Raw genomic sequence first — 144179 nt, 5'->3', positions numbered from 1 at the left:
TCTGAGAGTTAAAAGTTGTGAAAGGATTTTCCAATCAAATGCACTCAAGAAACAAGTGGGGGAAGCCCCACAAACTTACAGTAGGTGTTTTCAACACCATACTCTCACCACTAGACAGGAATACCAGACAGAAACTCAACAAAGAAGCCAAGGGTCTAATAGAAGTAATGACCCAAATGGGATAAACAAACATCTATAGAACATTCCATGCACATGAAAAAGAATATAGATTCTTCTCACCATCACATGGAACCTTCTCAAAAATCAAGCACAAACTTGGCAAAATATCAAACCTCAGTAGCTACAAAAAATTGGTATAACTCCATGCAACTTATCAGACCACCATGCATTAAATTTGGAATTAAACAACAACACAAATTGCAGAAACCCTACAAACTCAAAGAAGAAATAAAAAAAGTGATTAAAGACTTCCTAGTTTCAATGGCAATGAATACACAACATACTCAAACCTATCAGACACTTTGAAATCAGTGCTACCGGGGAAGTTCATAGCACTAAGTGCCCACATGAATAAACTGGAGAATAATTATACTAGAGAATTAGCAGCACAGCTGAAAGCTCTGAACACAACTAAGCAAACTCCCCCAGGAAATAATCAAACTGAGGCCTGAAATCAATAATGTAGGCACTAGGAAAACAATACAAATGATCAATACAACGAAGAGTTGGTTCTTTGAGAAAATTAAAAAGATAGACCAACCTTTGTCCAAACTTTCCAAATAGCAGATTGTGAACATGCAAATTAGCAAAATCATAAATGAAAAGTGGGACATAACAACAGATTCTGAGGAACTTCGGGGAACCATCAAGTCATATTTTGAAAACCTGTACTTCACAAAATTAAAAAATTTAAAGGAAATGGATGACTTCCTGAATAGCTATCATTTGCCAAAATCAAATCAAGAATAGAGTAGAAATTTAAATAGACCTATAACCACTACAGAAAGAGAAGTAGTGATCAAAAGTGTCTCAACCAAAGAAAGCCCAGATCCAGATGGCCTCAGTGCACAATTCTACCAGAAATTCAAAGAATAGCTTATACCAATTATTCTCAAAGTACTCCATGCAATATAATCAGAAGGGTCTTAGACAAAATCTTTCTACAAGGCTTCAATAACCTTGATCCCCAAGCCACACAAAGATACAACTAAGAAAGAAAACTTCAGACCAATATCCCTAATGAACAAAAATACTCAATAAAATACTGGATAATCGGATCCAAGAACACAACAAAACATTCATGCACCACAATCAATTTGGTTTCATCCCAGGGATGCAGAGATTGTTCAACATATGAATATCCATCAATGTAATCCACCATATAAACAGGCTTAAAAACAAAAATCACATGATCATCTCACTAGATGCTGAAAAAGCCTTTGACAAATCCAACACCCCTTCATGATAAAGGTCTTGGAGAGATCTGGGAAAACTGGAACATACATAACCATAATAAAAATATAAATATACATTATTAAAAAAAGATATCAGCCAATCAACACAAGCAAGGTCCCAGAAGAATTTTTCATGATATATGACAAATGCTACTGCAATACTGGCATGGAAAAGAAATGTGCCAAAATAGCTAATGATTTCTTGGAAAGGTCTGATAGGACTCTCTTCTAGTGACTACAGGTCAAACTTGTTCATGTACCCTAAGTAGCCACAGAAGTTAAATCAGCAATATATGTGGACTTTAAGAGTCATTTCATTGGAACGGACCAGCAGGTTGAAAAAGAGACACACAATTACTGACAAAATTGTATACAACAAAGGTATATTTCCAAAAAGAAAAAACAAACAAATACATGATCTAACCATATCCCAGAATGGCCTCAAACTTCCCCAAAGAAGCACTTTAAGACCTATTATACAGCCTTCATAAAAAAATCTATTTTGCTAAAAAAATCAACTTTCAGTTAATACTCAATGCATAGAGTATACATTCTAAATAAGAGTCACAGTTAAGAACAAGTTAGAAAGCTGGGGAATGAAAATGACCATGTGTTCCAGATAATGAGTTACAAATTTAGATTGTGTCTCAAAAGAGCAAGAAAAAAGGAAGTATTTGTGAATATATTTTAAATGTATTATCTTTGGACATGATGTGACAAAACTATAAAGAGGGTGAGAAGAAGAAGAAGAAGAAGAGAGGGAGAGGGAGGGAGAGGGAGAGAAAGAGATAGACAGAGAGAGAAAGAGAGAGAGAGAGAGAGAGAGAGAGAGAAAGAGCTGTGTTCTCCATATAATTTAGCATCCACATAACAAAATATTAATGCCCTCTGGGCAAGTCTCAAAAAGGACTGTGGAGGGATGGGGTATACAAAGTCAGTGGACTTTTTCAGGGAGAAAAACTAACTCTGAGGCTGATGAAAGAAGGAAAACACACAATAATGAAGTCTATAATTTCAATGTCATCCTCTAATTTCACTTTGTTGCTCTGTATGTCACATAATTACCTGAATGTGTAGTGGGGAGAGGCTTGTGTTCTGATCTGCAGTCAACTCCTCTAGCCCACTGAATCTGGTTCATGTTTCTAACTTTACTTTATTGTATCTCAGTAAGTACTGGTAAGATGTTTCTAGTCTATTAAAGTGGCCTTTGGCTTCTGTATGTTTGTCACAACCTCCAATTTGTAAGGAAAATGTTCAAATAGAATGATATCTCCTTAAATGTGGGATGGGTACTATGCTTCCTGGAGAATCATAGAAGTAGCTCTTTTGGAAGAAGGCAAAAATGATCCATAAGAAATTTCAAAAAATGCAATATCCCTACATTTTTCAAATATTAATATTTCCCTAAGAATGCAACATGCTGAGATCCAAACTAAAAATGACAAGACAACAATCATGTGGCTCAACTTTACTGGATCTTTATCAAGCAGCTTTGATGACTATGACTATTGCTGTTCCCATCAGATATGGCTGAATCAGTATTGTGCAACTCAGTATAGGACAAATTCTTCACATAGTCTTTTCTAGAATAATTATCTCGCAGCTTTATTTATATAGAATACAAATTATTTTTTCTTTGGAGGTACAAATAATGGGGCAGAGTTAATTGATATACATAAATTTCAATCTCAGATGCAGATTTTTGTATTATATCCATGAATAAAATGTGCTACATTCACAAAGTATGACATCAGACATTGAAGAAACAACAATTCTGTGTTAGAAGAATAATTTTTCCAGTTTTGAAAATTAGTTATAATTGATTTGCTTGTCTGGTGTCTACTTTGGTATTTACTTTGTATATTCTAAGAATAGGTAGAATTTATGATGGTTGTTCTTCATTTATGTCTAGATAATTTTGTTGCAAAAGTCCTACTGCAAGGCACAATAGTAATGAATAAGCAAGCAGTTTTTTCCTTAATGAGATTTTATGTAATTCATTTGAAACACTTAAGTAACTCACTTCTTTTTAAATACAGACTATTGGGTTATATCTTTCCTGCCCAGTATGTCTCCAGTGACAGATTTAAATGTAGCAGTGTAGCAATGAGAAAATATAGATATTTATATGAAGGACCCAAAGAAAAGCAGGTACCAAGGATCTGTGCTATCTGAATCGAAAAATCCACACCCAGAAATGTGTCTGTAATGCCTACAACCAAATAGATTCAAAGGCTTTATGCATGTTGACTGATATTTGAATCATGGTGATCAGTCTTTCCAGCTACATGAGTTCCAAAAATTAAGAACTTATTCATACTGTTCACCTCATAAAATAACCCAATTTAAATCACAGTCTCAGGTATCAGGACTATTGTTATCTTAAAAGAAACATCTAGAAGAAAAAACAATTGAGCCACTTATAACCTCTATCAAGATAAAGTTTCCTAGGAAGGAGAAAGAAAATATTTTGGATTACAGTGTGACATGAAATAAATATTGCTATGCAGACATGAAAGATTTGCACAAAAAGTGATTTCAGATTCCTCCAAGCCATTGCCAAGCTATATCCGCATAGATGATCATCAGTTTTAATGAACAGCGTTTTCCACTGATTTTCCCTGGGACAGTCCTGTTGGATCTATTTCAGGATGTTTTCCCACTCATTTCCCTTGGCATCCTCCCTTGCAAGGTCCTTGCATCATTCCAGTTCAGTGTCTTGTGTATCATTTGTAGTAGAGGGCTCTAGGCAGGTGAATTCAAGAGGAGTCATCCCTGGGGTCTTGTTGTATGTCCTCTTAGATGAAATCATAGTGCCTGTGGTTCAAGATCCCAAATGTCATTTGAAGCTTGTTATTATCTTGAATGCAGGGTCTCATATGTGAAGTCTCAAGGAGAAATGTATTCAAAAATTCTCCATGGAATGTAGATGAGGCTTATCAAAAGAATTATCATTAGAATGATGACTTCAGGCACCCACAATATTACAACCCCTTGGGTTCACAAACAAATGAACTCTATATGTAGCTGCTGAAATCAAAGGGATCTATGTGCCGCATACTTAGACTGTGATTGATAGATCTTTTTATGATGTTCTCTTGGATTTTTCTTTTCTGGTTCCTGCAAAATCTTGTTCCCTTTTACTCCTTTAATTCTTCTCAATGCTATTCAAAAGAACAAAAGCATTTATATCATGATGGAAATGTGGTGATTGCTATATTTGTTCCACTTTTTAATTGTGTTCATGACCACAGAATTAATTTTACAGGTGACAGAAATACTTATACCAGGTAAGTGGTTGCAAATGTTATTCCTTTTCATTACTCAAATTTCATTGTCCTCAAGTAAGTTTGGATTGACATAAATTTAATTTTATTTCCCACCCTGGCATCCCCTCTCATGTACTCACAAAGCTCTTTCTCACGTATGTCTTCCTGTTCCATTTTCTCTCCTCTCAAAGAATAACAATGTTTTTAATCCATGTTATTTTACACATTTGATATTCTCAATCTCTTTGCATTCATTTGCAGTTCGTTCAGCTGCCTAGAGTTGGGATATTTACATGTTTTTCCCTGCAGATTGAATATCTTGCAATTTGAATTTTTGTTTTGAGCCATTTTCAACATGCAGTTATTCTCCATTCAGAAGAAATGATGCCAGTGATCACAGTGACTACAGAGTCCCTATGTGATGATCGCAGAGTGAGAGGGAATGCCTGTACTATCTGCTGATGATTAATTAGCAAGTCAGAATGTGAGACTCAGAGTTGGGAGATCTTCTAGTTAAAATGCTTCAAAATTATTTACAACATTTTGCTATGATTTTCATTAACAACATTTTAGATTCTTTCAATTTTATATCATTTGTTCCATTTCATTTATGTTTTTCTAATTATTAAAACTGGTTATGGATATTTTCTGGAGCTCACCTAGATGTTGATTGTGAACTCTCACAGTATTGTCCTAGGTTTGTGCCTTTTATAGTAGAGGACAGTGGCAGTTAAGTTAGTAAAATGTCTCATACTCAACTGTCAAGAAATACCTACACAGACTTTATTATGAAGGAAGTAAGATCTCTTTTATTAGATGCAAAATTACTGTAGCTGCAAGATCCAAGAGACCTGAGATTGAGAAAAATAGTTTATACTGAATTTTAACATAAGTCTGGAAAATGGAAATACAGAAGAAAGGCACATTGACAATTACAAGTGAGGATAAATTTAGGTCCTTGTGATTTGTTTGTCTTTGTGCTGAAACGTTAGTGAGGTGATAAGTACACAACACAGGGATTGTAGAGTAGGAGATCTGATCAGAGATGAAAAGTTGATAGATTAATTATGTTTTGACACTTAGTCTGTAATAGACACAGAAAATATGGTGACAGAATTTCAATTACTATAAGGTGCCTATGTGTCCATATGTGAAAAATGGGTTTATTTTGTCTTTTGCCCTCTTATACATGTTCTTTCTGAAAATCATAAAAAAGGACATGAAATGTGTGGCCAGTAATATATTCATTATGATAATTTTTTTCTTAATCTTATGTTTGTGAACCACAATTTTAAAGATAAGTAAACATATATATGTATATGTACTTATATATATACACACATATATTTTATTACACATTTATTAATATATTTTTATTGCAATACAGTATGTATGAAAAATATACCCTTTCAGATTAATGCTAGTTTATACATATTAGCAAAATTGCTAAATTTCTGATCAGGTATATTTTAAAGACATTTTGTGAATGAATGTTATTATCCCTTGTGAGAGGTTACAGTCAATTTCTCGAATTATGTGCTACTATTATTTTTCATATTTAGTTGAAGGTATATTTGACAGGACAAGTCCAAGTGCCATTTTAATAATGCAAGAGTTTCCAGATATATAATTCACTCATTGAATAGAGGGTGTCCTCCTCTTTACATTGTCTAACTGATATTTAAACGAGTATTTAATTTTTATAGTAAATGAACCAGACAATAAAATTAATGATTTTGAACTGTATTATTGGGTATGATACTGTCTGTTTATCATTGCTAAGAATTTGGCTCTGATCTTAAAGTTGCTTTTTGAAAATTCTTTTTGAAATTCTATAAAAACGATTCACCTGAAATTAAACAGGTTGTAAGGTTATTAGATAATATGTTTACTAAGGAAAAAAGCTCATAAAAATAACCAATTACAGATAGATTGTATAAAATGTATTTATCCACAAAATAAAATATAAGTAAATTGTTTGTTCCACACTATTAATAATTAACTTGTTACATTCACAAGTTACTTGGGATCTATATAATAGATCCTCTTTTTAAATTTTATATAACTACTAAATAATGTTGCCTAAAGTTGCCTCTGTCTGAGGAATGAGTGGGGCATGGAGTGAGGAGATACTGGGGAGAGTGGGAGGACTGGAGGAAGAGGGAACTCCGATAGGTATGGAAAATGAGATTGTTTTTAAAAGTTCTATAAAATTGTCTTTAATGCATTTATAGATGATTTATGTGAAAGTACTATGCAGTAGAAGCTGGTGATTATGTTTGCTCAATTATTATTACTCTCATATTTCAATGGGAAAGCTGCTCCCACATAATAGGAAATGGGTTTGAGGAATAGTAGAACAAAATATTTTGACAGATTTTTGCTAATGATGAAAGCCTAAAGCTAAAATTTGAAACATATGACATTGAGTTTTCAGTCCTTATTGACACCAAAACTGATGTATCTGTAATGTCTCAAAACACTTAAAATTCCAACCAGCGTATACAAAAAGTCTCTATTCAAAATTTGGATGCTAGAATCTTATCTCAGGTGAAAAAGAATTTAGAATGGAATAAATATATAGGGCTTGAAGGACAAATAAAGATATGAAAGCCTTATTAAATATGTAATCATAGTCCAAAGGCGATGCTTGTTAAACAGAAGGGGATATGAGGATGACTAAGGATAAACTACATAATGCTCAACTAAATTTAAAACTTTTAAACACTAATGAAACAGGGACAACTGTCGTTGAAATTTTTTTTCTATTTTGGAAAACCTCATTTTTTATTTTATTTTTTTACTTAAATTTTAAATAGCTTGCTTCACATGTCAATCCCAGTTCCTTTTTCCTCCCCTCTGTCCACACCCCCCACCCACCCCCTCTAGTATGCCACCCTACTCCCACTTCCTTCCACATAGGGGATATCCAGAGTCTGTCATTTCACTCAGGGCAGGGTCCAAGCCCTCCCCTTAGAGTCCAGACTGAGAGTCCATCCCTCTTTGTGTTAAGGACACATGAAGTCCATTTGAATTTCAGGGATAAAGATTGATCTATTGGCCAGGGCCCCATAGGTTGTCCAGGCCTCCTCACTGACTCTCACACTCAGAGGTTCTGGATCAGTCCCATGCTGGCCTCCCAGCTGTCAGTCTGGTGTCCAAGAGCTCCCCCTTGATCAGATCAGCTGTCTCTGCTGGGTTTGTAAGCCCATTCTTTGTCCATTTGCTCATTGCTGCTCTCTCTGTCACTGGGTTCCATGGGTTCAGTTCAGTGTCTAGTGGTGTGTGTTTGCCTCTGATTCCATCATTCACAGCATGAAGGCTCTAGGATTGCATATAAGGTAAATATCAAGTTCATTAACCAGAATGGACATTTAAGGTAGCCTCTACACTATGGTTATCTTGCCAGTTGATGTCATCCTTGTACATCGCTAGAGGTCTCATTGGTCGCAGATCTTCCTTCAATCTTATAATGATTCCCTCTCATATGGTATTTTTGATTATGGAAAAAACCGGTTAATTATGCCAGCCTGTGTAAAAACAGGTAATGTGTTAAGATGGGGCCGAGGGTATGCCTATGTTTCCAAAGGAGATAAAAGACTCTGAACACCATCAGAACTGATAAAATCTGCCATAAGAAAGAGCAATCTCTTGGATGTTTAAACTGCTGAGATGACTCAGGGAAAGAAAAGATAGGGAAGGCCTTTGCAGCAGACAGCCAATCCACACAACTGTGGCTAGCATAGCACATAGCATCTGTGTGACAAAAGAGAGGCACACACTTGAGTCTGTCAGAAACCTTGGAATGCTACAACCTTGTACCTGGCTATGCTACAGGGGTATTTGTCGATAACAGGGACTGATCATAGTTACTTGGCCTATACACCCAATCATCCAATTAGCTCAATGGTTAAGTTGGACAGATATGGATAACCCTGTATTGGTTAATGAGTCTTCTTGTCTACCTGGTCCTTATGAAAAGTGAGGTAATGCTCAGCCAATGGAGGAGGGTACAGAGATACAAAATTACACTTTAGGAGTGCAAGGAATTCCTATTTGTATGGTAAATTGAATTCAGTGCCTAAACATAACCATTCTAATATGTATTCAATAGTAACATGATCATCATTTTAAGTTTTATATACGTTATGCAACTGGTTTTTAAGGACATGGGATTAATGCTGCTAGTTCTGCAAATCTACTCTTCTTTTGTTTATTCTCAGTTAAGATGATGATGGTATAAACTATATGTGTGTAATAAACTAGGTTTTCTTTTCTGTTCAAGTTGAACTCACCTGCAGGGTAAAATATTCACATTAACCATCAAGCCATTCAAGTTTGTTGTGTAATCCACTCTGCTAAGTAGGTAGAAACATAGTGAAGGCATAGAGAATGAGGAAAGCAGATGAGAGAAAATACAGTATTGAGCACGCAAAACCCCCCAAACTCAAGTTATGACTGTAGACTGTTAATCTATAGGAAAATTACTCAGTCATTGTGCTCTTTGTTGTATGGTTCTCAGAAAGGAGAAAGACATGGGGGAGGTCAAAGGTTGTTAAAAGAGGTGTGCTTGGGTGGGGGATATTTAAACGCCTCCCATAAGCAGATCTTAATGCTCCTTTTGGATTGCTGCATGCAACTCAGGAAAATATCAATATAAACCTCATTTATCCTTAATTAAAATAGCTCAAAGGCTTCAGTCTCTCCATCTATGTACAGACAGAGAGAATGTGGTGTGGAGGTCTTGGGGTGTTATAATACAGAACAGGGGAGACTTTCAAGATGCAAGCTTCCATCTGCTTGTTATTTCACTTAAGCATCAAAGAATCGGGTTTTGTATGTGCTTCTACTTACCAGGAGATTCCATGGGTGATATTCCTTCAAGTCAACTTTCCTGTCCAAGAAATTTAGCTCCATCTGAGGCTTTGGGGTAATTAAAATCTCCACTTACTATATCCCATGACATTCAGATTATAACCATTACTGTGATTAAAAAATACTGTTTTTAAATAATAACATAGAAGGCATAAGAGCCATTGCATCATACTGTTATATGAGTATCATTCATAAATATTGATAATCATTCTCTGCAGTTTCAGGACAATTGCCTACCAGGATTCTTTGTCCTTCATATTTGCCATTGAGGAAATCAACAGAAACATGCACATTTTACCCAACACATCTCTAGGATTTGACCTCTACAATGTCAACAGCAATCAATGGGATACTTTGGAGGCACCTTTTCTTTGCCTCACAGGAACGGGAATAATGATTCCCAATTACACATGTAGAAGACAGAAGAATGTTGCTGCTCTACTTACAGGAGCAACATGGACAGCATCTGCACATATCGGGAGACTGCTGAGTCTCTACAAATATCCACAGGTGAGGAACAACAAACCTATGTCACACTGCAAACATTTCAGGTATATTAAATTGTACAGAAATGAGAATATGTCATTATCAATTGAAGAGAAGAAATCAGACAGTTGGTTATAAAGCCTCAGATACTTGGCTGGAGATAGATAGTAGGAAGAGTTTTAACAAATATTGGGTGGGTAGAAGGTGCTGTGTTTTGTGAGGTATTATCTATAAATATCTTCAAATCAGCATAGGAGTTTAAGGCACGATGAGTAGAAGTTATTCTCTACCAAACCAATATGCTGAATTGGATTTAGGATTGTGTTCTATTTTAATGTTTTCCTTCTTGTTTCTATTGGAAATTTCCTTCAGGTTTCTTTTGGGTCATTTCACACTATCCTGAGTGACAGACGCCAGTTCTCTTCTCTGTACCAGACAGCACCCAAGGACACATATCTGCCACATGGCATTGTCCTATTGATGCTGCATTTCAGCTGGACATGGGTAGGACTGGTTATCATGGATGACCACAATGGGGCTGAGATTCTCTCAGATCTGAGAGGAGAGATGGACAGGAATCATGTGTGTGTAGATTTTGTAGAAATAATTCCAGACAATGTGGCTTTATTTAACGTTAATTCCATAACAATTTTCCAGATCATGATATCAACCGCAAATGTGGTTGTCCTTTATGGAGACAATGAATATTTAAGTGGTATAATCTTAAATATAGGGGACTTTTTAGTAAACTGGAAAGTCTGGGTCATGAAATCACAATGGGATGTAAATGTTAATAAGGAATTTTTCATGTTGGATTCATTACACGGGAGTCTCATTTTTGCACATCATCATGTTGAGTTTTCTGATTTTAGGAAGTTTATTCAGACATACAACCCTTCCAAATATCCAGATGACCATTATCTTGCTCTTGCTTGGAATACACACTTCAATTGCTCCCTTTCTGAACCTGATTGCAAAATTCTTGGTAACTGTCTACCCAATGTTTCCTTGGAAATGTTGCCTAGAAATGCCTGGGAAATGGACATGAGTGAGGAGAGTTACAATGTATTCAATGCTGTATATGCTGTGGCTCACAGTCTCCATGAAATGAACATCAAACAAGTGCAAAATTATCCCCAAGGGATTGGGGAGGTAAATATTAGCCCATGGGAGGTAATTTTCACTTTTTTATATTTTAAGGATAGCACTGTGAAAAAGTAAGATTTCATTTGTTATTAAAAAAATTAGAAACAAGTTTGTTTCACATGTCAATCCCAGCTCCCTCACCATCCCCTGCCCCCCACCAAACTGCCCAATCCTAAGCCCCATGCCCCCTGCGCTCCCCAGGGAGGGTGAGGCCCCCCATGAAGGATATCCAAAGTCTGTTATATCATCCAGGGCAAAGCCTACGCCCTCACCCATGTGTCAAGTCTGAGATAGCATCCCTCCATGTGGAAAGGGCTCCCAAAAATCATTCATTCACCAGGGATGAAGACATAGATTGCCAAGGTATACTCACTGTCACCCACATTAAGGGGATTTGGATCAGTCCCATGCTGGCCTTTCAGCCATCAGTCTGAGTTCCATAGGCTTCCCCTTGTTCAGGTAATCTGTTTCTGTGGGTTTCTCTAGCCTGGTCCTGACCAATTTGCTCATCACCCCCCCTCTCTATGACTGGGTTCTAGGAGTTCAGTACAGTGTTCAGCTGTGGGTGTTTGCCTCTGCTTCCATCCATCATTGGATTAAGACTCTAGGATGGCATATAAAGTAGTCATCAATCTCTTTTTCAGGAAGGGCATTTAAGGTAGTCTCTCCACTATTGCTTGTTTGCCACTTAGTGTAATCTTTGTAGATCTCTGGAAATCTCTCTAGGGCTAGATCTCTCTTCAAACCTAAAATGACTCCCTCTATTATGGTATCTCTCATCCTGATCTCCTCTATTCTTCCTAGAACTCAACCTTCACACCCTCCATTTCCTCTTCTCCCCTCCTAATATATGTTTTTTTTGTGACCAGGTTACCTCATTCAGGATGTTTTCTCGTAGTGTCATCCATTTGCCTGAGAATTTCAAGAGTCTATTGTGTAAATGTACCAGAGTTTCTATCCATCTTAGACTGAGGTGCATCTAGTGTGCTTCCAGGTTCTGGCTATTACAAAAAGTTCTGCGACAAACATGGTTGAATAGATGCCCTTATTGTATGAACGTCAATCTTTTGGGTATATGCCTAAGAGTAGAATTGCTGGATCTTGTTTTAGACTGATTGCCATCTTCCTGAGGTATTCACATATTGATTTCCAAAGTGGCTGTACAAGTTAGCACTCCCACCACCAATAGAGGAGTGTTCCCCTTTCTACACTTCACCTCCAGCATAAACCATCCTTAGAGTTTTTGATTATAGCCATTCTGGTCAGTATAAAATGGTATCTCATAGTTATTTTGATTTGCATTTCCCTGATGGTTAAAGATGATTAACAACTTCTTAAGTGTCTATTAGCCTTTTTAGGCTCCTCTATTATTAACTCACTATTTAGTTCTGTAACCATCTTTTAATTGGATCATTTGGTGCTTTGGAAACTTGCTTCTTGAGTTCTTTGTAAGCTTTGTAGATCAGCCCTCTGTCAGATGTGGGGTTGATGAATATATTTTCCCATTTTGTTGGCTGCTGGTTTGTCTTGTTGACTGTGTCCTTTCCCTTACAGATGTTTCTCAGTTTCAGGAGGTCCTATTTATTAACTGTCAATATCAATATCTGTGCAACTGGTGTTATGTTCAGAGCACTCACTTTTCTACTAATTCCTTCAAGGAAACTTCCCACTTATTCTTCTAAGAGGTTCAGAGTGACTGGATTTATGTTGAGGTCTTTGATCCATTTGACTTAAGTTTTGTGCATGGCAATAGACATGGCTCAATCTCCAGTCTTCTTCATGCCAGCATCAAGTTATGTGAGCATTGGTTGTTGAAGACACCTTCTTTCATATGTTGTATAGTTTTAGCTTCTTTCTCAAAGATCAGGTATTCATAGGTGTTTGGTTTAATATCAGGGTCTTTAATTCTATTCACCTGGTTTACCTGTAGCATTTTGTGCCAATAACATGTCGTTTTTACAGGATGATAGGTTGATAGTAGAGCTTGAGATCAAGGTTGTGTTGCCTCCTAAAATCCCTTTATTGAACAGGGTTGCTTTGGCTATCCTTGGTTTGGTAATTCCATATAAATTTGAGGATTGTCCTTTACATGACTGTGAATAATTTTTTTGGATTTTCATAGGGATTGCATTGAATCAGTAGGTGCTTCAGGTAAGATTGCCATTTTTACTATGTTGATCCTGCCTATCCAAGAACATGGATATTTTCCATTTTCTGATATCTTTAATTTCTTTCTTTAAACACTCAAAGTTCTACTCATACAGGTCTTTCACCTGTTTGCTTGGAGTTACCTCAAGATATTTTACATTGTTTGTGGCCTTTGTAAAGGGTGATGTTTCTCTGATTTCTTTCTCAGCACATTTACTGTATATATATATATATATATATATATATATATATATATATATATATATCGTAGGGCTACTGGATATTTTTTTAGTTAATGTGTATTCTCTCACTTTGCTGAAGGATTTTATCAGTTTTAGGAGTTCGCTTGTAGAATTCTTTGGGTCACTTAAGTAGGCTGTCTTATCATCTGCAAATAGTCAAAGTTTTGCTTCTTCCTTTCCATCATAAATCCCTTGATCTCTCCCCAGGGCATCAAATGGCAACTTTCCAAACTTGACTACATTTTCCAGAATCCTCCTCAACTCCTAGTCCCACCTATTTTGCTTCCCTATTGGCCAACCGTGCTTTACCCATCAACCAATAACAACATAAACACAGAAGGACTTCCCTCATCCCTCATCAGTGCCTGTGATTCTGTCTTCCATCTCTTGTATTCTGTTGGTTATACTTGCATCTGTAGTTACTGATCATTTACCCAGCTTTTCTATTTCCAGCAAGCCCTCAGTTTGTGTATTCTTCCCTCTATTTCAGTTTTCAGGTCTTGAACTGTTTGAATAGTTTCCTTCATCTATTTGTTTTTTCTTGGCTTTCTTTGGTTTCTTCAAGTGATTTGTTGATTTTTGGTTTGTTTTTTTTCTTCTCTTTTTTGAGAGATTTTTCTCATATCTTGTTTGAGGGTCTCTGCCATTTTCATGAGGGTGTTTTGAAGGTCATTCTCTTCTGTTTCATCTGCATTGGGTTGTTCATTTCTTGCTGGTGTATAGCTCCAAACTGAGGTTTTATAAAAACACTCAGTATAAGATTTTACACTGCAGAGATTTTGCCAAAAAGCACCCGAGAGACAGTATGCATTTTACTAACTAGAATTTATTGTAGATAAATATGCCATTGTTCCTGATGAATGGATAGAAATAAGTAGGTTTAAATGTGTATATTCCATTATCTACTTTGTTTTACAATTAACCTCAGAATCTTCTCTTTATAATATAATAAATTTGAAACCCCATTTTCTCTATGAATATTTCAGAACACAAATAGTGGAACTAGATTCTACATGTTCAAATTTTACTAGATCCTTAAAGCTAAACTTCTGAGTTTATGTTTGTTACCTAACTGACCATCTGACCATTTTCTTACAGTTTAGATATAAACACCCCAATTTACAAATGGAAACTGTGAGTAGTGGCTAGCAATTCAAGAGTTTGGAAATTTGACAGAATTTCTGTCTCTCTCTCTCTCTCTCTCTCTCTGTGTGTGTTTGTGTGTATGTGTGTGTATGTGTGTGTGTGTTTGAATTCTTTCTTCTGAATCTTATTGGCAGTCTAGAAAAATGGTGATATGTTCATTTTTGGTCTTCGGACATTAAAATGTTGAAAGGTTGATACAGTTTGAAATTACTGTCAGGTATTTAGGATACTGAGACACATTGCTAAAATGATGATATGTTCATTTTTGGTCTTCATACATTAAAATGTTGAAAGGTTGACACAGTTTGAAATTAATGTCAGGTATTTAGGATACTGAGACACATTGCTTCATTGTATTGTGTTTAACATTTTTGGGAATGAATTCATTATCAGATTTTGCATTTCTTTTAGCTTAACCACTATCTCAACAATATGCATTTCAAAAATGCTGCTGGAAAAACTGTGGTTCTGGACCCAGAAAGTAATTTAGATACAGAATATGATATTTTCAACCTCTGGAATTTCCCACATGGTCTCAGACAGAAGAGGAGAATTGGAACATTTTATCCAAATGCTCCACAAGGCCAAGAAATGTTTTTATCTGACCATATGATACAGTGGGCCACAGGATTTATTGAGGTGGGTTGGATCTTATCTCATTGCCTTGATCTCAATCAATAAACATTAATTTGTAGATGTTATGGCTTTTGGTTCCTTACTGCCCATCTGTATGCAGAAAGCTACTGTCACCTGAAGAATAATTTGGTTCCTTATTCAGATTAATGGGTTAATATTTAAATCCTTTTTTCCTATGGGCTCTTATTTCCAGTCATAAATACAGTGTATATTCATTCCCATTTCATCCAAGTGCTGAAACAACCTGACAAGAGAATTAGTTTAACTCCCAGATTTGGAAATGTAAGTTTATAGACATTTTGCATTCAGGCACCTGGAATTGTACAATAGCATAGAGGACACATGATCATAAGTTAGTTATTTGTCTTCCTGCTGAAAAAACAAGCAATTTGTCAAAGAACTGGATCAAACAAAAACCCATCCAAACTAAACCAAACCAAAAACCAAGCAGACCAAATGTAAGAACATAGTCTTCTATTGGTTACACTTGGTGATAGCAGTTCTTATTGATTTATGCAATCATTTAGGCAAGAGCCTGAAAAATTGAGTCATGTTATTTGTTCAGAAAGGTTGTATATATTGCTGAATACTGCTCTTCACATCCCTTTTTGGTTTTCATTTAGTAAACAACAACAGCCAATAAAAAGGTGCTACATATTGTAATACATGTCTTCTCATTTCAAGTACCTTAATGTAACCATTTTTCACATAAAGTGAGCAACCCTAGCTTATTTTGTAATTCTGAATCAGTCAAGCTTAAAAATATAAATTAAGCATCACCATTGGGAAACAAAGCTACATACAGCAGCAGTCAGGAGGCACACAATGGGATCACCATGACATTAGAATTGCCCCTTTAGACATGTACTCAGTAACCTACATTTTTCTTATTTTTCCCTACCTCTAACATTTCCACACTTGTTCATATTTGTGTTGTCTTAGGACCACTTGATTTAATACATGGAACTTCATACCATATCATATATTGAAATAGAAATGATGCATCAAAACAGGGATGCAAGCTATATATGTATATTTGCCGTTATATTTTTCAGCATTGGAAAACGTCATTTTCATTGTTTCAAACTGCAAACTCTTGAATATTTTCACAATGTATTTAATTTTCAGCTTCCTCGCTCTGTGTGCAGTGAGAGCTGTTTTCCTGGAAAAAGAAAATCTGCCCAGGAGGGGAGGCCTCCTTGTTGCTATCATTGTACTCTTTGTCCACACAATGAGATTTCCAATGACACAGGTAAGTGACAGGCTGACTGGGTGTCAACTGGGTCTCCACCTGTTTGATAATGTCTTCCTCATGCCTCTTGGTTTTGATCTTTCTCTGTTCTATATACCTTTTTTAAATTCTTACTCCATAGCTTGCTGTATTGCTCAGTGGATGGCCACTGATGTCCTCCTCTCTTCTTTTGATTCTTGATACTCATTTCAAATATCTCTCATCCTTCCTATTGTTTCTGCCTACTGCCCCTGCCTATGCATTCTTCTTCCTGTTAATTACCCATTAATGTCTTTATCAGAACAATCAGGAAAAGTAACACAGCTTCCTAGAGGGACATACATATAAAATAAAAGACTACAATGCATCTTTATATCATGAAATAAATATTCCAAAGCATAAACAAATGTAACCCATCTTCATTTAATATTCCACAACAATATTATGTGAAACTATATCCAAGGAATAGAAAGTAGGCATGAGACACTTTAAAACAGTGAATGGAATGAGCAGGCTTAAACACAATGTTTAATATGGAGAGAAAATGAAAGAGGATTCCTGAATCTTAATATAAATATTTAATGATATAATTTATATAAAAATTGAAATATTTTGAGTAAAACAATGGTTTTCCTAAACACTAAGATGTGTTAACATTTCCTCATAAGGAGAGAAGATGTTTCAATTTTTTGGGTGACTTTGGTTTGCCTAAATTCAAAATGTGCATATTGATCCATACTATAAACACCATCAAAGACTTAATGTGCGTATAGAAACTTTTTGTACATTGGAGCCATGTTAAGTTGATGAAAATGTTAAGCAAATTCATTGGAGGAATCTAGAAGCAACAATATCAAACCCTGCATTGTTGGAGTATAAAGGGACACTTCAAAATATATTTAGTAAGAAAGAAGAAACTAAAACAAAAATGCTAAATATTTCAAAACAGTTTATCTCATACTTCAAAACTTATAGAATAAGGTGTAACTATCTTTAAAAATATAAATTTCAATTTGTAAAAAATATTTGTCATGACTTATATACCTCTGCTTTTATTAAAGAAGATATAAGATTGTGCTTATGGGCCATTCATGCTAGTTAGATTCAATAGTAAATAAACACACAGGCTGTAGAGGGGACATCTTACCTTGATAGTGAGAGAGAAGCATGAATGCAGAGCTGGAAGAAATAACAAATGAAATGCTGATAATGGAGTAAAAGAGAGCAGGCACTAGCAACATGATGAATTCAATTGATCTTTACATCTTAATTTTCAACAAAATTTCAAACTGAGAAACCCACTTTGCAAAAACATTGAATATTTTAATAGAATGAAAATATATAATGAAAATAATGTTATTTGTAATTTAAATTCAAAATGGAACTCAAAAATTAAAACTGATAAAGCATCACTCAATTATTTCAAGACCAAATAAGACTAAAATGGCAGATTTATAAATAGCTGTTAAATTAATTATTTCTCCCTACAAAGGAATAAACAGTTTCACAAAAGTGAGCTTTTCAAGCATTGAAAAATCTAATAACTCTCATTCTAACAAGCAGTATTGGAGAGTCAGCTGGGAAGTGGTTTGGGATACCATGGTAACATGAGCAGAGACTCACAATAACTTTAATTCCTGAGCAGATATGGATCATTGTGTGAGGTGTCCAGAAAGTCATTATGCAAACACTGAGCAGAATCACTGCCTCCAGAAAACAGTGACCTTTCTGGCCTATGAAGATCCTTTGGGGATGGCACTGACCTCCTTGGCCCTGAGCTTCTCTGCACTCACAGCTGGTGTTCTTGGTGTCTTTGTGAAGCACCACCACACTCCCATAGTCAAGGCAAACAATCAGGCTCTCACTTACATCCTACTCATCACTCTGACTTTCTGTTTTCTCTGCCCCTTGCTCTTCATTGGCCAGCCCAACCCAGCCACCTGTATCCTGCAGCAGGGCACATTTGCAGTTTTGTTCACGGTGGCTCTTTCCACAGTCTTGGCCAAAAGTATTACTGTGGTTCTGGCTTTCAGGATCACAGTTCCAGGGAGCCTGATAAGGTGGATAATGATATCAAGGGCTCCTAACTTCATCATTCCCATCTGCACCCTCATCCAACTTGTCCTCTGTGGATTTTGGCTGAGCACCTCTCCTCCCTTTGTTGACTCAGATGCTTACTCAAATCATGGACACATAATTATTATATGCAACAAGGGCTCCACTATTGCCTTCCATTCTGTGCTGGGTTACCACTGTTTCATGGCACTTGGGAGCTACACTATGGCTTACCTGTCCAGGAACCTGCCCGACACATTCAATGAAGCCAAGTTCATGTCCTTCAGCATGTTGATTTTCTTCAGTGTGTGGGTCACCTTCCTTCCTGTCTACCACAGCATCAAGGGGAAACTTGTGGTTGCCATGGAGGTCTTCTCCATCTTGGTTTCTAGCGGAGGCCTCCTAGGTTGTATCTTTGTCCCCAAGTGCTATATTATTTTGTTTAGACCACATAGGAATGTACTTCATCATGTCAGGAGCAAAGTACATTCTATATGATAATTTGATTATACAGTTTAGTTCATGGTTTTCTAAATAATATAGAAGACTTCAAGTTGATTTAGCTGCAATCCAGTTGACAGAGATAATGCAGCAATGTAATGTTTTATATTTATTTCATTTAAGAATCCATCTTCTCTCATCTTTGAATATTTTTGCATATTTCTCTATATTAGAAAGCTTACTTTGAAAATATTCTAATTATAGAGGAGATTTGGATAATAAGTACATTATGGTAAAATAAGTCAAACATGGCAGTTTATTTGAAATTCTGAAATAAGTTAGAATAGTAATTGAAAGACCTGACACCTTTGTTTCCATATTAAATTCTATAGCATTTCCAGGACAATAGATTGATTTCAGAAGCCTGTCACAATGTCTTATATTTATCAAAGTTCACTGAAATGTATCCATTCTTACATCACCGCCAAAACCCTTCTTCACCACAGCTAGGACACACTGCTTCATCTTGTAACTTAGTCTGTGCCTACTCCTTAAATATTATTACAGCCCACTTAAGACTACAACTTGTCTCACCAGCATTATTAAAGTTTAAATTTGTGTAATTGATGGGTGGTTTAGCTTTGATTTTCTTATTTGTCAAATTTCATTTCCACTTGGACTTATTGCAATGGAGTGTTTTCCATATTTTCTTCCAGCTACTGTCATGATATTGAAGCACAATATATTTGATTTCTTCCCAATGTAAAAATGTCAATAGAATAATTGAACAGAAAGAAAATATGTTTTGGTTCATTGTATCAGGGGGCTTAATTGTGGCTAAGTGTACTTTGCCCAGTGCACTTGGGCAGAACATCCTGCTAGCAGAATACATGAGAAAAGAGCTGCTGTTCACTTTGTGCTGACCCATCTGGTGGGGAAGGTCAATGTAAGACCAGGGACACCAAGAGAAAATGGGTGACAAGCGGCACAAAGAATGGATGGCAAGACTATACTTATCAAGACAACAACCTTTACTCATTCCAAAGGGGTTTATATAGGTCCATAGTTGGGAAGTGATGAGGGGAGATAGTGGGGTGTTGACTGCACCTACGAGGAAGCAAGCAGGGCTAAAAGGTCAGTGAGAGGGTAGGCCATACTGGTGATATAAATACAGGTTCAAATTCTATCTTTCACAATCTATCCTATATTGTCAATGCTGATAATCATGAAAATCCCTGCCTCCGTTTCAGTACTTGAATGCCATCTGAAATTACATAGAGCTGTCTTCCCCTACAAATCACAGAGTTTGAAATTCTTTTTAACCAAATTATTGCTCTTATTATATGCCTGAATGATTCATTTGTAATAACAATCAAATAGAATTGATATTTTGAACAATACATCAGCCCATTCCTTTTTAATTTGACCTAATTCAGTTTTGCAGGACATGTGAAGCATATGAAAGATTTTGGACCAAAATATTACATAAGTGACTCCTACCTAATTTTTCTTGGAGACTATCAATGAAATCCTATGACCTTGACCTCATCTGTATGCCTTACCATTGACCATCCTGTATTCCAGGTCCTACAGGAATAAAGAACTGAGCTCTGATCACAGCTTTCTAGGGCTTTTGCCATCTAAATTTCTGGTATCTTCCAAATTATTCCAAAAGACAATATTCACAAGTCCTTTGCAGCAATAGAAACACATTTGCTGTACCAGTTTTTATAGTAACATGATTCCCCATCACTGTGATTAAATTCTCTAGGGAAATCAATTCAGTTAATGGAAAGGCTTACTTGGCTGACACACCCAGTCCACAGCCCATCACTGTGGGAGCTTAGGATACAAGCTCAAGCGAATAACTGGAGGCGAAACCTCATGGAAACATGGTCTCTGGGCTTTCTCTTTTGCTTTGTCCCTGTTTAATGCTCAGCTAACATTCTTTTTCTTCTCAAGAAGGGTTTCTCTGTGAACAGTCTTGTCTGTTCTAGAATGCACTTTATAGATCATGCTGGCTTGAACTCACCGAGAACCTCATGCCTTTACCTTCCAAGTTCTGGGATTAAAGGAGCCACCATTTCCTGGCTCAGCTTTCTTATACAGCAGAGTCCAACTTTCTCAGGGATATTGTCATGCTCTATAGAAGAACCTTCCCACATCAATCACAATCTCTCAGAGTCACTGAAACTGGATCTAGTGATCTGGTCAAGTTATCGCCTGAGTCTACATAATATGACTCTTGCTGATATCATGTTAAGAGTTAAAGCAAACTGGGAAACAGAGACAAACAGAATCTACCACCCCTGGTGTTCCTGATTGCTAGGCTTGCCCAGAGTGCCAAAACAGCTAGTATTACCAAGTTGGGCCTAAAGACATTTGCATGTCCCGTAGTAGATTTGCAGAGATCAGATGACTAAGGCAACACAGGTCTTCTCAGCTGTGCCATTCCCTCCTAGGGACAGACAGCATTCTAGTCTGGGAAATTTGCATCTTAGTACTATCTCTCCCAGTCCTGGACAGCAGTTGCTGTTCCTCTTCTAAGATAAGGTGACCCTTGTGTTTTATTCCATTACAGTCAACCTTTCCCTAATATCTCAGGAGACAGGAGACATACAGTCAAAGATAAGCAGCATTAACACATTAACTGTTGTTAAAAAAGAAGGCTTTGAATTGGGATTCAATAAAGTGTGTATGAAAGGGATTAGAGGCAATAAAGAGATGAAAGAAATGATATTATTTTAATCAACCATAATTATATGAAAAAGTTGAAACAGGCTTTAAGGCCATAAGCTCCAGAGCCTTTGAATTCCTATTACAGCACACCAAGTAGTAGTCACAATGTTTTCTCTCAGGTTGTACTTTTTAAATCTGTAAAAGAAAAGGGTTTTCAGTCACAAAAAGAGAAACATGGCATGTACTCTCTCATATATGGATTTTAGACATAGATATAGGTAGTGCCAGCCTATAATCCCATGGCCAGAGAATCTGGGAAACAAAACCTTCTTTCATTGGCTGATGGAAGCAGAGGCAGACTCCCAAGGCTAAGCACTGAGCTGAACTCAAGAAATCCAGTGACAGAGAGGGAGGATTGATGAGCAAAGGGATTAAGACTGGGCTGGTTCAACCCCCAGAAACAGCTGACCTGACACGGGTTAGCACTTGAATCTCAGACTGATGCCTGGGAATCCAGCATGGGACTGATCAAGAACCCCTGAATGTGGGTGTCAGTGAGGAGGCCTAGGTAATCTATTAAGACTTGGGTAGTAGATCACTATTTATCCTGGGTATACAAATGGACTTTGGGCTCCCATTCAACAATGAGAGAGGCACTCTCACCCTGGATTCTTGGGGGAGGGTCTAGGCCCTGTCCTGGATGAAATGACAGACTAGGGACACCCCCATGGAGGGCCTCACCCTCCCTGGGGAAATGAAGGGATACTGAAGGGGTTGGTGGGAGGGCATGGGAGGAGGGGAGGGAAAGGGAGAGGGGCATGGAATTGACATGTGAAGCAAACTTCTTTCTAATTTAAGTTTAAATTAAAAAACAATATATATTATTTTTAAATATATATATAAAACATAAAGAGTTTCCTCATTCAACCATGGCCGAATGGTTAATAGTCTTGGAGTTTTATTTCACTGATTTATGTTGCAAAACTACTTGACAGATAATCACATCTGATATTCACTTGAAAACATGGTAATGCAAGTTGTCTTCTTTTTCACTATTTTATCATTTAGTACAGTGATTTCAAGACTTAAACCAGACCTTCTGGATAAAGGAATGAGGTTTTAATTGAGAGATTGTAATAGATTCTGAAACGGTTTCTCTTTAAGTAAAATGAAATATTTTAAGAAATGGCATCACACTTCATATTGTCATATTTTGTGGTTTTCCACTCTGGTTTGAATCTTAATTCTATAATAATGTTTACTTCTGGAAAATCAGTACACTGTCAACTTCCCAGTACTTGCTTGGGATTATTTTTTAAATAATTTTCTGAGATTAATAATTTGCCATATTGTGGAGAATATGACCTTTAATCCCAACCCTCAGGAGGCAGAGGCAGGCAGATCCCAGTGAGATATAGACCAGCCTGGTCCATTAAAAAATTACCAGGAGAGGCTCCAAAGGTACACAGAGACTCCCTTTCTTAAAAAACCAAAACTATCAATGAGGCAAGATCCTCTGAACAGATGGGGAACATGGCAAGGGATGGGGGGTAAGGGGAGCTGGGAGATAGAGAGGGGGAGAAGAGGAAGAGGGAGTAGGTCATGGGGGAACAGGAAGGTTGACTGGGGGGTAGGATAGGGGGAAGAGGGAATCATAGGTTAGAAGACAGATCTGGCACCAATGTGACCTCTAGTGATCTAAAGGGATGACACCAATTGGCAAGCAGTAGTGTAGAGACCACCTCAAATGCCCATTCCTGATAATGAACTTGATGTCTATAACCATCCTGGAGCCTTCATCCAGTGACTGATGGAAGCACAGGCAAACACACACAGTTAAATACTGAACTGAACCCATGGAACCCAGCGACAGAGAGAGAGGAATGATGAGCAAATTGGCAAAGAATGGGCTGGCAAAAACATTAGAGACAGCTGATCTGAACAGGGGAGAGCTCTTGGACCCCAGACCGACTGCTGGGAGGCCAGCATGGGACTGATCCAAACCCCCTGAATGTGAGAGTCAGTGAGGAGTCCTCGACATCCTATGGGGTCCTGAGCAGTGGATCGGTGTTTATCCCTCAAATACTAACAGACATCGTGTGTCCATAACACAAAGAGGGATGCTCTCTCAGCCTGGACTCTTAGGGGAGTGTCTGTACCCTACCCTGAGTGAAATGAGAGACTCTAGATATCCCCTATGTGGAAGGAGTTGGCAATAATGTGGGAGGATGGGGGGATGATGGAGAGTGCAGGAGGAGGTGAGGAAGAGGGAACTAGGATTGACATGTAAAACAAGCTATTTAAAATTAAAATAAAAAAGATTTTAAAAAACAAAACTAAAATTAAAAAAATTCATTTGTCCATAGGTCTGAGGATTATTTCATATTGCAGTTGCTTTTCTCCTAACTAGGAACAACAATGAACAAAATGAGGTTGAAAAATTTATGGTTATTGACTATTTTGGATTTGGTAGTCATGCCTTAGGCACCCTTTATTATTTTATGATTTTAAATGAAAATTAGTATACTGTGATCAAATCAAACCCATATTTGCTCCACTTATTTGCCCCTGTATTTATGTTTATTTTGTGTTTTGTCACTCATCTCCACTTTAGGTGATGATTTTAGACTCCCTGAGCTTAGTTAGTTCCTGTGGGAGAAAAGGGTTTATTTGTCTTGCACGTCCAATACACAGCCATTATACAGGTCTGTCTGCCCAGAACTTAATTATGAAGCCTAGACACAGAGCTGAATTAGAGAGTCTGGAGGAATACTGCTGGTCATGTTCAACCTGGTTGCTTCAGTTTTCTTTATTCTTTTCTGTAAAATTGGTTTTCCAACCACAAATTCCACCAGGATCTTTTTGTCCCATCAAATTCTATACCCCATTTCTCTGTCATTAAAAATAAACAGACAGTTAAAATTTATGTATGCTCTTTCACTTGTTTGGTTCGCATTACCCCAAGGTATTTTATGTTGTTTGTGGCAATTGTAAAGGGGGATGTTACTCTCATTTCTTTCTGATCCCTTTTAGCATCTGTATATAGTAGGGCTACTGATTTTCTTGAGTTGATCTTTTATCCTGCTACTTTGCTGAAGGTGTTAATCAGTTGTAAGAGTTCCCCTGGTAGAGTTCTTTGGGTCATTTATATAAACTATCATATCATCTGCAAACAGTGAAAGTTTGACCTCTTAATTCCCAAGTTGTATCCCCTTGATCCCCTTTTGTTGTCATATGACAATGGCTAGAACTTCAAGTAAAATGTAGAAAAGGTATGGAGAGTGTGGACAGCCTTGTTTTGTTCCTTATTTTAGAGGAATTGCATTGAGTTTCTGACCATTTAGTTTGATGTTGGCTGTTGGTTTACTGTATATAGATTTTATTATGTTTAAGTATGTTCTTGTTAGCCCAGGTCCTTCCAAGACCTTGATCATGAAGGGGTGTTGGATTTTGTCAAAGGCTTTTTCAGCATCTAGTGAGATGATCATGTGATTTTTGTTTTTCAGCTTTTTTATGGTGGATTACCTTGATGGATTTTCGTATGTTGAAACAACCCTGCATCCCTGGGATGAAACCTACTTGATCGTGGTGAATGATTGTTTTGTTGTATTCTTGGATCCGATTTGCCAGTATTTTATTGAGTATTTTTGCATCAATGTTCATGAGGGATATTGGTCTGAAGATCTCTTTCTTAGTTGGGTCTTTGTGTGGTTTGGGTATCAAGGTTATGTAAGCCTCATAGAAAGAGTTTGGCAAAGACCCTTCTGCTTCTATTGCATGGAATATTTTGAGAAGAATTGGTATAAGACCTGTATCACAAGAACTTTGAATCTTTAAAGAAAGAAATTAAAGAAGCCCTAATAAAATGGAAAGATCTCCCATGCTCTTGTATAGGTAGGATCAATGTAGTAAAAATGGCAATTCTGCCAAAAGCAATCTACAGATTCAATGCAATCCCCATTAAAATCCCAGCACAATTCTTCATAGATCTTGAAACAACAATAATCAACCTTGTATGGAAAAACAAAAGACCCAGGATAGCCAAAACAACCCTGTTCAACAAGGTAACATCTGGAGGCATCACCATCCCTGACTTCAAGCTCTATTATAGAGCTATTGTCCTGAAAATAGCTTGGTATTGGCACAAAATTAGACAGGTATACCAATGGAATCGAAAAGAAAACCCTGATATTAACCCACACACGTATGAACATCTGAGCTTTGACAAAGAAGCTAAAAATATACAATGGAATAAAGAAAGCATCTTCCATAAATGGTGCTTGCATAACTGGAGGCTGGCATGTAGAAGAATGCAGATAGATCCATGTTTATTGCCATTCACAAAACTTAAGTCCAAATGGATCAAAGACCTCAACATAAATCCAGCCACACTTAACCTCTTAGAAGCAAAAGTGGGTGGTGCCCTTGAACGAAATGGTACAGGAGACAGCTTCCTGAACATAACACCAGTAGCACAGGCAGTGAGATCAACAATTAATAAATGGCACCTCCTGAAACTGAGAAGCTTCTGTAAGGCAAAGGACACAGTCAGCAAGACAAAAAGTCAGCCCACAGAATGGGAGAATATATTCACTAATCCCACATCTGACAGAGGGCTGATCTCCAAAATTTACAAAGAACTCAAGAAGCAAGTCTCCAAAACACCAAGGGATCCAATTAAGAAATGGGCTGCAGAACTAAATAGAGAATTTTCAATAGTGAAGTCTAAAATGGCTGAGAGGCACTTGAGAAAGTGCTCAACATCCTTAGCCATCCGGGAAATGCAAATCAAAACAACTCTGAGATACCATCTCACTCCTGTCAGAATGGATAAAATCAAAAACACCAATGACAATTTATGTTGGAGAGGATGTGGCAAAAGGGGAACACTCCTCCATTGCTGGTGGGAGTGCCAACTCGTTCAGCCACTTCGGAAATCAGTATGGAGATTCCTCAGAAAAATGGGAATAAACTTACCACAAGACCCAGCAACTCCACTCTTAGGCATATATCCAAAAGATGCCCATTCATACAACAAGGATGTCTGTTCCACTATGTTCATAGCAGAATTATTTGTAATAGCCAGAACTTGGAAGCAACCTAGATGCCCCTCAACTGAAGAGAGGAGAGAGAAAATGTGGTACATTTACACAATGGAGTACTATTCAGCAGAAAAAAAATGGAATCCTGAGATTTGCAGGTAAATGGATGACACAAGAAAAAACCATCCTTGGTGAGGTAACACAGTCACAAAAAGAGAAACATGCCATGTACTCTCTCATATATGGATTTTAGACATAGATCTGGGGAGTGCCAGCCTACAATCCCACGGACAGAGAGTCTGGGAAACAGAAACTTCATTCAGTGGCTGATGGAAGAATAGGCAGACTCCCACGCCCAAGCACTGAGCTGAACTCAATAAAGCCAGTAACAGAGAGGGGGATTGATGACCAAAGGGATTAAGACTGGGCTGGTTCAACCCCCAGAAACAGCTGACCTGACAAGGGTTAACTCTTGAATTAGCCTGGGAAGCCAGCATGAGACTGATCAAAACCCCCTGAATGTGTGTGTCAGAGAGGAGGCCTAGGTAGCCTTGGGCAGTAGATCAGTATCCATCCTGAGTATACACATGGGCTTTGGACTCCCATCCACAATGTGCGATGCACTCTCAACCTGAACTCTTGGGGGAGCATCTAGGCATTGCCCTGGATGAAATGACAGACTATGGACACCCCCATTGAGGGCCTCACCCTCCCTGGGAAATGAGGGGATAATGGGGGGGTCAGGGGGGAGGGCATTGGAGGAGCGGAGGGAAAGGGAGAGGGACCTAGAACTGACTTGTTAAGTAACCTTGTTTCTAATCTAATTTTAAACTTAAAAATAAATAATTAAAAAAAACTTATGTATGCTCACTTACATACTGCTGTACCACCTTCCAAGGAAAAGAAGAGCTCTACAGGGGACTGGGCCCTCTCCCATAAATCATTAATCAAGAAAATACATAGAATTAAATCTCCTATTCCCAAATTATCCTAGCTTACAACACATGGTGGAAAAGCCATCCAAGACAAGGACCTTGAGTTAAGTGTCAGCCTGGGCTATATGGTAAAAATGATATCAAATAAAGCACCAAACTAAATAAATAAATAAATCCTGATTATTAGTTTCTCTTTTAGCCTTCCTCTTTTCTAATAATTTGATCCTTCTCCCCAAAGTTGGAACATTTGAGTATAAAATGACATAGCACTTTTGTGTTGCCTTATGTTTGTCTTCTAGCCAAGTGTGCTGATTATGTTCAGAGGTATACAACTGAGAAGGATGCTATGCATGTAGTTACTATCTGCTCCAGGTACCAAACATATTTATTTTTATTTTTATGCCTATGTCAAATCTCAGGGTGACACCTGAGGAATGAAACCCAAGATTATTCTTTTGATTCCTCCTGAACATTGCAACTCATGCACACTTGTAGACATTCATGTGAACACACAAGCAAAATACAAAGAAAAATAAAGATTACGAACAGCAAGACTTGAAAATATCTAGGAGTTTTGTAATAAGACTAATTTTTGTTGCTGCAGGCCAGGTTGAAGTTTGAAAGTTAAGAAGGCTCATTGAAGTCTTAGAGATGGAATAAGATTCAGAAGAGCCATTTAATTAGGAATTTTTGAGTGTAAATTTGAGAAGCAGATGTTATTGAGGAGTAATGCCTGTAGGGTACCAGAAAGTGTGTTATCATTATGGGAATGAAAGAAAATGAAAAGAACACTTCTTCTCCTGCTATTGTAAACAATTGTGTTCTGTATTACACTGTTTGCAGACACACACATTCTACAGTGCTTTTGTGGATGCCAGAGAACAAACTATAGGGAGTTTCTTTCCTTCTGATGTGTGGACATGTGCTTCAAACTAGTCTTTAGCCTTGATTGCGAAAGCCTTTATTTTCTTAGTCAGTCCCTAAGCCCTCACATTTTTTATTATTTCTATGTATTTTTCAGAGCTAATTTGCATTCATTTCTCTGGATCTAACTCAAATAATCCTGCTGTGTTATGCCCAATTCTGAACCTCCAAATCACCAAGAGTCTTTTCTTGTTTATCAAGCAAAGCCCATAAGCTCAGGCCTTTCAGACATCCATGGAAACTGAAAAAGACCCTGAGAAATCATGAGGCAGTGATCTTATAGAGCAGCATATGGGGAGTGTCTGGTTGTATGAAACAGTCTCAGGACCGCTTTGCTTAAAGGTTTGGGTACCCTGTCCTTTGTTAATTGGCCAAGTGGCTCTTATAGACCATAGACCTTCTCAGGGTGGTTGCTATGTTCTGCACATCACTGCTTTATAGAGCTCTCTTTCCATGGAACTACCATTGACTTCTGAGATTTCAGAAATTCCTAAAGTTTTGGAATGTTCTAGGGACAAATTCAATGGTCATCATAGGTGAACTTTTTGGTAAACCAAGAAATGTTAATGTGGTAAGCACCCTCTTAACATTTGTTTTGAGGCATTGGGTTTTATTGGGTCTTTGGAAGACCAGATGGTGCTCCTGATCACTCAACCATCTCTCTATCCTCCCCCTAATTTTGCGGGGGTTATGGAGATGCTGTGTTGCTTAGGTCCTCATAACATGTGTCCAAGCACTTGTGGTTTTTACAATCTTTTCTGCAATGTCGGTTGTGATTCTCTTAGGTCTGACTTTATATGTATTTTGTCAATTTACTTTGCAGATTCTAATATTCTTACATTGCTCTTTTTATTTAGAGTTTTATTATGTGGCAAAAGGATTTTCTTTTTTGGTAAATTCTATTTGATGTTTGGCATGCTTCTTTGTACCTTCAAAGGCACTGTTTTAATGTAGGATATCTTTCTTCTGTTATAGAATATAATATACACATATTACACCTTTTGTGCTGAGTTTCTTTTTTTCCTCTATTCCTGTCATTCCTAGGGTTGGTCTCTACAAAATGTCCCAGATTTCTGGGACGTTTTGTATCAGGAAATTGTTAGATTTAACATTTTCCTTGACTTATCTATTAATTTCCTGTAACATAACTTCAGTGTCTAAGATTCTCTCTTCCACCATCTATTCTATTAGTGAACCTTGCCTCTGTGCTTCTTGTTTGCAGTGCTAAATTATTTATTCCTGTGATTCACTCATTTATGTTACTTCTCTTTTTAGTGGGGGTGGATTTCAATACAGGGTTTCTGTGTGATTTTTGAAGTTGTCCAGGAACTAACTCTTGAAGCTTGAAGCTAACCAAGCTTCTCTTGAGGTGACCTGCCTCTGCCCTACCGAGTACTGTGATTAAAGGCATACATCACCACCATCTGTCCCATTTCTTTCTTTATTCCCATTTTCAGATATTAAACAGTTTCATTAATATGTTTCAAGTATTTGTTTGTTATTTTCTTGCTTGTATTTAAGGAAAGGAGTGTTAGCATGTTTTTTGATAGTTTTTCATTAGCTATATTTTAATTGTTTCTCTGGACAATGGTAAACTTTCATATGTTTTTGTTTTATGAAATGGTACTATATTTTGAGTTTCTTGAGTGTATTGGTTTGGAGACTTACTGTGGAGAAACAATTTTCGTTTTTTATTCTTGATTTTTGTGTCTTGGCTCTCATCATTTCTGGAATTATCTGTGTTTTCCAGTAGATAGTGTCATCAATGTTGTATTTTTAGCTATTTCATTTGTCAAATTGTTTGCTACATTGCTTTTTTAAATTATCTTCTCCTTCATTGACACTGTGTCCTAGTCAGCTCCAGGTGTCAACATATCAGTCACCTGTGGGAACATCAGCTAAGGAAATATTCCTATCAAAATACCTTTTTGCTATGCTTTGAGAGATTTTTTTCATTGACAATATATGGGTCAAGGCCTTTCCATTGATGGTGCAATATCCCTAAGAATATTGGCCTGTGCTGGATTAGAGAACTGGCTGCAAATGAGATAATGACTAAATAATGAGATATCTAGGAAATCTAAGAACTGTCATGATTTTTGCTTCAGTAGTTCACTTGAATTTCCATCCTAACCTTACATAATGATGGACCGTGATATGACAGAATCAGCAAAATACACCCATATATTACCTGAGAGAATTGGTTATAGAATTTAATCACAGCAGCAGAGAAACAAGATGGAAGAAAAAAATAGCACACAAATCATTATTTTGTTGTTGGGCAGAACCTGAGAATTTCATCTTTTGGAAGAATGTGGAAGATGTCAGGTCTTTGGAAGTCAAAAGCATTAGAAAGCTCTACATAGAGATTAATCAGCTGCTGTGGAAGGGCCTGGAAATTGGTCATGTTCATGGGAATGACAGGTAGTGGAGGCCCAGGTCCTTGGATTTCACTGGGAAATAAATTCCTTGCTCTACATTGAAGCATAATAAGCCCTTGCTCTACATTGAAAACTTAGCTAATTACACAAAGGGTAATAGTCCATGCTTCTATGCCCTCGGTTAGCATAAGGTTTAACAAAGAGATTCCTAGGGCTAGGAAACAATTTTATACAAAATATGCTACAACTTTGGTCCATGCCAGACAGGTTACATCAGGATTTAGAAACCATATTTGGGGAATCATCAATGATGTACAGGTTCTGTAAACAGGAAAATGCAAAATTTAAGGCCAGCTTGCTCAACATTTAGTAGTAGGTAATTATTCACACAATTTCTCTGATGTAGACTCAGTGTGTTCATCTGTTTGCACATCTCTCTGTGTCTGTTAATAGGTATTACTCTTGCAAAGTAATATCCCTTTCAGAGGATTCAGGAATGATAGAGGTAAAACCCCTCTAAAGTCTACTTCGAAAGTGACTTAAATATAATACCCGTGCATGGAGTAAGTATGGGAAAGTGCATCGTTATGTGATTATACTGTGAAAGAAGTATACATTTACAGTGCTGTCTTTATCATGCTTTTTTTATATATGTATGGCATATTGTAGGATACAGTAACCTGCGATGTCCTTTAAAGATTTGCATATCAACTTCACTCAGGAAGAGTGGGATTTGCTGGAACCTTCACAGAGGAATCTCTACAAAGATGTGATGCTGGAGACCTATATGAACCTCAATGCAATCAGTAATTTTTTTATTTTCTTTTACTCTTTATAATAAGGGAACAACTTGATGCTGTAACAATAAACGGCACACTTACTGAAAGTAAAACTAAGTATTTATTGTAGAAATTACTCACAAGATACCAAACAAGTAACCCAGATGAGCCAAGTAGTTTTCCACTGCCGAACTGGAAGCCAAACTCTGGGAAAAGAGACCAAGACTTCTTGTGTGCTATTATTCATCCTCTCCCTGGTCCTAGGACACCCTTCCCTCATCTTGGGACCCCTGAGGAAGCCCTCCCTCATCTTACAAACTTCCCCTCAAATACCAGGACTTAAGAAAGAAAATTTTAAACCTAACTGTGTCCTCTACTCTGCTAACCTCTTGCCAGATCTACAGATGCACCAAAGAGTCCCATGCAGCCTGGACTACAATAGAAAAACCAGCATGGCAACACCTCAGCTTTCTCAGGTTCCCCCAAAGATGATCGATATCCCCAGGTCAGCAGGAAGCACTCTTAAGAACTCAACTTCCGCCACGCATTGGTGGTGCATGCCTTTAATCCCAGCACTCGGGAGGCAGAGGCAGGTGGATCTCTGTGAGTTCGAGGCCAGCCTGGTCTACAGAGCCGATTCCAGGACAGCCTCCAAAACAATACAGAGAAATCCTGTCTCGAAAAACCAAGAAAAAAAAAGGACTCAATTTCCTTGATCTCAATCCTGCCATGTCTAACATCCCCACATCTTTTTAATCATAAATAAAGGTGGGAATGAAAGGTTCAGGCATTATGCTGGCCTGCCTTGTTACCTGGCAAGATGCACTCAGGCAGCACTCTGGCCAGACCAGAGTTCAGTGAGAACCACGCAGGTGCAAAGGACCCCTTTAAAAGACTGACCCCTGTCTGCTTATGCTCTTTTTTAATCTTTTACTCTCATCTTATCCTCCATCTCATCTCCTCTCTTACTCTCATCTCTCTCCCTATCTCCCCCCCCTCTCTCTATCTCTTTAAGCTATACATGGTTACCTCTCACCCCCCCTTTACCTCCCTGTCTACCAATAAAACTCCACTTGGGATCGTTGGAAAACAAAGCATGTGTGTAGGCACGGAGGCCAGAAGATGGTATGGGATGCCTTGGGGTTGTATGAATTTGGGTGCTGGGGGCCAAGCTAAAGACCTCTGCTATACCCACAGCTTAGGGCTCATAACGATGCATCTACTTATCCAGATGAAGACTCATTCTTACCAGCGAGCACAGAACCTGGGATATTCACACACCCCACTGGGTTTTTCTGAGAAGCATGTATTCGGGGTCCTCACCTTTTACAAATGTAGCCTGGAAGTAGTGCTTAGTATTTACAGGTTTGTAAAATTTTACTGCAAGCTGACAGTCATAAACCGGTGTATGTGTGAAGTACAAAATGGCATTAAGTATATTCGGTGTGAGATGACTAATTAAGCTAAATATCATTTTGGAATACTTATGTCATGGGGGTTAACTTGACATTGTCAGCAAATTTTGAAATCTCTTTTGCGTTGGCAGGGTTTTCAAGACAGGCTTTCTTTGTGTAGCCCTGGCTGTCCTGGAACTCACTCAGTAGACCTGGATAGTCTTGATTTTAGAGATCTCCCTGCCTCTCGAGTCCTGGGACATATATGTTTGTGTATGTGTGTCTTTGCCTCTCTGTGTGTGTACTTGAATGTTCATGTAGAAGCCAGTGGTCAGCTTTGCCTGTAGTTCCCCAGGTGCTGTTTATTTTTTTAATTACTTTTGTTTTATGTGTATTAGTGTATTCTGTCTGCATGTATGTTTATACTGTGTGCGAGCATGTATCTGTGTGTGTGTGTGTGTGTGTGTGTGTGTGTGTGTGTGTGTGCATGCATGCATATGTGTGCCCCGGGAGGTCAGAAGTGGGCATCAAATCCCCTGGAACTGGATTCATTGGTACCTGTTATCTACCACATGTGTGAGGAGAACTGAGCCCAGGTCCTCTGCAAGAACATTACAGTAAGTGTTCTAAACTAATGAGACATCTTCCCATCCCCCATTTTTAATAACCGTATCCCAGACTGGCGTGGAGCACAAAATCCACTCCTTTTTAATCATGGGTTATGGGGCTTGAACTGGAGTCCTCAGGCTTGCACAATGAGCACTGTATGGTTTGAGCAATTACCACGGACCCAACACTATATTATTCTTAATTTTAAATACTTACATTTACTTAGCATGTTTTGTTTGGATGCATGTGTCTGTGTGTCCCTGTGTGTGTGTGAATATGCATGTGGGCAAGGATGCAGTTAAGTGTATGTCTGTCAGGGGACAGTTTGATTGTCTCCTTATATCATGTGAGACCCAAGGATTGAACTCAGGTCAACAGGTTTGACAGCAAGCAACTTTACCCATTAAGCTATCTGGCTAGTCTGAATTATACATAAATATAGTCATTTCCTTGTGTAGCAGACCTCCTACTTACTTGAAACATAACACCTTCTACCTTCAAATTCCTTTCTCCACAGCCTCTGCAAACTACATTCTGCTTCTGAGTTCAACTGTCTTGGCTACATGCAGTGCTTGTATTTCTCTGCCTATTGTACTTCATTGAGTACCATGTTTTCTGTTAACAGTTCATACTAGCTGCTGCAAATAGCAGGATTTCTTGCTTTGTGATGGCTGATACAATTCCGTTATGCACGTGTACCACAATTTATTTATCCTCCCACCTGCTGATGGATACTGAGGATAATGCCACTTCCTGGCTATTATGAACAATGAGTGCTTCCCTCAAGACATTGTGTATCATTAAGTCATGAAAACTTTAAATGTTTATTTATGTGTGTATGTATGTGCCTGCACTAGCTAGTATGTACTGTGTGAGCGCAGGTACCTGTGGAAGCCAGGAGAGGGTGTCAAACACCAGAACCAGAGTTAAAAGCAGTCGTGAGACTCCCAGTGTGGGTTCTGAGAGCCAAACTTGAGTCTTCTCAAGAGTAGGAAATGTCCTTAATTCCCGAGCCACCACTACAGCCCTCCCCACCCTTACTGAACACAGTGTCTTTTAGTACATTCTTTCCTCTCCTCTTACCACACCACCCTGTTATGATAGGTTGATTATCTTGACTTGATCATTCCACACTGGATTTATATAAAAATCACAATTGTGCTGTTCACACTGACGATAATGACATCTGATGCATCCAATATGCTAATAGCAGTTTGATCACAACAGCTCAAATGAACTAAAAAAAATCAATAAAGAAAAAAACAACACTTGAATTTTTTAATTATTTAGCTAAAATAACTATGAAAACTTTCTGTACATCCTTTATGTGTTGTGTGTGGTCTTATGGGATGAGTATAATATGTGTGCTGGTTTGAGAAGGGGTGGAGGAAATGGCTCAGTGCTTATTGCTCTTCCAGAAGATCTGAGTTCATTTCCCAAAACCCACATAGGCTATCTCACATTCACCTAAAACTCCAGCTCCAGGAGTAAGGGGGTGCCTTCTTCTTGCTTCTGTAGGCATTTGTGTACACAAATCCACACACTGACACACACACACAATTAAGGAGAAAAGAAAGAAGAAACTAGAGTGTTTTACAATAATGAAGCTAATTGGGCTGAGGTCATAGCTCAGTGGTAGCATGCAAGCCTAGCACACATGGAGCCCCATGTTTGATCCTCGGCATCTCATAATACCAGGCATGGTAGGGCAGGCCTGTAATCCCAGCACGTGGTTGGAAGAAGGAAGGAGACCAGAAGACGTTCCAGCCAGTCTGGACAGATGGTCAAACTTCCCTCAACCTTTATTTATTACTCACTCATTGGTTGATTATATGTGGGTATGTCCATATCATGTCTGCACATGGAGGTCAGAAGTTAACTTGGTGGGAGTCATTTCTCTCCTTCCACTCTGTGAATCCTTTAGATGGAACTCAGATCATCAGGTGGTAAGCCCTTTGACCCATTAAGCATCTTGCTGGTGCAGATACCTCTACTTAAAAAATAATTGCTAGTAGAACCCTGCTTCACCCAGGCATCATGAGAGTGGATTACTTCCGCAGCTGATGGGAGCAGATGAAGTGACCACAACAAAATATTAAGGAGAGAGAGAGAAAGAGAGAACTCAAATTAGGGATCTCCATGGGATCCTTCCGCACAGAGCTCAGGAGAACCTGTGGAAGGGGGGGGGGAAGAATTGTAAGAGCCAGAGAGTCAAGGACACCAGGAGAACAGGATCAACTAAGTAGGTCTCACAGGGTCTCACAGAGACTAAAGCAGCAACCACAAAGCCTCCATGGTTCTGAGCTAGGTGCTCTGCATAGATGCTATGGTTGTTAAGAGTCCTGCAAAAACAGCAAGCTAACAGTAGGACATGAGTTATCTCTGAGTTTTTTGTCAGCCCTTGGCTTTCTTATCCTCCCACTGGATCGTCCCTTCCAGCCTTGAAAAGAGTCTGTACCTAGTCTTGCTGTAACTGGTTCTGCCATGTGAGGGTGCTTTTTCTGAGAGGCCTGTTTTTTTCTGAAGGGAAACAGAAGAGGAGTGGGTCTGGGGAGCAAGAGAGGGGGAGTAAGAGGAGTGGAAAGAGAAGAAACTTCAGTCAGATGAGAGAAAATTTAAAAGAAAATGGGAGAGAGAAAAATAGTGCTAGATAATTTTTACTGTGTTTGTTCATGATCCAGAATCAACCTTGGTGCCTTTCAAGGAATATATTGTACTAACGTAGTTTAAATCTGTGAATTCTCTTTATCTCTTCATCAGTAGTTATGAAGTAGCCTCAAAAAATAGACCTGCTCTATGACACAGCTGCACTACTCAGAACACACCAGTGATCCTGGTCCTCAGGATGCTGAGGCAGGAGGATGATGAATTTGAGGCCAGTGGGCACTTTAACCCCACAGCCATCTCTGCAGTCCCTGGATGGAGTTCAGCTGCCATCAACGTAGATGCACAGGTGTCTAGCTGTTTGTTAATATCTCAGGTAGATCCCACAGTTCCTCCTCACATTTGTAGAAGCCCTCAGTCTCTGTGCATCTGTTTGTTTGTGTGACTCTGTGTCCCTGTGTCTTTATGGATGTGTCTCTCTTTGTGACATGCTTCTGCCTGTCTGTGTCTTCTGCTTTTCTGTCTTTCTCCCCTTGTGTCTTTGTCTCCCTATCTCTGACTCCTCATTTGAATGTCTTTGTGCTGTGTCTCCTGCATGTCTTCACATTTTTGTTCTTCTATATGTCTCTTTATCTCTGTCTTTCTCTTTATCTGTCTGTCTCCATATCTCTCTGCCTGTGTAGCTGTATATGCATCTCTCTGTCTCTTTGTCCTTCTTAAACCTATGTTGTTATTTCCCTTGGAAATGTCCTATGGCAAACAAATTTTAGAGGTAGGGACAGGTTTCTTTCTTCTGAACAGTGTATGTGCTGGGCAATTAATTAATGAACACTTGTCCATGCTGCATCCCTGGTGTATTTAATGTAGTTCCCCAAGCACCCCAGCAGGTGAAACAGATATTTATCAACCCTCCTAACCATCTGTTCCCTCTTCAGTGTCTGATCTGCATAGGAGTATAGTGATAGTCCTAACCCAGGTGGGCTCACACTAAGCTCCTGAAAACTAACCTGTTCCACATAAAGAGGGGCCTGCAAATCAGCAGCTGCTTCCAGTTTAAGTTAGGAAGAATTTACCTCCATAGCATCTTGAGGCATTAAGAGTTCCTGTCTTGCACAATCTTCAGACAGCCGTCCCCAACCTCTGGACCCTTTAGTCTTGTGTACATGTCCACTCTATTATTCAATGTCTTCTTCCTGGGAAGGGCATAGAACAAGGCTTGGTATTTTTAATCCCAGAAGATCCAGGAACACTCTAGCACAGCAAATTGCCACCTAGGAGACCAGCATGAGGCCAGGACTAAACAAAGAGCAAGCTGGTTCTGACTTGGGTATTTGTAGTGGTGAATGCCTTTAATCCTAGCACCCCAGGAGGCAGAGGCTGGAGAATCTCTATGAGTGTGAGGCCATCCTGTTCTACATTATGAAGAAATGTCTAGAAATAAACAGTTCTGGGCCTGGATTCCTGTGCTGTGACTCACTTGCTTGGGACACAAAGTAAGCAGTGCCCCTAGGCACTCCCCCCATAGCCTAGGTACTGTCATACCATTCATATTCTGGTGGACCAGGGCTGACCACAGTGGCCAACAGAATAAAGTAGGTGTATGGGGTGTACACTGAACGGGAGAAAGGTCTGTCACCTTCTGGCTCTTTGCCTACATGTGTCTCTATATGGTGTCTATGTTTCTTCTCTACCTCAATATCTGTGTGTCTGTCTCCCAGTGTGTTTCTCTTTGAATTGCTCTACATCTCTGTCTCTGTGTGTCTGTCTGCAAATGACTCTGTGTCTCTGTTTTTCTATGTGGCTCTTCATGCACACATATCCCCTATCTCGGTGTGTCACTATATACGTGTCTCTGTCTCCCTGCCTCTCTTTTTCTGTGTGTTTTTGTATAATGATACTATATGGAAAACAATATATTTATTTACCAGAGAGAGAGTCGCACAAACCAGGAGTTAGAAGCGTGGCTGGCTTCCAGGAGAAAAGGGATGTTCCTTTTCCTTTCACTTCCTTTTATATCTACCTGTGTGAGTTTACATGTCCCCGCCCTCATGGGTGGATAGGTTTGTGGGGTTCACTCCTACATTTTTGTTTATGTGTCCCTGTTTGTCTCTCTGCTGCTCTTTTTGTTTCTGTGCATCTGTTTCTGCCCCATGTATTTCAGCCAAAACTGGAAAATAAAATGAAGAAAACAGAAAGGAAAGGAAGAAAGGCAAGAGGGTAGCAGTCAGGAGGACACAGATCCCTTTCCCATGAGGCAGGAGGCTGGTCTGAAGGACACATGAAGGGGACTGATTGTCCCCAGGAATCAGTCACATTCCCGGAAACATTCATGGTAGCATTTCCCTCTCCACAGGGAGATTTTGAGTTGTGTTTGTGCATGGGAAGCCTACCTAGGTCAATAAGATATTGATAGCTCATTAAATAACTGCAGGTAATCAGGAGGCCTGAGCATCCACCTTCTTTATCTGTCAGTGGGTACCTACAATTCCAGGTGCTCTCAGTTCATCCTGGGATTGGGAATCGGCCTCATGCCTGACCTGACATCAGAACAGGAGGATACGAGGACCCCTGGCTGTACATTAGTGTTCTGAACCCATGGAATAGGGGATTTAGGAAGGCAGCTATCTGGAATAGATACCTGAGGATACCTCCCTGGGGAACCCAGCCAGATGAATTCAGGGAAAAGAGAGTCAGACTGCATTAAACCCTATTTTGTGACAAATTGACATTCCAGTCTTTTGAGTTTTAAGGTAAGAAAATGCTTAACCCCTTCCCAGCTGCTACTGAGGCTACAGTATTCTTCTTAGGAAACTAGTTTCTCATAGAACTTACAGAATGACATCTTTTGCCTGCCTATGGGACAAGAATGCCAGGCTCAAGGTCAGTATGCTACTGACTCCGATGACATTCTTGCTCCGGTCCAAGTACATCAGCTTCCTGTGACTGCCAAGCATGGATGCTATAGCATGGCAAGCGTGGGAGGTGAAGCTGCACCATTCCAGCCTGTAGGACAGACACAGACAGGGGTGAAGGCGGCACGCCCCACCATCTGAGGACTCAGCTCAGAGTGCCCAGCCCCAGATTGCACAACAGCTGAGCCATATTGCAATCCCCTAGCAAGCTTCAGATTCGGCAAGGATTCTTGCCTACAGGGGTACAAAAGTAGCAGGTGCTTGGGAGTTTATTCTGTGGTTAAGAGCTACAGAGAAAAATGCTGTGTTAGAAATAATATGCTAGCATGTAAACGTGGCACTTATAGCTGTTTGCTATATTCCCTCCTGATAGGTGGAGGAGGCATGCTCAAAAAGCCAGGTAAGAGACTGAAACTTTCAAGGCCCAGAAAGTTTCCTAAACTTACAGGACTCAAAATGTCCCTCCCTCTGCTTGTTATAAGCGGTAATAACTGCTGAGGAGACTCTCCAGGGGGGTTGCCTACAAGTTGTATATGAGGCTCTACAAGAAGCAGCCTCTAGGAATGGTCAACAATACTGGGCAGTCAACAGTACATATGTTGGTAAACACTTTCCAGGTAAAACCATATTTTCAGAATGACTGTCTAGAGCTGCCAGATTCCTGAGTGGAAGGAACAATCTGGAAGTGCACCCTGAGAGAACGTAAGGTAGAAGAACCTTGGCCTCAGAGAAGAAAATGGAGGGAGACTCTTTCCAGAATTGACAATTTGCAGTCAGCATCTGCCAGAGAGTCACAAAGTAGGATGACCCCATCGTCACTCAGCCTATTACAACTCAGGTCCAGACTTCTCAGGCCTTTGTTGTTCTTGAGAGCTGATGTCATGTGCTCACAGCAAGCTGAAGTCAAGGAACACTGCCTCAGCCTGAAAGGAAATAACCAGAACACTCTTGAATGGCCCTTACTGCTTCCATGTTTTTGACAAATATGACATCTTTATTAACCTCCCAGGGAACATGGTAGGGATAAAAGGAAGGACTGAAAGATGGGAGGAGAGCTGTGGAATGTTGCCTTCTGGCCATGAGGTAACTCTTGTGCTCATTGACACACAGCAGCTATGGTTGCTGGCATGAGACCTGCACAAGATCAAGTTAAAAATCCACCATACACTGGGGAAGGACTAACAAGTCCTCACCCCTAACCAAAGAGCTTGTTATAGTTGATGGCAGCTAGGTGAGCGAGAGTCATTTGTTTTGGGGTGTGTTGTCCCCAGTAACTTGCCAGTGCTCTAATGGATGGCCATACATACATATTGCAGATAAGTAGCACTAATTTTTTGCATGGTATGTGTATGCACGTGCATCCTTGGTTGCTTCTGTGTGCACATTCATGTGTGTGTGTGTGTGTGTGTGTGTGTGTGTGTATGTGTGTGTGTGTGTGCTGATGACATAATACACATGTTGAGGGGTCTAAAGACAATTTTCCAGGCTTGGTTATCTCCTTTACAAGACCTGGCTATCTCCTTTAACTACATTGTTCCCTGGACTCTAACTCTGGTTGTCAAGCAGTGCATCTTGCCAGCTGAGTTGGGAGGTTTTGTTACCCTATTTCCTGTCTGCTCTGTGGTTCACACCTACAGACTCAATATGTCTGGCTGTCTCCTGCTCCTGCCACTATGTCTTTCTCATGAGGACAGAATGAGTATTCCCCTCAAACCTTGTGCCACAATGAACAATTTTTTTCTGGAGTAACTTCTTGTTGTGTATTTGGATACACAAATGATAAAATGACTAATATGGACTCTGAGGAAAGCTGTCTAAGGAATACATGTCAGTGCAAGATAAATGGTCAACAGATAATCATTTAGAAAGCATTCTGGGCTGGGTGGTTGTGGCACTTGAGTTTAATCCCAGCACTCAGGAGTGAGAGGCAGGAGAATCTCATGAGTCTGGTTTATAAACTGAGTTCCAAAGATAGACTTAGAAGCCCTGTCTCAAAAAACAGAGAGAGAGAGAGAGAGAGAGAGAGAGAGAGAGAGAGAGAGAGAGAGGAAAAGAAGCAAAAGAAGCAGCAGAAGAAGCAAAAGAAGCAGCAGAAGCAGCAGCAGTGGCAGCAGCAGCAGCAGCAGCAGCAGCAGCAGCAGCAGAAGAAGAAGAAGAAGAAGAAGAAGAAGAAGAAGAAGAAGAAGAAGAAGAAGAAGAAACAGAAAAAGAAGCAGAAGCAGAAGAAGAAGAAGAAGAAGAAGAAGAAGAAGAAGAAGAAGAAGAAGAAGAAGAAGAAGAAGAGGAGGAGGAAGAAGCAGACGAAGAAGACGCAGACGAAGAAGACGCAGAAGACGCAGAAGACGCAGAAGACGCAGAAGACGCAGAAGACGCAGAAGACGCAGAAGACGCAGAAGACGCAGAAGACGCAGAAGAAGAAGCAGAAGAAGAAGCAGAAGAAGAAGCAGAAGAAGAAGCAGAAGAAGAAGCAGAAGAAGAAGCAGAAGAAGAAGCAGAAGAAGCAGAAGAAGAAGCAGAAGAAGAAGCAGAAGAAGAAGCAGAAGAAGAAGCAGAAGAAGAAGCAGAAGAAGAAGCAGAAGAAGAAGCAGAAGAAGAAGCAGAAGAAGAAGCAGAAGAAGAAGCAGAAGAAGAAGAAGAAGAAGAAGAAGAAGAAGAAGAAGAAGAAGAAGAAGAAGAAGAAACAGAAGAAGAAGAGGAGGAGGAAGAGGAAGAGGAAGGGGAATATGATGATGAGGAGGAGGAGGAAGAGGAGCATTCTGATCCACAGCAGCAGAGTGATAGCAAGAAGACATTATCCCTAAGGCATCATTCATTCAGGTTGCCCCTTTTCCCTCATTTAATTAGGAAGGTCCCTGTTGCCATAACTGTCACTGAAAACACAGCTTTGCAAATACATGAGATTGCCAAGAGGAATTTTTGTTTTGTTTTGTTTTTTGAGACAGGGATTCTCTGTAAAGCAGTCCTGGCTATCCTGGAACTCACTCTGTAAACCAGGCTGGTCTTGAACTCACAGACTTCTGCCTTCCTCTGCCTCCTGTGTAGTGGTATTAAAGTTGTCTGCCACCGCCTCCTGGCTTAAAAATTTGTAGCCCAGGCTTGCATCAAACTGGTGATCCTCCTGTTAATGCCTCCTTCAGCAAATCCTACCAGTGTGTGACTCCACAATCAGTGCCAAGATAAATTTAATGTAATCTAGTGTTCAGACTCTTTGACCTCCATCTAGTAGCTCCCCCAATGATGCTCCTCCACATCCATAAAATCTAAACATTTCCACTGTGTGGGTTAAGGAGGACTCAGCCAGTAGATTACTTGCCTACAAAATGACAGTAGTAACAACTTTCCTATATACTTTGAACTCATTCCTCATTTCACAGTAGCCTTGTTGGTCTGCATAAGGTTTGCACAAGGTCAAGCCAGTCAGCACTCCATCACCCTCTGCATAAGTACCATGCCCCCTGCTGTGGGCTCACTCCACCCTGCGGTGCCTTGTTTCATCAGCCCCTAGCAGAGCAGGCAAATTCAAGCTCCCTGGAAAACCTTGTAGCAGCTTGTCACATTCACAGATAAGAACAGAGAGACAGAGACAGAAACAGAGATAGAGACAGAGAGAATAAATGCATGCTTATAATCCACTCACTTTGTCAACTTTCATACAGTCCAGGACACAAGTCATTTTAATACTTACACCCACTTTCAGACTGAGTCTTTCTATTGAACACCTTCAAGGCAATCTCCCACAGGCATCTCAAAGGTCCACACTCTGATCCAGATAGTCACATGCTGAGAGTCTCTTTTCAGCTGCATCCATCCCAGCATTCGGGAGGCAAAGGCAGGGGAATCACTGTGAGTTTGAGGCCAGCCTGGTCTACAGAGCTAGTTCCAGGACAGCCTCCATAACAATACAGAGAAACCCTGTCTCAAAAAAAAAAAGGAAACAAAATCATCAGGATACTTATCCTCCTGCATAAATGAATCCTTAACAGACTCCTAGTCTCCCCTCCCCACTACAGAGTTCCAGGAAGAAAATACTTGTAGACTTACACCAGTCTCTGCAAAGGACATGTAAAATATTTCAAAGCTCTACAGATATGCCTCGACCCTGCATCCCTCAAGTTGTTCTCTGCCAGGCCCAGGTGGGTAAGCATCATACGGTGTAAGACTGGAACTCTTAATGCCTCAAGATGCTATGGAGGCAAATCCTTTCTAATGTAAACTGGAAGCAGCTGCTGATTTGCAGACCCTTCTTTGTGTGGAACAGGCTAGTTTTCAGGAGGTTGGTGTGAGCCCCCTCTGGGTTAGGGACTATCACTATATTCCTATTCAGATCAGACACTGAAGTGGGACCGGGTGGTTACAAGGGTTGGTAAATCTGTTTCACCTGCTGGGGTGCTGAGAGAACTACATTAAATACACCAGGAATTCAGCATGGGCAAGTGTTCATTAACTAATTGCCCAGTACATACACTGTTCAGAAGAAACCTGTTCCTACCTCTAAAAGTTGGCTGCCATAGGGCATTTCCAAGAAAAGTAACAATGTTGGTTTAAGAAGGACAAAGAGACAGAGAGATGCATATACAGCTACACAGGCAGAGAGATATGACACAGACAGGAAGACAGAGATAAAGAGATATATAGAAGAACAAAAAATGGGAAGACATGCAGGAGACACAGCACAAAGACATTCAAATGAGGAGTCAGAGATAGGGAGACAAAGACACAATGAGAGAAAGACAGAAAAGCAGAAGACACAGACAGGCAGAGACTTGTCTCACACAGAGACATACCATAAAGACACAGGGACACAGAGTCACAAAAACAGGCAGAGATGCACAGAGACTGAGAGCTTCTACAAATGTGAGTAAGAACTGAGGGATCTACCTGAGATATTAACAAACAGCTAGACACCTGTGCATCCATGTTGAGGGCAGCTGAACTCCATTGAGGAGCTGTAGAGATGGCTGCGAGGTTAAAGTGCCCACGGGCCTCAAACTCATCATCCTCCTGCCTCAGCCTCCTGAGGACCAGGATCACTGGCACACATGTGTCCTGATAAGTAGTGCAGCTCTGTCATAGAGTAGGTCTATTTTTTGAGGATACTTCATACATACTGATATAGAGATAAAGAGAATGCACAGATTTAAACTACGTTAGTACAATATATCCCTTGAAAGGCACCAAGGTTGATCCTGGATCTTGAACAACCATAGTAAACATTATCTAGCATTATTTTTCTCTCTCCCCTTTTCTTTTCAAATTTTCTTTCATCCTGACTGCAGTTTCCAGTCTTTCCACTCCACTTAGTGCCCCTCTCTAGTCCCCCAGACCCACTCCACTTCTGTTTCCCTTCAGAAAAAAACAGGCCTCCCAGGAAGAGCACCCTCACATGGCAGAACCAGTTACAGAAAGACTAGGCACAGACTCTTATCAAGGCTGGAAGGGACAATCCAGTGGGAGGATAAGAGAGCCAAGGGCTGACAAAAGAGTCAGAGTTAGGAGTCCTGCAAAAACAGCAAGCTAACAACCATAGCATATATGGAGAGGATCTAGCTCAGGCCCATGCAGGCTCTGTGGGTGCTGCTTCAGTCTCTGTGAGACCCTATGAGACCTGCTTGATCAATTCTGTTCTCCTGGTGTCCTTGATTCTATGGCTCTTACAATTCTTCCTCCCCCTCTTCCACAGGGTCCCCTGAGGTCTGTGGGGAAGAATCCCATGGAGATCTCCAATTTGAGCTCTCTCTCTGTCTCTCTTCTATCTCTTCTATCTCTTCTCTTGTCTTCTCTCTCTCTCTGTCTCTCTCTCTCTCTCTCTCTCTCTTTCTCTCTTTCTCTCTCTCTCTCTCTCTCTCCTTAATATTTTGTTCTGGTCTTTCATCCACTCCCATCAGCTGCCAGAGGAAACCACTCTGGTGATGACCAGGTGAAGCACGGTTCTATTAGCAATTATTTTTTAAGTAGAGGTATCTGGGCCAGCAAGATGCTAAATGGGCCAAAGGGCTTACCACCTGATGATCTGAGTTCCATCTCCAGGATTCACATAGTGGAAGGAGAGAAATGACTCCCATCAAGTTTACTTCTGACCCCCGTGTGCACACATGCCATGGACACACCCACACATAATTAAACAATGAATGGATAATAAATAAAGTTTGAGGGAGGTTTGACCATCTGTCCATTTAGATCAGACTAGCTTGAGTGTCTTCTGGTCTCCTTCCTTCTACCAAACACGTGCTGTGATTACAGGTCTGCCCTACCATGCCTGGTATTATGAGATGCCGGGGATCAAACATGGGGCTCCATGTGTGCTAGGCTTGCATGCTAACACTAAGCTATGACCTCAGCCCAATTGGCTTCATTATTATAAAACACTCTAGTTTTTACTTTCTTTTCTCCTTAATTGTGTGTGTGTGGGTGTGTGTATGTGTGTGTCAGTGCGTGGGTTTGTGTACACAAGTGCCTACAGAAGCCAGAAGAAGGCGCCCCGTTACTCCTGGAGCTGGAGTTTTAGGTGATTGTGAGATACCCTATGTGGCTTCTGGGAAATGGACTTAGATCCTCTGCAAGAGCAATAAGCACTGAGCCATTTCCTCCACCCCTTCTCAAACCAGGACATATATTACACTCATCCCATGAGACCCTGCACAACACATAAAGGAGGTACAGAAAGTTTTCACAATTATTTTAGCTAAATAATTGAAGTGTTTTTTTCTGTATTTATTGACTTTTTTAGTTCATTTGAGCTGTTGTGGTCAAACTGCTATTAGCATATTAGATGCATCAGATGTCATCATGGTCAGTGTGGACAGCACAATTGTGATGTTATATAAATCCGGTGTGGAATGATCAAGTCAAGATAATCAACCTATCCTAAGAGGGTGGTGTGGTAAGAGGACAGGAGAGAAAGGACTAAAAGACACTTTGTTCAGTAAGGGTAGGAGGGCTGGAATGGTCACTCGGGGGGTAAGGGCATTTCGTACTCTTGAGAATACTCAAGTTTCACTCTCAGAACCCACCCTGGGAGTCTCACGACTGCTTTTAAGACAAGTTCTGGTGTTTGACACCCTCTCCTGGCTTCCACAGGCACCTGTGCTCACACAGTACATACTAGCTAGTGCAGGCACGTACATACACACATAAATAAACATTTAAAGATTTTATGACTTAATGATACACAATGCCTTGTGTGCTAATAAGGAAGTACTCATTGTTCATAATAGCCAGGAAGTGGCATTATCCTAAGTAGCCATCAGCAGGTGGGTGGATAAATAAATTGTAGTACACATGCATAACAGAATTGTATCAGCCATCACAAAGCAAGAAATCCTGCTATTTGCAGCCGCAAGTATGAACTGTTAACAGAAAACATGGTACTCAATGTAGTACAATAGGCACAGAAAGACAAACACTGCATGTCGCCAAGACATTTGAACTCAGAAGCAGAATGTAGTTAGCAGAGGCTGTGGAGAAAGGAATTTGAAGGTAGAAGGTATAATGTTTCAAGAAAATAGGAGGTGTGCTACACCAGGAAGCAACTATATTTAGGGATAATTCAGACTGGCAAGATAGCTTAATGGGTAAAGGTGCTTGCTGTCAAACCTGATGACCTGAGTTCAATCCCTAGGTCTCACATGGTAGAAGGAGAGAATGAAACTGTCCCCTGAGAGACATACACACACTCACCTGCATCCACGCACACTTGCATATACACATGCACACAGTGACACACAGACACATGCATGCAAACAAAAACATGCTAAGTAAATGTAAGTTTTTAAAATTAATATAGTGTAGGGTCCGTGGTAATCACTCAAACTGTACAGTGCTCACTGTGCAAGCCTGAGGACCAGAGTTCAAGCCCCCTAACCCATGAATAAAAAGGAGGGGGTTGTGTGCTCTAAGCCAGTCAGGAATACTATCATTAAAAATGGGGGATGGGAAGATGGCTCATTTGTTAAGAGCACTTACTGTACTGATTTTGTAGAGGACCTGGGCTCAGGTCCCCTCACCAATGTGGCAGATCACATCTACCAATGAATCCAGTTCCAGGGGATTTGATGCACTCTTTTGACCTCCCTGGGCACCATAAGTGGGCACACACATGCATGCACATACCGCATGCACACACACACACACACACACACACACACACACACACATGCACGCTCTCACACAGTACAAGCATACATGCAGGCAGAATACTCTAATACACATAAAACAAAAATGAATTCTTTAGAAAAATAAACAGCACCTGGGGAACGACAGGCAAAGCTGACCACTGGCTTCTACATGCACATTCAAGTACACACACACAGAGGCACAGACACACATACACAAACATACACATCCCAGGACTCTGGAGGCAGGGAGATCTCTGAATTCAAGACTCTCCAGGTCTATTGAGTGAGTTCCGGGACAGCCAGGGCTACACAAATAAAGCCTGTCTTGAAACCCCTGCAATCCCAAAAAAGATTTCAAAATTTGCTAACAATAAATGTCAAGTTCTCCCCCATGACATAAATATTCCAAAATGATATTTAGCTTAATTAGTCATCTCACACTGAATATATTTAATGCCATTTTGTACTTCACACATACACCAGATTATGATTGTCAGCTTGCAGCAAAATTTTAAAAACCTGTAAATGCTAAGCACTACTTCCAGGCTACATTTGTAAAAGGTGAGGACCCGGAATACATGCTGCTCAGAAACACCCAGTGGGGTGTGTGAATATCCCAGGTTCTGTGCTCGCTGGTAAGAATGAGTCTTTATCTGGACAAGTAGATCCGTGGTTATGAGCCCTGAGCCGTTGGTGTAAGCAGAGAACTTTAGCTTGGCCCCCCCGCACCCAAATTCATACAACCCCAAGGGATCCCATACCCTCTTCTGGCCTCCGTGCATGCACTCATGCTTTTTTTTTAAATCTTAAAAATAATAAGAGTCTAAGCTCATGGGGGTGGGGTGGGGTAGATGACCTTCCCCTGAGCAGCTGCAAGCCGAGGGGTGGGAGGATTGTCAATGTTTGCTCTCCAGCACAGCTGTTCTGGGTCTACTGGGGAAGGGCCAGTGAGAACTTGCAGCCAATGGGCATTAAGCACTCGCTAGCCTGAACTGCCTCAAAGGCTGTCACCACCCGGGTGTGGAGTGGAGACAGAGGGGCTCTCTTGCAGAGGTTGCCCCTTTGCAGAAAAAGGCTCCGCGCTTGAAGGTGAGCTTTTGGGTTACTTCTACCTCAGTTCCAGCTGGTTCTCTAGATTATCACCACCTCTCTCAGGCCAGTTAACTTGTGCTGACTCTCCCCCCTGCTCTGTCTTTAGACCAGAGAGAGCTAAGGGGTCGAAGGATCTCGTTGGGGTGGAGATAATGTCACCCCAAGTTTGTTTTTCATACAAACCTGGACTGTGGGGCATTTAGGAAGTGCCTTCGCCCCTCCAAGTCCTGGATGTTAACTGGAGACATGCAGCTGGCTGGGGGTGAGCTGATGTCTGGGCCACATTTTATGGGAGTCTGGGTTGTTGCTGGGTTAACTGCGAGGCTCATGAACCACTGTGACTTATGGTTTGAGAGTTGCTATATGACCTGAGGGATTGTTTGTTGCGGTTGCCAAGTGAGAAAATCTGAATGGGACGCTGACCAATTTGAAAGAGATTTGAAGCCCTGCATTCTATTTTCCATGTATGTGGATGCACCCATGTGGGAGTCATGGGACAGCATGAAAGACATGCTTCTCCCCTCCCACGATGTGGGCTCTGGGGGTCAAACTTGGGTCCTCGGGCATGGCAGTGGGCATCCTTACCGCTGAGCCCTGCAGGTTTCCTTGCTTCTATCAAGTCATTCCAGACACTCGGGGATGAATGGGTGTGTCTGGGAAGGCAGGAATGATAGTGGAAATGCAGGGTAAAGGAAACTGATGCTTTTTGTTGTGGTTGTTGTTACTGTTTGGGGTTTATGTTTGTTTTTAAAAGACTTCACTCTGCAGAAAACATCCAGGGCAGCTTTCAGTCCTCCATGCTTCCTCATGCCCGCCCCCCTCAGATTTCCCCCAAAGTGTCTCAGCTGAATCTGTTTTCTCAACCCTGTGTTCTGGTGGGGGAGGAGGGAGTTTGGCGGCTTCCAGTCTGATCTATTAAGAAATCTGGGATGTTCTAAAGTACTTTAACCCAAGGTATAAAGTCATAAATTGCTTCGCCACACATAAGTTTTGAACACGGGATTAAGGAAAACATTGTAGTTTTTACTTTTTATTTATTTTTGCTTACGTTAAATTAAATGATGTACTGTAAAACCCTTCCCCTAAAAAACAAACAAACAAACAAACAAACAAAAAGCCAGCAAGAGTCTCTTCTGGGGGGAAGAATTATTTGCTCTCACACCATTCTAAAAAGTGAAAGTCCTTTCCTTCCACCCTGCTAAAGCATTTACCCAAGGGAACTCCTTTTTCTTCAGCAGTTCAGGGGAAATGCCAAGGGGTGAGATCTATGTATATATCTAAAGTTGTGTGAATGCAATGTTTAGCCTTCTTAGACTGAATTTTCCACCCAATGGTTGAGAGTTTTGTTTGTTGCTGTTTAGCTTTTTTGGTTTCCATATTTTAAAACATCTAGATAAATCTTAATAAAAATGTAACCATTTAAATTTTGAGCATTAAATTATGCTCATAAAATTTTGAGACTGGTCTCTCTATGTAGACGAGGCTGGCCTTGGAACTCAAGAGATCTGCCTGCCTCTGTCTCCCAGTGCTAAGATGAAAGGCTTGCACCACCACACCCAGCTAATACTTTTTAAATTGAGTCACACTGAAGTCAATGTTCTTCCTATAGAGAGATGCCTAGCCACCTAGGGGATTGTTGTGTTTTCATTTGTCTGTTCTTTAATTTCATCTGTTTATTTGGCTTTTAGAGACAAGATCTTGTTAAACTCAGACCAACCAACCTGCCAACCCCTAAATTACTGAGATTACAGGTATGAACTACTATGTTCAGCAAGCATTCAGTTCTGACTAACAAACATAGACTTCAATGTTTGCTGGTCATCAGTGCTTTGGGGGACTGTCCCTCACCCATGAGTATGGATAAACCACCATACAGCACGTTTTAGTTTTTATTAAAATGATGGTTAGGTTGCAATTGCCTTTCAGTGTGCATTGTAGGAAGCAACAGACGTGAGGATGTCAGGAATTCTCCCTGCCCTTGGCTGATCTTTGTGTCCATACCCCTCAGCAGGTGTTGATTATGCTGACTCAGAGGCAAGCTGCTCAGCTGTACGTGGTGTTTAACCTCCTACACATGAGGCTCCTGCTTCTACTGATGGACAACTGGGTGTGTCCCAAGGGTGCAGAGCCTCCTCTTGATGTAAATGTACCCATGTGTCACTGATCAAGTCCTAAATGGTCTTTGCTTCTCTCAGCAAGGCTGGGTGTCATTTGTACTTAGAAGTTAGCTGTGTTGTACTTCATCAACTGGAATGTCTCAGAAGCCCATTAATTGCAAGTGACCTTATTTTATTCTTGCACTTAGTAGCTAGCTTGGAAATAGTGTTTTGTACTATTTTAAGCATATTACTTCATTGTGTTTAGATTATTGTGTTTTGGATGTCTGATAAAATTCTGATTTTTCATTAAAGAACAAAGTTAGTTGTGTTGCTCAATGCCCTAAATACTGGTACCTGTTTCTCTGTCCACTGAAGTAGGGACTGCTCTTCACAAGAACCACAATAGCCATGCCTAAGATGGCATTGAAGACACACTCAGCTTGGTATCAAAAAATATGCATCACTATAATCCTTAATGCTGTGAATAATAATGACTTTACGTGCAGTTGGAAGACACACTCATCTGTTTGAGTCACTCAGTCTTTTGCTTATTGTACTAAGGTGAACTTGCTGGTTGCCGTTATGAATTAGTAGAACTGTGAAAGGTATTCTTCATTCTATGTCTCAAGTTAACCAGTCCAGGTCATTGAGTTTCATTGGTTGGTTCTTTGGGGGAACTGGTTAATTTTGTGTGTGCATGTGTGTTGTTTTATTTTCTACTTTTTTATGGGATTTTTTTTTGGTTTTTGGTTTTTTATTTTTTGGTTTATTTTATAGGTATTTTTGTGTTTTGGTTTGGTTTTTTGTTTAGGTTTTTAAATAAATTTTATTGGAAACAATCTTACATAACAATTCCAGTTTCCTCACCCATTCTCCTATGCCCTACACTGACACCCTCATCTCATTCTCCATCCACTCCCCAGTAGGGTGTGGTCTTCCATGAGGGATCATCAAAATCTATCAAGTCATTTGGAGCAGGGCCTAGGCCTTCCCAAGTATATCTAGGCTAAGAGAGTATCCCTCCATGGGAAATGGGCCCTGAAGTCCATTCGTGCATAGGGATATATCCAGGTTCATCTGCCAGAGGCTCCATACACTACCCAGTGCTCCTAGCTGAAACCCACATTCAGAGGACCTGATTTGGTCCTCTGCTGGTTTCTCAGCTATCAGTCTGGAGTCCATGAATTCCCACTTGCTCAGGTCAACTGTTTCTGTGGGATTTCCCACCTTGGTCTTGAGGTCTTGATCCTTTGTTCATCACTCCTCCCTCTCTGAAACTGGATTCCAGGAGTTTGCTCAGTGCTTAGCTGTGGATCTCTGCTTTGGCTTCCATCAGCTACTGAATGAAGGCTCTAGAATGGCATTTAAGGTAGTCATCAATCTCATTGTAGGGGAAGGGCATTTAAGGTAGCCTCTCCACTATTTCTTAGGTTCCTAGTTGGGGTCATCCTTGTGGATCTCTGTACAATTCCCTAGTGCCAGATTTCTCGTTAAACCTACAGTGGCTCCCTCTATTGTCTCAATTCTTGCTCTCCTCTATTCCTCCCCCCACTCAATCCTCCTGATCTCATGTTCTCCCCCAGCTCCTGTTCTCTCCTGCTCTATCTCATACCTCCCTCCCCCCATTACTATCAAGTTTTTCAAGGACTCTTGTCTTTTCCCCTTCACTGGGAGAACCTTGTAGGTCTCTCTTATGGACCCCTGGTTTCCTAGCTTCTTTGGAAGTGTGAATTGTAGGTGGGTAATCCTTTTCTCTGTGTCTAATATCCATATATATATATATATATATGTAAAAGTGAGTACATACCATGTTTGTCTTTCTGTGACTGTGTTACCTCATTCAGGATGGTTTCTTCTAGTGTCATTCATTTGCCTGCAAAATTCAACATTGTTTTTTTTTCTGCTGAATAGTACTCCAAGTACTCTATTGTGGAAATATAACATATTTTCTCTATCCACTCTTCAGTTGAGGGGCATCTCGGTTGCTTCCAGGATCTGGCTATTACAAATAACGCTACTATGAATATAGTGGAAGAGAAGTCCTTATTGTATGAATATGCATCTTTGGGGTATATGCCTAAGAGTGGAATTGCTGGATCTTGTGGTAGACTGATTCACATTTTCCTGAGTAATATCCATACTGATTTCCACCAGAAGGGGAGGAGTGTTCTCCTTTCTCCACACCATCTCCAGCATAAAGTGTCATTGGTGTTTTTTGATTTTAGCCAACTGAGATGGTATCTCAGTTGTTTGATTTGAATTTCCCTGATGGCTAGGGATGTTTAGCATTTTCTGAAAAGTATTTCAGACACTTTAGACTCCTCTATTGAGAATTCTCTAGTTCTGTGCCCCACTTTTTAATTGGATCCTTTTGGTGATTTGGAGATTTGTTTCTTGAATTCTTTGTAAATTTTGGAGATAAGCCCTCTGTCAGATGTGGGGTTAGTGAATATCTTTTCCTAATCTGTGGGCTGCCTTTTTGTCTTGGTGACTGTGTCCTTTACACTACAGAAGCTTCTTAGTTTCAGGAGGTCTCATTCATTGTCGATCTTAGTGACTCTGCTACTAGAGTTAAGTTCAGCAAGTGGTCTCCTGTGCCAGTTCTTGTAAGGGTACCTCCCACTTCTAAGAAGCTCAGTGTGGCTGGATTTTTGTTGAGGTCTTTGATCCATTTGAACTTGTTTGTCATGGTAATAGATATGGATCCATCTGTAATCTTCTACATGTCCGTATCCAGTTTTGCCCGTACCATTTATTGAACATGCTTTTTTCCATTGTATTTTAGCTTCTTTGTCAAATATCAGGTTTTCATAGGTGTGTGGATTAATATCAGGGTCTTCAATTTAATTCCATTAGTCTACCTGACTGTTTTGTGCCAATACCAATCTGTGTTCATTTCTATAGGTCTATAGTAGGGCTTGAAGTTAGGGATGGTGATTCCTCGTAAAGTTCCTGTATTGTACAGGGTTGTTTTGACTATCCTGGGTCTTTTGTTTTTCCATATAAAGTTGAGCATTATCCTTTCAAGGTCTGTGAAGAATTGTGCTGGGATTTTGACAGGGATTGCATTGAATCTGTAGATTGCTTTTTGTAAGATTGCCATTTTTACTATGTGGATCCTACCTATCCAAGAGCATGGGAGATCTTTCCATTTTCTGGAATCTTCTTTAATTTCTTTCTTTATGACAAGAACTTTAAGTAATTACAGAACTTTCACCTTTTTGGTTAGAGTTACTCCAAGATATTTTATGTTTGTGGCTGTTGTAAAGGGTGATGTTTCACTGAATCCTCTCATAGTATCTTTACTTTCTATATATAGTAGGGATACTGTTTTTTTTGAGTTAGTCTTGTATCCTGCCACTTTGCTGAAGGTGTTTATCAGCTGTACGAGTTCCATGGTAGAATTCTTTGGGTCACTTACATAAATTATCTTATCTGCAAATAGTGAAAGTTTGATTTCTTCCTTTCCCATTTGTATGTCTCTATCTCCTTTTTGTTGTATTGCTCTAGCAAGAATTCAAGTACAGTATTGAAGAGATAGTGAGTGGACAAACTTGTCCTGTTACTGATTTTAGAGGGAGGAACTGCATTGATTTTTTTCTCTCAATTTAGTTTAATGTTGGCTGTCAGTTTGCTATATATTGCCTTTATTAAGTTTAGGTATGTTCCTGTTATCCCTGATCTGTCCAAGACATTTATCCTGAAAGGGTTGTTGGATTTTTGTCAAAGGCTTTTTCAGCATCTAGTGATATGATCATGTGGTTTCTTTTACAGATTGTTTATGTGGTGGGTTACATTGATGGATTTTTGTATGTTGAACCATCTGTGTCCCTGGGATGAAGCCTGCTTTATCATGGTAGTTGAGTTTTTCTGATGTTTTCTTGTATTCAATTTGCCAGTATTTTGTTGAGCATTTTTGCATCAATATTAATAAGTGAAACTGGTCTTCAATTCTCAGTCTTAGTTGTGTCTTTGTGTATTTTCCGTATGAAGGTAATTGTAGCCTCATAGAAAGAGTTTAGCAATGATCTTCTATTGTGTGGAAAAATTTAGGGAGTATAAATTTTGTTTGAATTTCTGGTAGAATTCTGTACTAAAACCACCTGGCCCTGAAGATTTTTTTTGGTTGGGAGACTTTTAATGATTGTTTCTATTTCGTAGGTGTTATAGGTCTATTTAAATTGCTTATTCTTGATTAGTTTTGGTAATCCATTTCCTTTAAATTTTCCAACTTGGGGAGTACAGGTTTTCAAAATATGACCAGATGATTTTCAGGACTTCTGCAGTGTATGTTATGTCCCACTTTTCATTTCTGATTAGGTTAATTTGCATGTTCTCTGTCTGCCTTTTGGTTCCTTTGGATAAAGTTTTGTGTATCTTGTTGCTTCTTTCAAAGAACCAACTCTTTCTTTCATTGATTCTTTGTATTTTCTTTCTACTTTATTGATTTCAGCTCTCGATTTGATTATTTCCTTGTGCCTACTCCTCCTGTTTGAGTTTCTATTTGTTCTATAGCTTTCAGGTGTCCTGTTAATTCTCTAGTGTGTCTATTCTCCAGTTTCTTCAGGTGGGCACTTAGTGCTTCAAACTTTCCTCTTAGCACTGCTTTCAAAGTGTCCCATAGGATTGGATATGTTGTACCTTCATTTTCACTGAATACTATGAAGTCTCTGATTACTTTATTTCTTCCTTTAGTCAGGAGTGATGCAACTGAGCATTATTTACTTTCCTTGAGTTTGTGGGTTTCTGCAATTTGTGTTTTATTGAAGTCTAATTTTGTCATGATGGCTCAACAAGATACAGGGGTTATTGCAATTTTTTATCTGTTGGTTTGCTCTATTGCCCAATATCTGGTCAATTTTAGAAAAGGCTCTATGTGGTGCTGAGAAGTATGTATATTCTTTGTGTTTACATGGAGTGTTCTATAGATATCTGTTAAAGCCAATTGGGTTATAAATTCTGTTAGTTTTGGTTTCTTAAGTTTCTGTCTGGTCCTGTTTAGTGGTAAGAGTGGGGGTGTTGGAAGTCTCCCACTATATGTGTGGAGTTTACTGTATGATTTGAATTTTAGTAATGTTTCTTTTACAAATGTGGATGCATTTGTTATGGTGCATAGATATTCAGAATTGAGACTTCATCATGATGGATTTTTCCTGTGATGAATGGGAAATCACCTTCTTTGTCTCTTTTGATTAATTTTAGTTTGAAGTATAACTCATTAGATATTAGGATAGCTACACCAGCTTGCTTCTTAGGGCTATTTGCTTGGATAATCTTTTCCCAGCCCTTAACTCTGAGGTTACATCTGTCTTTGAAGGTGAGATGTTTTCTTTTATGCAGCTGAAAGATGGATTCTGCCTTTGTATCCATTCTGTTAGCCCGTGTCTTTTTATAGGTGAGTTGAGAGCATTGAGGGATATTAATGGCCATTCAGTTTTGATTGTTGTTTGTTTTCGATCTGTTTTTGCTGTTGGTATTGTGTGTGATTTTACCCTATTTCTTGCTTTTGGTAAAGTGTGACTATCTATTGCCTATGTTCCTGAGAGTGTAGTTAACTTCCTTGAGTTGGAATTTTCCTTCAAGAACTTTCTGCATGGCTGGATTTATGCACAAGTATTGTGTAAATCTGGTTTTGTCATGGAATGTCTTGTTTTCTCCATATGTAGTGATTGAGAATTTTGCTGGGTATAATAGTCTGGACTGGCATGCGTGATCTCTTATGTTTGTAGAACATCTATTCAGGACCTCCTGTCTTTCAGAGATAACATGGAGAACTCAGGTGTAATTCTGATAGGTTTGCCTTCATATGTTACCTGGCCTTATTCTTTCACTGCTCTCTCTTGATTCTCTAAGTTTGGTGTTTTGACTATTATGTGGCAAGGGAACACTTTTTGTTCGAGTCTTTGATGTTTGGTAAGCTTCTTGCACTTTCTTAACCATGTCATTCTTCAGTTTGGGAAATTATTCTATGATTTTGTGGTGGTGCATGCCTTAAATCCCAGACTAGAGAGACAGAGTCAGATGGATCTCTGTGAGTTCCAGGTCAGCTATAATACTCTCACAATGTTTTCCCCTACTCAGAATTTACAACTGCTGTTTGCCTGACTGTTTGCTCTAGTTTTCCATGTTCTTTCTGCTCCCTGTGCTTCCTAGACATTGATGATCCCTAGTGGTTGTGTATACAAAACAAGAATGAGGCTCTGACTTCAGTCTCTTGTATTGCTGTGATTAACATGTAAGAGACCCTGGCTTTAGCCTCTGGTACTGTGTGTATGACGTTCATGATGCCTTGGTTCCTAGTGGTAGTACTGTGTGCATAGTCATGAGATACTGGCTTCAATCTCTAATGCTTATTTGTGCAAAATACACATGAGGCTTGGCTTCAATCCCTAGTGGATGCATGTACTTAGCAAGCATGAGGCTCTGGCTCAGTCTCCAATGATAGCATGTCCATAAAGTACTGGCTTCAATCATCTATTGCACTTAGAAAAAGTTTCTTGGTCTTTTCTGGTGTTGTCATAAACTTACTTAAAAAGGAACTCTGCTCTTAAATCTGCCATGTAATGCATTTCAGATACTAAGTAGTTAGTTTTTAAATTTCTGTTTATTGTATGTGCATAGGTGTTTTACATACACATATATCTGTCTAAGGATTTTAGATCTTGGAGTTTCAGACAGTTGTTAGCTGCTATGTGGATACTGGGAATTGAGCCTGTGTCCTCTGGAAGAGCAGTCAGTGCTTTTAATATCTGATCATCTCTTCAGCCACAAGTAGTTGCTGTTTGGCCACAGAGTAATACTCCATTGTCTAAATGTGTCACATAGTCTTTATCCATTCTTCAGTTGAGGAGCACCTAGATTGTTTCCAGGTTACCTAAGTAGTGGTTTCAAGGCTACACAAACCTCATGCTTCCTACCCAAAAACTTAAGTTGGTCATTAATTCACTTTTATTGTTTTTGAGGCAAGAAGCAGGTGTCATTTTGAGTGACAAGAATCATTCAAGAGTCTAGTGATGAGCCAGGCATGATAGTGTTACAACTTCAATCCCAATATTTGGATTGGGAGGTACAGGCCAGCAGATTTGAGTTCAAGGTTAGCTTGGTCTACATAGCAAGTTCTAGACCAGCTTGAATTATAGAGTGAGACCCTGGCTCAAAAATATTAGTCTGTGATGCCTCCCAGCCACCCTCCTGATGGCTGCCTGAATGAATTCACTTGGTGCTCACGATGGCCTAGGAGATTCCTCCAGGCATAAACTGGGTCAAGACTTGATCTAATTCTCCACAGTCATTTGGACATTGGAGCATTCTCATCCCCAGGTGGAGCACTTAGACTGTGACTTATTAACAGTGCTCTCTTCCTCTCTGTTGCAGAAGACTCAATGAGTAACCTGGAAGAAGACAGAGAACAAATCCAGAGTGACCAAGGGCCAGATGAGGGACAGGCCACAGGTTTGCATGAAGGGTGGGGTGTAAACATGGATACACTTAAAGCCACGTGGTTTACAGTGTTACCTAAATAATTAGATCCCTGAACTCTTTTTTGTTGTTGTTTCTGTTGTTACAAAACAAGGATTCTCTGAGTAGTCCTGACTGTCCTGGAAATCACTCTGTATACCAGGCTACCTTAATCACACAGAGATGCACCTGCCTCTGCCTCCCCACTGCTGGCATTAAATGTGTGTGCCACCGTCTCCAGGATAGACCTATGAAATCTTATGTGTATGCATACTGGCATGAAGTTTGGTTCCCAGCACATCAGGTGACACATAACCCCTGGTAACTCCAGTGCAAGAAATCCAACACCTCTGTTCTCCACAGTTAAGAAGATCTCGCCGGGCGGTGGTTGCGCACGCCTTTAATCCCAGCACTTGGGAGGCAGAGGCAGGTGGATCTCTGTGAGTTCGAGGCTGGGCTGGATCGATAGCCTCCGAAACAATACAAAGAAACCCTGTCTCATAAAAACCAAAAAAAAAAAGATCTCACATGTACCCATGCAGACATGTAATTGACCTTTTGAAAGGGTAGTGTTTCAAGGGGAGAGAAAGCAAATGTTAACCTCTTTCATCCCCATGGGCAAGCACACATATAAACTGCACTTAACCACATAACAGACACATGTGCACACACAATTCTACGAAATTCTCTAGAAAGAGGTGTGGGAGGGTAACTTGATGTTCCTCAGTTCTAGGTAACTACCCTATGTGCCTGTCCTTATACCTCTATTCACATTGACCTCAGTGTTTATTTCAGGGTATTAGACTTTAATTTCTGATTTTGTTAATTAACATGCTCTCTGTGTCCTTTGGTTAATTTAGACAAAGGTTTCTCTACCTGGTTGATTTTTCTCAAAGAAGCAACTCTTTGTTTCATTGATTCTTTGCAATGTTTTCCTGGTTTCTGCTTGATTTTTTTCAGGCCTCAATTTGATTATTTCCTAGAGTCTACTCCTCTTGGGTAAGTTTGTTCTTTTTCTTCTAGAGCATTTAGTTGTACTATTAATTCTCTATTGTGACTGTTCTCTAGTTTCTTCATGTGGGCACTTAGTGCTATGAACTTTCCTCTCAGCTCTGCTTTCAAAGTGTCCCATAAGTTTGCATATGTTGTGTCCTCATTCTCACTGAATTCCAGGAAGTCTTTAACTTCTTTTTGTATTTCTTCCTTTACCCAGCGATAGTGCAATTGTGCATTGTTCAATTTTCCGTGAGTTTGTAGGGTTTCTGTGATTTGTTTTATTATTGAATTTTAATTTTAATGCATGGTGGTCTGATAAGATACAGGGGGTTATTACATTTTTTGTATCTGTGGAGATTTGATATCTTTCCTATTATGATGCCGATTTTGGAGAATGTTCCATGTGGTGCCAAGTAGAAGGTATATCCCTTTGCGTTTGGGTGGATTGTTCTATAATTATCTGTTAAACCCAGTTGGATCATAACTTCTATTAGTTCTTTTGTTTAAGTATATGTCTGGAGGCCCTGTCTAACAGTGAGAGTAGAGTGTTGAAGTCTCCTACTTCTAGTGTGTGACATTTTATGTGCGATTTGAGCTTTAATGTTTCTTTCACGAATGTGGGTGCCTTTGTAATTGGGGCATAGATGTTCAAAATTGAGACTTCAACTTGATGGACTTGTCCTTTGAATATGAAATAGCCTTCTTTTTGAATTTTTAATTTTTAAATTTTAAATAGCTTGTTTTACAAGTAATCCCAGTTCCCTCTCCCTCCCCTCTTCCTGCACCCCCTACCATCCCCCCAATCTCCCACCCTATTGCCAATTCCTTCCACATAGGGGATATCTAGAGTCTGTCATTTCACTCAGGGTAGGGGCCAGGCACTCCCCTAAGAGTCCAGGCTGAGAGAGCATCCGTCTTTGTGTTATGGACACACGATATCTATTAGTATTCGAGGGATAAACACCGATACACTGCTCAGGACTCCATAGGTTGCCCAGGCCTCCTCACTGACTCTCACATTCACGGGGTCTGGATCAATCCCATGCTGGCCTCCCAGCTGTTAGTCTGGGGTCCAAGAGCTCTCCCCTGTTCAGATCAGCTGTCTCTAATGGTTTTGCCAGCCCATTCTTTGCCAATTTGCTCATTGTTCCTCTCTCTCTGTTGCTGGGTTCCTTGGGTTCAGTTCAGTGTTTAACTTTGGGTGTTTGCCTGTGCTTCCATCAGTCACTAGATGAAGGCTCCAGGATGGTTATAGACATCAAGTTCATTATCAGGAATGGGCATTCGGGGTGATCTCTACAATATTGCTTAGCTTGCCAATTGGTGTCATCCCTTTAGATCACTAGCGGTCACAATGGTGCCTGATCAGTCTTCTAACCTATGATTCCCTCTTTCCCCTATCCTACCCCCCAGTCAACCTTCCTGTTCCCCCGTGACCTACTCTCTATTCCTCTTCTCCCCCTCTGTTTCCCAGCTCCCCCTCCCCACCCCTTGCCCTGTTCCCCACCCTTTCAGAGTATCTTGCCTCATTTCTCTTCTCTTGGGGTACCATGCATATCTTTTAGGTTCTTTCCTGTTTCCCAGACTCTGTGTCATTGGAAGTGCACACTGGCACTCTTCTGATTCATGGCTAAAATCCGTATATGAGTGAGTACATACCATGTTTGATTTTTGTGACTGGGTTACCTCACTCAGGATGGTTTCTTCCAGTGCTATCCATTTACCTGTTAATTTGAAGACTCCATTATTTTTTCTGCTGAGTAATACTCCATTGTGTAAATGTACCACATTTTCTCTATCCACTGTTCAGTTGAGGGGCATCTAGATTGCTTCCAGGTTCTGGCTATTACAAATAATGCTGCTATGAATATAGTGGAGCAGATGCCCTTGTTGTATGAATTTGCCTCTTTTGTATATATGCCTAAGAGTGGAGTTGCTGGGTCTAGTGGTAGATTAATTCCCATTTTCCTGAGGAATCTCCATACTGCTTTCCAAAGTGGCTGGAAGAGTTGGCACTCCCAACAGCAGTGGAGGAGTGTTCCCCTCTCTCTACATCTTCTCCAGCATAAATTGTCTTCGGTGTTTTTGATTTTAGCCATTCTGAGAGGAGTAAGATGGTATCTCAAAGTTGTTTTGATTTGTATTTCCCTAATGGCTAAGGATGTTGAACACTTAAGTATCTCTTGGCCATTTTAGCCTCCTCTATTGAGAATTCTGTTTAGTTCGTTACCCCACCTTTTAATTGGACCCTTTGGTGTTTTGGAGACTTGCTTCTTGAGTTCTTTGTATATTTTGGTGATTAGCCCTGTGTCAGATGTGGGGTTAGTGAATATCTTTCCCATTCTGTGGAGTGCCTTTTTGTCTTGTTGACTGTGTCCTTTGCCTTACAGAAGCTTTTTAGTTTCAGGAGATCCCATTTGTTAATTGTCGATCTCAGTGTCTGTGCCACTGGTGTTATGTTCAGGAAGTGGTCTCCTGTACCAACTCGTTGAAGAGTACCTCCCACTTTCTCTTCTAGAAATTTCAGTGTGGCTGCATTTATGTTGAGATTTTTGATCCATTTGGACTTAAGTTTTGTACAAGGCGGTAAACATGGATCTATCTGCAGTCTTCTGCATACCAGTACCCAGTTATGCCAGCATCATTTGTTGAAGATACTTTCTTTTTTCCATTGTATAGTTTTAGCTTCTTTGTCAAAAATCAAGTGTTAATAGGTGTGTGGAACAAAAACAGGGTTTTCAATTCAGTTCCATTGGTCAACCTGCCTATTTTTGTGTCAATACCAAGCTGTTTTCAGGACTATAGCTCTATAATAGAGCTTGATGTCAGGTATGGTGATGCCTCCTGAAGTTCCTTTATTGTATAGCATTGTTTTAGCTATCTTGGGTCTTTTGTTTTTCCATATAAAATTGATTAATGTTCTTTCCAGGTCTGAAGAATTGTGCCAGAATTTTGATAGGGATTGCATTGAATCTGTAGACTGCTTTTGGAAAGACTGCCACTTTTTATGTTGATCCTACCAATCCAAGAGCATGGGAGATCTTTCCATTTTCTGGTATCCTCTTTGATTTCTTTCTTTAAAGAATCAAAGTTCTTGATACATAGGTCTTTCACTTTCTTGGTTAACATTATCCCCAGATATTTGATGCTGTTTATGGCTATTGTAAAGGGTGAGGTTTCTCTGATTTCTTTCTCAGTTACTTCATTGTCTGTATATAATAGGGCCACTGATTTTTTTTGAGTTTACCTTGTATCCTGCCACATTGCTGAAGGTATTTATCAGCTCTAGGAGTTCCCTTGCAGAGTTGTTTGGGTCACTTATGTAAACTATCATATCATCTGCAAATAGTGAAAGCTTGACTTGTTGTTTTCCTATTTCTATCCCCTTGATCTCCTTTTGTTGTCTTATTGCTGTAGCTAGAACTTCAAGTACAATATTGAGGAGATATGGAGATAATAGACAGCCTTGTCTTGTTCGTGATTTTAGAGGAATTGCATTGAGTTTCTCTCCATTTAGTTTGATGTTAGCTGTTGGTTTACTGTATATAGCTTTTATTATATTCAGGTACATTCCTGTTATCCCTGATCTCTCTAGGACCTTTATCATGAAGGGGTGCTGTATTTTGTCAAAGGCTTTTTCAGCATCTAGTGAGATGATCATGTGGTTTTTCTTTCACAGTTTGTTTATATGGTGGATTACATTGATAGATTTTCTAATGTTGAACCATCCCTGCATTCCTGGGATGAAGCCTGCTTGATCATGGTTGGATGATTTTTCTGATGTGTTCTTGAATCCAGTTTGCGAGTATTTTATTGAGTATTTTTGCATCGATATTCATGAGGGAAATTGGTCTATAGTTCTTTCTTAGTTGTGTCTTTGTGTGGCTTGGGTATCAAAGTAATTGTAGCCTCGTAAGAGTTTGGCAGTGAGCCTCCTGCTTCTACTGTGTGGAATACTTTGAGGAGTATTGAAATTAGGTCTTCTTTGAATTTCTGGTAGAATTCTGCACTGAAGCCATCTGGGCCTGGGCTTTTTTTGGTTGGGAGACTTTTGATGACTGCTTCTATTTCCTTAATGGTTATAGGTCTGTTTATATTGTTTATCTGCTCTTGATTTAGTTTTGGCAAGTGATATCTATAAAGGAAATTGTCCATTTCCTTCAAATCTTCTAATTTTGTGGAGTACAGGTTTTCCTCAGAGTCTGTTGTTATGTCCACTTTTTTATTTCTGATTTTGTTAATTAGCATGCTCTCTCTCTGTCTTTTAGTTTGGACAGATGTTTTCTATTTTGTTTCTCAAAGAACCAACTCTTTGTTTCATTGATTCTTCTCAATGTTTCATTGATTCTTCTCAATGTTTTCCTGGTCTCTACTTGATTTCAGCCCTCAATTTGTTTGTTTCCTGGCATCTGCTCCTCCTGGGTGAGTTTGCTTCTTTTTGTTATAGAACGTTCAGCTGTGCTATTAATTCTCTAGAATGACTGTTCTCCAGTTTCTTCATGTAGGCACTTAGTGCTATGAACTTTCCTCTCAGCACTGCTTTCAATGTCTCCCATAAGTTTGCAAATGTTGTGTCTTCATTCTCATTGAATTCCAGGAAGTCTTTAATTTCTTTTTGTATTTCTTCCTTTACCCAGGGATGGTGCAATTGTGCATTGTTCAATTTCCATGAGTTTGTAGGGTTTCTGCGATTTTTGTTATTGTTGAATTCTAATTTTAATGCATGGTGGTCTGGTAAGATACAAAACAATTGGAATAACCCTCTGTATCTGTGGAGATTTGCTATGTTCCCTATTGTGTGGTCAATTTTAGAGAAGGTTTCAGGTGGTTCCAAAAAGAAGGTATATCCCTTTGTGTTTGGGTGGAATGTTCTATAGATGTCTGTTAAACACAGTTGGATCATAACTTCTATTCTGTTTAAGTTTCTGTCTGGAGGTCCTGTCTAGTGGTGAGAGTGGAGTGTTGAAGTCTCCTATTAGTGTGTGAGATTTTATGTGCAGTTTGAGCTTTAGTAATGTTTCTTTCACAAATGTAGGTGCCTTTGTATTTGGGGCATAGATGTTTAAAATTGATACTTCATCTTGATGGACTTTTCCTTTGAATATGAAATGCCCTTCATCTCTTTTGATTTTAATTTGAAATCTAGTTTGTTAGATATTAGAATTGCTACACCTGCTTGTTTCTTGGGTCTGTTTCATTGGAAAATCTTTTCCAAACCCTTTACTTTGAGATACTGTCTGTCTTTGAAGTTGAGATGTGTTTCTTGTATGCAGCAGAAGGATGGGTTCTGTCTTCATATCCATTCTGCTAGTCTGTAATTTTATAGGCAAGTTGAGGTTGTTGACATTGAGGGATATCAATGACCATTGATTGATACTTGTTTGTGCTTCATTTATTTGTAGTAAAGTTATTTTGTGTAGTTTCTCCTCCCTTTTTCTTTTAATGTTTTGTAAAGTGGTGTTATATATTGCCTGTGTCTTTGTGAGTGTAGTTATCTTCCTTGGATCCAAGTTTTCCTTCTAGCACTTTCTGTAGAGCTGGATTCATGGATATGTGTTGTTTAAATCTGGCTTTGTCATGGAATATTTTTTTCTCCATCTATGGTAATTGAAAGCTTTGCTGGATATAGTCGTCTGTGCTGGCATCCTTGTTCCCTTAGCATTTGTAGGACATCTGTCCAGGATCTTCTGGCTTTCATCATTTCCATTGAGAAGTCAGGTGTAATTCAGATAGGTCTGCCTTTATATGTTACTTGGCCTTTTTCTATAGCGGCTCTTAATATTTTCTCTTATTCTGTAGGTTTGATGTTTTGATTATTATATGGTGATGTGACTTCTTTTTCTGTTCCAGCCTATCTGGTGTTCAATAAGATTCTTGTATTTTCATAGGCATATCCTTCTTTAGGTTAAGGAAGTTTTCTTCTATGATTTTGTTGAATGTTTTCTGTGCCTTTGAGCTGTATTTCTTCGCCTTCTTCTATACCTATTCTCAGGTTTTGCTTCTTCATGGTGTCACATATTTCCTGGATATTTTGTGTTAGGGATTTGTTGGTTTTGAGGTTTTCTTTGGTTGATGACTGTATATCCTCTGAGTCTTCAACACCTGAGATTCTCTCTTCTATCTCTTGTATTCTATTGGTGATACTTGCATCTGTAGTTCCTGATCCTTTACCCAGCTTTTCCATTTCCAGCATCCCCTCATTCTGTGTTTCCTTTATTGTTTCAGCTTTCAATCCTTCAACTGTTTGAGTTGTTTCCTTCATATGTTTGGTTTTTTTTTCTTGGTACTCTTTAGATTCTTTGAGAGATTTGCTTATTTCTCGAATTTTCTCCCCCATTACATGGATTTTTTTGTTTTTTCCTCTATTTCTTTAAGGGATTTCCTCGTTTCTTCTTTGAGGGTCTCTATCATCTTCATAAAATGATTTTTAGGTCTGTCTCCTCTGCTTCATCTATGTAGTGCTTTTCAGGTCTTGTTGGCATTGGTTCCCTAGATTCTGGTGGAGTCATGTTGGTCTTTTAATTGTTGAGTGGGCTTATTCTGTCTTCTTCCGATCTCTTATTCCAGTGGGTGTTTGTGGGGGGGGTCTTTCTGTTTCCACTGGTCTTTCTTCCTTCCTGAAGCTGAAGCTGGGATCGCCGGAGTTTGAGGCCTGGCTGGGGTCACTGGAGGTTGGGACTTGGAAGGGCTGATGTCTTTCCTGGGTGGGCAGGTAGTCTGGATGCCAGGAGCAGTCCCAGAAGATCCAGCGGATGGGTGTAGGGCACAGGATGGGGATGGGGAGTGTTCCCCCGGAGACCCAAGTTTACCTGGCTGGCTGTTATCGCCAGAGTTTGGGTCCTGGAAGGGCTGATCATCTTTTTTGATTTTTAATTTGTAGTCTAATTTGGTAGATATTAGGGTTGGTATACTCGCTTGTTTCTTGGGTCCCTTTCATTGGAAAATCTTTTCCCAACCGGTTACTCTGAGGTAACATCTGTCTTTGAGGTTGAAATGTGTTTCTTGTAGGCAGCAGAAGGATGGGTTATGCCTTTGTATCCATTCTGCTAGTCTGTTTCTTTTTATAGGCAAGTTGAGACCATTGAGGTGAGGGATATTAATGACCATTGATTGGTGATCCTTGTTTGTGCTTGATTTATTGGTAGTGGTGTTATTCTGTGTAGGTTCTCCTCCCTTTTTCTTTGGTGTTTGGTAAAGTGGGATTATCTACTGCCTATGTCTTTGTGAGTGTAGTTATCTTCATTGGGTCCAGGTTTTCCTTCCATCACTTTCTGCAGAACTGGATTCATGGATACATATTGTTTAAATCTGGCTTTTTCATGGAATATTCTAATTTCTCCATGTGTGGTAATTGAAAGCTTTGCTGGATATAGAAGTCTGGGCTGGCATCCTTGTTCCCTTAGCATTTGTAGGACATCTGTCCAGGATCTTCTGGCTTTCATCGTTTCCATTGAGAAGTCTGCTATAATTCAGATAGGCCTGCCTTTATATGTTACTTGGCCTTTTTCTTTAGCTGATATTAATTTTTTCTGTAGGTTTGATGTTTTGATTATTATATTGCAAGGTGACTTTTTCTGGTCCAGCCTTTTTGGTGTTCTGTGGGATTCTTGTATTTTCACAGGCATATCCTTCTTTAGGTTAGGGTAGTTTTCTTCTATGATTTTTGTCAAATGTTTTGTGTAAATTTGAGCTGTATTTCTTCGCCTTCTTCTATACCTATTCTCAGGTTTTGCTTCTTCACGGTGTCGCATATTTCCTGGATATTTTGTGTTAGGGATTTGTTGGTTTTGAGATTTTCTTTGGTTGATGACTGTATATTCTCTGAATCTTCAACACATGAGATTCTCTCTTCTATCTCTTGTATTCTATTGGTGATACTAGCATCTGTAGTTCCTGATTGTTTACCCATCTTTTCTATTTCCTGCATCCCCTCCTATGTTTTCTTTGTTTCTATTTCAGCTTTCAATCCTTCAGCTGTTTGAGTTGTTTCATTCATTTGGTTGGTTTTTTTTTTTTGGTACACTTTAGATTTGTTTGTTTCTTGAAATTTTGGCTTGTCTTTTCCTCCATTTCATGTATTTTTTGTTTCTTCTATTTCTTTAAGGGATTTCCTCATTTCCTCTTTGAGGGTATCTATCATTTTCATGAAATAATTTTAAAGGTCTGTCTCTTCTGCTTCATCCATATTGTGCTTTTCAGGTCTTGCTGGCATTGGGTCTCTAGATACTGGTGGAGTCATGTTGGTCTTTCTATTGCTGAATGAGCTCTTACTGTTTTCTCCCCATCTCTTCTTCCAGTGGGTGCAGGTGGGGTCTTCTGTCTGCACTGGTCTCCTTCTATCCTAACGCTAAAGCTGGGTATACCAGATGGTGAAGTCTGGAAGGACTGATGCCTTTCCTGTGTGAGCAGGTCCTATGGATGCCAGGAGCAGGCACCCAGAAGATTGAAGGAGTGGGTGATGGGTGGTGGGTGGGTGGTCTCAGGGGGAGCCAAGCTCACCTGAAGCTGGGGACACTGGAGGGTGGGGTCTGGAAGAGACATCTGCTCTTTACCTGGTAGTTTGCTCTAGTTTTCCATGTTCTTTCTGCTCCCTGTGCTTCCTAGGCATTTGATGATCCCTAGTGGTTGTGTATAGAAAGAATCTTGAGGCTCTGAATCAGTCTGTTTTATTGCTGTGTAGTTAGCATGACAGAGAACCTGGCATCAGTCTCTGGTAGTGTGTATATGGCATGCATGATGCATTGGCTTCTGGAGGTTGTTGTGTATATTCATGAGGTCCTGGCATCAATCCCTACTAGTTGTATGGACATAGCATGCATGAGTCTCTGGCTCAATCTGTAATGATACTGTGTTCATGAGATTCTGGCTGCAATCAAGTCAAGTAATTCAAATGTTTCTTTTTCTTTATGATGACATAATCCTATTTAAAAAGGCACCCTGTTGATCTTGAATCTCCTGTGTCATGCATTTCAGATACTACATAGTTGATTTTTTTAAATAATTGTTTTTATGTCCATTGGTGCTTTGCCTACACCTATGTCTGTATGAGGGTGTTAGATCTTGGAGCTACAGACAGTTGTTTGTGGCTATATGGATACTGGGAATTGAACCTGTGTCCTCTGGAAGAGCTGTCAGTGCTCTTACTTCTAAACCATCTCTCCAGTTCTAAGTAGTTGTTTTTTGCTGCTGAGTAGTACTCCATTGTGTAAATATACCACATTTACTTTATCCATACTTCACTTGAACGGCATCTAGGTTGATTCTGGGTTACGTAAGTAGTTGTTTTAAGGCTACACAAACCTCAGTCTTGCTCTGCGACAATTAAGTGGATCATTAATTCATTTTTGTTGTGTTTGAGGCAAGAAGCAGGTGTCATGTTTGAGTAGCAAGAACCATTCAAGAGTCTAGTGATGAGCCAGGTTTGGTAGTGTACACCTTCAACCCCAATGCTTGGATTGGGAGGTAGAGACCAGCAGACCTGAGACTAAGGCCAGGTTGGTCTTTATAGCAATTTCTAGGCCAGCTTGAATTATATAGTGTAAGATACTGTCTCAAAATAGTCTGGGATGCCTCCATGCAGCCCTCCTGCTGGCCACATGAATGAATTCACTTGGTGCTCATGATGGCCTAGGAGATTCTTCCAAGCATAAACTGGGTCAAGACTTCATCTAATTCCCCACAGTAGTTTGGACATTGGAGCATTCTCATCCCCAGGTGGAGCACTTAGACTGTGACTTATTAACAGTGCTCTCTCTTTCTCTCTGTTGCAGAAGACTCAATGAGTAACCCAGAAGAAGACAGAGAACCAATCCAGAGTGACCAAGGGCCAGATGAGGGACAGGCCACAGGTTTGCATAGAGGGCAGCGTGTAAACATGAATACACTTAAAGCCACATGGTTTCAAGTATTACCTAAAGAATTAGGACCCTGAACTATTTTTGTTTTTGTTTGTTTTTTCAAAACAAGGTTTCTCTGTGTAATCCAGTCTGTCCTGGAACTCACACTGTAAACCAGGCTAGCTTCGAACTCCCAGAGTTCCACCTGCATATGCCTCTTTAGTGCTGGTGTAAAAGGTGTGTGCTACCACATCCCAACTAGACCTTTGAATTGCTATGTATGTGCACGTGAGATTGGAGTTTGGTTCTCAGCCCCACATCAGATGACACATACTCATTGGTAACTCAAGCTCCAAGATATCCAATACCTCTATTCTCTGCAGTTACTAGTGCTCACAGACACCCATGCTGGCATGTAATAAGCAATTAAACACCTCTTTTTAAAAGGATAGTGTTTCAGGAGGGAAAGAAATCTAATGTTGACCTCTTTCATCCCTATGGGCAAGAACACCTCTAACCTGCACTTAACCACATATCACACACATGGGCACACACAATTCTACTAAATTGTCTAGATAGAGGTGAGGGAGGGTAACTTGATGTTCCTCAGTTCTAGGTAACTACCCTATGTGCCTGTCCTTATGCCACTATTCCCACTGAATCAGTGTATATGACATTCTACATTAATCTGCAAAAATTGGATGTTTCTTGGACCCATTGATTATATCATGAGCTTTACAATCATTTTGACAATTTCCTGGAAGTCAGCTGGGCTCTTGATATGAACTGCATTTAGTTGCATGGATCTGTGTTTGCTTATATAGCTAGCTATATTAATAAGTTTTAGTTTGAGGTAAATTGCTCAGTCAGTAATATGTTAGCTGCACAAGGACCTGAGTTCAGTTCCCAGAACTCATATTAAAAGGCCAAGTAAAGGGGTATGTTCCTCTAATCCCAGCACTGAAAACGCAGACACAGGAGGGGTCCATGGTGCTTGCTGGCCAGCCATATTGCTAAGATTCATATTTAAAGGGAGAAGCTCAAAAACATGATTAAGTACTAGAGACAAGACTCAGCATTTCAGAGCACTGGGCACATTTACATATGACCCAGATTCAGTACTCAGCACCCCCATATCAGCACACAACCATCTGTAACTCCAATTCCATGGGATCTGCTCTCAAGAGGCCTCAGCAAGCATAGCATGCACAAAGTACACGGGCATAACATTCAGGAAAATAGTCATCAAATATAAATGACTACATCTTCACCAGATGGTGGTGGTGCACGCCTTTAATCTCACCACTTGGCAGGCAGAGGCAGTCACATCTTTGAGTTTGAGGCCAGTCTGGTCTACAGAGTGAGGAAAGCCATGGATACACAGAGAAACAGATGATGATGGGTGGAGCAATAATGATGGGTGGAGCAAAGTATGCATGGGCAGGTAGACAGACAGACAGACAGATGATACATCTTTTACAAGAAGGAATGAGAGTGATATAAAAAGACACCAAAAGTCAGCATCAGGTTCTCATGAAAGCACTTGAGTACATGGTTAAATACACACATGTACACACACATGGACAACCAAACAGAGGACACACCCCCTAACATAAGAGATTTCAAGTGCTGATACTTCCTCAGCTATCAAGAGAACATCCAGAGCCCCTATCTGATATGTGATGGGATTTTGACTGTCTCTGTCTCGTATAGGTGACCAGAGCTGTGTGACTTCATGTGCATAACAGTGATTTCACACATGTGCAGAGCACAGCATTTCTCAGCAACCCTCCCCATCTTCCAGCTCTTTCTTTCAGCCCCTCTTCCTCTGTGTCCTATGCGCGGGTGGGGACGCTGACATAGATGATATCTGTTTTGAACAACAAACATAATCATGTAGGATGGATTTGCTCACTCTTTTACAGAAGCCTTGCAAACTGAGGAACAAGAGGCAGCAGCAGGGACATGTGCAAAAGGTGAAGAAAATGATAATTTGTGTCAAAATATAAGTAGCCTGAGTGAGTAGCATATGGCATTCAGATAGGAGGTAGGGTCCTGTTGTGATGGGCCTGTCCCCTGAACCCTTCTTTTGTGAGTCCTAGTGGTGAGATTCATAGACAGAGCCATGTGGCTCAAGGCAATATATGTTGGGTGGTCACTTATGAAAAGTTCAAAATAACCCATAATTCCTGCAAGGTTAAGTATAGGAACAAGTTTATTTGAAATGTTCTAAAGAGTTTAGAATAACAATCTATGCTAAGCAAAAATAGAAGTTTTATTAGGTTTTGAATTAGCATATAAAGTAGATTTCTGTTGTATTTTTACTTCAGTGGTTTTATTATGATGGATTATACATAATGGGTTTCACTATATTACTTTCATACACCTAGTCGTCCTCCTGCTTTTAATGTTGTCTACCCAAACTATTTGATCAGGGGTGCTTGGGTGAGAGATGAAGAGATGACTCAGAGGTTAACAGCACTAACTGCTCTCCCCAGGGGTCCTGAGTTCAATTCCAAGCAACCATGTGGATTGCAAACCATCTGTACTGTCAATGTAGAAATATATGTATACAGAACAGTGTTTACACAATAATCTTTTAAAAATGGTCCATGTGGTGGTGCACATTTTTAATCCCAGCACTAGGAATGCAGAGGAAGGAGGATCTCTGTGAGTCCCATGACAGTCAAGACTGCATAGTAGGGACCATGTCTCAAAATAATTAAATGAATAAATGTATTCTACTGTAGATCTGGAGAGATAGATGGCTCAGGGGTTAAGAATACTGGCTGCTAATGTAACAGCCCAGGATTCAATCCCATCACTCATTGGTAGCTTGTAGCCATATGTAATCCTGTACCAGTAATTTGAGGCCTCCCCTGACCTTTGCACACACCAGACATGGATGGTGGTACATTTATACATGCAGGCCAGACACTCATACCTCATACCCAGAAAATTTTCAGATCTCTCTCTCTCTCTCTCTCTCTCTCGTGTGTGTGTGTGTGTGTGTGTGTGTGTGTGTGTGTGTGTGTGTGTGTGTGTGTGTGTGTGTGTTTCATGATTGCACAGCATTCTTCAATCCTCCTCTTGGTGAGATTTTTCTTTTGCTCTTTTCTCTTTGTCGGTGGTTAGTGATCAAGCCGTAAACACATGGTGTCCACTGAGACAGCAACTGAAAGCATTGATGGTACCTATGTGAGAGAGTTTCACTGTACGATAGATAGAAAGGAGGGTCTGACCAACTCAGGAAATGTGTCAAAGTGCATCCCACTTTCTTCAACAGCCTGATTGGAGGCAGTGCTGTGAGTCATAACTCTAGACCAGTGGTTCTCAGCCTGTGGGTCATGACCCACATGGGGGTCAAATGACTCTTGCAAAGAGGTCACATATCAGATATTATCAGGTATTTACATTAGGATTCATAACAGTAGCAAAATTAGTTATGAAGTAACAACAAAAACATTACGCTTGGGTGTCGCAACAACATGAGGAACTGTATTAAAGGGTCCCAGCATTAAGAAGGTTGAGAAATACTGCTCTAGGTTCACTGCAGCTTGGGCCTGTACCAATGGCAAATATAATCATATTGGCCCTATGATTCGTATGCTGTGAATATCTTATTATTTGATGAAAAAAGCTGTGTTAACCTTTGGACAGGCATTATTTAGCCAGGCAGGAATCCCAAACAGGAATAAAGAAATGGTAGTTGGAGGGGCAGTCAGAGACACCAGGTAACTGCCGAGGAAGCAAGAGGCCCAGGCATCACTGGTAAGCCAACACCTTCTGTGGGTACACAGATTAATAGAAATGGGTTAATAAATGAGAGAGCTAGCCAATAAGTAGCCTCAGCCATTGGCCAAACAGTTTATAATTAATATGAGCCTCTGTATGTTTATTTGGGACTAAACAGCTACGGGACTGCGCAGGACAGAAATTTCCATTCATGCCCTGTGTGTATTATACCCTCATTTTTCAACCCATATTGGAAAACTCATACTTCCCAGTACCCTCTAAATCAGAATCTCTGCTTTTCACATTCCAGGCAGTTCACTGTGGGCTAGGCATTGTGGTACACACAGTATAGTTGCCATAGCATCTACTCAGCAACCCTGTTAAAGGAATTAATGTGTCCATTTTATCCATGAACAAACTCTTCCATAGAGAATTTATAGCCAAAATTAGACTTACTTGTAGAATGTGATCAACCTCTGCCCAACAGTAAGCTTGAAAATGGGAGCTTTTGCTTAGATATATCTTAGAGAAATAGACTGCAACTTTTGTTTGAAGGTAATAGTTTGTGGGGTCTCTCTGTGTCTCTGTCTCTGTCTCTGTGTGTGTGTGTGTGTGTGTGTGTGTGTGTGTGTGTGTATGCATGGGTCTGTGAGCATCCAAGCCTGTGTGTGTATGTGTGTGTATGCAGTTGCATCGGCATGTGTGTTCACAAACTGTTTATATGTGTGCACACGTACATGACACTGAGGACTCTGAACTCTGATCAGTGCCATAAAGCAAGTGCCTTGAAAGAAGTTTCTGATACTCATGAGATCTGGGTGCTCTGTGGGTTACAAGTTAGACACACAAGCAATGACTACTTGGGAGGCATCAGAGACCAGTCTGAAGCCCGAGTACAATAATTAAATCTATAGATGAGAAAAAAGACAGGAAGACTTGGATTCAACTGCAGGCTGGATTCCTGGGACTTTTGACTCAGCGGGAAAACCTAAATCCATTAGCAAGGCTAATGTTCAACATGAGGATATTACACAGGTCCAATTTGGCAAATAGAGATTAGGCTCTCAAGGTGGGATGCTTGCCTTACATGCCCAACCCCTGAACCCACATTAAAAGTTGGGTATGATCCAGGCCGTGGTGGTGCATGCCTGTAATCCCAGCCCACAGGCGTCAGAGTTGGGCAGATCTGGGTTGGAGGACAGCCTGATGTATTAAATGCATCAAGGACAGCCATGGCTGCACAGAGAAACCCTGTCTCAGAAAAAGAAAGTTGAGTATAATGGCATTGTACTTGTAATCATAGTAATGGCATGATGGAATGGGGAGAAAGGCAAATATCTACAACTCACTGGCCAGAGATGGCCAAGCCTACTTGCATCTCATTAGAAATACATTTCTCAGAATAAGCCAGACTATGGATGTAACCAAGTTGGTAGAATGTTTGTGCAGGGTGCATAGAGCCATGGGGTTCACTCCCCAGCACCAGATGAGACCGGGACATGATGGTACACACCAGTAATCCCAGCAGTTGGGACATAGAGACAGGAGAACCAGAAGTTCAAAGTCACTGTAGGCTACATAGCAAATAAGAGAGTCTATTCTCTAAAACAGGTACTGAAGTAGCAAGTATATGTACATAGCCATCTGACTTGTGGCAAAAAGAGTCATTTGATTCATTGTACACACAGTGGTGAACAATTAAAGGCAAGGAGTGTATTCATCCACTTAAACTTCCCTTGCTACTGTAAGTCAATTTAGATTCCTCCCCTCTATTCCGAGATGTTTTAAGCCATTGTTAGACTCATCTTGTAGATATGCATGTCAGTTTCAACAAAATATATGATTTTGTTGTAATTTTGTTTTTCTTTGGCTGTCTTACCTGACTTCCTACCATCTAGGTAACCTGCAAGTCTATAAGGCACACATTACAAAGAAACTCAACAAGAGTGTGAAAGTCCGTTCTGATGACCCTGAGATGCGAGTGTTGTCTGAGGCTTTTAAGCCTTACCAGAAAACCGTCCAGCCTCACACTGTTGTCTTACATGGAAAGCCAGGAGTTGGAAAGTCGGCTTTGGCCAGAAGTATCATCCTGGACTGGGCACAGAATAAACTCTGCCGAGACATCTCCTATGCCTTCTTATTCTCTTCTAAAGACAGAAAATGGACAGAGAAGAGTAGCTTGGCACATTTGATTTCAAGGGAGTGGCCAGGTTCCCAGGCTCCAGTGACAGAGATCATGTCCAAACCGGAAAGGCTCTTGTTTGTCATGGATGATTTTGATAGTCTGGAATCTGCCCTCCTACAGGAGGACATGAGGCTCTGTAAAGACTGGGAGGATGAACGGCCCATATACATCGTGCTTTACAGCCTCCTGAAGAAGGCCCTCCTACCCAAGTCTTTTATCCTGATTACCACCACAGATGCCGGCTTACAAAAGCTCAAGTCCATGCTGGTGTCCCCGCTCTACATACTGGTTGAAGGGCTGTCTTTGACAATGAGGAAGCAGGTAGTCCTCAAGAACATCATTGATGACCATCGCAAAAACCAAGTCATCTGTTCCGTGATAGGTAATCACTGGCTCGCTGAGCAGTGTCAGGTCCCCTCCGTGTGCTTGCTGGTCTGTGAGGCCTTGAAGATACAGGAGGAGCTGGGAGAGAGACGCACCCCAGTCTTCCAGACTCTCACTAGTCTGTATGCCACCTTGGTGTTCCACCAGCTCACCCCGAGAGAGCCTTCCCAGAGCTGCCTCAGTCAGGAAGAGCGAGGCACCCTGATGGGTTTGTGCAGGATGGCGGCGGAGGGAGTGTGGAGCAAGAAATCAGTGTTCTACGATGATGACCTGCAGACCTACGGCCTGAAGGAGTCAGAGATCTCGGCCCTCTTTCGCATGAACATCCTGCAGGTTGACCGCAGCGCCAAACGGTGCTATGTTTTCTTTCATGTCAGCCTGCAGGATTTCTGTGCTGCCTTACATTATGTTTTGGAAGGGCTGGGGAAAAGCAACCAGTACTTTTGCCTCACTAAAAATCTGAGGAGCTTAACAGAGCTGAAGCAAACCCACTTTAACACTCACCTCGATGGGATGAAGCGTTTCTTATTTGGCCTCATGAACAAGGACACAATGAGGACCCTGGAGGTTCTGCTTGGATGTTCCCTGTCCCCTGATGTAAAGAAGGTGCTCCAACATTGGGTCTCTGTGCTAGGTCAGCAGGCCAATGCAACCAACCTGACGGATGTCCTGGATGCCTTCCACTATCTCTTTGAGTCTCAGGATGAAGAATTTGTTTGCTCATCCCTGACAAGCTTCCAAGGAGTGGGGATTGTGGTTAACCAGAGGATGGACTTAGCAGTATCTTCCTATTGTCTCCAGCATTGTCAGAGCTTGGAGACGCTCTGGGTGGATGTCAGAGGTGTCCTCTCGATGGAAATGAATATTGAGCTGTGTCCTGTTATTCACCAGCCGTGAGTGTCACATGATCTTTTCTTTTTCTTTTTTTTTTTTGTTTTTTTTTGTTTTTGTTTTTTTGAGACAGGGTTTCTCTTTATTGTTTTGGAGGCAGTCCTGGAACTAGCTCCTGTAGACCAGGCTGGTCTCAAACTCAGAGATCCTCCTGCCTCTGCCTCCCAAGAGCTGGGATTAAAGGCATGTGCCACCAACGCCCAGAATCACATGATCTTTATCCTAAGCCAGTTAGCAAATTTTCTACGTTATTGGGCTTGGATATGGTGTTGAGAAGTATTCAGGTTACCAGATGGCTCCTAAACGATAATTCATTTACTAGCAGGACCTGATCCAAGTCTAGTTCATCATGAGCTCCTGGGTAATCCCATTTAAAACACTGAGTCACATGCTGGGGGATATAGCTCACTTTGGAGATAGATCTCTTCCCTGTCTCTAGAGACTCCACCACTCTCCACGGCTGGGGAATTATTTTTATTGAGTTACATTTATTAGTGTGTGTATTGCGTGCCTGTGTGTGTGTGTGTGTGTGCACGTGCGTCTGTCTGTGGGTCTGTGTGTGTGTGTGTGCCTGTGCATCTGCCTGTCTGTGGGTCTGTGTGTGTGTGTGTGCGCCTGTACATTTGCCTGTCTGTCTGTGTGTGGGTCTGTGCATCTGTCTGTGCGGGGGTCTGTGTGTGGGGGTCTGACGTCTGGCTGGGGGGGGTCTGACGTCTGGCTGGGGGGGTCTGACGTCTGGCTGGGGGGGGTCTGACGTCTGGCTGGGGGGGGGTCTGACGTCTGGCTGGGGGGGGTCTGTCTTCCTGTCTGGGCGGGGTCTGTCTGCCTGTCTGGGCCTGCGTCCGTCTGCCTGCCTGTCTGGGCCTGCGTCCGTCTGCCTGCCTGCCTGTCTGGGCCTGTGTCCTTCTGCCTGCCTGCCTGTCTGGGCCTGTGTCCTTCTGCCTGCCTGCCTGTCTGGGCCTGTGTCCGCCTGCCTGCCTGCCTGTCTGGGCCTGTGTCCGCCTGCCTGCCTGCCTGCCTGCCTGCCTGCCTGCCTGCCTGCCTGTGTGTGTCCGCCTGCCTGCCTGCCTGCCTGTGTGTGTCCGCCTGCCTGTCTGCCTGTCTGTGTGTGTCCACCTGCCTGCCTGTCTGCCTGTCTGTGTGTGTCCGCCTGCCTGCCTGCCTGCCTGCCTGCCTGCCTGTGTGTGTCCGCCTGCCTGTCTGCCTGTCTGTGTGTGTCCGCCTGCCTGCCTGCCTGCCTGTCTGTGTGTGTCCGCCTGCCTGCCTGCCTGCCTGCCTGTGTGTGTCCGCCTGCCTGCCTGTCTGCCTGTCTGTGTGTGTCCGCCTGCCTGCCTGTCTGCCTGTCTGTGTGTGTCCGTCTGTGCACACACATATGCACACACATGTGTGGAGCTTAGTAGGAGCACGTCCAGCAGTAATGGAGCTGCTCCTTCCACTACATGGGTTTTGGGGTTTGAACTCGCATCACCAAGCACATGTGGTACAAGCCTTTAACCCACTCAGCCATGTCAGTAGCTTGTATTTGACCTTTATTTTTGAGTCTGCACACACGTATGCAACCTTTCACTGTCTGTTTCAATGACCCTGCTGTTCCTTTGCTATCCATAAAGAATGCAAAAAGACACATAACTTAAAAATGAGAATCTATCTTTCCCAATGGCATAGCAATGCAGCGGCACCATTTTGCCACTAGGTGTGCTAGAATTTAAGTCAGCACATGATTGGGAGGGCTGAGGCTCCTGATCATGCTAGCACACCAGCAGGAAATGTAGAAATATTGGGGGGGGGGTGTAGGGCTGGTCCTGTAGAGCCCAGGCAGCATCCACTGAGTCAGTTTTGTTTTCTCAGCTGTCCCCCTCCCTCTTACAGTCTGGTCCCCTCTGGTGACCTTGCTGTGGCAGTCACTCCTGTTGAAATCCTCCTGTTCAATCCCCTCCTTTTCCTTCCTGCTGACACAGGACACATGGTAAGCCCCACATCACAGAGTTCTGGGAGGATTTCTGCTCTGTCCTGGGCACCCACCCGAAACTGAAGCATCTGGACTTGGGCAGTAGCATCCTGAACGAATGGGCCATGAAGATACTGTGCATGAAACTGAGAAATCCAGCCTGTAAAGTACAGAGTGTGACGTAAGTGCCGCACAATCTGGTATGAGCAATCCTTCCCATGGTCCCTCTTGACAAGATAGGGTCCCTCTCTCAACCCTGAGATGTGTCCTGAGAGGATAAATGCTATAAAAGATGCATGAACTGCCGGGCATTGGTGGCACACGCCTTTAATCCCAGCAATCGGGAGGCAGAGGCAGATGGATCTGAGTTCAAGGCCAGCCAGGTCTACAAAGTGAGTCCCAGGACAGCCTCCAAAACAATACAGAGACACCCTGTATCAGAAAACATAAAACAAAACAAAAATAAGATGCATGAGCCAAGTTCCCAGAAACACAGGATGGGAACTGGCTAAAACGACCCCTTAAAGAGGAGCATAGGTTTGAGGCAGGCATAATTACTGTGAGTTTTGAAGGATGCATAGGAGTTGGTTAGTAAAGTATGACTATGAGTGGACTTTGGGGGCTGGTAGTAGAATATATGAGACAAGAGGTCAAGGTGTATGATTTACATAGCTGTCTCTAATCACTCTCTAATACCTTTGAGCTAGTGGATATTGTGCAAATCTGTGAACAGCTCATTTTTAAATCTGTCAAAAGTAATAGTCTGGGAAAGAAACTTGACCGTGTATTTCCCTTCAGAGGAGGCAGTATGCTGGCGGAGGAAAAGGGCCTTGAGTTGGAAAAGCAGAATTTATAGAAACGATAGTGTATAGAGAGACCTAAACACGACGGAGCCTTAAAAATGGAGGGGTTTCCCTTTGAGAATGAAGCTGGGCAGCTAATAGAGTGAGAACAGGGTGGGGGGCGGGGAGGGATTCTCAGTGGTTAAGAGCACTGGGTCTTCATTCAGAGGACTCGGGCTCTGTTCCCAGCACCTACACAGTGACTCAATAATCCCTATAACCCCAGCTCCAGGGGATCCAAGCCCTTCTCACCATCTACTTGGGTTCCTGCACACATGTGGTGCGAGCTCGAGGCCAGCCTGGTTTATAGAGCAAATTCCTGGTGAGCCAGGGCTACACAGAGAAACTCTGTCTCAGAAAAAAAGTGTGAAAAAGAGAATGCTCAAGCCATCACAGGTGGGATGTTGTGTTGAATGAGAAGGTGCCACTTCACTCAGCAAATCCCCCTGAGACATCTCTATCAAACCCCCAGACCAATGGAAAGGTCTGACTTTGTACAACATTTAGGAGCAGTGAGAAGTTTCCCATCACATGATTTCAGCACAGCAGGTGTGATGAGAAGCCTGGAGGACCCAGGTACCTTCAGTTGAAGGCTTCTTATCTCTGTCCCAGTGAGAGGTGTGGGGAGGCTGACCTGTCCTCTGGCAGTGGGGGCGTGACCTGTCCTCTGGCAGTGGGGGCGTGACCTGTCCTCTGGCAGTGGGGGCGTGACCTGTCCTCTGGCAGTGGGGGTGTGACCTGTCCTCTGGCAGTGGGGGCGTGACCTGTCCTCTGGCAGTGGGGGCATGGCCAATCATCGAGGGGTGGACTCTGGCCTTCTGTAATAAATGCTATCTTTGAGGGGGCAGCCCCACACTCTAACAATAATAAAAATCAGGCTACTACAGATGACGTATACCTGGGGTAGGAGAATAAATGTCAACTTTACTTTAGACGAAAAGCCCACTTCTTAACTTGCCCTCCCAACCCAGGGGAAAGTCACATGGCATGGACTTGAGCCAGGCATGGTTCGTGTTGTCTAATGAACACCTTGACTTCCTGCCCTGCCTTCCCTAGATGATGATCTGTAAGCTGTAAGACAAAATAGGCCCTTTCCTTCCTAAATTGCTCTTCGTCCTGGTATTTTACCACAGCAATAGAAACCCCAAAATAACTTTCATACAGAATCACTTAGGAAACTGGGCGACAAAGTGAGTCTAAGACCAGCTTGGAATAGATTAGACCCTGTCGCTAAAAAGAAAAATAATTAGCTGTCACGAGAGCTAGCACAGGGCTGTGATCCCAGCACTTGAGGGGTGGAGGGAGAAGACAGGCGTTAGAGGCCAGCACAGTGTGAGATTCTGTCTCAGAAACAAATGCCATGTAAATGGGTAGCAGCTTTGAGCGCTGGGCTAGAAGGGTAAGAGTGCAATGAATCTTTTTCTGTTCCCTGCCAGACAGTTCCCAAAGAACAGCCCAGAGACATCTTCATTATGAAAGCTTGACCTTAGCTTAGACTTGTCCAACTAGCTCATTTATATTAACTTTTTTTTTGCCTCCTGGCTTTTTACCTGTTTCATTTATATGTCTGACTTCCCCCAAGTTTTGTTAGATTCATCTCCTTCATTTCTCTCTGCCCGAAAGTCCCACCTATACCTCCTGACTCAGTAGTTGCCTTTCAAGTCTTTATTAAACAAATCACAGTGATATGTCTTCACACAGTGTACAAACCTCCCACAACATGAGTATGTGACTGTATCCCTCCTCTCTCCCTTTTCTGCAGGTTTAAGAATGCAGAGATAACATCTGGTCTCCAGTATCTCTGGATGACCCTCATTAGCAATCAAAACTTAAGACACCTCCATCTGGGGAACATTCTCATGAAGGAAGATGACATCAAATTAGCCTGTATAGCGCTGAGACACCCAAAATGTTCCCTGGAAACTCTGAGGTGAGCTCCGTCGATGATTATCACTGTGTGGCTTCTACTTGAGAAATCAGAATTATTTCCAGAATGTTGCAAAAGAATTAATAGGATTAGAGAGAAGGAGACGTCCTGGAGGAGGGCAGCCACACTGATCTGGCAACATTATCACGGAGTGGGAGAGCCAGGAGAGTTACTGAGAAAAAGCATATGCAGTACACCAGCAAATTGAGTATTTCAGATCATAGATTTTAAGGTAAAAATGCCACACCACAGTGAAACAATTTAGTGTTTGTAAAGATTAAAAATACGGGACCAGGGAGATGGTCCCGTGGATGAATTCATTTGCCCCTAAGCCTGGTGACGTGTAATTGGTCCCCAGAACCCAGGAGACTCCTAGAAGTTGTCCCCTCACCCCCACGTGCACACCAAGTAAATAAATGTAAAAACAAAATTATTGAAAACAGTGTTACATGCCAGGGAGGGCAGTATGTAGCTGGAATCCAGCACCATGATGGCTGAGTCAGGGGGGATAGTGAGTTTTGGAGGCCAACCTGGTGTGCCTCAAAAGCTCCTGTCTTCAGAAAAAGTGGTGTAGGGGGCATATGCAGATGTGTCTCAGTTGGTGACGTTGCTTGTCTAGAAAAGAGGAAGTGTCGCTTTGAGTTCCCATCACTGCACAAAAACAAGCACAGTGCTTGAACCTGAGAGCCCCTCCCTCAAGATATAGAGTCAGGAGAAGCAGAAGCTGGGGATCATCCTTGGCTACTTAGCGATTTTGAGGTCAACCCGGGCTATATGTGAAGCCTTGTCTCAAGAAGAAAAAATGAGATCGTGTGCAACCTCAGGAAGATTCTTTGGTTATATCAGACAGCAAACTTGCTAAATTAAAGCTGACACAGGCCATCTGTCAAGCCATGCTGAGGAATTGTCACTTTCATTCTTCTGCATTGGATTTGTTTACCAGTTTTGAGTGTGTGCACGTGCCTGGACGTGCTCACGCCACAGCATGTGTGTGGTCAGAGGACAACTCGTGGGAATGGGTTCTCTCCTTCGCAGTGTGGGTCCTGGCATCAACCTCAGGTCTCGGTCTTGGTGGAAGCTCCTTGACTCCCGAGCGTTTCACAAGCCCATCATTTTCTTTCATTTAGCAATTAATAGCCTATTGTATCCGTGGGAGTGTGGTGTGCTGGTTAAGGGTGTGAGCCGCCTGCTATAAGGAAAAAGCAAGGGAAATCTGTGTGCACACACCTCCAGTTCCTAAGGAGCTGAGTCACCAGTGTGTGTTACCCTGGGTTACCCAGGAGGGATGAGGAAAAAATGTCTCTGGCTGTCTGTCTCTGTAGATTAGATTCCTGTGCGCTGACCGCAGATTGTTACGTGATGCTCTCCAAACTCCTCCTCTCAACCACCAGCCTAAAATTTCTCAGCCTCGCAGGAAACAAGGTGACGGAAGAAAGCATGAGGTGGCTCTCTGATGCCTTGAGTAGCTCCAGGTGTGGTCTGCAAAAGCTGATGTGAGTCTTGCTTCCTCTCACTCTGTGACTCTGCTGTGTCCAAGGTGTCCAGGAGATGGGTAGGGGGTGGCAGATGTATAACTCCAGATTGAGACCCCATGGCCTCATGGGAAAGCCCTGGCACTGGGGCATCAGAGAAACCCCGTTCATTCAATCATAGCCCTTCCTGTGAAAAGGGAGCACAATGTCATTCGACCAGAGTCCTCTATACTCACAGAGCTCCTTTGGAACGTGACCCACACATGCCAAGTGGGTTAGTTCACACTTGAGTCCAAGGTTAGAGATGATCCACCCATTCAGTGACTAATGACTTCCTGATTGCCTGGCCAAGACACAACCAGAGCATGAACATGGTTGCCACATGGTATAGTTGTGTGTGACTGTAGTCCTTGTACCCAGGAGGCTAAGACAGTAGGATCATAACAAGTCTAGGTGAGCCTGAGCTACAGAATGAGCTCTTGTACAGAGACATACACACACACCAACCACACACATATACACACCGAGCCAGAGAGAGGCAGACACAAAGACACACACACACACAGACACAGACAGACAGAGGCAGACACAAAGACACACAGAGACACAGAGACACCGACAGAGGCAGGCAGAGAGGCAGACACTTACTCAACACTCTCTCTCTCTCTCTCTCTCTCACTCTCTCTCTCTCTCACTCTCTTTCTCACTCTCTCACTCACTCTCACTCGCTCTCTCTCGCTCTCTCTCTCGCTCTCTCTCACTCGCTCTCGCTCACTCTCGCTCTCTCTCTCACTCTCTCTCACTCTCTCTCTCACTCTCTCTCACTCTCTCTCACTCTCTCTCTCTCACTCTCTCTCGCTCTCTCTCTCTCGCTCTCTCTCTCTCGCTCTCTCTTGCTCTCTCTCGCTCTCTCTCGCTCTCTCTCGCTCTCTCTCGCGCTCTCTCTCTCTCGCTCTCTCTCGCGCTCTCTCTCTCTCGCTCTCTCTCTCTCGCTCGCTCTCTGTCTCTCGCTCTCTGTCTCTCGCTCTCTGTCTCTCGCTCTCTGTCTCTCGTTCTCTCTCGCGCGCTCTGTCTCTCGCGCTCTCTCTGGCGCTCTCTCTGGCGCTCTCTCTCGCGCTCTCTCTCGCGCTCTCTCTCTCTCGCGCTCTCTCTCGCGCTCTCTCTCGCGCTCTCTCGCGCGCTCTCTCTCTCGCGCTCTCTCTCGCTCGCTCTCTCTCGCTCTCTCTCGCTCTCTCTGTCGCTCTCTCTCTCGCTCTTTCTCACTCTCTCTCTCGCTCTCTCTCACTCTCTCTCTCACTCTCTCTCTCTCACTCTCTCTCTCACTCTCTCTCTCACAAACTCACACATTCACTCACTCACTCACTCTCTCTCTCACTCACACACTCACACATACTCTCTCTCACTCACTCACTCACACACTTACACTCAGAAACGGAGATAGTGAGCAAATGAGAGAGACCAAGGAAATAGGAAGATGTGTTGGCGTGTGGACCTGTGGTAAAAAGCATGTAGAGCATGCATGAGAACCAGAGTTCAGATCCCAAGAGCCCATGAGTATCCTGATAGGCTTGGTGGGTTACATGGCACTAAGGCAGCAGAGGCAGGAATCCAGAGAAAGCTGGCTTTCCAGACTAGGCAGATTGGTAAGCTCTTGGTTCAGTGAGAGACCCTGCCTCCATATATAAGATGGAGAAGGATGAAGCAAGGTGCCCAGTGTCACCCCTGTGCCTCCATAAGCATACATGCACAGACAGTTGCAGCTGCACACACGTGCGCGCACACACACACACACACACACACACACACACACACACGTACACATGCCAAAAAGAGGAGGGTCCTAGCAGAATGTCATCCCAATGCCAATCAGATAAGTCTGACCTCCTGTAGAAACAAAGGTGTCCACAGAGGGACCAGTTTAAGAGTGTTGTTTGTAGACAGACTTGTATTGGAAACCTGGGGCCGGGTGGTTCTCTTATGTCAATGATCCAAAGAAGGTCAGCTGTTAACTGGTCAAATTGTCCTGTGATTAGAGAGGAGAGTGAGGAGGTAGTAACTGTAGAAACCATTATTGAAATCATGATGAGATTGACACAATTCTTGTTGGTGCTTTTTACTTCCTTCTCCAGGCATGTCTATGGAATGGCCTTTGAAGCATGTTAGGCTAAGTTCCTCATTCATGGGAGAACTATCATCAACTGGCAAAACAGGACATCACACCTGTGGTTGCTGCTTATACCTGGGTTCTGGCAGCTGTCACAGCTCTAATAAAGTCACTGTCAACTCTGAGAGCCAAACAGTAAAACACCCTCTAAAGGCCAGAGGCAAGGCTAGAAAGATGGCCCCCAAGTTAAGAGCACTTGCTGCTCTCATAGAGGTCCTGGATTTGGTTCCCAGCACCCATATAACAGTGCTCACTATCCCTGGTAACTCCAGCATCTCCATCGCCCTCTTTTGGCTTCTGCAGGCACTGCACCCACATACATAGACACATAAACTTAAAGGCTCTAACCAAAAAAATTTCAACTGACTTTAACATAGTTGCATTGGTACAATGCACTTGGTGTTTATTTCTTCACCAGCAGAGACTCTGTTCAACCCATTAGTGATTCTGAATATCTGATACATGACATCCTAAGAACTCTATGTTGATTCAGTTTGTTTGGGGGACTACAAAGCTTTTACTTTCAAGTCTGGCAGCTTTCCTTTTCATAGCTAAGTATGAAGTAAATAGATTACATTGTCACATTTATCAATTATGTCAAAATATGAATTCACATAGATTACATTGCCAACCTATTGTCACACACAGGACATCAACCCCCCCCCAGATTTGTTCAGTAAGAGGGGAATTAACAAAGTCCAAACCTAGGGCAGTGAGAGATGGCTCAGCAGGTAAACAATGCTTACTGCCACACCTAATGATCTGAATTCACCCTCACCCCTGATACTTAAAGCGAAAAAGAGAATGGACCACTGCCAAGTTGTGCAGTTGATTCCCACATGCAAGACAAGGCACACAAATGTCCTCACAAACAGACAGAACCTTCTAAGGAATGAGAGGAGAGGGAAATTTTTTATGTATATGCTAAAATTTGTTTGATTCTGTAGGTATCTGCACAGTGGGACAGAGGAGAGCATATCCCCAGGAGCTGGAGTTAAAGGTGTTTGGGGGCTATCCAGCATAGGTTCCAGGGCCTGTACTAGGGTTTTCTGGAAGAGCAGCAAGCTCTCTTAACCTTTGGGTCATCCCCCAGACCCCATACATGTATCTACTGTCTGCTCAACATATTTGTACTCATAGACACATATTTTTTCTCACCCACATCCCGAAGCACTGTTCCCCTTTACTCTCCTGGACACCTCCATTTCTATTTTCATGTCATCCTTACATACACAGTTGTCCGTGTCTACATAAATCTTGGGCTGGCTGGTTAGATTGCCAAGTTATGGTGATCTTAGCCTAGGTCCTTGAAGCCAAGGAGTAAAACACAAAACCAACTCCTTTCAGTTGCCCTCTGGCTAACACCCTGTGCCCCCATACATGCACATAATAAAAAAGTAAAATGTACTTTTTAAAAGTGTGAGGCTGGCCAGGCAGTGGTGTTGCACGCCTTTACACCCAGCACCTGAGAGGCAGAGGCAGAGGCAAGTGGATCTCTATGAGTTTGGTAGTTTAGCCGTTGTGAGTAGTGCTGTGGTAACCGTCTTATGTGCCAGTTGGGGAGGAAGACATAAGAACGGACCTCACTATTCCCTTTGTTGGGGACTCTCTCCTTGCAGACTGGACAGCTGTGACCTCACACCTGTCAGCTGCCACATTCTGGCCTCAGCCCTTTTCAGTAACCGGACCTTGACGCACCTGTGCCTGTCAAACAACAGCCTGAGGACTGAAGAAGTGAGACGTCTGTGTCAGTTCATGAGACTCCAGGAATGCGCTGTGCAGCAACTGATGTGAGTCTGGTTCATGTCTCTGGCAGGACATCACAACCGTTACACTCATGGGGTTATCGGGGATGATGGGTTGGTGAGCGGACTGATAGTACATGGTAGGAGCAGCATCCTGTAGTGTATTTGTTCCTGTCCTCTTGCTGTATTATCATTCCCCAACAAAAAGCAACTTACAAGAAGAAAGCTGTTTATTTTATCTCATGGTTCCAGAGGGGTAGAGTCCAGCATGGTGGGGGAGGCTTGGCAACAGTCAGGACAAACAAAATGGCTGGAGCAGAAAGCGACTGAGCACATTTTTTAACATGCATGGGAAGCAGAAAGAACAGGATGTGAGATGAGGTGAACAGTCCACCTCCAGTGACATGCTTCCTCCAGCAAATGTCTACCTCCTAATGATTCCACAATGTCCCTAAGGAGGACCCCTGCCTGGGGACCGAGTGTTAAAACAGGAGCCTTAGGAGGACACGTTGTATTCAACACACCACACCCAGTATGGTTAGGACTCTGGTTCTAGGACTCCCTTGGGTATAAAAAACATTTCATTATTGTTACTTGTATATACATTTTAAGATGACTCTAGGCTTATATTATATTATTATATATTTATGGGGATAGGAGTGAGAGTGCCTCAACCCACACAGGAAGCTCAGAGGACGTGCCTGCAACATTGGTTCTCTCCTTCCACCGTGTGGGTCCCAAGGATCAAATTCAAATCCTTAGGCTTGGCTGCAAATGCCTTCATCGCTAAGCCATCTCGTCAGCCCTCAAGACTATTTCTAAATGCATCCTTTGGTTTTAGGGTGTGTGTGTGTGTGTGTGTGTGTTTGTACGGACAGTTAGGTGCATGTGCACAGATGTGTGTACACTTGAAGACAGAGGTCAAGGATTGCTTTGGTGTCAATCTCCATCTATTCTACAAAGGCAGAGTCTCGCTTGAACCCAGCTTGCTAATTCAGCCAGACTAACTAGCTGGCTAGCTGAGTGAATCTGCTGTCTAGGCCTCACATCCCCTAAGATTACAGGAGTCACTAAGCCCTACCCCCTGCTTTTATATGTATGGCTGTGATCCGAACTCAAGTCCCTGTGATTGTGGGACAAACAATTTCCACTTCATACCATCTCTCCAGCCCCTCCTGTATGATTTAATTAAAGGCTATATCAAACTGGAGTCTTCATGGATGCAAGACAAGCTCTCTACTAACTCAGAAGTAGCCCATAGCCCAGCCTGGGCCATTTTTAACAACTAAATCACCACCAGAAAGCACAAAGAAATCGACAAACATGACTCTAAATACACACCAAAAAGACAATTTTGTTCAGTGTCAGAGGGATCCATGAGTGCCTTCCGAGTTGATATTTCGCGGGTTGTTAATAAGTTTCACCAAATGGGAAAAACATTTACTTATTTATTATGTATACAGTGTTCTGCCCACATGTATGTCTGCAGGACAGAAGAGGGCACCAAGTCTTATTACATATGGTTGTGAGCTAGTTTGTAGTTGCTGGGAATTGAACTCAGTACCTCTGGAACAGCAGTCAGTGCTCTTAAGCTCTGAGCCATCTCTCCAGCCCCCCAAATGGGAAAATTTACAAGTGTGAAATCTACAGATGATGCTTAAGGATTATCTGTATAAAACAAAGAGTCATAGGTTTTTAGTTTTACATGTATTGTGTATGGGCGGCACAAGCACGTATGCCACAGCACACAATTGGGGGGGCGGGCATCAAACTCATCATGCTTGCGGGAGGCACCTTCCCCCTCTAAGCTGTCTAGTCAGACCACAGATGGTCATGGTTACTGGTAATAGAGTTGAAGAGCATATGGGGCTTGTTTTCTCAGAGCTCAGATTCTGTGTGAGAACTTATTGAGATCTCCAAGAAAGCTAGGCAGACAGCTCACAAGTGATGTGCCTGCCACAGAAGCTTGAGGACTTCAGTTTGGATCCCCTGTACTCACACAACAATTAAAAGATATGGGTGGCACACCACCATAATCCCAGTTCCGGGGAGCCGGAGACAGGCACAGTCTAGGCAGCCAGCCTCATGGCATCTGCAGCCGATTAGAGGCCTTGTCTTAAAACACAAGGTAGGGTAGGGCTGAGAGAGGGCTCAGCAGTTAAGAGCGCTTGCTGATTTTGTACAAGACCCAGGTTGAGTTCCCAGCACCCACGTGGAGGCTTACAACTATCCCTAACTCCATTTCCAGGGATCCCATGCCCTCTTGTGGCCTCCATGGGCACTGCACACATGCAGTGAACACACATATTGCATCTAAACGCTTAGACACATAAACCAAAAATCTTTGGAAATGAAAGTGGATAGCCTTGAGTGGCCTCCACATACATACACACCTGAGCATGGACACACACCCATGGAAAGACTGTTTCAGGTAGATGACTCGGGGCTAAAGTCACAGATGCATAGTATTGGAGACTCCTAGGAAGGCCGCACAAGGGAGCTAGAGTGACAACAGCATTCTCCTTGGCTGCTGTGTGGTAGTATTTACTTCCATGTAATGTTTTTAAAACTGCAGTTATCTCCAACCATTAACCTGGGGCCTGATAAAGAATGATTGTTACTCAGATCAACCCAGTTTGCCTCCTCTGATTATTGGGGGGAGTTTCTTGCTGTTTATTCCCTTTGAACAATTACTCCACCAATAACTTCTTGTGAGTAAATGTATGGTGTGGGACATTGGGTAAAGGAGCTTGCCGCCAAGCCTAATGACTTGAGTTCAATCCCCAGGACCCACAGAGTAGAGAGAGAAAGCCAGATACCACAAGTTGTCCTCTGATGTTCACACAAACACAAACACACACACACACACACACAAGATTTGCTGACACACACGATAAATGTGATTTGAAAACACATACATGTATCTGTCACAAACCAGGAAATATGTTAAGATAACCTTAGCCTGGTGGGGTGGTATTTCACTTATAACCACAACATTCAGGATGTGGAGGCAGGAATATTCTAGGTTATCCTAATCTACAAGGTACATTCCCAGCCAGCCTGGCCTATTGAAACCCTTTCTCAAAAAATATAAAATAGTGCCAGCAAGATATGTCGCTAGGTGAAGGTAGTTGCTGCCAAGTCTAATAATGCGAGTTTGATCCCTGTGACTGGTATGGTACAAAGAGAACCAACTTCCACCAATTTTCCTCTGATCTCTACATTCTCCTCTCTCTGTCTCTCTCTGTCTCTGTCTCTCTGTCTCTCTCTCTATGTCTCTCTCTCTGTCTCTGTCTGTCTCTTTATGTTTCTGTCTGTCTCTCTCTGTCTGTCTCTCTCTCTGTCTCTGTCTCTGTATGTTTCTGTCTGTCTGTCTCTCTCAACACACAAAATGTAATTTAAATTAATTCTAGTAAAAATAGCAGAGAAATAGGGCTGTAGAATCTGTGCATGTATACTTCATGTACACACACAGACACAGACACACACCCCTGCCACAGCATGCATATGGGTGGAAGGGAAGATAGGAGTTGGTTATCTCCTCCTACCATAGGGTTACCGGAGAATGAACTCAGGTTGTAGTTCTCCGGCTTGACCCACTAGCCCTTTTACCTGCTAAGCCATCCTGCCAGCCTGGTCAGAGTTCTCTTGCAGTAAGTCCCAGTGCTGATAGTGATCCTAATAATTGCCATTTCTGCCATGTCCTTTTTAATTTCTTTTCATTTGTGTGCATTAGTGTTTTGCCTGCATCTATATCTGTAGGAAGTTGGTATATCCACTGGAACTGGAGTTACAGACAGTTGTGAGCTTCTATGTGGGTGTTGGGAATTGAACCTGGGTCCTCTGGAGCAACAGTCTGTGCTCTTAACCTCTGAGCCATCTCCCCTGCCCCCTACTACCAAATTTTTTAGCCACCCACCGCTTAAGGCTGAGAACAATGGTCAGTGTAAATATGAACCCCATCCTACAGAAGAGTAAACTGAGGCAGAGAGGAATCTCTCATCCAAGGCCATGAGTAGTGTGTATGTGCTGTGCCCATCCTGTCCTCTTCCCATCTGTGTCCCTGTAGACTGAACCAGTGCAACCTCACAAGAGACACCTATGGCTTCCTGGCATTGATGCTTTCCCACAATGGAAAGCTGACACACCTGGGCCTGACCATGAACCCTGTGGAGGACAGCGGGATGAAGCTTCTGTGTGATGGTATAAAGGAGCCCACTTGTCACCTCCAAGAGCTGGAGTGAGTAGACAGTGGTGGCTGTGGGTCATCTCTGCCACCCTGGTTTCTAGAATGAAAGAGACAGACAGGCAGACATGATAAATCTAATCTAATTCTGGGGCTAAGTGCTCAGCCTTCTGGGAATCACACCAGCCGGTTAAGTGGTGTGTGGAGTGGACAGACTTGGAGGAAGGAAGGGATGACTGTGAACAGGAGCCTCGAGGCAGGTTTGTGCCATCAGGGTTACCCTTGACCCCTTAAAGTCTGATCATGGCTGCAGAGATTATTTGATATGGAGGCTGGTTGGGTGGTTAGGGGGTTTTTGTTTGTTGTTTTGCTAGCTTTGTTTCTGTTGTTTGTGGTGCTCCAGGAATGGGACCACTGAGTCACTCCACCAGCCTCACTGGGGAATTCTAGACAGGGGCTCTACCACAGAGCCATAGGTATGGCTCTAACACTGAGCCACACCGCAGCCCCTCACTGGAGAATTTAGTCAGGTGATTTACCGCTGAGCCATCCCCCCCACCTGTTATACAGTTATTATTCCAATGATACCTCCCTTCATCCATACCCACTGCAGTTTCCCTTCACTGTTGTCTGTCTCCCAGGCTAATGTGCCCCCCTGCTCTACACCATTCATGAGAAGATATAGCATGGCCATCTCTTGGGGATGGAGAGATGGCTTAGCGGATTAAGGGCCTGCTGAGCACACATGAAGGCCTGCAATCAGATTGGCAGAATCCATGTAGAAGCCCACTAAACCTACCTGTGACCCCAACACCAAGGGAGGAGGCAGCCAAGCAGATCCCAGGGGTTCACTGGCCAGCAAGTGACAAGATTAAGGCATAGAGAAAGAGGAGTAGCTGGACAGCGGTGGCGCATGCCTTTAGTCCCAGCACTTGGGAGGCAGAGGCTGGCAGATATGTGAGTTCAAAGCCAGCCTGATCTACAGAAAGCAAGTGCCAGGACAGCCAGGAATGTTACACAGAGATAAAAGAAACATGAGTATTCCTGATGTAGGTCTCTGGATTCCACACTGGCATGCATGGGTGTGAATACACCCATACCCACCTGCACATGTGCATATATGCATACAATACACACAGAACAAAGACCATCTCTCTTTAAATTACATAGGCTTATTTTCATAATTGGAGTGAGGGCCTTTTTGGGCAACAATGCCCACATGGAGATCAGAAGACAACTTGCAGGGGTCAGCTCTCACCTTCAACCTTGTGGTTCCAGGATCACCCCTCGTGGTGGCAAGTACCTCTAGCTACTGCTCCATCTTGCTGACCCCAAGGCAGTCTCTTAGAAGACAATAAAAACAGCTGTTCTGAATGGTTCTGGATGTTACTCCCACTGAAGCCCTTCCCCAATGAAGACATGGATGACCCTTGTCTCTTGCAGCCTGGTGGACTGCCAGCTCACGGAGGACTGCTGTGCAGATCTGGCCTCAGTGATCGCAACAAAACAACACTTGAAGAGCTTGGATCTAGGTAGCAATGACCTGGGTGACAGAGGAGTCATAGCTCTGTGCAAGGGACTGAAGGAAAGTGGAACGTCCCTGGAGAGACTTGGGTAATTTTGGGGGTCACCACTTTGAGGGGTCAAGCTCAGAGGAGGTGGGGGGGATGTGAGCATGACACCAGGGTGGTGGTATGACATGAACCACCATGAACGACCTTGGGGGAGTCATGGATCTGAGTGTCAGGATGTATCAGCCTTCAGATACTCATTGAGCTTCCTCTGACTGATAGACATGATGCTGGGTACTGGGTAATAGCAATAGAGACAGCTAAGACCTCAGTGGTGCAGCACATAGGCTCTTGCAGGAAAAATGAACCCAAAGCAGTCAGTTACCAGTGGTCCTTAAGACGTAGCATCTCATCCACCTGGGAAAACTGTTAGAGCAGAGTGCTACCCAGATACGGAGGCTTCTGCCTGGCATTCAATCACACAATAGGATGAAGGAGGGGATCACCTTGAGTTTGAGGCCAGACTGGGATGCATTGTGAGGGTTTTTGAGATCCTAACACACACAAGACACACGCCCATAGACACACATGAGACACAAAAATAAAAATGAAAGTAAAATAAAATTTACTACTAGGATATGGGCCAGTGAGATGAGCCAGCAGGTAAAGTCACCCAACAACTCGAGTTCATCTCTGGGCTCCAAAAGGTAGGAGGAGAAAGCCAACTGTAGTCAATGGTTCTCTGATCTCCACATGTGTACCATGCACAGGCATGCATGCACAGAACAAATTGGTGTAAATTTTTAAATATGGGAGCGCTCTGATACACCATCCTCACTTCCCTTTCTTTCCTTAGAGGGTGGACTCTTTCTGTGCAGCCTAAGTGGCCTGGATCTCAGGCACTTCCTGTCTCAGCCTTTGAGTGTGAGGATGACAGCAGTGTGCAGCTCCGTGAATGCCTAGTTTTTTTTTTAATTTTACCATGCGCTCACACATTTGTGTGCCTGCTTGTCATCTTCTGCATCACATGCCCGCTTATGCCCACCAAGGCCAGAAGGAAGGCATCAGATCTCCTGGAGCCAGAGTTAAAGGCCGTTGTGAGACCTGATGGGGTGCTGGGAAACAAGCCCGAGTCCTCTGCAAGAGCAGCAGGTGCTTTTAACCACTGAGTCTTCTCTCCAGCGCCCCCTGTCAGTGATCATCTCTGGAGTGCTGCTCTTCTCGGGATAAGCCCTAAGATTTATTGACATATATTCCTCCTAGATAGTACTGGGTTTCACAAGGACATTTTCATACACGTATACAGTGAACTTTGACCAAGTGCCCGCAGGTGTACCTATGAATCTTCCCCCTCTCAAGCCCCTCCCCCTCCCATCCCATTAGTTGTCTTCATTCCCCTAGACAACTTCACATCTACAATAATGGCATATATGACTTTATGTATCTACTTTCAATCTGGGCTCCAAGAACCAAGAGAAAACTCACAATATTTGTCTTTCCAAGTCTAACGTAAGCTGGGCATTGGTGGTGCACACCTTTGATCCCAGCACTTGGGAGGCAGAGGCAGGCGGATCTCGGTTCGAGGCTGGCCTGGTTGGTCTACAGAGTGAGTTCCAGGACAGACTCCAGAGCTACAGGGAAACCCTATCTTGTAAAACAAAAATAAAAAAACAAAGGCTGACTTAATTCATTTAAAATGCAAGCCTCCGGTCTTAACCATTTTTCTAGCATTCTAAACCTTTACTGTATAAAGCCTTCAGCTTCATCTCATATGTCATAGTCCCTGCCAAGCTCTGACCACCTGGACATGCAGCTTCTTGGATATCCTGTGCATGTCTGGACATCCTGTGCTCTGCATGCAGCTCCCAATTGTTTGAGCTTCTGGTCCAATACCACATTTTTAGGGGGGGAGGGTTTTCTAGACAGGGTTTCTCTGTGTGGCCCTGGCTGTCCCTAGCTTTGTAGACCAGGCTGGCCTCAGACTCAGGTCTGCCTACCTCTGACTCCCCAGTGCTGGGACTAAAGGTATTTGTTACCAGTGTCCAGCAGGATTGGGACTCTTATGGGCTGAATGGAGAGTCCATCACTGACGAATTTTTCCTTGGACTTCTGGGTAGGTTGGAGGCATGCGGGTTGACTTCTGACTGCTGTGAGGAGCTGTCATTGGCCCTCTCTTGCAATTCGTGCCTTGTCAGTCTAAACCTGTTAAGGAATGACTTCTGTACATCGGGCATGTTGAAGCTGTGTTCTGCATTCCTGCATCCTTCCTCTAATCTGTGGAAAATTGGGTAAGTCCCTACCGATCATCTCCTGAGACATGCACGTGACTCTCTGAAAAGTTTCTTGAAAGAGCAGCAACAACTAAAAAGTAGTTGAGATCCTTGACTTGGCAATTCTTTTTACCTAAAGAGTTCTCAACCTTCCTCATGCTGCAGCCCTTTAACACAGTTCCTCCTGCTGGGGTGACCCCCAATCATAAAATTATTTCACTGCCTTTTCATAATAGTAATTTTGCTATTGTTGTGAATCATAATGTAAACATCAGACATTCAGCAGTGTATCTGATATGGGCTCCTAAAGGGGTTGGGACGCGAGAGGTGAGAACTACTGACGAGAGTTCCAGTACAGCCAAGGTTACACAGTGAGACCCTGTCTCAAAAAAAGTCAGAGACAATTTGTACACATGTTTATAGTGTCATTTTTCAAGACAGGGAGTTTGATGAATGCTCATGTCTGGATAAGACACAACAACTTTGTTAACAGAAATCAGTCAGCCACAAAAGACAAATATTGTGTGAAGTTCCTAGATTTTTAGACTCAAGACAGAAAGACCAAAGGTTGCTAAAGGAAGAGACCAAGAGGGCTGAGGGGTGTAACTCAGTGGTAGAGATCTTTCTCAATGTATGTAAAGCCCTGGGTTCCATACCTAGCAGTGCCAAAATTAAAGGGGAGATGAAAATTTAGAGTTCACGTATAATGTCTACAAAATTTCCAGGTTGGGATGATGGGAAATTTCTGAAGATGCATGGTGTAAGTGTCTGCACCATGGTGTGTATTTGTCTAATGCCACTTATGCAATGCAAGTTGGTTAATTGTGCCAAGTGTCACGACTCATACCTGTAATCCTAGCCCCTGTGATGCTGAGACAGGGGATTACCACACATATGGGGCCATCTTTGACTATGTAATGAGTTCCAGGATGGCATAGACCACAGAGAGAGACTCAATCAAAAAGAGACAAGTCGGCCATATATGTTGAAGATTGAATTGAAGCCACTGCTGTGTTGCTGTGTTCTGATAAATAACACCCTGACTTGTGCAAGCAACTATGATTAAATGTAGTGGGTAAAAATGGGGCTGGAAAGATGACTTGATACTTGAAAGCACTGGCTGATCTTGCAGAGGAACTGAGCTCTGTTCTAGAACCCACATGACAGCCCACAACCGTCTATAAATCAAGTTTTGATGTCCCAGTGCTCTCTTCTGACCTCTGTGGGCACTGCATGTACATAGTATACATATTTGCATGCAGAAACGTGTGTGTCCATATTTTCAGCCCAGAGAGCTTATAACTCAAGTTTTGATGATCCAGTGCTCTGTTCTGACTTCTGTGGGCATTGTATGGACGTAGTGTACATATATGCATGCAGACACATGACCATTTTTTTAGCCCCCACAGCCTATAACTCAAGTTTTGATGGTCCAATGCTCTTCTGGCCTCTGAGAGCACTGTGTGAACATGCACATGTCTGTTTTTTTAGTTGATGAAATGTTGAGCCTGTACTCAGTGTTTAATTTTTAATTATGTATACAGTATTCTGCCTGCATGTATGCCTGCACTTGCATTGCACACCAGCAGAGGGCACCAGATCTCATTACAGATGGTTGTGAACCACCATGTGGCTGCTGGGAATTGAACTCGGAACCTCTGGAAGAGCAGCCAGTGCTCTTAACCACTGAGCTATCTCTAAAGATCCATTTTTGCATATCCTTTTGTTTTAAGTAGTGTTTATTTCTGTGTGTGTGTGGAGTGCTCATATGGAGGTCTGATAACTTGCAAAAGGCCAGTTTTCTCTTTCCATCATGTAGGGCGTGGGGATAAGATTCAGGTTGTCAGGCTTGCAGCCCAGTGTCCTTTATCCACTGAGCCATCTCACACTCTAATGTACTTGTTATCCATGAAAGTATAATGCTGCTGTATTTCTGAGCAAGGTGGCATACGCTTGTAGTCCTAGCTCTGTGAAGTAAAGAGGATTGCTGTAAATTTGAGACCAGGCTAACCTACCTCATACATTCTGGGTAAGAACCTGCCTCCAAACACAAAAACAAAAATTCGACTGAAGAGGACAGGGCTGACCACCCAGAGGAGGCTGATGGTGAAATGATTCAATTGAGTGACTTCTCCAGACAGTAGCCAGGAGATTTATCCATAGTGTACAAGCCTTAGCTCATGGATATAAATGCAAAAGGCCCAGGAGTAGGGATGGAGTGTGTGAAGGCAGGTTACAGGGGATGGTGGACTGGGAACTCTGGCTGAGTGAGGTTGGCAATCTTTATATAAACTTGTCACAAGATACATGCCCAGACAAGCCCGAAGGGCCGAATGTTGGTAAAAGAGTCAACTGGAGTCAGGTAGTTCTGGCACACACCTTAATCCCAGCACCCAGGAGGCAGAGAACGGCAATCTCTGAGTTCAAGGCCAGCCTGGTATATGGAGCAAGTTCCAGGATGGCCAGAGTTACACAAAGAAACCCTGTCTTGGAAAATTAAAAAGCCAATTACATCAATGAGCCACAAGGCACAGCAGTCTTTGACAAGGCCCAGTGATAAACATGACATTAGCAGTTGGTGCAGTCTGGGGACATGGCTGTCTATAAAGTGCTTCCCACACAAGGCTTGAAGGCTTGAGAGTTCTGTTCCCTAGAACCCATGTGAAAGGCAGATGTGGTGGTGCACACACCTGCAGTCCTAGCGCTAGGGAGACAGAGCCCTGACGACCCTGGAGTTCATTGCCCAGCCAGTCAGCAGGCTCTGGGTTTCGGGACATTGTCTGAGTGAAGAGTGATGAAGAAAGTCTAAGGACAATGATGCTGACCTCTGTCCTCCACCTGCATGCTTGAGTGTGTGTGCACACAAAACACATAAACACAACCACAACACACAGTGCGCACACATATACACACAAAGAACAATACTCATACACACATGACACACAATATGCATGCACACACAAAACACATGCAATACACAATACACATGCACACAACAAACATAATACATATGCGCACACAACAAACATAGTACAAACATACACACACACATGCACACAAAATACAGTATATTCACACACCTACACACACATACAACACAATACACAGAAATGCACACAGTACATACACAACACACACATGCACTAATGAAGGCAGACACAGACACAGACACACACACACACACAATGGATATAAATGCAAAAGTATCCACAGGCATACACCACTACCATGCCCACCTAGTCAGACTTGGATTTCTACCAGGTGATCTTTCATGGGCTAAGTGAGATTTCTCTGCAGATATTTAAATGTGTTAAATAGCCCTCTCCTCAGTTGGGATCAGTGGGGCTTTTTCCTTGACCAAGTCCATCACTGTGCCTAAAACCTGGGACAAGACCCAGCACAGGGTAGATTTCTTTTGCATTTAAGACTTTTACATGTGTGGATTCAAGGCCAGCCTGGTCTAGAATGAATTCCAAGCCAGCCAAGATTACACAGAGAAACCGTCTCAAAAAAGCAAAATGATGATGATGATGATGATGATGATGATGAATGATAATAATAACCAACTTCCTCCATCTGCTGTGGAGTCATCCTGGGGGGAGGGTTGAGGAACCACCAGTGATTTTCCCTCTTCCATTGAGGGTGGGGCCTTGGGAGCCCCTCCCCCCAGCCCTTTTCACCTATGGCAGATGCACTATCTCATTGAGACTCCTCAGGAATATTGGTAGTCCACGGTTTGGCTTCCAGGCCGTCTGAAGAGGGGGGAACAATCAGAAGCAGGTCCCAGCACAACTTCCCTTTCTTCCCAGCCTGTGGAAGCAGCAGTACTATGCCGAGGTGAGAAGGCAGCTGGAGAAAGTACAACTCACCAAGTCCCACATGCTGATTGATGACGACTGGTATTCCTTCAACGAAGATGACCGTAACTGGTGGAGAAACTGAAGATGTGAGTCCCCCTCCCTCCCCGTCGGGTCCTGGCACCTCTGTACCTGTGAAAACATTTGTCCCACCTCCAAGGTTGTATCGGGAATGAAATAAATACTCAGCACGTGGAAAAGCATCAGGTGGTCATGTTGATGAGTTGGGACGTGACAAAAGGCAGAGGTGGGATGGGGAGGTGGCTCAGTTGGCAAAGGGCTTGTCGTGCCAGCGTGAGGACCTGAACTGGACACACAGAACTGATGCTAAAAACCCATGTGCGCTGGCACGTGCTTGTAATCCTGGTACTGAGAGATGAAAAGATTCTGACAAAGCCAACTGGAGGGAGAAAGGGTTGAGTTTCGGTTAATGGTTCAAGAGGAAGTATCCGTCATTGCAGGGAAGATGTCACATGACCCCCACACTCAAAAGTGAGGGATGAATGTGTACTGCTGTGCAGATCCCTTTTCCCTTTGTCCCATCAGGGCATGGTGCCCCCTGAGTCCTAGTTAGCTTTCTGTTGCTGTAATAAACACCAGAACCAACTTGCACAGGGAAGGGTTTACATCATTAATGTACCGATATATCATTCCATGACTGTGGAATGTCAGAGCAGGAACTGGAGCAGAGGCCACAGAGGATTTTTTGTTGTTGTTGTTGGTTTTGTTACACAACCAGGACATTGTACCTATGGGTGGCATTGCCCAGAGTAGCTTGACCCCTTCTGGATTTACCACCAATCCAGAAAATGTCCCACAGGCCAATCTGATGGGGGCACTTTCCCAGCTGAGTTTGCCCTCCTCCAGGTGACCTAGCTTGTGTAAAGCACACTACCTGAGAATCATCAACATAGTCCCCCAAATGCAGGACCCCAGGTGAATTTAGGTTCTGTCAACTTGATAATACCATCATCGTGTGGAGGAGATAGAGGATCCCTTGGGCACACTGGCTGCCATCCTAGCCCACTTGGAGAATTCCAGGACAACGAGACACCCTGTCTCATAAAATAGAAAGGTGGGCAGCACCTGAGGAATGACAACTGAGGTCCCCTGGGCCCTACACACACATTCAAACTCGGCCTCTGTTTTCAGACAACAAAGGTGCCGGTTGAAGCACACATCTCTCCAAGGTTAGTGACACTGTCACTCAGTGTCTATGCCAGTGACATAGCATGAGATTGATGCTTAGTGTCCTAGAGATGCTCTGCCACAGAAATCAGGGCTGGGTGTCACCCTGACACACTCAAATGAAGCTGGTCAGCACTAGATTGTGTTCGTCAGTGAATCCATTTCCTAATGGCTGATTTTCCAAAGCAAAGATCATCCATTGGCTGGCATGCAGAGGCATATTCACCTGCAAGTTGTCCTGTATCCATTGGTTAGAACTGTAGGGGAGATCTCATGTACCTGTAGCATTGACCATGCTCAAGTGGGTGTGGTCACAGATATGTGGGAGAAGCCAAGGGATAAAGGGGAAGAAGATGGGGAACTCACTCTCTTGGAACACTATCGTGGTTAGAGATCAGAGTGTGCTGACCCTGGTTCTTATGGAAGTGACCTCTCCCTCAAATTTAGTGCGAGCCCCCATTTCCAGTATCCTTGGAGTATACCCAAGGACACTGCACACCACACATGGAAATTGAACTCTTCATCACCCTAAGCCAGTGATGCCCAACCTTCCTGATGCTGTGACCCTCTAATACAGTTCCATAACCATAAGACAACTTTGTTGCTTCTACTTAACTGCAAGTTTTGCTAATGTTAGAAATTGGAAATATCTGATATGTGACCCACAGGTTGGGAACTGATGGCCCTAGACCATTTCCCTGCACTTCATATTCTACAGACCTTTCCAGCACCTTAAACATAAGTACATCTCCCCATATCACAGATAAGAAACTTGAGGCATGGGTGGGAGAGCCATCACTCAAACCCAGTACATCTACTTCTGGGCACCATTGACTTGTCTGGAGTGTTCAGGAAGCATTGGCCCCCTTCTACATGCCTCAAATCGCTTTGCTTGTAGCTCCACTATTCACGCAGCATTACTGGAGCCTGAGAATGTTGTAGGCTTGTTCCTTGTATATAAAAAAGCTTCCAGATATAGAAGCCTTTGACCCTAGTATCTGGGGGGAGGAGTCATGTTTGAGGCCAGCCCGGTCTACATAGTGAGTTTGCAGACAGCAGAACTACATCACCAGGCTCTGTCTTGAAAAGGGGAAATGCCTACAAGTCAGAAGACTGTGCTAACTCCCCTACCAACCCTTCTAATGAGAATAAAAAGCTATTTTTGAAAGGTGAGAGCAAGATGGCCCAGTGGGGACAGTCATTTGTCACTAAGACTGACAACCTTAGATCCCTATGGCTGACATGAGAGACAGTGAGAACTGAGTCCCCAACTTATCCTCTGACCCTCACATATGCAATGTGATGTGAGCACATTTATTCACGCTCATGATGTGGAGGGGTTGAGACAGGGCTTCTTTTGTGTAGCCCTGGCTGTCCTGGAACTCTTCCTTAGACCAGGATGGCCTTGAACTCACAGACATCCACCTGCCTCTGCCTCCTGAGTGCTGAGATTAAAGGTGTGTGCCACTACCACCACAAATATTTTTTTCCAAGTTTTGGAAATAAGCAAGCAGTTATTCTGTGCTGATGCCGTTAGCATTGACCACATTTGGGACCCGAGTCCGATCCCAGCACCCAGAGAGTGACTCAGAACTCTATTCCAGGAGATCCTCTGGCCTTTTCTGGCCTGCACATGGTACACAGACATACATGGAGGCAAAATTCCCATAGTATAATTAAAATATTTTAAATTAAGATGTTTAAACTTAATTTTTTAAAAAGATTAAGACCTTGTATCAAAACACAATGAAAGGTCAACAGAGCCACTGTATAAGATAAAAGAAGCCTCGCCAAAGACCAGGGGATCCAGCACTCAAGCTACTCCCCCACCTGTCTGTGGAGATCGATCAGGGTCCAGGAAGAGAGCCCTGTAGTGCCCCGCCCCCAGACAGCCAAGACAAGGAACTCTGAAATGTGAAAGTTTCTCTCTGGTTGATACTCACACTTAGAGTAAGGCCCAGTAAAGCCTTCCTGTTTTTCACATTTCTTTATTTGCAGAGGGAGAGCCATGGAGGACAGGACATACTCACCTAGTGAATACAGAAACACTGCCTTGTCCAGGGTACCTGGGTGGGGCATGGCTGAGAGTTGCCAATTCTTTGCCTTGCTTAAAAGAATTTATTTGTGTACACGAGTGCAGATGCCCACAGAGGCCAGAGCTGTTTGACCCCCTGGAGCTGGAGTTCCAGGAGGTTGTGAGGTACCCGGGTGGATGCTGGGATGTGGGGTCCTGTGTAAGGGCAGTTTGTGTTCTTAACCCGCGAGCACTCTCTCCAGCCCACATTCTTTGCATTTTGCTGTAGCTCTCCTCTTAGGTTACTTTTTCTTATATCTGCCTGCCTTGTCACATCCTGCGGATTGGTGAAGTGGTGAGCACAGCTAAAGCCATCGAAAAGTTTCCTGTGACATTCAAGGACTTGTGGTGGGTCAGATTCCCTTAATCCCTGTTGGCTCCTGAGCACTTGGTGTTCTCTCAGTGCTCACCAGGTGGCAGTAGAGCACCATGTCTCAGGAGGGAGGAGCTGGAGGAGAGGAAGGTGCTGCTCCTGGGTTCCTGGTAGGTTACCTGACTACCTACTTCTGTGTGAAGGGGCTTCCTGCACGCTACAGGATGCTGAAAAGTGTGCCTGGCCTCAACACACCTCGGGTCAGGGAGACTCACCTGCTCCCGCTGCAGCCACCAGAACTCTCACCAAATGTTGCTAGGGGCACAATCTCCCTGACCAGGGCCTGAGAGCCACTGATCTACATGATGCATGGAAATCTTCTGTAGCACCCAACAGCTCTCCCTTTACCCTTGCAAAGTCCTGGTTCAGACACAGTCTGTCGCAGGGTGTCTGCTCATTTCTGGTTTTGTCACCGGGACGTAACAGCCTTTGGGATTGTCTGTCTCTGACAAAGCTGACGCATGAGTTGTATCGTGTCTTCACTACTTTAGGCAGGATATTCCATTGTGTGAGGATTGATGGCCTCTCCCGGCAGGGCCAGCTCTGTGATGAACAAAAGCAGCCATGACTTTTTTATATAAAGGCCTTTGGATTTTGGTTTGGGGGCCAGGGATGATATTTGAATTTGAAAGTGAGGGTTCTAGCTCAGCAGCAGAGTGCTTGCTGTGTATGTATAAGACCCTTGGTTGGATCCCCAGTAATGGGGGAAGCATGAAACAGGGGTAAATGGGAGATAGATGGTTCGTATATTGAGGACAGGTAATATGTTACAGTAAGTGAGGGCTGCTAGCAGAGGAAGGTATGTAAATGAAGGACGGTGTGTAGGGCATGCTCACATCAGAAGGCATGTTATTCCTGTGTGTGCGTGTATAGCTGTGGGCATAGACACATGTGTAATGCCACAGCACATGTGCAGAGGTCAAAGGGCACCTTTCAGGAGTCAGTTTTCTCCTCCACCTTGAGAATCCCGGGGAGTAAAGTCAGGTTGCCAGGCTTGCACGGCAAGGACTTTCACCCACTGAGTTACCTCACTGGCCCTGAAAGGCCAATTCTTTAGACCCTCTAGTGTGCATCTTCCCAAGTGCAGAAACCAGAGGTGTTTCTGACTGTGTGGCGTCAAAGCAGAAGGAGGCTATTTATAGGACCACAGGAACTGACAGGAGAGGCGGGAAGAGAGCTAGGGGAAGGGGAAGGGCTGGATTTGAGCAAAGTACAAACACATTTGTCAGAGTGAGACCTTTTTAACGTTATGAGTATGCAGGTGTGCGCTGTGTGCATGTGAGTGTATGTGTGCTCCAGTGTGTGCACACATGAGTGCTGGTGCCTGCAGAGACCATGGTAGGGCATCAATCAGACACCCTGGAGCTGGAGTTACAAGCCATTGTGAGCTGCTTGCTGTGGGTGCTGGGCACTGAGCTCGGGTCCTCCTCAAGAGTGAGAAGGGATTTAAACACAGAGCCACATCTCGCCCCAGATACTTTGTTTTTTAGCTGTGTGTGAGGCAGCACACATCTGCTGCCTCAATGCTGGGAAGTGGAGGTAAGAGAATCAGTTGGCAGTCATCTTCAACTACACAGCAGGTTCTAGGTTAGTCTAGACTCCATGACACCATATAGTCTTTCTCATACACACACACACACACACATCTCATATTTATCTATGAGACATAGTGTGTGTGCTAATTTTTTAAAAAGCACTATTTTTGTACTAAGTATTCTTCAAGGATGATGCATGGAAATAAGGACTCTAGAAGCTATTATAGGAGGGATTTGGTACAATTTCCTAAAACCTTAATGTGACCAAACATCACTTCCTTGCCGAAATTCCCCAGCACAGCTCCTATCAGCCTGATTAATTGATGGCTCAGCAAGTAGAGGCGCCCACCTCCAGGATGGATGACCCGAGTTTGATTCCCAGAGCTCACATAGTGGACACTGAGAAATTGCTCCTGCAAGTTGTCCTCTGGCTGCCACTTGTGAATGAATGAGCATAAACAACAAATCAATAGAAAAATCAATTCACTCTGTGAGCTGCTTTCAGTGAAGTACAGTCTGTGGACTTAGACTCTAAGTCTCTGCTGTTCATCTCCTGGGAGAACCTACACATAGCATTTGGCCTCTGCTGCCCTCTGCTTCCTTTGCTGGAAAATGGGACACTGCTCCCTTAGTGGGACATATGGTGGGTAAGGGACCAGGATGCCTGTGAACTGCCCTGGGGGCTCCACTGGGAGAGACCTAGGGCGGGGTTCTCTGTCCATGGTGCTGACAGGCAGGCTCAGGCATCACACAGTGATGGGATTTATCGTACCAGCCCCAAGTTGCTCTGTAAATGAATGGAAGGTTTCATGACCAAACAAGTTCAGAGAACACTAGATACTATATCCCAAGCTCTTCCTGCTCCTGCTATGCCTCTACCTCCCGTGGTCCCCTTCATCACTGCACAGCAGCAACCCACCCCTTACAGCCTGTTCTACAGTGACTGTGGCTTCACCACTAGCGGGGGACAGGTCTGGCCAGGGAAGGGGTGCGCCCTTTTCAAGTCTTCCGGGAAGCGCAAGCATGGGGGAGAGGGCATGTGTCGTGTTCCCAGGTTACTTGAGAATAGAACCCAGCTTTCTCCACACGTCAGTATCCCTCCCTGAAGCCACTCTCCAGGGCACAGGGAAGCAGGTGAGCATTGTGAATGTTCCCCGGTGCACACTGCACTCGGATGCAAGGAGGCCGGGGAGGCGCTCTCCTTTCTCCCGTGTCTTTTCTACACGCCCTCGGGCCCCTCTCTATGCAACTGCATCACACCTTGCTGGTGTGTCTCCCTTCACCCCCGAGGACAGGCTCCACGAGGGCACCGACTGTGGCTGTCAAGGTCACCACCAGTGATCCTGGAACGCAGCTGAGCCACTCGCGTATGGCACATGCGTTGTATTACAAGCAGGTGGGGCGTGACTCCAGAGACTGTAGGTTTGCGACTGTGGATTGGGGTGGGGGCGGTGTCCTGCTCTGCACGGGAGTTGGGGTCAGACTGTGTGCAGGCTGGATGTACCAGCGGCAGGTGTTCCAGAATACAGCTGGGAGCTCAAATGGCTCAGTGGGCGGAGACGCATGCTGCCAAGCCTGCCACAGCCAGATGCCAATCCCAAGGACTCGTGTGGCGGGATGCAGAGCTACTAAGTGGCATGGCTCGGACAAAAGGCAAATGAGAGACGCTGCTTCCATGGTCACCACCTCCGTCTTCCCAAAATTGAGAAGTCTGTTCAACCTCGTTGGTCCTCACATCTGTCCACCTGTCCCCCGAGACAGCTGCACCTCAGGCTGAGGACTAGGTGGTGACTCCCAAAGGAAGACACTTCTCCTTGTTTTGCCCAATGCAGGGCCTCACAAGATTTGAGGTTGGTCTGGCCTGGGTGGGGCCTAGGGGGTTGGGACGAGACACCCCTGGTACAAGTGCATAGACACTCTGGCTCAGGAAATTTTCTATTAAGCGAGTTAACTTTAAGTACCTGAGGCCCAAATGGAGCTTGGATTAAAAGCGCTAGCTAGCTCCTCGCCATGGCATTGGGCTCCTGCTTGGGAGAGGTACAGAGTCCTGTGACCACACATCTGGCTCAGATCACCTTCAACAGCTCATGAGAGGCCAGCACTTCTACGGAGGAGAGAGACAATCAAGGACTGGAGAGGTTGGTTCACCTGCCCAGAGTAACACAGCCCTTAAGAAGCAGAGTGGAAACTGATCTTCAGCTCCTTCGTGTCCTGGCTGTAGGCTCGGGCTTATCTCTACAAGCACAGAGCATCTCCCCTCCATCTCTGGCCCCCAACAATGTCCCAGGTCAGCATTTGGCAGAAGGAACTGAAGGGTTTTTAGCAACATCTCTTCGATCTTTACTAACCTGTGCCCACCCCACACACAACTTCACCTCTCCTTTGAGACGGTACGTACCACATAAGCTACTCTAGTGACACTCACCCAAGCCAGGCAGCGGCCACCTGAGTGTTTTCCTGACCTACAACTACTGAAACCTCAGCCAGAGGATGGCCATGCCCTGGCCCACCAGTTGCTCACCATGACCTTCACTCTTGACCTTCTCTATGACAATGTAACACAAAATTTGACTGTTGCTATTATCCCTCAACCAGGAATACACTGGATGGTTGAGGTAGTCAGTCTCCTTCTCTCTGAAGGGGACCCTACTTTGGGTTCAAACTGTCAAAAGTCATACCAGGTTTACATGGATTGAACATGAAGATTCACAGAAAATATTGATGGACCAGGATGGACCACTTCTCATGGCTCCGCATCTTCCCCTACAACTGTTTCCCAAGTCTTACTTCATATCCAGGGCAAAGGTAAGTGGATGATTGCCTCTGTGATGAAATGTAAGAGTATCCTTTTTTTACCCTAGCCCATGGGGTCAGTCAATGAGGGCCCTAGGGGAGGGAGAGAGACAAGACAGGATTCTGATCAAGTTTCATTTATTATCAAGGGGGCTTAAATAGGGCAGGTGGCAGTTGGGAAGGGTAGAAGAAATTCTCCTTGGCAGGATATGTTGCAAGGGGACAAGTCTGCAGCTGGGGGAGTCTGGATTGCAGGCCTTGAAAATATGCTTTACAGGAAGATAAGTAGAAATGGAGAAATAGAAACTTAACTGTTAGTCTCTAAGAATTCAGTAAGAATATGAAAATGGTTTCTATTATGCTATCCTTATTTAGGGCCCTACAGAGGTCCCCATTTTTTCTATAAAGTAAAAAGCTTGGATATCCTTGAGGATGCTGTGCCTGTCTTAGTTCAAAGGATCTTGTGGATCAGGAGTGTGCAATACCTCTACCTGACATTGGAGATGATATCACATGATGAGCATTCCTGTCTTAAGGGGCTTTTGGGATGGGACAACCTCTGTTCTTGTTTGTCATTGGCTAACCAGCCCAGTTCATCAAGAAAGAGCTGAATCAAAGTGACTTCCAAGCTACATAATTTAAGTAGGATATGATTAAGGTTCATCACTGTTGTCTCCCATTTTGGCCATGTCAAGTCGGTGACACTGTGCCTGTATAGTCTGCATCTTGAGAGCATCTATTTGACTCTTAACAAAAGTCATCAGTTTATTAAAGAGAAAGGGTCCTAGAGACAGAAGAATTAATAAGCCAAGAAGGGTGTTTCTTGAGTTCTTCTTCTGAAAGGGGGAAAAATAGGAGGAGAGCCCATGTATGACATGCATTATAATTTCTGGAAAATGGAAAGGAATAAAATTCTCAGGAGGGCAATTCCTCCTAGACAACTTATGTTGTCATCTATTTGTTCAGCTAATCTTTCCAGAAGCCATATGGCAGATTTCATTTCTTTGGAGTATATGCATACTAATCTTTGTCTCCATATTAGGACTGGATCAGGTCTATAATGAGTGTTGTCTATAGCGTCTTTGCACATGACTGGCAAATGTTTTCTTGTATCAGAGTATCAAAACTGTGTGGCAACATATTTTACATCAGTAACCAAATTTTAAAAATTAACAATGAAGAAAGGATGTGTCAGAATATTTCTTTGCATGCCTTTGGTGGAATACTAAGTTTCCCATTGTAATTTTTTAATAGTTAGGTTGAGTGTAAGAAAATCTTTCTTTTTTAAAATTTTTTATTTTAATTTTAAATAGCTTGTTTTACATGTCAATCCAAGTTCCCTCTCCCTCCCCTCCTCCTGCACTCCCCATGCCCCCCCAGCCTCCCACCCTATTGCCAATTCCTTCCACATAAGGGATATCTAGAATCTGTCATTCTATTGTACCTTGTCCTTGACAATTATATGGAATTCAGGTGAAATGGTTGGTAGCTAATTGTTTGCAGAAGGTTTTAAAATTGGCACTGATATATCCAGGTCCATTATTCTTGATTTGTTGAGGTGTGCCCATGACAGAAAATGCAGCTAGGGGATGGCTGATTACATGATTAGTGGATTCTCTGGTTTGAAGAGAGGAAAAGATAAAATCACTGCAAGTATCATTGTTGACATGCATATATTTAAGTTGTAAATTCTGTAAAATGGGTAACATCCATTTTCCAGAGAGCATTGGGCACAAGTCCCTGAGGATTAACTCCCAAATGGCGTACATGTAAATATCAGATGCATTCTGACCAGTTTTTCACTATATGTCTAGCTTGTACTCTGTAACATGATACATGAGACATAAATTATGGGCCTTAAGGTGATGTAATGAATATACTTTACATGCTGCCTCTATGTGCTTGTGTTCTGGACAGAATCAACAGGCAGAGCCAGAAGAGAAGGGGTTGCTTAGGCTGCCAAATTATTCTCTCTGAATAGGGGTCCAGGGCGACCCAAATGAGCACAAAGTGCTCCCCCATAAAGAAAGGAAACTTTCTAACTATTATGAGAGAAGATAGTTGTCTTAATGAATTGCCAGTCTCAGAGATATTTTTCCTTAATATGTTTTTGTTTAAATTAGAAACATGAATGCTTCACATGTTAATCCCAGCTCCCTCTCCCACCCCTCCTCCATTGTCCCTACACTATCTCCCCCAGCCCCCACCCCATCCCCAGATCGATTCCCCAGGGAGGGTGAGGCCCTCTTTGGAGGGATCTTCAAAGTCTGTCATGTCATCCATGGCAGAACCTAGGCCCTTCCCCATGTGATAGAGCATCCCTCCATGTGGAATGAGCTCTCAAAGATCATTCATACACCATGGTAAACACTGATCTCCTATACTACCCAAGGCCCAAGTGATTTCTGTGGCTTCCTCACAGACACTACTTTCATGGAGTCTGGATCAGTCCCCTGTTGGGCTCTCAGCTATCAGTCTGGAATTCAAGAGCTCCCCCTTATCTGGTCAGCTGTCTTTGTGGGTTTCATCATCATGGTCTTGACTCCTTTGCTCATCACTCCTCCATTTCTGTCACTAGGTTCCAGGAGTTCAGTTCACTGTTTAGCTGTGGGTATCTGTCTCTGCTTCCATCAGTCACTGGATGAAGGTTCTAGGATGGCATATAGGGTAGTCATCAACCCTATCATCAAGGAGGGGCTATTAATGTAGTCTCTCCACTATTACTTAGTTTGCCAGTTGGTGTTATCCTTGTAGATCTCTGGAGATCTCACTAGTGTCAGCTCTCTCCCCAAACCTATAATGACTCCATCTACTATGGTATCTCTCATCCTGCTCTCCTCTATTCTTACCTCAACTCAAACTTCCTGTACCCCATGTCTTCTTCTATCCTCCTATTATCTCCCTCTCTTTTTTCTGGTTCCCTCACCACTCCACTGATGTTTACAATCTGCTCAGGAGATCTTGCCTCATTTCACATCTCTGGGGTATCACGCATATTTCTTGGGAACCTCCCTGTTTCCTAGACTCACTGGCACAGGGATTGTAAGCTGACACTCCCCTCATCCATGTCTAAAATCCATATGTGAGTGAGTACAAACCATGTTTGTCTTTTTGTTACTGGGTTACCTCACTCAGGATGATTTCTTCTATTGCCATCCATTTGCCTGCCAATTTCAAGATTCCATTGTTTTTTCTGCTGAGTAGTAGTACTCCATTGTGTGAATGTACCACATTTTCTCTATCCACTCTTCAGTTGTGGGCCATCTAGGTTGCTTCCAGGATCTACCTATTACAAATAATGCTGCTATGGACATAGTGGAACAAATATCCTTGTTGTGTGATTGGCCATCTTTTGAGTATATGCCTAAGAGTGGAATTGCTGGATCTTGTGGTAGACTGAGTCCAATTTCCCTGAAGAAACTCCATACTTATTTCCAAAGTGGCTGTACAAGTTTGCACTCCCACTAGCAATGGACGAGTATTTGCCTTTCTCCACATCTTCTCCAGCAGAAACTGTCATTGGTGTTTTTTACTCTAGCCATTCTGACTGGCGTAACATTCTCAACCTAGCCAATGCTAAAGACCTTTGATTCATTTCCTCATGTTGTGATGACCCCTAAACCATAAGATTATTTCCATTGCCACTTCATAACTATAATTTAGCTAATGTTGTGAATAATAATATAAATATCTGTGTCCTCTGATCTTATGAGAACCCAGGTTGAGAACCACTGCTTTACCCATTGAGACATTTCCGTAGCCCCCTCAACTTTTCTTACAACTGTGAGCCATGCATGGGTAAAGCAGCTAATTAAACTTTCCCAGATGGAAGTTTAGCTTAACATCCTTTATCTCAGCATTAAGGAAATGTCGGAAGAGCAGGCAACCTTACATTGAGACACTCATGGATGCAGGTCATTATTTGATGTCCACATGTGTGTTGTGTTTTTTTGTAAAGATTTTAGCAGTTTGGTTTAAAATGTGCAAACATATGCAATGCTGAAATGAAGACAGGTAGAAGTTTCTAATAAACTCCCTTTCTCTCTTTTAGATTATTTATATAATCAGGAATCCAAAAGATGTTGCTACAACTCTTTATCATATACAAAAAGATGCATGTAAAATGAAGTGGCAATGGAATTTTAATGAATATCATCATACGTTTATCCATAGTGACTGTAAGTGGAAAATGGAACACCAATTGTATGTCTTGAAATCAAGACAAGATCAGAGATCTGTGATGCACATTTAAAACCTAAATCTATGGGTCACAGCAGTTTAAAATTTATTCAATATGATACTAGAAGGATGGTTTAGCTGTTAAGAGTATGTACTACTCGAGGGTCTAGGCCCTGCCCTGTATGAAATGACAGACTATGGACACCCCCATGGAGGGCCTCAACCTCCCTGGGGAAATGAGGGGATACTGGGGGGGGTTGGGGGCAGGGCACATGAGGAGGGGAGGAAAAAGGAGAGGGACATGGAACTGACTTGTGAAGCAACCTTATTTCTAATCTAAATTTAAATTTAAAAATAAATTAAAAAATGAACAAAAAAATCAGTGGGAGATTTCCAGGAACAGAAGACGGAAAAAAAAAGAGTATGTACTACTCTAACAGATGTCCAAGGTTGATTACCAGCATCCATGTCAGGTTCCTCTCAACTGCTTTTAACTCAAGAACCAGGGGTGGAGCACCCTCTCCTGGCATCAACAGACACTGCAATTATATATGGACAAACCCACACACAAATGGATGCAATTAAAGTAATAAAAACAGATCTAAATTTTACTCAATGTGTTGGGGCTGGAGAGATGGATTAGTGGTTAAGAACATTGACTGTACTTCAGGAGGAGCAGGTTTCAATTCCCAGCTCCAACATAGCAGCTCACAAAAGTCTGTAACTCCAATTTAAAATCATCTGATACCCTCATATAGACATATGTGTAGGCAAAAATCAATCAATGCTCATAAAAAGATACATAAATTACTAAGTTTGTGTATTTACTCAGTGTAAATAATTTTATGGATGGCCAGATGTTTTCTGACTTTTATTTAATGCATTTTTTCACTTAGAAAATCGACTCTTTTTTATACTAATTTATTTTTAATTTAATTTAAAGTAGAAACAAGTTTGCTTCACATGTCAATCCTAGCTCCCTCTCGCTCACTTCCTCTCCTGCCCACCTTTAGCCCTCCCCCAACTGCTTCCCCAATCTCCACTCCACTCTCCAAGGAGGGTGAGGCCCTACTAGGAGGATCTCAAAAGTCTGTCATTTGATCTGGGGCAGGATCTAGGCCCTCTCCTATGTGTCCAGGCAGAGACAGCATCCCTCAATGTGGAATGGGTGCCCAAAATCAATCTGGATGACAGGGATAAATGCTGCTTTATTGCCTGAGGCCCAAAGGATGCTGAGGCCTCCTCACTGACACCCACTTTCAGGGGGTCTGGATCAGACCCATGCAGGCCTATCAGGGATCAGTCTGGAATCTATGAGCTCCCCCTGGTTCAGGTCAGCTGATTCTGTGTGTTTCAACCGCCAAGTCATAACCCCTTTGCTTATCACTCCTCCTTCTCTGCCACTTGGTTCCAGGGGTTCATTTCAGTGTTTAGCTATAGATGTCTGCTTCTTTTAGCAACTGGATGAAGGCTCTAGGAAGTCATTATAGGGAATGGCAATTAAGGTAGCCTCTCCAATTTTGGTTAAATTACCAGCTCGTATCATCTGTATAGGCCTCTGGACATCTATCTCCTTGGTACCAGATCTCTCTTGAATCCTATAAAGCTCCTTCTAATATGGAATCTCTCATCCTTGTCTCCTCTATTCTTCCCCCTACACAAATATCCTTCTCCCCCATGTCCTCCTCTGTCCTCTTCAAGCACTCTCTTTCTCCCAGTTTGCTCACCCACCCCCCTACCCCATTACCCATCCCCACCCCGGTGTTCCCAATCCCCTCAGAAGATTCAGTCCTGTTCCCCTTCTGTTAGTTACCGGGCATATCACACTCATGATCATCCTGTTTCCCAGACTCTCTGGCTGGGTATTATAGGGTTGAACTCCCCTGTTTCAGGCCTAAAATCCATATATGACTGAGAACATACCATGCTTGTCATTTTGTGACTGGGTTCCCTCACTCAGAATGGTTTCTTCTAGTGCCATCCATTTGCCAGCAAATTTCAAGATTCCATTGTTTTTTTTTTTCTGCTGAGTAGTACTCCATTGTGTATCACTTTCTCTATCCACTCTTCAGTTGTGGGGCATCCAGGTTGCTTCCAGGATCTGGCTATTACAAATAATGCTGCTATGAACATAGTGAAACAGATGTCCTTGTTGTATGAATGTGCATGTTTTGGGTATATGACTAAGATTGGAATTGCTGGATCTTGTGGTAGGCTGATTCCCATTTTCCTGAGGAAAATGGTGTTTTTGATTTTAGTCATTCTGATGGGAGTAAGATGGTATCTCAAAATTGTTTTCATTTGCATTTCCCTGATGGCAAAGTATTTTGAGCACTTTCTCAAGTGTGTCTCAGTCATTTTAAACTCCTCTATTGAGAATTCTCTATTTAGTTCTATGCCCCACTTTTTGATTGGATCCTTTGGTGTTTTGGAGACTTGCTTCTTGAGATGTTTGTAAATTTTGGAGATAAGCCCTCTGTCAGATGTGGAGTTAGTGAATATCTTTTCCCACACTGTGTGCTGCCTTTTTTCTTGTTGACTGAGTCATTTGCCTTGCAGAAGCTTCTCAGTTTCAGGAGGTCCCATTTATTAATTGTTGATCTCAGAGTCTATGCTACTGGTGTAGCCTCCAGTACCAATTTGTTCAAAGGTACCTCCCACTTTCTCTTTAAAAATTTCAGTGTGACTGGAATATGTTGAGGTCTTTTATCCATTTTGACATGTCAACTACATGCCAGGGTCCAGTTAGGCCAGCATCATTTGTTGAAGATGTTGTCTTTTTTCCAATGTATAATTTTAGCTTCTTTTCAAAAATCAGGTGTTTGTAGGTATGTGGGTTTCAGTTCGATACCATTGGTCTACCTGTCTGTTTTTGCACCAAAACCAATCTGTTTTCTTTACTATAGCTCTATAATAGAGCTTGAAGTCAGGGATGGTGATGCCTCCTGAAGTTCCTTTTCGTACATGGATGTTTGGGCTATCTTTCATCTTTTATTTTTCCATATAAAGTTGAGAATTGTCCTTTCAAATTCTGTGAAGAAATTGTTGGTATTTAGATAGGAACTGCATTGAATCTGTAGATTGCTTTCGGCAAGATTGCCATTTTTACTATTTTGATCCTATCTATACAAGAGCATGGGAGATCTTTCCATTTTCTGGTATTTTTTTAATTTGTTTTTTTAAAGACAAAGTTATTACTGTACAGGTCTTTTAATTGTTCAATTAGAATTATCCCAAGTTATTTTATGTTGTTTGTGGCTACTGTAAATGGTGATGTTTCTCTGGTTTCTTTCTCAGCACATATACTGTGTACACATAGTAGGGATAGTGATGTTTTTGAGTTAACCTTGTATCCAGTCACTTTGCTGAAGGTGTTTATCAGCTGTTGGAGTTCCCTGGTAGAATTTCTCAGGTCACTTATGAAGACTATCTTATCATATGCAAGTAGTGAAAATTTTACTTCTTCCCTTCCAATTTGTGTCTCCTTGATTTCCCTATGTTGTATTTTTCCTCTACCAAGAACTTCAAGTACAATATTGAAGAGATATGGAGAGACTGGACATCCTTGTCTTGTTCCTGATTTTAGAGGAATCACATTGAGTTTCTCTCCATTTACTTTGATGTTGGTTGTTGGTTTGCTGTATATTGCCTTTATTGTGTATAGGTTTATATCTGTTATCCGTGATCTCTCCAGGACCTTTATATTGAAGGGGTGTTGAATATTGCCAAAGGCATTTTCGGCCACTAGTGAGATGATAATGTGTTTTTTCTATTTAAGATTGTTTATATGGGGGAAATACATTGATGGATTTTCATATGTTGAACAATCCCTGCATCTCTGGGGTGAAGCCTACTTGATCATGGTGTGTAATTTTTCTGATGTGTTCTGGGATTCAACTTGTCAGTATTTTATTGTGTCACGACCACCTCGACCAGCAAGGAAGACGCGACTCAGGAATCCTTCTCACAAGCAGTTTATTCAGGACCTTGAACAAATCTTCTGACCCCAGGGAGTGCCCGCCCACAGCTTAAAAAGGCCCTTGGGCGGCCAACCCCGGTAAGCCATGTGGCGACAGCAGATAGGTCCACATACGAGGAAGCAAGCCTGATATCCAGCCTTGACCAAATAAGGAGTTGTTTATCACAGAGAGCACTTGCTGTCGGGCTAGCAGAGGCGGAAGCCAGCACCATCTTAAGGGTGCGGCATTTCGCAGCTCTCTACATTATTGAGTGTTTTGCATCGTTGTTCATGAGAAAGACTAGTCTGTAGTTTTCTATTTCAGTTGTGTCTTTGTCTGGTTTGGGTTCCAAGTTATTGTAGCCCTATGACAAAGTATTTGGCAATGATCCCTCTGCTTTTATTGTGTGGAACAAATTGAAGAGTAATGGTATTAGCTCTTCTTTGAATGTCTGCTAGAATTCTAAACTGAAACCATCTAACCCCGGGTTTTTTGGTTGGGAGATTTTTCTGAGTGCTTCTATTTCATTAGAGGTTATAGCTCTATTTAAGTTATTTATCTGTTCTTGATTTAATTTTGAAAATTGATATCTATCCAGAAAATTGTCCATTTAGATTAAATTTTCCAATTTAGTGGAGTATAGATCTTCAAAGTTTGACCTGATGGTTTTCTTGATTTCCACAGAGTCTGTTGTTATGTCCCTCTTCTCATTTCTGAGTTTGTTGATTTGCATGTTCTCTCTGCCTTTTTGTTAGGTTGGATAAAGGCTTGCCAACCTTGTTTACTTTCCCAAAGAAACAACTCTCTGTTTCATTGAGTCTTTGTATTGTTTTCATTGTTTCAACTATATTGATTTAAGATTTCAAAATTTTCTATTTCTTGGCTTCTACTGCTTCTCTTTTTGTTCTAGAGTTTTCAGGTGTTCTGTTAATTCTCTACCATGGCTTTTCTCCAGTTTCTTCATGTGGGTAAGTAGTGCTTTGAACATTCCTCTTAGCACTGCTTTCAGAGTATCCTAGAGGGTTGGGTATGTTGTGCCTTGATTTTCATTGAATCCTAGGAAGTCTTTAATTTCTTTCTTTATTTCTACTTTAATCCAGGAGTAATGCAATTGAGCATTGTTCAATTTCCATGAGTTCATGGGGTTTCTGCAATTTGTGTTGTTCTTAAATTTAATTTTAAGGCATGGTGGTCTAATAAGACACAGGAGTTTGTTCCAATTTTTTATGTCTGTTGAGGTTTGCTTATTGCCAAGTATGTGCTCAATTTTAGAGAAGTTTCCATGTGGCACTGAGAAGAAAGTATATTCCTTTGAGTTTGGATGTAATTTTCTATAGATGTCTTTTAACACCAATTGTTTCAAAACTTCTGTTAGTTCCTTTGTTTCCTTGTAAGTTTCTGTCTGATAGTCCTGTCCATTGGTGAGCAGGGAGTGTTGAAATCTTCCACTATAAGTGTGTGTAGTTTAATATGTTATTTGAGTTTTAGTAATGTTTCTTTTATGAATATGGATTCCTTTGTGTTTTTAGTATAGATGTTCAGAATTGAAGCTTCATCCTAAGGATTTTTCCTATGATGATTAATTTTAGTTTGAAGTCTAATTTTTTAGATAATAGGATAGATACCCCTGCTTTCTTGTTATTTCCACTTGATTGGAATATGATTTCCTAACCCTTAACTCTGAGGTAACATCTGTCTTTGAAGGTAAGATATATTTCTTTCATGCAGCAGAAAGATGAATTTTGTCTTCATATCCATTCTGTTAGCCTGTGTCTTTTTATAAGTGAGTTAAGACCATTGATATTGAGGGATACTAATAACCATTGGTTATTGATTCTTGTTTGATTTAGATTCATTTTTGGTGATGGTATATTGTGTGAGTTTTTCCCCTATTTCTGGCTTTTGGTAAAGGAAGATTATCTATTGCCTATGTTCTTCTAAATGTAGTTAATTTCCTTGTGTTGGAGTTTGCCTTCTAGAACTTTATGTAGGGCAGGTTTTGTGGATATGTATTGTGTACATCTGGATTTGGATGGAATATCTTGTTTTCTCCATCCATAGTAATTGAGAGTTTTGCTGGGTATAGTAGTCTGAGCTGGAGTCTGTTGCCTTTAGTGTTTGTAAAATATCTATCCCAGACCTTCTGACTTTCATAGAATCCATGGAGAAGTCAGGTGTAATTCTGGTAGGTTTGCCTTTATATGTTACTTGGATTTTTCCTTCGCTGCTCTTAATATTGTTTCTTTATTGTGTATGTTAGGTGTTTTTATTATTATGTGGCAAGGTGACTTTTTTGTTGGGTATTTATCTTGGATTTTCATAGGCATGTCCATCTTCAGGTTGGGAAAGTTTTCTTCTATGATTTTGTTGAATATGTTTTCTGCACCTTTGAGCTGGGCTTCTTGACCTTCTAAACTTATGATTCCTATATTTGGTCTTTTCACCATGTCCCATATTTCCTGGATATTTTGTGTTAAAGAGTTGTTGGAGTAAAGCTTTTCTTTGGATGATTAATCTATTTCCTCTAGTTTATCACCAGCGCCTGAGATTCTGTCCCCCATCTCTTGTATTCTGTTGGTTTTGCTTGTACCTACAGTTCCTGATCATTTACTCAGCTTTCCTATTTCCACCCTTCACTCAATTTGTGTTTTCCTTATTGTCTCTATTTCTGTCTTCAGGACTTGAACTATTTGAATCATTTCTTTCATCTGTTTGATTGTTTCTTCTTGGCTTTCCTTAAGAGATTCATTGATTTCTTGTATTTTTGATTTGTTTTTTCTTCTATTTCTTTAAGGGATTTTCTCATTTCTTTTTTCAGGGTCTCTATCATTTGCGTGAGGTTGTTTACAAGATCATTCTCTTTTGTTTCGTCTGTGTTGGAATGTTTTGATCTTCCTGGTTTAGAGCCCCTAGTCTCTGGTGGCATCATATTGGTTTTTCTGTTGTTGACTGTGTTTTTATACTGTAATCTTCCCAACACTTCTTGCAGTGGGAGCTTGTGGGTTCTCTTCCTCTCTTGGTGAGTATGGGTCTAAGGTTGTCTACCAGTGGGTTCAAGCAGGTTTAATACTCCGATGGGTGCAAGTAGGTCTGAGACACCCTAGGCAAATGGTAGGCACAGGAATATAAAAGCAGGTGGATGTCAGGAGCTAGGAACCCAAATGGAGCCACTCACCTCAGGCAGAGGGCAGGAGGCTGAGGGAGGCCAAGTCTGAGGTTTGGCCAGACTCAAGTTGGTCCTTTCTGGGTGAGGTGGTTCTACTCTAAGCACTTAGCAGGCCGAGTAAAATCCAAGTTAGGGAATGCTGTGAGCAGAGCCCACACTCACCTCAAGCAGAGCTGCCCTAAGCAGTCTTAAAAGGGGCTGCTTTACCCTCCCCTCAGATTGAAGACAATTTCTATGGGACACAGCATTTTAGTTTTTCTGGAAAGTAAGATAGCTTTCTGCACTTGGATACCAGGCATCTTCTGGTCATTTGCAGTGAAGCAAGCACCCAACAACTTCTTCAGGCTTTGAGTCTAGTGCCTTTAAGTACCAAGCCATTTTATCAATTGTCTGTACTTTCTTCATGATTATTTATTATTCAATAAATATGTGAGTGCTAGGTAAAGCAGTTTTGAAGGCATTTGGATTTTATCTTGCTGTTTCTATATATTTTTCTACCTAGGAGTTCAAAGAGCTAGGACTGAAGATGTGGTTCAGTGTTTAAACATACCTCTTTTTTTTACAATCCTAGTGCAGTTCCCAGGACCCATAAGATGACTTCCAACCATCCATAATTCCAATTCCATGTAGCTAAACAGCTATCAAGCAAGAGCAATTGTTACAATATTTAGTTCATTAACATTTAGCATTATTTAAAGATCATATTACATAATCTATCCTATCTTTGTGAGTCTAAAGATTTACATGCAATTTATTCTTTATCATAACTTAGGGAAACCATAACTATTTGTTTTCAATTCTATCAAAGGCCCAAGAAGGATAATATAGAAACTCTAGAATTGATAGGGAAGTCACAAACTTGCACTTCCTGCCTGATCTAGAATTGTTATTTTTCTTCTCAGGTCTTTGATGAGGTTGTACACTAACCAGTCATCATAGCATCCTCTCTTGTCTTAAATAGACAACATTTAGACTTTCCAGATTAGGACTTCTTTCAGAGTAATTTCTCTCATGCCTTTACCCTAATACTGGACATGTATACTGGACTGTTCTTGCTCATAGTAGGTTTCAATTAGTGTATGTTTACCTTTCCTTTTCCTTGAGTATATTTCCCATTTGTTATCATTGTATATAGTTTTTACATCAGGTTTAAAACATTCATCTTCAGACTAAAAGCAGAATTGTAAGCATCTGGTCTGTGGACCTGAAATGGAGGCCACACCCCTTTTGTTGTGGCTTAAGGAGAAAGGAAGTAGAAAGAAAGGAGCTTGAGGCATGGCTTTTCCTTTGTGTTCTCTTTCTGTTGGGTCAGTGGATCTGGTAGGAATAGCAGGGAAATGCTCCAGAGTTCATTGCATTTTTCAGTGTTATTGTTTCCAAAATAAACACACATTTATCATTTATCTTGGGTCTAGTGATACAATTACATCCTCACATTCAATTCCAGTAGATTCTAAGCCCTTTCATATCTGTGCAAACATTGCACCCATGTGGTGCGCATACATACATACATACATGCATACATACATACATACATACCAGCAAACATTCATACACATGAAATGAGGTAAAAAGTGTTTTAAAACTGTGGGTAGTAAGTATGTATAGGTTTTTCCTCTAAAGTAACCAAAAACAAGCTATCTTGCATAATGTCATAATTGTATTTGGATATATCAACTTGACATCCATTACCTTCCTCAAAGTAAATAGTAACACATATTGGGAATAAGAATAAATATCCATGAGGTAATAAGTTAAGTAGTCACTTCCTTTTCCTCCCCTATCTCCACAGTGATTTATGGATCATGTTTAATCACACCCTTGGATGACTGACAAGACAAAACACTGAGAATTGCCATCTAATGTCCTATAAGGAGCTACAAAGGGTAATTCCCTTTCTTGGGTTTCCTACACTCCACATATCTGCCTTTGTTTCATTCCTTTCTAGTTCTCTAGGGGTAAACAATCAAGTAAGGCAGCAGGAAACTGTCATAGTGAACATCCAATGTCAACTTGACATCTATTAACACATGTAGCATTTGTCAATAATAGAATCTTTTAACACATGTAGCAACTAGGATGGATTCCAGTGATTTTACACTGAGTGACAAAAGTCATGCTATGTAGCATTCATAAGATAAAAAAAAACAATTGCAGATGCAGAGAACATTTTGCTGATGTTCAGGGATCCAGGCTAGTGGTGCTTGATGGCTCATATTGACTAAAGTAATAGCAAGATTAGGAAGTGTTTGTGATAGTGGACTATCTATGTATTTCAGTCAAATGGCTTAAAAAATCTCACATGGAGAAAAGTGATGTAGAACACAACCATTTCTCTAGGGAGATTTTATTTTCTGATCATAGAATTGTGTAAAATTTCCCCTAACTTTAATACAACCTTTGTTGGAGTACTAGTTTAAAGACAAACACTTTTGGTGAAATTCTATGAACTGGTACTCTCACATGGTTGTTATTTTTTCTGTTGGTGGGTGGTTGTGATGGACGTTCAGTTTTGAGAAAGTCCTCAATTTCCTAGGATTTTCCATGTGGCATTTCTGATGCTCACAGGTGCCACACTGAAATCAGCTCAAGTTCTGTCCCTTTTGTGATAATGTAGTTTTGATAATTGAGAATTGGTATGGAGTAGAAAATTATAGGATGACTCATTTTGTTCTGGATACCAACAGGATTGATCAGGTGAGACTGTGACACATTTGGCTGTATATTGGAGATTTTTGTTCACTTTCCTGGAATTTTTCTTCTGTGTTTGACAGGCATTTGTGAGGACTGGAAAAATCACTTCACTGTGATTGAAAGTGAAGCCTTTGACAAAGTCTATCAGGAGAAGATGTCAAGCCTGGATGCTCATCTCTTCTCCTGGTTTGAAGACTGTTGCTTCCTCTCCATCCCAGACAGGATTTCTTGGTGAAGTGCTGGCTGTCCTGGAATTCACTCTTTCAGCAGGCTTGCCTTGAAACAATAGATCTGCCAGCCTCTGACTCCTGAGTGCTGGAATTAAAGACATTTACCACCACTGCCCCTCTGTCAGTTTTAAGAACTCTTGGTGTTCTCTACTCACACTTAAAAATATATATGTGCTTTTCTTTGTTGTCATCTGGATGCAAATTATTAATCTGTGATCAGGAAATTTCAATTGATAAAATGATCCTATCAGATTGGTTGGTAGGAGTGCCCTGTCCATTCAAGGTAGTGCCATCCATAGGGAAAGTTTGTCTGGGATGTATAAAAAAACAATCTGAGCAAATCATATGAGAAGAACATAGGAAACAAGCCAGTAAGCATCATTTCTCCATGGTCTCCATTTTAATTCCTTCCTCAGTTGTTCCTGATGGATCACCTGTAAGCTGAATAAACCCCTAAAAAATCTCACAGCAATGAAATGAATACAAGAGTACCACAATTTTAAGTTGCTCCAAAGAACAAAATTAAGACCAAAATGAGTAGTTAAAAAAAACTTGATAGAGTCTAGAGTAGACATATCTGTACCTAGTTTCCAAACCTGAAATTTAAGAAAGGTATTCATAGTAAAACATCACTTTATTGTCACTTATAAATAACAATAATGATGAACTTAACTGACATTGATGGAGGTTGGCAGAGAAAAGTATGTTTGCCTGAGCTTTAACTCTATAGTTAGAAGAAATACACAAATTTTCAACACTTTTCTAGGCAGAACTCAAAACAGGTGGGGTTATAGCAGCAGGACAGCAGTAGAGAGCATCATGGCTGTTGCAGAAGATGGGGGTTAGCCTGCACCTACACCAGTTCCTCACAGCTACCGGTAACTCCATCTCCAAGGGTTCTAGTGCCCTCTGGTGGCCTCCACAGGCAACATTAATCATGAGCAATCATACAAGAAATTTTAAAGAAAATTAAAGAGTAGGGATTCCATTAGCTTCAGAAAGAAGTCGGCACTACATTAATTGTGTCAGTTAAGTTGAAGTTGAATTATTAGGGTGGGGAAAAGTCAGATATTTCTATTACAAACGCTCAAATAAACTAGAAAGTATAATTTCTAGCACTTAAAAAATAGTATGAGGACTGGAGGAAAAGCTAAGACATTAACAGTATTAATTGGTCCAGCTGGGGACCCAAGTCCAATTACTATAACTACAGTTCCAGGAGATATGGTGCCCTTTGACTAAACTGGTACATGCATCTCCTTGAAGTGAATGCTTTCTTAAAAGGAAATCTAATAATCTATTTCAGTGGTTCATGGGTTCTATAATACTGCAACTGTTTATTACAGTTCATGATTTGGTGACCCCTCAACAATTGTTTCGCTGCTTTTTCATAACTGGAATTTTCCTACTGCTATGAGTTGTAATGCAAATAATTGATAAGCAGGATAAATGATATGTAATCCGCTTTGAGGTTGTGACACACAAGTGTTTTAGAAGTAGGATTTGAATGGAATTTGGGAGCTGTAGAAGCTGCAGGCTCAGGTGGGAGCCGGCCCAGCAGGGAAGGGGAGAAGAGTGTGACCTTGATTTATCCCATCCACCTACCTATGAGCCCATGGGTATAGAGATTAAATAAACACATATTTCAAAACTCCAATTAGAGTTGGGCATTGGTGGCACACGTCTTTAATCCCAGCACTTGGGAGGCAGAGGCAGGCGGATCTCTGTGAGTTCGAGGCCAGCCTGGTCTACAGAGCGAGTTCCAGGACAGCCTCCAAAGCCACAGAGAAACCCTGTCTCGAAAAACCAAAACAAAACTCCAATTAGGTTAATTCAAAGTGACCCTTAAACTGTTGTTTTTGGCACTCCAGTGACTGATATTTCTTTCATAGACAGAAGCCACATGCTCTAATATAACGATATTCAATGCTATATATGGAAAACAATATATTTATTTACCAGAGAGAGAGAGAGAGAGTCCCACAGACCAGGAGTTAGAAGCGTGCCTAGCTTCCAGGAGAAAAAGGGAAGCCCCTTATCCTTTCACTTCCTTTTATCTCTACCTGTGCTAATTTACTTGTCCCCACCCTAATGGGTGGATAGCTTTGTGGGGTTTACTCTTACAATTCCCCTTTTAGTCTAAAAAGAAGATTTAAATTTGATACAAACTCAAACATATACAACATATATATGTAGAGGGTGATAATTAAGTTATAATCTACTTATCCTAAACTAAACATATCCATTCCACCTAAATTCTAAACTTATCTGAAAGGGATGCATAAGTCTGAACATCTCCTTCCAATCCCAACCCTAAAATAATTGCAAATTAACACTAACAGGTATAAACTATCCTCTAATATCAATAGTAGGAAGAAGTGACATGGAATTATCAAATTTAGTTCCTGTTGAAGTGGGACGATGACAATCATGGGGACCTGTGGGAAGAAATTGTTAGTGTAACAAGAGTCTTAAATAGGTCAGTTAGTCTCTGTTTTGCAGGAGAGGCTTGACTGAAGTTCCGGATTAGATTTCTGATTTTGACTGAAGCTCTTTTCTGGAGCTCTGATCAGATTGTAGAAGATGCACTGTATCAGTTCCTTGGCCTGACGATGTGTCAAGTGATGTAGTTCCAAGCTGGTTTCAGGATGGTGCTTGTCAGGTGGGGTCGATGATGTGGGGCAGTTTAGATGTATCCAGTCAAATCAGGCAGAGTCAGGGAAGTGAATCCACATTCTCTTTCTGAAGCAGTTGAAGATCGCTGTCAAGAAATCCCTTTGTCTCTGGAAAACTGAAATATTAATGTTAACTTTTATGTGTATGAATACTGGGAAAGGAGACCCAAAGGAAGATAATACACATGAAGGAGATTAGAGTTTTAGAAAAGAACCAAATATACACAGATGACAGTCCATATATATTTTTTTTGTTTTAGTTTTTGTTTCTGTCTTTTATCAGTGGCTCTTTGATATAATACAGAAAGTCTGAGAATTGCATTTTAACAATATGCTTGGATTTAAAGCAGGAGAGCCAATCTGACTCCAAAGCCAGCATTAATTAGATGAGTTGGGTCTCAGGCATATTAAGAAGTGGAAGAAATAGAAATTACAATAACAAAATAGAGAGATTTAGACATTGATAACACATCGTATTATTGCATGTTTGGTGGTCCTCTGAGTACCTATCCTTTCTTCTTTAGCTATCCATATACCTAGTATTTTTCACTGTTCAGAACTAATTTTCCTGTAAAGACACAAACAGAATAATTCTCTTTCTTTTAATGAGGTCTCCTTATACATAGCAGACCTTGTAAATGAGCCGTCATCCTTCCTCCTCCTGAGACATTTTCTGTTCTGATCGAATCTTAATTAATTTAGATGGGACCCAAAGCTTTTCTTCTCCTGTGGAAACAAAAGCATAACCCCTTCCCCAATGTAACACATATCCTGGTTTCCAGACTGAGGTCATAACATCCTTAAAATACACTGGTTGGTTCAGTTCAGAAGTCTTCTTTGTAGTCCAGTGTCTTTCTGCTGCAGTTTGTCCTTTTTCATCAGCATTAAGAAAATTCAATGTTAGTAAAGCATTATGTAACCTGTGTTTAGGGGTCTTTGTTCTCCCTCGCTGTTTATGAAGCATCTCTTTTAAGGTTCGGTTAGATCTTTCAATCACTGCTTGTCCTGTGGGATTGTAAGGTATACCACTTATATGTTTTATATTATAATATTTGAAAAATTGTTCCAATTTACTGGAGACATATGCTAGAGCATTGTCAGTTTTTATCGTTTTAGGTATACACATAACAGCCATCACCTCTAAGAGGTGTGTAATAACAGAGTCAGCCTTTTCAGAGCTGAGGGCAGTAGCCCATTGGAATCCTGAGAACGTGTCTATGTTATGGTGTACATATTTTAAACTGCCAAATTCTGGGAAGTGAAATACATCCATTTGCAAAAGTTCATTTCTGTGAATACCTTTAGGATTACAACCTGCTGGTAATGGAGTTTGATTGTAGAATGAGCAACTGGGGCAATTTTTTACTATTTCTTTGGCTTGTTGCCAGGTGATAGAAAAATCCTTCTTTAAGCCTTTGCTGTGAACATGGTGTTTCTAATGAAATTCTGAAGCTTCCAACACATTACCTACTAATAAACGATCAATTTCATCATTGCCTTGTGCCAGAGGACCTGGCAGACCTGTATGGGGTCTGATGTTTGTTATGTATATAGGATGAGTCCTGTTTCTGATGGTTTCCTGTAATTGTAAAAATAATGAAGTTAATTCTGTACTATCAGGAACAAATTCTGCAGTCCAATGTGTAAGACAACTCTTTCTGCATACTGAGAATCTGTGACTATATTAAGAGGCTCTGTAAAGTCTTTAAGTACCATGAGAATGGCATATAACTCTGTCTTTTCTACAGAGTTGTAAGGGCTTTGAACTACATTACTTATAGTTCCTGATTTATACCCTGCCTTACCTGATTTGTTTGCATCCGTGTAGAAGGTAAGAACTCCAGAAATAGGTGTTTGTCTCACGATACATGGAAGAATCTAAATTGTTTTCTTTATGAATTTGATTCTCTCTGTTTTGGGATAGTTATTACTAATAGTTCCCAAAAAGTCACTGCAAGCTATTTGCCAATACTCTTTATCCTTCCATAAGGAGGAAATTTCATCATTTGTTAAAGGTACAATAATTCCAGCTGGGTCTTTCCCAGTCAGTTGACAAAGCCTTAATTTACCTTTTAATATCAAATCAGAGATCTTTTCTATATATGTTTTCAATTTTTTATTCTGTTTATGTCGCAGAAATACCCATTCTAGTATGATGTCTTCCCTCTGCATTAATATTCCTGAGGGATATTCTCTAGATGGCAAAATAACCAAAATACAGTCCAGTTTTGGTTCCACACGGTCTACATGTGCTTCTAATATTCTCTTTTCTACCCATTCTAATTCTTTTTCAGCCTCGGCTGATAGTACTCATGGGCTGTTTAGGTCTTTATCTCCTTTTAAAGCAATTTTTAGGTGTTTTAAATCATGCCCTTCTACACCGATAATTGTCTGTAATTGAGAGATTTCTCCTAATAGTTTTTTGAAGATCATTAAGAGTCTGGTAACGATCTCTTCTGATCTGTACTTTCTGCGGTCTAATTTTCTAAGCATCTATTTTATAACCTAAATAGTTAATAGAATCTCCTCGTTGTATATATTCTGGGGCAATTTGTAATCCCCAGCAGGGCAAAGTTTCCTTTACTGCTTCAAACATCTTTTCCAAAGTATCCTTATTTGAATCGGACAATAATATATCATCCATATAATGATATATTAACGAATATGGAATTTTTTTACGAATTATTTCTAGAGGTTTATTCACAAAATACTGACACAAAGTTCGGCTGTTTAACATACCTTGAGGTAGTACCTTTCATTGCAATCTCTGTACCGAACAGGAATTATTATAGGTAGGTACCGTGAAGGCGAACTTTTCTCTGTCGTTTTCTTGTAATGGTATGGTGAAGAAGAAATCTTTTAAGTCTATAACTATGATTGGCCAATCCTTAGGAATTAGAGAAGGTAATGGCATCCCACCTTGTAGAGACCCCATAGGTTGAATTACTTTGTTGATGGCTCTAAGATGGGTAACCATTCTCCACTTACCAGACTTCTTCTTGACAACAAAAACAGGTGAATTCCATGCATTATTTGATTGCTCAATATGTCCAGCATCTAGCTGTTCCTGAACCAACTTCTCCAAAGCCTCTAACTTCTCAGATGTCATAGGCCATTGACCCACCCAGACAGGCTCATCTGTCAGCCATTTTTAGGGTAGAGCTTTTGGCTGCTCTGTAGGTTTGGCACTAGCACCCTGCTTCTGTAAAGCCTGTACATTTGGCATCTGTTTTCTGTACTGTCTTACTATATTCTTTCTACCATCAAGAGCTTGTCTATAATTCCTAGCTGATACAGGAGGAATATTAATCTGCGTATTCCGTTGCTGGAGTAGATCACTACCCCAGAGGGTAAAAGCAATATCTGTAATATATGGCTTTAACCTTCCTCTCTGTCCTTCTGGCTCAACAAAGTCAATCCATCTAACACTCTGTTTAACTTCACATGGTGTTCCAATCCCTAAGAATTGAACGTTAACCTCTTTTAAAGCCCAATTTGGGGGCCAGGACTTCTGATTAATGATGGTGACGTAACTTCCTTTGTCTAAAATGCTAGTAATCACCATATTATTTACTTTAACTGCTAACTTGGGTCTATGATATTGTATAGAAGTTTGCCAAAATATATGGTTTATATTTCCTCCTGATATAATTGATTCATCCTCTGGAGCTAATGTATTATCCAGTGCCGTATTATTTACAATGGGCAGTGGATCTTCTAATTGTCCTGGGAGAGGCTGTCCTCCACTGTCACTGGAAATGACTGGATAATCTTTCTTTCTGGGGCCTGCTTGAGGCCCCGATTCCTGTTTCCCGGCTGTAAAGATCTACCTTGTTTATCTCTTGTGGACCAGCATTCATCAGTCCAATGTTAGCCCTTTCCACACCTCCTGCAGAGACCAGGAGGCTGAGGCCTTCTGTTTGATGCATTCCTGGTAGAAGCATTATGCCTAGGAATGCGTTGTCTACAGTTCCTACTCAGATGTCCTATTTTACCACAATTAAAACATCTAAAGTTTTGATGTCTTTTGAAACTTCTAAAGATTGCTTCCCCAACCCAATTTGGTATCTCCTCTTGGGTAGGCCATATTTCATCCTGATTCCTCCTAAATCCTTTATAAATGGCTTCTCCTATCCAGGTTCCTGCCTCTTGATTGTCATACTCAACATTAGTTGTATAGAAGACCCATTCCTCCAGTGGTTCTGATCTTACCTTTAATGGCCACAGTATCTGTTTGTAATTTGGGTTTGCATTCTCATAAGCCAAAGATTCTGTTAGAAGTCGCCTAATGTTAGGTTCAGTTATTTGTAAATCTACTGCTCTGGATAATCTTTGTAAGAATTCAGAGAATCTTTCTCTCGGACCCTGTATCACTTTTGAACATGATTCAACTCTTTCCTCTGGTTCACGAACCTTATCCAAAGCATTTAGTGCTGCTGTTTTGCATAAAACAAATGTACGCTCATCATAACCAGCTTGGACCTGCGGGTCAGAAAATTGCTTCTCCCCCATAATCTTACTTTCAGAAGCTTCAAAGCCATCCTTCAAACCTTGAAGTTCAAGGGCCTTGGCTTCCTGTCTCCACAAAGCGTTCCACTGTATTTGAGAAGATTGGTCCAGCACTGCAGATATTAAATTATTCCAATCTGAGGGAGTTATCTTACTGGTAGTAGGCCATGTGTTTAGTAACTCTTTTACATAAGGGCTGTGGACCCCAAAGTCATTATCGCTTGCTTTATAGCTTTCATTTCTTTCATGGGAATAGGTTCCCATTTATGTGTAGTGGAACCAGATTGGTTCCTCCGTGATGCTGGCCTGTCTACCATGGTTACTGGAAAGGCCACCTTAGGATGTCTAGAAGCCATATTTTGTTTATTTCCTGGTAGCCTGGCACGCGCGGTGGTGAGTCTTTTGCTGCATCCCACCCCGGGATCCGAAGCAGGCAGCAGAAGACATGAGGAATGGAATTCGAGAGAAATGGGAGCAAGCATGCACAATGCAGCTGCCGCGGCAGCAGCTGGAATGCCGATTAGTACTCACCTCGGGATGCCGATTTCAGGCAGTTACCTGCCACTAAGGCGTGGGCTGTAATTCCAAAACACTTCTGGTACCAGATATAACGATATCCATTGCTATATATGGAAAACCATATATTTATTTCCCAGAGAGAGAGAGAGTTGCACAAACCAGGAGTTAGAAGTGTGCTTGGCTTCCAGGAGAAAAAGGGAAGCCCCTTTTCCTTTCACTTCCTTTTATCTCTACCTGTGCTAATTTACTTGTCCTCACCCTGATGGGCAGATAGCTTTGTGGGGTTCACTGCTACACTCTAGAGCTCTCTCTGAAAATGGAGAATTATTGCTATGGCTCTGAAGCCCTTAATACCTCCTGTCGTTTCAGGTAAAACCAGGCCCACTGATGTCCAATCCTAAAACAACATGGAAGAATAATTTAAAATCTGCTTACTGCCACATGGATTATGTCCCAAGGTGCAGATTCTGCCCTAACCACCTGCCCACCACCAAGCACACCTGAGAAATCTCTGCAGACAGGAAACTTCTTTTGTCTCCTGGAACTAAACTTCACTGAGTCACACTATTGTGACTGGTGAAAGCAGAAAGTGTGAAACATTCTAATCCTGTATTGCTGAAAGAAGTCCACATCACCATCCTTCTATCATTTGTTAATTATTTGTAATATTTATGAGACCAACCTGAAATTGGAAAGAAATGTTCAGAACTTCTAGAAGCCAGACCGTAAGTTTTCCAGTCTGTTTTCCCACTGCACACCAAAAGCAGTGTCTGTGTGTGCACACTGGCCAGTGATATTACAAGCATAATATCCTCCCAAGCCAGGGCTGCACAGTCTCCTGCTATCCAAAAAAATCATTTACAGGATGGTTTAGAGGACAAGGGCAACTGGCCAGGTCACCATAAGGACCAAGAGAACCACAGTCTGTCTTATGGTCCATGCAAATTCCAGCAAATGCCAGCTCAGCCCTGAACATCCTACAGTCACTGTGGCAAAGCTTGTGTTCTTGCTTACAACTCGCTAAAGCAGAAGGAGAGGAGACTCCTGGAAAGAAATTTCAAGCTACCTGCCATGAGTACTGCTGAACTCTGAGCCTTCCCAGAGTCCATCATTTTCTATGGCCACCCAGTTGAGCCTAGAATGTTAGCAGCCCCCACCCTACCAGGTGATCAGAGATCAAATGATCCAGCTAGCACAGTCCTTCCAGGTCTTCCCTTCCAGCCCAGCAGACAGGGACCCTAGTCAAGAACGTTTGCAGTTTAGTAGACATTCTTCCACTCTCCTAGAACACACCCTGCTCCTCATGCAAAGCACAAGGTCCTTTATGTTCACACCTCATTATACACTCAATGTCCAGTGTCATCAATCCTTGACATCCCAGCTCAGAACTGTTGATAATAAATGTATGTCACATTCAAACAGTAACTGTTGGTCCTGTATAACTGCTGCTTAAGTACAATAGGCCATGAGTTAGAAAACAATGAGGAGTCATGTTAGGGCTTGGGGACAGGAACGAGAAAATGGGTATGATGTAGTTATTACGTCATAAATTTATTTTGAAAAGTTGAAAAGAGCTTCATGGCCATGTGCTCCAGAGACAAGGGATTTCTATTAGAGCACACCAAGGATTTCTCAAACCTTTTCTCTCAGACTGTACATCTAAACCCAGAAAATTAACAGTCCAGATAGGCAGAACACAACAGTTTACCCAGATGTATTTTGGATGAACTACTGTAACTATAGAAATTTGTTGTCATGATAAGGACTGTCCTTTTTCCACCTTCATTGTCTTCATCTGTGGACCCCAAGACATGGCCAATCAGGACAATTATGGGTCATCTAGATTGATTCCTAATTCCACATTGCTAATCTCAACTACTGTTGAAGGGGGAAAGCTCAACCTCCATCCTGCATCTCCCTTTCTGCACTGTGACTCCCCAAGTTTCAAAGTTGGTCAATGAACTAATTCTCCCACAGGTCCCTCTTAACTTAGACATCCCCACTAAAATTCAGAGAACTTGGAGATCACTAATTATCTGGTCTATTATTTTCTTCTCACTGACAGAATGGAAGAAGGTGCAGGATTGTCTTCCCAGCACAGGCAGGAGAAACAGGATAAGGTGTTCAAAGCAATTCTCAATAACACAGCATGAGGCAAGCCTAAGGTACGAGAGACTTTGCTCTACACAGAAATCAAAAATCAACATTACTTAAGAGAAGAGGAATGAAACTAGTAAAAATCTAGATACATTGGAGAACAGAAACAAATTGAGACATAAGCAGTAATACACTTAAAGAAAACGTGGAAAAGGATACCAATAAGTGATTTCTTTAAAAAATGAAAATAATTTATTTTTAATATTTTAACATACTTAGCTTTATTGACTTTGAAATAAAGGCACATCCCTAGGGAGAACATAATTTGCAGCAGAAGTTCTAATCGATCTTAATTTAAAAAAACCTTGGGGTGAGCTATTAGGGGGAGAGAGCTGAAGGATCACAGAAGAGCAGAAAACTTCTAGAGATTCTTACCTCTACCAATGCTCAAAACAAAGGCACAATCCTGTCCTCACACAGCCTCCTCAGACTGATTGCTGTCTCTACTGAATGCTCAGACTGAATCCTCTCACTGCATGCTCTCCTGTCTCCTCCAACCTTGTATTCCTCTCTGTGTCCAGCCTTATCCCTCCTATCTGTAACTCCCTAGTGCTGGGAGTAAAGGAATATGTTCCCAAGTGCTGGGACATTTGTATGAGCTGTTTCTTTTCTTGAATGATTCTCTCTCTCTCTCTCACTCTCTCTCTCTCTCTCTCTCTCTCTCTCTCTCTCTCTCTCTCTCTCTCTCTCTCTCTCTCTCTCTTCCTCTCCTTTGCTGTCTCACCAAGAGTGGCCTGCAAGTCAGAATGATCCATCTGCCTCTGTTCTCTTAAGCTGGGATTAAAGCCATTCCCCACCACTCTCTGGTCCAGGATGACCTTGAGGTCTTGATCTCCTGCCTCCCTGGCTAACCACTGACTTAGTATATGGAGCTACCTGAAGATTGCACCCCAATCTTCAGGCAAACGTTGTAAGATTACAAAAAAATATTACCACAGTCATTAAGAAGAGATATTTTGATATTGCCCATATGCATATGTTGGCTACTTAGTTCTGTAATCTGACACATAATTACAGTCAATGACCTGTTTCTCAAACCTCTGAACTGAAATAACTGTGTCAAGCAGGATAGAACATATCTGTAGAAGAGTTACCTAATTGTAAATTCAGAATTCATTGGCTCCAGATAACCTTCCCAAACTGTACACACACACAAACTGGACTGTGTTTATTCACATAACATAATTTAAATCATTCCCACTGCCACAATCAGGTCCCTTTTCATAAAGGTGACTCACGCAGCCAGATTCCTGCTCTCAATCCTCCTGCAGTATGAATTATTATACTTATTTTGGTCTGGAGGAAGAAGCAAATTTCCCCGCATGGGAATCCTACTCCTGGGTCAGGATTGGATAGTTAACTACATATCCCAAATCAACAATTTTAAGTCTCTGAGGTGGTACATTCATTTAAGAATTTTTATGTGCAGTACACAAGATAATATGGTCATTGTCCTAAGGAGCAACAGACTGAAAATGCAACTGTTCTAGCATTAATATGCCTTACCAGGGAGAAAACCCCTCACACATTTAGGAGACTGATAAAGAAGAATACATTTAATGATAACACCCATGGATCTAGGGCTAATGATCAAAGAGAAGGCAGCCTAGACACACTTGCATTTTATATATGCTGTCATCCTTAAGTGTCTTTTTGGCTCATGTTCCAGGTTACACTTTGAACAATTTAAATAGAGACAGGATACAGTACGTCTAGCTCCATGAGCAGATTGGAGACTTACACAGCAAAATTATTCTCAGAATTGCTTCTTAAGTACATCAGAGAACAGAAACAGCAGAATCTTCTTCACTGACAGGATCCTAAATTGAAGGTGGTGGGGGATGAGAAAGAGAGGAAATGTAGAAGCTAGAAAAGATAAAAGCTGGCATGGGGAGGTCTTGCCCAAGATATGTCCCATGCCAAGTTAGCTTCCTTTTTTTTTTTGTTTTACAAGACAGGGCTTCTCTATTGTTTTGGAGGCTGTCGGTCCAGCCTGGCCTCGAACTCACAGAAATCCGCTTGCCTCTGCCTCCCGAGTGCTGGGATTAAAGGCGTGCGCCACCACCGCCCGGCTGCCAAGTTAGCTTCTTAAGAAGGCTAGCAACTTGTATACTGCTTCCAGGGGACAAATGGAAGAAAATGGGTTACTTCTATGATGTCTGTAGAAAATATCATTCAAACTGAGGGAGGGAGGCTAATCAAACAATGCTGCACAAGGGGAACACAGAGCATCTCAAGATCACGACTAAGTCCACTGTGGCCTTGAAATCATTACCCTTAGCTCCATGTAGTCAGAAGCGTGGTTCTCCAGATCTGAAGAAACTTCTCCACAAATGCTTTGTTCCAGAATATTAGGAGCCCTCCCAAGCAAATTCCTGATTTTAGACAAGGCTCTCTCTTTTATTGTCAATACATCTGGCCCTTAGGGAAAGCTCCAAATACCTAAACCCCAGGCTGTTACTAGATATCCCAGGAATGTTCTTCTTCCCTGCCTGAGGGCCCAAATGAAAGTGTAGAATGATCAAGCAAGTCCTTCACACAATAGTGTTTTACTTTTCAAATAGTTGTCACCTGGTGTCCTGTTGCCCTCCTAGCAGAACTATGCTTTTCTCAAGAAGAAAATGGAACTTTATGGCTCAGCAGGCCTTAAGGTTGCTTGTGACCCTGTAATGACTCTTAAAGCAGTTTGTTACAGGCCTGTTCTTTGATATGGAGCTGGGAATTGGGGATGGTTTTATATCAGGGGTGACTCTTTGGAATGGTTTGGAGACAAATGTCTGGACAAACATATTGAACTAATGTATATCCTTGTGTCCTAAACTCTAACAGGCCTGGTTAACAAACACTTATCTTTGGGTATTTTAGAGGCAGTCTTCCCTCAGCTAAATTCTACTTTCGGAGACTTACTGTCCCCTAAGTATTTGTGAATCTTTGTATTACCAATTTTACTCTTCTGTATCACAGTTTAGTAGTGTAGTGCTACCCAACACATAAGATGCTTTACAATCTCCAGAAAATTAACAATGAATGGATCTTACACATAAAGGTTAAAATGCAAAGTGCTGAGCCTCTAGTGAGGGACCAAAAATTAAAAGTAATAAAAGTTTAAAAACTTGGGCCCCAAATCTATACAAAGAAAGGGAACTTCTAATGGTAAAGGAAAATTTAACTCCTTAAATCATGATTGCCATGTCTGTGTCTACCTCCTGAGCCCCTGCTCTCAGAGAAGGGGAGGTAACTCTCCACCACTCCCAAGTATTGGGATTACACACCTTTAATCCCAGCACTAAGGAGGTGGAGATAGGAGTGATGTGGCTGGACAGAGAGAGGAATATAAGATGGGAGGATTCACTCAGAGCATTCAGTCTGAGATTTCCTAGAGACAGCAGTCAGTTTTAGGAGGCGGTGCAAGGAAAAGATTGCTGCTTTTGTCTGAGCATTGGTAGAGTTAAGAACTCTAGTGTCTGGAATCTAAAGTACAATAGTTTTGAAAGAATAGTGGATATAGAGAAAAAGCCATGGAAAAAAGCAGAAAAATCAACTTTAACCAAAAGACAAAAGGAAACTCAGCCAAACACAGCAGAGGGTCCTGCAACCAAGTATAGGTCACATTCAAACATTATTTGTTGTTAGACAACAAGAAACCATGGATAAGAACACAAGGAAGAGACTGTGGGAGGCCTTGGAGACCAGAAAGATATCATGGAAATAATGTAATTATGATCCCCAAAATTATGTTACAAAGTTGAAACAGGAATTATGGTGGGATAATCCAGATACTTGGGATTTATGTTAGAGCAAACCAGGTGCTACTCACACTACTTCCCTCAGGGCTATCATCTTATACTGAAAGACCCCAGGCGGGGGACTTTCACAGGAGGGAGACCCGAACCCAAGGAACACCGAGGCCACGAGCTTGGATGCAACAGCAAGAGGCTTTATTGATAATACACGGGTACCCGGGGCATCTCAGTCTCGGGAACTGAGAGCCCCGAGCTGGGGACTCAGGGGTTCTTTTATAGCAAAAAGCGCAGTACAGAAGCGAGAAGCCTAGTTACGGGACCCTGATTGGGTAATTTAAATGAGGCTGGGGCTCAGAACGAGGTTTCTCTCATCTGGACAGAGAGGCAATTAAGGTTTCTCTCATCTGGACAGAGAGGCAATTAAGGTTTCTCTCAGAACTCAATTCTCGGCCTTGGCCCTATCTGAAGAACAAAGGTTTCTGTGCCTGCCCAATCTTTCTGGGCTGGCTATGCAGACCATAGACACCTGGGCCCCTATCTGGACAGAGAGGCAATTAAGGTTTCTCTCAGAACTCAATTCTCGGCCTTGGCCCTATCTGAAGAACAAAGGTTTCTGTGCCTGCCCAATCTTTCTGGGCTGGCTGTGCAGACCATAGACACCTGGGCCCCTATCTGGACAGAGATAGTAGTGACTATTCAGCTGCGAAGACCTTGAGCTGAGCTCCCTCCTGATAAAAAAAATGGCTGAGCCGTGGGGGAAAGGAGTTTTCCATAAGCCTCAGCTGCCTGCGCTGGGCCGGGGTCTTTCATCCCCCCATTGCTCTTGTAACTGAATGGAATCTTTCATTCAGAGGTTTCTACCATCTTGAAATCCCTTTGCTTTAGCTGCTGGTATTGTTGAGTCAAAACCAGTGATTGTACAACTGATAACCTTTCCTTTATGAACTGGATCAATCTGTTTAAGATGCATGGCCCAATCATCAGAATCAGAAATATAATGATCAGGGGTCCCATAATAGTGGATATGAGAGTCGAATACCAGGGGGACTTATTATACCAGTTCTGAAACCATCCCTGTTGGGACTCAATTAGTTGGTGGTACTTTTGGCGTCTTTCTTTTATTTTAGCCAGGTTGTCTCTTACCACTCCGGTATGGTCTGCGTAAAAGCAGCATTCTTCTTTAAGGGCTGCACAAATTCCCCCTTGCTGCAAAAATAAGAGGTCTAGCCCCCTTCTATTTTGGAGGGCTACTTCTGCCAGGGAGGACAGGGACTTCTCCAGGGCAGCGACAGATTTCTCTAAAGACCGAATATCTGCACGCATTACTTGTTGTAGGAGTTGGAACTGTTTAGTTTCCTGCAGTGCGACAGTACTGGTTCCTATTCCTGCCGCTATGCCTCCCATGGTTAATCCCCCTAGTAGGATGGCAGTGGTGATGGAGATAGGTTCCCTCTTACTGCGGCCAGTTCTTTATCAGGTCAGTCATAATCAGAGGGGTGGTAAATTACCTTAGGCCATAATTCGATCAGAACACAATAGTCAATGGTGGTATTAAGTACCGTGGTGGAGACACAAGGGGTTAATCCAGTGTTGCATGCCCAATATGTCCCATTGGGGGCTATCAAGTAGCGGCTACTTTGGAGCAAAGGCTCAGTGGCATTGCATAGTCCTTGATGCGTAGCGGGGACTTTACCTATATATAGCCCCTATCCAGACACTTCTGAGATGGTTAATTTATGTTGCATGGCTGTCCCACAAAGAGCCTCGGCTGTGGCATGATTTGTATATTCGCCCATAACCGCTAAGCCTTCATAATAGGGAGGTTGCGGAGTCAGACAAAGCCAGCATTTCTTAGCCTTATCTGGGCGAGTTAAATTCAGAGTGGCATATGTCCCTTTAATTAGGGCTAATATTCTATCTCCCGTGCCTTCAAGGGGGGGACCCGAGGAGGGGGGTTTGGGAGTGCTTTTTGTATGCGCGGGAGCGGCTGTGGTTTTAGGCAGGGTCAGGGGCCTGGTATCAGCCTTAGGCAGAGTAGGCTAGGCTGCTTTTGATCAGCAAGGACCTGATTAGGGCCTATGGCCTGTGAATTGACAGGAGCCACCTTACATCTGATTGTAAAGATTACTCCCTTGTCTGGCCCGTACAGATACCAACGCAAACCCCAAGTATACCCAGTCTGCCAGTCCGGGGCTTGCTTTCCCTGCGCAGTGAAGGAAATGGCAAGAGGCATACCTATCATTCCAGATTGTCCTTTGTCCCAGCCTCTGCGTACCTGTATTTTATCCCAGGATGAGGATGGCCTCCAATATGCGTCCCCTGTAGTCTCGCACCCCCAAGCTGCACAGAAAAAGTAGTCATATCCCCCACATTTCTGGGCCTGTTGCCAGGCATGCCCATCTCAGGGGCAGACATAGAAGTCCTTTGAACTTAGCTGCTCTCTGGCTCTTTGATCAACATACCCGGGGTGGTTTCTCTGGAGTCCATGAGTGCACGTCGACGTCTGTAAAAGTGGGAACCACTGGCGCATGCCTTTGGGTGGCAATGGGGAATGTCCCAAGTGTCCAACCCTGCTACTAAATCACAAAATTCAGGCCATAGAGTAGGCCACCATGTCCCAAGTGCATGTGGTTCCGTGACAGCATAAATGACCTCCCCACTTGGGAGAGAACCTCCGAGGTTAATTTATAAACGGTATGGGGACTGGAGGCCACACCAGTGTCTGATTTTATGAGGAGGGCTACTAGCAGGAAGGAGAGGAGCGGGTAAGTTTTATTTTTAAAGGATTTTGAGTGCGTTGAGCTTTCCATCCTGGGTCCGGATCCTCACGGAAGGCAGCTTTTACGTGCCAGGCATGTATCCAAGCAGCAATCCCGTCCACCTTGAGAGCAGTAGGGGTGGTTAACAGGACCGTGTATGGTCCCTTCCAGCGGGGTTCAAGGTTCTTAGCCTGGTGGCGCCGGACCCAAACGCTGTCTCTCGGTGAGGCTTGGGCCAGAGGCTTCCAGACTTCCTGCTGGACCAGCTGGAGTGCCTGCAGGTGAGCTTGAAGAGAGGAGGAATTGGCATAGTCAGAAATATCTTGGTCAAAGAACTGAACAAAGGGAATGGTGGTTCCATGTAAAATCTCAAAAGGGGTGAAGCCATGGGGGCTCGGTGTATTCCGGGCACAATAGAGGGCAAAGGGGAGCAAGAGGACCCAGTCTTTAGTGCCAGCTGCAAGCGATAATTTAGTTATAGTCTCCTTAATGGTTCTATTCATTTGTTCTACCTGTCCTGAGCTTTGGGGTCAGTAAGCACAATGTAATCTCCAATTAATCCCCAACAAGGTGGCCACAGACTGACTTACCTGAGAAACAAAGGCAGGCCCGTTGTCTGTCCCCAATACCTGTGGCATTCCGTAACGGGGAAGATTTCTTCAAGAAGTTTCTTGGTGACCACCTTTGTTGTCTCGTGCTTGGTGGGGTAGGCTTCAGTCCATCCCGAGAAGGTGTTAACAAAAACCAGGAGGTCTGTGAAATCTATTTCCCAGTGCACCCCAGGCCGGTGCCCCCGAGCTCGGGTCCCCATGGGTAGCTTTAGCCTGGTCGCATTTACGTGGGCGCAGGCGTCACATCGCTCAGTCACTTGTCTTATTATTTCTTCTATTCCCAACAGGTGGCAAGTATTTTCTTCCCGGGCTAACAGTTCTCTCATTTTCCTGGAGCTCAAATGAGTGAGTTTGTGTAGGCTGTTAACCAGATATCTAGTCATTAGGCGGGGAAGGACAGTTTTTCCTTGATAGGTCCAGAGACCATCATGTACTCGGGTCGCCCCCAGTCTTTTCATGGCCTTGATGTCTTTTATCTTATAGTCCCATGACAGGGAGGTCTTCTCGGAAGCCTCATTAGTTACAGGGACTACAGCTGCCTGGAGGAGGTGACTGCTGCTTTTCATGGCCAGGGCAGCCTCCCGGGCGGCCAGGTCTGCCCTCCGGTTTCCCGGGCAACTGGACTGTCACCTTTCTGATGCCCTGGGCAATGTATAATACTGAGGGCGGTTGGCAAGTGCAGAGCCTCTAAGAGGGCCAGGATTTCCTTTTTGTTTTTAATGTCTTTGCCCTCTGAGGTCAATAGCCCCCTTCGCCTATAAATTTCACCATGGATGTGAGCGGTGGCAAAAGCATAGCGGCTGTCTGTGTAGACAGTGAGTTTCTTACCTTCTGCCAGTCTCAGGGCCTGTGTCAAGGCAATCAGTTCTGCTCGTTGGGCTGATGTTCCTGGCGGCAAGGCCTCGGCCCAAATTGTTTCTGACTCAGTTGTCAATGCAGCACCGGCTTTCCGCTCTCCTTGATGTACAAAGCTGCTTCCGTCCGTGAACCAGACAAGGTCAGGGTTGGGAAGGGGTTGATCCGTGAGGTCAGCTCTCGTCCCATGGACCTCAGCCAGGACCTGCAAGCAGTCATGAGTCTCTGCTTCCCCCGGATGGGGAAGTAGCGAGGCGGGGTTCAGGGTCACCGGAGCCCCGGAGTGAATTCGGTCCTTGTCCAGCAACAGAGTCTGGTAATGGGTCATCCTGGCATTGGTGAGCCAGCGGCCCGGTGGCTGCCTGAGCATAGATAGTCAAAGGCTGCCCCAACGTCAATTTGTCAAAGGGTTCAGTCAGATCAGGTAACCCCAGAGCTGGGGAGCTGAGCAGAGCCTTCTTGATGTCCATGAAGGCTTTCTCCTGGCTCTCCCCCCAGTCAAAGTTGTCCCAAGATTCCCAGGTCTGCATCCTGCCATTCAAAGGCAAACAGTGGCTGACTGTCTTTGTGTAACCGCAGGCAGAAGAAGGCATCCTTTAAATCCAGGACTGAGTATCAAACATAGTCAGGTGGCAGTCCACCCAGAAGGTTATAGGGATTGGGGACCATGGGGTGTATGTCCTCAACCCGCTTATTGACTTCCCGGAGGTCCTGGACCGGCCTATAGTCATTGGTTCCTGGCTTCTTGACTGGCAACAGGGGAGTGTTCCAGGGGGACCGGCAGGGGGTTTGGGTCTCTGAAAGGTCCTTCTTTCTAAGTGAGGCCCCCTTTGTCCCTCTCTCTACCTATCCTGTCTCTGCGACTACTGTGGCCAACAGTTTGGTCATTTCTCTATTATGCTTCTCGTCCCTCTCTCTCTCCCTTTCTTCCATTTCCTTTCTCTGACGTTCTGCCCTTTCTTGGTCCTCTTTTCTCCATCTCTCTTCCCTTTCTTCCTGTGTTTCTCTCTTGTTAAAGATGCGCTCCGCCTCTTTTAATACATCTGGTAATGTATAACCCTGTAAATTCTCTAGCCGCTGCAACTTGTTTCTGATGTCAGCGGCCGACTGCCAAATGAAGGACATGGTCAGGCTAGTAGCTTGCCCGGGGTCCTCAGGGTCATATGGAGTATACATTCTGTAAGCCTCCTTAAGTCTCTCTAAAAATGCGGCTGGTGACTCCTCTGCCTTCTGAACTATCTGTCTTACCTGGGCCAAATTTATAGATTGCTTATCCGGCTCTCGGAGACTCGCTACAAGCAACTGGCATTAAAGACATTAGATGGGTCCTACCTGCCTCAGTGGTGAAGTCCCAGTCTGGGCAGCATCAATTTCATTTGGAAGCTGCGTAGGTTGTCCATTTGCCCCAGGAACAAATTTTCCGGGCTTCAAGAAGGACCCGCTGTCTCTCCTCCGAAGTTAGGAGGACTTGCAAAAAGCTGTTGGGCAGTGAGAACCGATTCTAATAGATCAGTCAGTCTCACAGGGTCTGCTGAAAAGGAGGGGTTATTATTTTTCCAGTTATAAAGATCTGAGGCAGAGAACGGCCAGTACTGCAACTGGCCATCATGGCCCGTCCGGAGGCAGGGCGGTTTAATCCGGAGCGGGCTGAGGCTACGGCACCGCCCGGAAGGGCCGGAGCGTCTGCCGGGGAGCGGGGCCGAGGGGCGTGGCGGCCGCTCTCTGACCCGGTCCATCGCAGGCCTCAGGGAGGCAGACACAGCTCCCCTCGCATTGTCGCCGGTCGCGCCGTCACATTCAGGGCGCCCTTCGCGCAGCGGCCGGGACGCTGAACGCGAACTGGAAATGGGCCGCAGCCCGAGCGGTGCTGCAGCGGCAGCGGTGGGGGGTTAGGGAAGAGGAGGGGGAGGGAGGGTCATAGACCGGCACTTCCCAGGTAACTATATAGGGTACTTGGTCCGGGTGGCCCTGGGGTCCAGGATCCATGACTTTCTCTTTCACCTGGAAAATAATTTGAGGGTTAAAGGTGCCATCTCGTGGCCAGCCAACATCAAAAGTTGGCCATTCAGAAGAGCAAAAGGTGATCTTTGCTTCTTGCGCGCATCGACAGTCCGGTTACGAGCATCTCGAGAGCAATGACAAACGACATTCAGACGGACGAACAGATAAGAAACAAAAACAAACAGATTTTCGCTGCGCGGCTTTGACGAAAGTCACAAGCAAATTCAGATCGGGGACGGGGGCCTTGTGCTCCCGTCCTTGTCCCCTATCAGGATGGAAACTCACTCGGCCAGCGGGACTTCCCCAAACAGACGGGGCAGATTCCTAGGCATCTACCCCAAACAACTGAGTCCCTAAGGACTCCCAGATACAAATGGGGCAGATTCCTAGGCATCTACCCCAAACAAACAGTTCCTTAAGAACCCCAAATACAAACGGGGCAGATTGACATCCACCCCAACAAATGAGTACTCCAAATACAAACGGGGCAGATTGACATCCACCCCAACAAATGAGTACTCCAAATACAAACGGGGCCCCCAAACAAATGAGTACTCCAAACGCTACCAGGACGTCTCCTGGAGCTTACAATGCATACAGCTGTATACTACAAACGCAGGCGCGAGAAAATAACAGGCATAGACAGACAGCAGACAACAGAAACAACAGAAATTTAGTCCGGACAATTCTTACCTCCCAGAAGTGGGTCGGTGGTCCCTGGGCGGGGTCTCAATTCCCGGCCAATGCACCAAATGAAAGACCCCAGGCGGGGACTTTCACGGGAGGGAGACCCGAACCCAAGGAACACCGAGGCCACGAGCTTGGATGCAACAGCAAGAGGCTTTATTGATAATACACGGGTACCCGGGGCATCTCAGTCTCGGGAACTGAGAGCCCCGAGCTGGGGACTCAGGGGTTCTTTTATAGCAAAAAGCGCAGTACAGAAGCGAGAAGCCTAGTTACGGGACCCTGATTGGGTAATTTAAATGAGGCTGGGGCTCAGAACGAGGTTTCTCTCATCTGGACAGAGAGGCAATTAAGGTTTCTCTCATCTGGACAGAGAGGCAATTAAGGTTTCTCTCAGAACTCAATTCTCGGCCTTGGCCCTATCTGAAGAACAACGGTTTCTGTGCCTGCCCAATCTTTCTGGGCTGGCTATGCAGACCATAGACACCTGGGCCCCTATCTGGACAGAGAGGCAATTAAGGTTTCTCTCAGAACTCAATTCTCGGCCTTGGCCCTATCTGAAGAACAAAGGTTTCTGTGCCTGCCCAATCTTTCTGGGCTGGCTGTGCAGACCATAGACACCTGGGCCCCTATCTGGACAGAGATAGTAGTGACTATTCAGCTGCGAAGACCCTGAGCTGAGCTCCCTCCTGATAAAAAAAAAATGGCTGAGCCGTGGGGGAAAGGAGTTTTCCATAAGCCTCAGCTGCCTGCGCTGGGCCAGCGTCTTTCAATACCTGGAAAAGACAGTCATGTTAGGCAGGACAACACCATTTTATCCACTTGTTCTATTTTGTTGAAATGGTGTAACTACAGGAATTTGGTTACATGATAAGTTGTGTTATATTGTGCCCAAATTCAGAACCCCAAACTCACCAAGAGGCCCAATTCAATGCAAAAGCAAAGAGTCTTTTATTATAGTTGTTTAATGAGCTAACCCTGTGGGAACACCAGACCTTGAGCAGAGACCCACTTCCCCATCGGCCTGGGAGTAGGCAGCTGTAAGACAATGTTTACTAAAAACATGTTTACTAAAAAGAATACAATGCCTGGGGCAATAAGTTCTTCGAAAGGGCTTGCCAACAGGAACCACCCTGACCTCGACCTTGTCCAAAGACTAACCGCCTCTTCTGATACACCCAGATCAGATTTTGGTGTCAGAGCAGAACCAGCCAGTGGAGAGGATAGAGCAGAAGCTTTTCTGGAGGGAGGCCTTTCTTGGGAAGTTTTCTTGAGGCCTTTTGGGGCCTGCTTAAAGTTTTCTTTACATCGTTGAACAAGTCTCTGTGTTGTCAATCCCCGACACCCTCTGCACGTTCTCGGACACAGGCTGCGCAGCGGATGCGGCATAAACCCACTAGCTTGGGCCTTTCACACATCCATGGTAGCAGATGGCTGGAGGAAAGACAATGAGAATTCACAAAGCAGGGTTCTTATATGGCAGCATATGGGGATTATCTAGGAGTATGCAACAGTTTCAGGATTGGTCTGCTTCTAGGTTTGGATGGCTTGCCCTATGCTGATTGGTCAACTGGCTTTTATGACTTGTAAGCCCTCCCATGGTGTTTACTATGGTTTGCTCACTATTGTGCACTTGTCTGTACAGCATACCTAGAGCTGTAAAGCATATTTCCACCAGCTAACTACTGATTGGTTCCTTGCCATGACAGGGCATCTTACCTCCTAGTGATGAGGACAGGAGCAACAAGGTCATGTGAGCACATGTTAGCATGTCATGGCTGCTAAAACCATATTAGCTTCCAAAGTGGTTGTACCAGTTTGCACTCCCACAAGCAATAGAGGAATGTCTCCCTTTCTTCATAACATCTCCAGCATAAACTGTTATTGGCAATTTTGATTTTAGCCATTTTGACAGGTATAAGATGTTATATCAGAGATGCTTTGATTTGCATTTCCCTGAAGGTTACGGATGTTGAGAAACTACTTAAATTCCTTTCAACCATTTTAGATTCCTCTATTGAGAATTCTCTATTTGGTTCTGAACCCCACTATTTAATTGGATTATTTGGTATTTTGGTATTATCATCTGCAAATAGTGAAAGTTTGACTTCTTCCTTTCCAATTTATATACCCCCTTGATCACTTTTTGTTGTTTTATTACTCTAGCTAAAACTTCAAGATATGAAGAGATATGGACAGGTTAACAGCCATGTCTTGTGTCTGTTTTTCAAGGAATCACATTTAGTGCATTTCTCTACATTTAGTTTGATATTGGCTGTTTGTTTCCTGTGTACTGCATGTTATCATATTTAGGTATGTCCCTGTTATTGCTGATCTCTCCAAGACCCTTATCATGAAGAGGTGTTAGTTATTGTTCTAGGCTTTTTTAGCATCTAGTGAAATGATCATATGATTTTTCTTTTTCATTTTGTTTATATGGTGGACTTTATTGTGGGTTTTCATACATTGAACCATCCCTGCATCTGTGGGATGAAGCCTCTTTTATCATAGTGGATGATTTTTATGATGTGTTCTTGGATTCAATTTGCCAGTATTTTATTATTTTCGCATCAATATTCATGAAGGAGATGGGTCTGTGTTTAATCTAGAGAGGATGTGGAGAAAAGGGAACACTCTTCCAATGCTGGTGGGAGTGCAAATATGTACAGCCACTTTGAAAATCAGTATAGAGATTTCAAAGGAAAATTGGAATCAGTCTACCTCAAAATCTAGCAATACCACTCAGGCATGTGTCAAAAGATGTGCATTCATACCACGAAGACATGTAATCAACTTTAAAGAGAAGCCTTCCCGCCAGCCTGATTCCAGAGCCGCATCAGACCCAAATAAACACACAGGAGGCTATATTAATTATGAAGCTGTTAGCCTTGCTTGCTTCTTACTGGCTAGCTCTGACTTAAGTATTTATCCCATAATTGTTAATATAAGTATTTCTCTTACCAGAGAACATTCTGGGCTTCTTATCCCTATGGCAGTTACATCTTGACTTCTGTGTTTCTCCTTCCCAGCATACTCCTCAACTCCTAGTCCCACCTATTTTGCTTCCCTATTGACCAACAGTGCTTTATTGACATATACACAGAACTTCCCCCATCAATCAACTATGTTCATTTGTAATATTATTTGTAATAGCCAGAACCTGGAAGCAATACAGATGCCCCTCAACTGAAGAATAGATAAAGAAAATATGGTACCTTGACACAATGCTATACTACTCAGCTTTTAAAAAATCATATCTTAAAATTCATAGGCAAATGGATGGAATTAGAGGATACCATGCTGAGTGAGGTTTTCTTTAGACACAGAAAGACAAACATTATATGTCATCATTCATATATTGATTGTAGACATATAACAAAGTATTAACTACCAGTCTATAATCTACACCTC

General features: G+C 42.3%; 2 protein-coding genes and 1 long non-coding RNA gene across 13 annotated transcripts; 2 read left to right on the top strand and 1 right to left on the bottom strand.

The window, feature by feature from the left end:
* Window positions 1-8609: 8609 nt before the first annotated feature.
* Window positions 8610-19147, top strand: LOC121135328 (vomeronasal type-2 receptor 116-like). Its single transcript, XM_040733855.1, has 6 exons — window positions 8610-8665; window positions 9778-10069; window positions 10418-11218; window positions 15139-15366; window positions 16492-16615; window positions 18240-19147. The coding sequence occupies exons 1-6, from the start codon at window positions 8610-8612 to the stop codon at window positions 19145-19147; spliced, it is 2409 nt and encodes an 802-aa protein (XP_040589789.1).
* Window positions 19148-35599: 16452 nt separating this feature from the next.
* LOC110339629 lies at window positions 35600-43246 on the bottom strand. The gene is made up of 3 exons (XR_002381668.2): window positions 43035-43246; window positions 37511-37630; window positions 35600-35893 (listed from the first exon to the last, which is right to left on the bottom strand). It is a non-coding gene; the product is annotated as an uncharacterized LOC110339629 (long non-coding RNA).
* A 5189-nt stretch (window positions 43247-48435) lies between these two features.
* LOC101842133 (NACHT, LRR and PYD domains-containing protein 5-like) lies at window positions 48436-98264 on the top strand. 11 transcript variants are annotated; one of them, XM_040734177.1, is made up of 14 exons: window positions 48449-48552; window positions 50244-50306; window positions 58029-58106; window positions 68879-68956; window positions 70870-70920; window positions 74578-76141; window positions 78098-78268; window positions 80692-80859; window positions 82179-82349; window positions 86112-86282; window positions 90307-90477; window positions 91867-92037; window positions 94052-94222; window positions 98014-98264. In XM_040734177.1, exons 3-14 carry the CDS (start codon window positions 58037-58039, stop codon window positions 98144-98146), a joined length of 3090 nt encoding a protein of 1029 aa, XP_040590111.1. In that variant the 5' UTR covers window positions 48449-48552; window positions 50244-50306; window positions 58029-58036; the 3' UTR covers window positions 98147-98264. The 11 variants fall into 11 exon arrangements, with proteins under 11 accessions (XP_040590112.1, XP_040590111.1, XP_040590120.1 ...); XM_040734182.1 differs by lacking the exons at window positions 48449-48552; window positions 50244-50306 and adding exons at window positions 48566-48817; window positions 59073-59111; XM_040734176.1 differs by lacking the exon at window positions 48449-48552 and adding an exon at window positions 48566-48817.
* The last annotated feature ends 45915 nt before the right edge of the window (window positions 98265-144179 follow it).

This window comes from Mesocricetus auratus, unplaced genomic scaffold (genome assembly GCF_017639785.1).
Source record: "Mesocricetus auratus isolate SY011 unplaced genomic scaffold, BCM_Maur_2.0 Super-Scaffold_100037, whole genome shotgun sequence".
Taxonomy (NCBI): domain Eukaryota; kingdom Metazoa; phylum Chordata; class Mammalia; order Rodentia; family Cricetidae; genus Mesocricetus; species Mesocricetus auratus.
Note: the sequence above shows the minus strand (reverse complement) of the source record. Positions and strands in the feature narration are given on the sequence as shown.

Coding starts and splice junctions, on each gene's coding strand:
- LOC121135328 (XM_040733855.1), top strand. CDS start 8,610: ATGGATAACCCTGTATTGGTTAATGAGTCTTCTTGTCTACCTGGTCCT. Junction 10,070..10,417: donor GTCTCTACAAATATCCACAG/GTGAGGAACAAC, acceptor AATTTCCTTCAG/GTTTCTTTTGGGTCATTTCA. Junction 16,616..18,239: donor TGAGATTTCCAATGACACAG/GTAAGTGACAGG, acceptor ATTCCTGAGCAG/ATATGGATCATTGTGTGAGG.
- LOC101842133 (XM_040734175.1), top strand. CDS start 48,787: ATGTTAACTGGAGACATGCAGCTGGCTGGGG. Junction 68,957..70,869: donor AGATGAGGGACAGGCCACAG/GTTTGCATAGAG, acceptor ACTCTTTTACAG/AAGCCTTGCAAACTGAGGAA. Junction 92,038..94,051: donor ACGTCCCTGGAGAGACTTGG/GTAATTTTGGGG, acceptor ACTTCTGGGTAG/GTTGGAGGCATGCGGGTTGA.